Source organism: Microtus oregoni, unplaced genomic scaffold, assembly GCF_018167655.1.
Source record: "Microtus oregoni isolate MIOR12 unplaced genomic scaffold, Mior012 000014F_ref0000157, whole genome shotgun sequence".
In the NCBI taxonomy this organism is placed as follows: domain Eukaryota; kingdom Metazoa; phylum Chordata; class Mammalia; order Rodentia; family Cricetidae; genus Microtus; species Microtus oregoni.
Genome location: NW_024543073.1, coordinates 50,064,386 through 50,176,945, shown reverse-complemented (window position 1 = coordinate 50,176,945; position 112,560 = coordinate 50,064,386). Strand labels below are relative to the sequence as shown.

Genomic DNA, 112,560 nt, shown 5'->3' with positions numbered 1-112,560 from the left:
TTTGTTTATTGAAACAGGGTCTTGCCATGTACCTCTGGCTGGCTTGGAACTCTCTATGTAGACCAAGCTGGCTTCAGACTCACAGGATCTGTCTGTCTCTGCCTCTTGAGTCCTGGGATTAAATGGGTAGGCCACTACACCTCATTTTTATTTTATTTACTTTTGAGAGAGGGTTTCACTATTCAACCTTGGCTGACCTGGAACATACCATGTAGGTCATAATGGATCCTGGCTCTAGCTGTCAATGCCGGGATTAAAGGTGTGTGGCCATCACACCTAGCTTTATTTTATTTAATTTTATTTTAATTTTTTGAGACAGGGTTTGTCTGTGAAGCACTGACTGTCATGGAACTCTCTTTGTAGACCAAGCTGACTTCAAACTCCAAGTTGTGGCTCTGCCAGCTCCTACACTGTCCGTGCGACCCCATTGCGCCCAGTTCTTATTGGATCAAGTATCCCAAGAGAAGATCACACCCATTGGGCCAAGCTGCCCCAATACAATTGCCTATTGGACTGAATTCCCACAACATGTTATGTGTATGAGCCTTTTGTCTGCATATATTATGTGTGCCACATGTGTGCCTGGTCTACCAGAGGTCTGAAGATGGCACTGGATTCCCTGGAACTGGAGTTACAGGTGATTATGAGCTGTCACATGGATACTGGGAACCAAACCCCTGTCCACTGCAAGAGCAGCAAAGGCTCTTAATCACTGAGCCGACACTTCAGCCCTGGTTTTGATTTTTTTTCCTATTTTATTTTGTTATTATTATTACTATTATTATTTGATTTTTGAGTCAGGGTTCCTTTGTGTAGTCCTGACTGTCCTGGAACTTGCTCTGTAGACCAGACTGACCTCAAACTTGGAGATTTGCTTGCCTCTGCCTCCCAGAACTGGGACTAAAGGCCTGCACCACTGCTTCCTGGCTCTGGTTTTGACTTTTTGAGGTAGGGTTTCATGTAGCCCAGGTTGGCCTGAAAGCCTTTAATTCTCTGAAAACTACATAAAGGTTGACAAAGGAGAGAATGGATCCTTGATAGTCGTATGACTCGCACAGGTATGCATGCATGTTGCCAGAGGTTTCTGTTCAGCCCAGTCCTGCAGCCGTTCAGTCCCAAAGAAACACACAGAGGTCTGTTGTGAAGATCATTGTCCCACAGCACTCCTCCACTTTTTTTTCAAAACAAGAATTCTGAATCTAATCTCCTTTATTTAGCTTTTTTTCCAGACCATTATCCATAACAATTTGTAACCAACAGTCTAAACAAAGACAAACATCCATAATCCATTTTTTTTTTTTTTTTGGTTTTTCGAGTCAGGGTTTCTCTGTGGTTTTGGAGCCTGTCCTGGAACTAGCTCTTGTACACCAGGCTGGTCTCGAACTCACAGAGATCCGCCTGCCTCTGCCTCCCGAGTGCTGGGATTAAAGGCGTGCGCCACCACCGCCCGGCCCATAATCCATTTTTTTTTTGGGAAATGTGGGTATAGTTTTCCAGGCTAATTCCTGCTGATTGGGGAACTGATAATCTTACAGGGACCTAAAGAAAATTTAGAATTATGGTCAAGTCCTGACTGAAATATTCTGTGAGGCTTGATCATCTCAGCCAGCAGTCTTGTGGCTGTTCTGGAAGTAGAACTCAAATATCTGGGCCATCTGCTCCTACTGGAGATTTCTCAGGAGGTCTCCTTGATCAAACATGATTTTTCTTAGCCCAGAATGAATCCACACCCTCTCATTTCCTGTGGAAACAAAAGCAAAATCTCTTCTCCAAAGTAACATAACTTTTGACTTAAATTTTGAAGTCAAGGCATTTTCAAAATATATATGTTAGATTAATCCAGAAATTTATAATCAAATGTTTTTTTTAGCAGCTTTTGCTTTTTCCTCAGCCATCAAACAATTCAAAGACAACACAATAGTGTACAGTATCCAGACTCTCTGTGTATTTTCCATTTTTATGTGGCTATATTTTAAACTCATTTTTATTTTTAATTTTTGGTTTTTTGAGATTAGGTTTCTCTATGTATCTTTGGCTGTCCTGACGCTCACTCTGTAAATCAGGTTGTTCTTGAACTCACAGAGATCTACCTGTCTCTGCCTCCCCAAGTGTTGGGATTAAAGGTGTGTGCCACCACACCCAACTACTCTCTTTCTTTTTTATTTTAAGGAATTGATCCTTTTTTCTTTTCTCTTCCAAGCCTACATATATTTTTAAACACACTCTAAACTGTTTATAGGTTTTTTTCATCTAAATCTATCTTTACTGTATATCTCTCTTTTTCTGACCAAATGAGTCTTTAATTTGCTAAGCAATATGGCTAGAATTAAAGCTGTGGCTTTGCTGGCTGGATCAGACCATTCCTTAGCTTTCTGAGAGTCTAGCTTCATGGCAGAGGTACTGGCAGGAGCCATGTTTATTGCCACAACTCTATAGCTTCATAAATACCATTTAAGTATTTTGTGGCAGGACCTCTTGAAAGGGCTGCAAGGTTTTTGCAGCTAAAGCTGAGTCAGGAAGTCTCTCTTAAATGAGAAACACTTGCCTCTAGCAAACAGAGCCCATCTGAGAAAATGCTGCTACCAAGAAGCCACACTTAACTCTGTTCTTTTGTGACTAGAATTCCTTCCCAAGCTCTCTCAGGTTTTAAGTGGATTTAGTTGTCCACGTTCACGCCATTTGTTGACAGAGATTTCTGTCTCACCTGGTCCTGTAGCCGTCCAGTCCCAAAGAAACACACAGAGGTCTACATTAATCATAAACTGGTTGGTCTATTAGCTCAGGCTTCTTATTAACTCTTACATCTTAACCCATAATTCTTGTCTGTGTCAGCCACACAGCTTGGTACCTTTTATTAGTGCAGCATTCTCATCTTGCTTCCTCTGCCTCTGGGAGATGACTGCAGACTGAGTCTTTTCCTCTTCTCAGAAATCTCCTGTTCTCATCGCCCCACCTCTTTTTCCTATCTGGTTGCCTTGTCCATACTTCCTGCCTGGCTACTGACCAATCAGCATTTTATCAAAGCAATACAAGTGATAAATCTTTATGGGGTACAAGATCATTGTCCCACAGCACATGTGCACACATACACACACAAACAGGAAATGAAACGTTTTGTTCTCAAGGACACATTCACGATCGTGGTTCATGCCTGTGATACCAGCATTTGTTGACAAACTGAGGTAAGAGCAGTTTAAATTCCAGATTAGCTTGGGCTATTTAGTGAGATCCTGTCTCCTAAAGTGCAATTGGTTTGGACAAATTAATAATTAACTCAGAGTCACCTATAATGCCTCCATGTCACACTGAGGAAAGAAATCAAAGCAAGGCCTGATTTGAATTCTCTACACTGCTCTTCCTGTCTGTTCAGGCCTGCCTCTGTTCCTACCTGAAAGCTGTCCTGTAAATCTGTCCCTGTATGTGGATCTTAACAAAGAGCTTCACTTCTACCTTTTTTTTGACCAGCTCAGAGAGGATCCCATGGAGAAGGGATGAGGGTTACTTTACGGAAATCTTTAACCAAGGTTTGCAAGGGATTAAGTCAGTAAATCCAACTGACCCAGGTAACAAAAAGTATTACAAATATCCATTGTTTATCAAGCAGTACCCATATATTGATTTCAACATCCATGGTGCATATTTCCAATATTTGTTGTTTACAGCAAATGATTATCATAACCAATGTATAAACACACATGCATTATTTGTGGGTCAGGCCATAGACCAGTACATAATTTGAGATTTCAGCTATGCATTAGTTTGACATGGGAAATATAAGGCAAGTGAGACTGAACTTACATTTTCTCTTAAACAGACAGGCTCAGTACATAGTAGGATAGCAGTTTTAAGTCTCAAATGACCTTACGGTGAATCAGCTCTGGCTGTGAGGTCTACCAAAATCACCAGTCTCTAAGAATGTAAGAGATGTTTTGTTTGTTTGATTGATTTTTTTGTTTGTTTGTTTTTTAAGGCAGGGTTTCTCTGTGTTACAGCCCTGGCTGTTCTGGAACTCTCCCTGTAGACCACCCTGTCCTCAAATTCAGAGATCTGAGATCTGCCTGTTTCTGCTTCCAGAGTGCTGGGATTAAAGGCCACCATTGCCCAGGGAGAGGTTTTCATAATACTACATAATCCCAGTACATAACCAGTAGGGGTGATTCATGGGTTAAAGTGTCTTGTTTACATTCTCAAAGCTCTGAGTACTGCATAAATTGGATGGCACACACCTTTAATCCCAGCACTCAGGAGACAGAGGCAGGCAGATCTGAGTTCAAAGCCAGTCTGGTCTGTAGAGAGAGTTCTAGGACAGCCAGGGCTATACAGAGAAACCCTGACTTAACAACATCAACAACAAAAAAGATTCTTAGCTATATATTAAGTTTGAGTTCAGCCTGGGCTATGCAAGACAACAAAAACATGTTGTGGAAAGAGAGAGTGCTGAAGAGTTGTGAGTTTACTCCCACAAGTTGTCCTCTGACTTCAAGCCATATGTGGTGGCATGCTTGTCTCTACACATATACACAATTTAATAAATTCAATAAAAAATACTGAGCTAGCTCATTCTAGATAAAGTCTCTGTCCTCCCTCCCTCCGCACCCCAGCCCTGTTAAGCGTGACTATAGCCTTAATCCTCGAGGGGCCAGAATCAAGTCACTGGAGCCTGCCAGGAACTCATGACTGTGAGCTGCTGCTATCAGAATTTTGAGCTTTTTTTGTGTCTTTGGTTTGGTTTGATTTGGGTTTCTCTGTGTAGCTCTGGCTTTCCTGCAGCTTGCTTTGTAGACCAGGCTGGCCTTGAACTCACAGAGATCCACCTGCCTCTGCCTCCCAAGATCTGGGATTAAAGGTGTGTGCTGTCATGCCCAACTATTATACTGTAGATGGAAGTTTCTGTCCTGCCTGGCCCCGCAGCAGTTCAGTCCCAAAGAAACACACAGAGGCTTACATTAATTATAAACTGCTTGGCCTGTTAGCTCAGGCTTATTATTAACTAGCTCTTACAATTTATACTAACCCATAATTCTTGCCTATGTTTAGCCACATGACTTAGTACCTTTTCTTGGTAAGGCATTTTCCTCTTGCTTCCTCTGAGTCTGGCTGGTGACTACGTCTCCACCTTTCATTTTATTTCAGAATCATTCTAGTTTGGTTGCTTCACCTGTGCTTCCTGCCTGGCTACTGACCAATCAGCACTTTATTAAACCAAACTGATGTGAATTATTGCATGATGGGGGCAGATGTCAACCCCAAAACACCTCAAAGGAAATAAGTCATAGTTTATTCTGGAGCCAGATGTGAGTGACTGTGGCTCAGGAATAGATAGATTTAGGTTGCCCCAAAGTCTGGTGGGCCAACACAGAAGCAGCATCACAGAACAAAGAAAGTGATGAATCAAGCCATCTTTATTTCTTTATCATCATCATCATTATTATTTTGAGACTGGGTCTCTCTCCTGGCTGTCCTGGAACTCACACTGTAGACCAGACTAGCCTAGAACACACAGAGATCCCAGGCCTCTGGCTCTCCAGTGCTGAGATCAAAGGCCTGTGCCAGACAGCTGGCTAAATGAAGGTATTTTTAAAATGCACTTTGAGACCAGGTGGTGGTGGTGGTGGTGCACATCTTTAATCCCAGCACTCAGGAGACAGAGGCAAGTGGATCTCTGTGAGTCTGAGGCCAGCCTGGTCTCCAGGCAGACAGGCTCCGGATGTTGTCTGTCAGCATTCTTAGCCCTTGCGATGGTGGAGGGTGGAGAAGAGAGTTCTCTAGGTTAATGCGCTCCACTGGTTTGTTTTTTTTTTTTTATCAGTTTATTGGGTTGTTGGGTCTGACATACTGCTGGGTAGGGATAGCTATTTATTTATTTATTTATTTATTTATTTATTTATTTATTGTGCATACAATGATACATACTTACGTAATACACACCTACATATGCCTGTGGGCCAGAAGAGGGCACCATATCTCATTATGGATGGTTGTAAGCCACCATGTGATTTCTGGGAATGGAACTCAGGACTTCTAGTAAAGCGCCAGTGCTCTTAACCGCTGAGCCATCTCTTCAGCCCAGAGATAGCTTTTTAGAGAGCCTGGTCCTCCTGCTTTGGCCTCCCTGGTGCTAGAGTACCATATTTTATTTACCTTAACACATTATTTCATTGTGTTTTATAGTGGTGGGAATGGAGTCCAGGGCCTCAAAAATGCTAGACAAGTGCTCTGAGTCCAATTTGTCCTTCTGAGGTAAAGTAACTAATTAGGCTAAGTAGCCCAGGCTGACCTGGAGCTCTTGACCTCTCCTGCCTCAGCCCCTGGAGTGATACATTTAATACTGATGTTAGGTAAATCTATCCCATAGTATTTATGCTCCCCCTCTCTCCTGGTTGTTGATTTTTCAGGTGTATTTATTTTATGTGAATGGGTGTTTTGCCTGCATGGGTGTCAGTACATGTGTGTCATGTCCACAGAGATCAGAAGAGGGCACCAGCTCCCATGGACTGGAGTTACAGACAGTTGTTAGCCACCATGTGGATGCTGGGACTCAAACCTGAATTTTTGGAAGAACTTTGAATCAATGGATTATCTCTCCAGTCCTGTTTTTGTGGTTCGAGGAGGCCGGCCTCAAACCCACTCAGTAGCTAAGGAGAGTGGGTCAAGTGGACAAGTGGATTTTTTTTTTTTGGAAAGGGGTTTCTCTGTGTAGTCCTGGCTGTCACTCTGTAGACCAGGCTGACCTTGAACTCAGAATTCCTCCTGCCTCTGCCTGGGATTAAAAGTGTGCACCATCACTGCCCAGGTGTTTTTGGTTTTTCAAGACAGTGTTTCTCTTCAACCCTGGCTGTCCTAAAATTTGCTCTGTCATAGAACATGGTCTCAAACTCAGAGATCCGCCTGCCTGTGCCTCCCCAGATCTGGGATTAAAGGCATATGCACCATGCCTGGTTTAAAGTGGATGATCTCGAACCCCCTGACCCTCTGTCATTACCTGGGAGTCCTGGGATCCAAGCCTGGGCTACCACCTCTCTCTGTTCTCACCTATGTGTGTGAAGGCCGAAACGAGGCACCGGACGTCCTTCTTGCTTCCAAGGTCTCTCGGCAGAGGAAGCTCGCGTTTCTGCTAGGCTGATGCTGGCCTCATCTCATGATGCAGAGGTTACAGGCACCTACATCCATGCCCAGCCTTTGGGCACATGAAAGTCAGGTCATACTTACAGGTCATTTAACTTTTTGTTCAAAAAGAAAAGGTTTAATTTCTTTTTGGATTTATTTTTATTTCAATGTCTGTATGAAGATTTCCTTGGAGCTGGAGTTTCAGCCATTGAACATGGGACATGGTTACTGGGACTCAAACTATGGTCTTCTGTCTTCTGGAGAAATGGTAAGCACTCCTAACCACTGAGTAATATTTCTAGTCCCTGTTTTTTTGGGTTTTTTTTTTTTTTTGCTTGTTTTTTGAAACAAGGTTTCTCTGGATAGCTCAGGCTGCACCAATTCTACAGCTTCAGCTTCCTTTTTTTTTTTTTTTTTTTTTGAGACAAGGGTTTCTTTGTGTAGCTTTGGAGCCTGGCCTGGAACTACTTCTGTAGACCAGGTTGGGCTCGAACTCACAGAGAGCCACCTGTCTTGCCTCCCCAGTGCTAGGATTAAAGGCGTGCGCCACCACTGCCTGGGCAACTTCAGCTTCCTGATGGCTGGGATGACTTAGTATTTGGTTGGCAAAGAACTTTATCTTTGGAGCGACACGACGTCATCATCCAGCTCCACCCTGATAAGAACTGTCTGTGTTTTTTATTGACTCAGAGTCCAATTCAAATACTAAGGCTCTGCTAGACGCTCGCCTAGCAAGTGTGAGGCTCTGGGCTCCTCCCAGCTCTGGAAAGCAGAATACCGTAACACGCGGAGCGGAACTACCACCGCAGCCACCGCAGCCTCTCCTCTGCCGAGCCTCTCTGCTGGGTTGAGCAGCAGGCCATCGCGTGTACCCATCGCCACGCCCCTCTGTCAAACCCCAGACCAGATTCCAGCAAGTCCCGTTTATTCCTCTTTCCAACTGCTTGGCAGCTATTTTTGTTGTTGTTTTTATTTATCTTCTGGTGGTTCTGGGCATGGTCTCAAGGCCTTCCACACGCCAGGCAAGGGTTGAACCATTGAGACCTGTTCCTCGAGGGCTCCTCACTGAAGGATTCTAGGCAAGGGTTCTCTGGCAGTTATTGGCTAAATTTCTAGTACATTCTAGACTTCGTTGTAGGAGCTTGGAATTCAGCTATGCGCAAGATGAATATCTAATGTCAGAGAGACAGGTGGGACCTAGTGGCACAGGCCTGTAATCCTGCTACTCCACAGGCTGAGATAGGAAGCTGCCGGGTCCACAAGGTGAGTTCAAGGCTAGCCTGGGCTGGGTAGCAAGGTACTCTGTCTCAAAATAGAAGTTAGGGCTGGAGAAATGGCTCAGCAGTTAAGAGTGCTGTTCTTCCAGAGGACTGCACACATGTCACAACAACTTGTAACTGTAGCTCCAGGAGATTCATACCTCCCTCTGGCTTTAGTGGCCTCCTGCATACATGTACACCATATGCATGCATACACAAATAAGTCATTGTAAAAATCTTTTTTTCCGCAGTCCTCACTGGGATAATAAAGAGTGGTTCTCAATTTTTTGTTTGTTTGTTTGTTTGTTTCAGAGACAGGATTTCTCTGTGTAGCCCTGCCTGTCCTGAAACTCACTTTGTAGACCAGGCTGGCCTTGAACTAACAGAGATTCACCTGCCTCTGCCTACCAAGTGCTGGAACTAAAGGCGTGTGCTTCCACCACCACTGGCCTTTTTATGTTTTTTTTCCTTTGAGACAGGGTTTCTTTTTTTTTTTTTATTATTTCCTTCCTTCCCCCCCCCCTTTTTTTTTTTGGTTTGTTGAGGCAAGGTTTCTCTGCAACTTTGGAGTCTGTCCTGGAACTTGCTCTGTAGACCAGTTTGGCCTCAAACTCAGAGATCTGCCAAGACAAGGGTTCTCTGTGTAGCCCTGGCTGTCCTAAAACTGACATTGTAGACCAGGATGGCCTCGAACTCAGCGAGCCCCCTGCCTTTGCTGGGATAAAAGATGTGCGCCATCACTGTCTGGGTCATCAATTTCTAGGATTAGAAAAAAAAACAAGGAGTCCAAGTCTACACTGCCTAAAGTTGTCTTGTTCCCAGATGTAAAAATATATTTTTTTAAAAATGAAAAGTTATAACCAAGCGGTAGTGGCACACACCTTTGAAACCAGCACTTGGGAGGCAGAGGTAGACAGACCTCAGGATTACCAGCCTGGTCTATATAGTGAGTTGCAGGATAGCCCAGGCTAAATAGAGAAATGTCTATTTCAGAAGACAAGCAGAGAGAGAAGGAGAGAAATTATTAAAAAAGAGAGCGGGGAATATAGTTCATACACAGAATGTAGGTGTTCAGCCCTACAGTACAGAAAGAGAATACAACTTGCAGGGAGGGAGCTGGCTCAGTGGTGGAGAACACTGGCTGCTTTCCCGAAGTACCTGGGTTCAGTTCCCAGCACCAACACTGTGGATTGCAACCATCTCTCAACTCCAGGTGATCTGATGCCCTCTTCTGGTTTCTGAGGGTACCAGGCATGCACAAAGTATGCAGACACAAATACAGACAAAACATCCATACATGTAAACTAATTTTAAAATATTTTTTTTCAGGAGAGCTGAGAATGTAGCTGAGCAGTGGAACACCTGTCCAGATGCACAAGGCCCTAGGTTCAATATCAAGTACCACACAAAGTTGTTTGTGGGTGCTGGAGAGATGGCACAGTGGTTGTGAGTACTTGCTTTTGCAGAGGACTCAGGCTTGGTAGCTCACAAGTACCTGTAACTCCAATTCCAGGGGAATCTGATGACCTCTTTTGACTTCTGCAGGACCAGACATGCATGTGCTACACAGACATGCATCCAGGCAAAACACTTGTACAAAGAAAGTGAAATAGATATATATTTTAATTGCAGGGTGGAGGTTGGAAGGGATGGATGGGCTGTGCTAGGTGAAGGCAGCAGAAAAGGTCTGGCTTAGGAGGTGGCATTTGAACAAAAGTGGGAATGAAACCGGAGAGAAAGCCAAGATGAAAAGGAGCAACATTACAGACAGAGGGAAGAACCAGTTCAGAGATCATGAGGTCAGAACAGGCTTGTCTGAGGAGCAGTGAGGAGGCCCCTATGGCCAGAGCGGATTGAAGGAGGAGAGAGGTGGAAAATGGGGGACAGAGCAGCTGATAGCACCCCAGAACTTCAGTGTTTTCCCTAAGGATCTCTCAGCCTCTCCCCATTACTTTTTTTTCTCACCCGAGAAAGGGTTTCTCTGTTCTGGCCATCTTGGAACTTTGTAGACTAGACTGCCTCTGCCTCCGAGCGCTGGGATTAAAGGTGTGGGATACCATCATCACCTAGGTTTTTTTTTTTTTTTTTGGACAAGGTCTTACTATGTGGCTTGGCTGACCTCTCAAATTTACAAAGATCTGTTTACTTCTACTTCTACCTTCTGGATTCTGGCATTTTCTAACCACTGGGAACATTTCTGCTTATTCTTTAACACTTAACTCCAGGGCCAGCTCCTCTGAGAACCCTGGCCCGGTTCATCCCCCCCCCCCATGGTTGTCTTCCACCCTCCATAGGAGTAGTGTGGTTACCTTGGCCCAGCTCATCCCCTGTGGTTGTCTTCAGGCCTCCATAGGGATAATGCTCCGTTGCCCCCCTCACTGTGTCCTCTCCTCAGTTCTACAGATGGAGGGAGTAAAGCCTGTCAGTCACTGTTCTATTGCTGTGAACAGACATGACCATGGCAACAGGCAGAAGAAAGCATTAAACTGCGATCTTGTTTACAGTTTCAGAGGATTAGCCTGTGGGGAGTGGTGGCAGGCAGGCTTGGTGCTGGAGCAGTAGCCGAGAGCTCACATCCCGATACCCAGGCACCGAGCAGAGACAGCAAGTCTGGACCTGACATTTTAGACCCTCAAAACCCAGTCCCAGTGGCACATCACCTCCAGAAAGACCACATCTCCTAATCCTTCCCAAACAGCTCATCAACTAGGGGCCAACCATGCAAATATCGGAGCCTATGAGTCTGTTCTTAGTGAAACCACCACAGCAGGAGCAGAACACCTTTGAAATGAAGTCAAGCCATGCCAAGGCCTGGAGATGCAGACTCAAGTCACCGGGGAGGACTGTGAGGGGCTCAGAATAGAGACATTCAAACAATTAGCTAGAACAAACAAGTAAAAATACTTAAAACAGGCCGGTGACAGACTGTAGCGATGGCTCAGCTGTTAAAGGCTAGGCTCACAACCAAAAATATAGAGCAGGCATTGAGATTGCTCAGAAGGCCAAGGGGCCCACCATTGTGCTAGACAGTCAGAGTTTGAACCCAGGACCCACGTGGGAAAAGATGAGAACAACTCCTGAAAATTATCCTCTGAACACTTCATGTGAGCCATTGATGGCACATATGTTCTCTCTTACACACACACACACACAATCCATTTTAACGTGTAATAGAATTGAGGCTGGAGAAATAGCAGCAGTTAAGGCTCACAACTACCTGTAACTCCAGTTTCAGGGAATCTGATACCCTTTTCTGGCCTCTGTGGGCATGTGGACCCATGTGCACATATCTACACACAGACATACAAACACAAAAAAATACATCTAAATACAATTTTTAATGTAACAAAAATTTTTAAAAATGAATGAATGAAGGGGACCAGCCTTGGGAAAATATGATGGAAAGATATTTTAGATCGGAGAACAGCCTGTGCAAAGGCCCTGTGGTTGGCAGCAAGAAGAGGACCCAGAGTGGCTGGACAGACTACCTTGAAGGCCAGTGAGGGTGAGAAGCCCTTTCTAAGGCTGCTTCAAAGATAGGATGAGACTTTCCAGCATGGAGCGCCCGACCATGGTGAGATGTAACCTGTCTGGGATCTAGTGTACCCAGGTCCCAGAGTAGACTGCAGAGGGGAGGCCAGGGAAGTTTCGGAGCGCTGCTGGAACTTTTATCATTATTGTGTGGAGATTTTACAATTAGTTCTTTGTCCCTTTTAAAGCCTAGAGTACAGCTCTGTTTCCAGGGCACCCAAATCCCCAGCGGACCGTGATAAAGACTCACTGAGTAAATGAACGCTGGAAGGCTGAAGGAGAATCTGGCTGCATTCCCAAGCTCCATCCCCAGAGGCAGTTCAGAACCTGGCAGGCAGGGCCCTAGGCAAGGCTTTTCCTGCCAATCCCATGCCCTTCTCAATTGCAAAATGGGTGGGTTCAATGCCCACTTTGCAGGGACCATGGACATCCTGTCTTGATTATAAAGGCAAGGGGTTTTTCTCCTCTATCAATCGGCAAAAAAGGAAGCGAGATGACTCGTTTGGCAAGCTATTTAATTTACTCAGCAAACATCTGAGGTATAATTAGGATGTCAGCTTGCTGCAGGAGTGCGTGAGGAGAGATGTGGAGAAGACAAGGGCAGCATCACACAGGCCTGGGGGGTTCCTCCTAAAAGTGTCCCGGCTTTAGGTACTCATGGGCACCCTTTGGCTGTGTTTGAAGAAGAGACTGTAGGAGGAGGCTGGGAGACAAGCAGGAAGGTCCAGAAAGGTCGGTGATGGTGTACAGGGCCTATGGAGAGGGTCTGGGCGAGGTGCTAAGGGAGTGGTTTCCCCAGTGCTGCCATTTTCCTCCTCTCTGTTAAAATACCCTACAAAGTTGGCCAAAACACAGAGAGAAACCCCATAGCGTTGTCCCTGGGAAGACAGGGCATATAAGATACTCTTGTGTCCCTGTGCCAGCGCTGATTCCTGGAGGGCACCCCTTGTAGGCCTCCAGTGAGCATAGCTTGCCTGGAGCCCTGGGGACCAAAGTTCGGATCCCTCGCCTGGGTTTCTGATTGACAGAGCCGCAGAGCTGCCACAATACAAACTGCAGCTGCATTCCTCTGGTCCTCCAAGAGAAATCCTGCAGAAGCCCCTGCATTCCATTTGGACACTCGTGTGCACTGATGGTGTACCATCTGAGTGCAGCATCCAGGAAAAAGAAGCCAACACTTCACAGAGGGCAAAAACTAGAGCCCTCAGGGACCCACAGGGTCCGGCGCATCAGAGGCCATGCTGAGGTTCAAACCCCTTAGTCAATAGCGGCAAATATATTAAAAGTGACCGCATGACCGGGAAATGGCTCAGCAAGTAAGGGCACTTAAGGTCAAGCCTGATGACCTGAGTTTGGACCCCTAAGAATGATAGGGTGGAAGAAGAGGACTGACCCTGCAAATTGTCCCGAGCGCCACACATTTGCCTTGGCTTGCCCATGTGCATGCACACATACTAAATAAATAAACAAACAAACATCAAAATTGGGGTTCGAGATCCGTGCTCTTGAAGAAGCCCAAGTCTGGCACCCACGTGGGCGCGGCTCACAAACCGTTTATAACTTCATTCTGGGGATGCCATGTCCTCTTCTGATCTCCAGAGGCACCTGCACACATGTGCATAACCCCTACACACACATATATACACATGTAAGAAATAAAATATGAATCTTTTCTAGCAAATACTATAAAACTTGTGTTTTGGACAGCAACTGCAATCATTATCTCCTTACCTTTTAAAACTTTATGGGGATGTTTTAATCTTCCCTGCCCAGTAAAACTTTTGTTTACACAAAGGTTCCCCTGCTCCTTTCTAGGAATTTGAGGCTTGGAGCAGTGACCCCTTTCCCCTTCCTCCTCCAGCTCCTCTGCACTACTTTTTTTTTTTTCCACTAACCAATTGAATACGATTATGAGGTCACCTGAGTTAGACTAAAAACCAAATGTACTTCCTGCCAGCACTCTCTTGATCAAGAGTAAATTTTGCCTCGCTCAGACATTTGTTAGAAAGGTGGTTCCTTTCTTGGCCACCTCGAACTTATTTCCATCATACATAAGTCAAAATAAAATCTTCAAAACAATAAAATTGACAGCCGCTGGCATTTTGTGTGTGTTGTGTGTGCGCTTGAGGACACTTAGTCTACTCTTTCTCATTAAGTTTTACGGACATCCTTGCCCAGAGAGGTTCGGTGGTCTCCAAAAGTCTGGGGCCCTGGGATTTGAAGTCCTGTTCTCCCAGTGCTTGCCTCAGGGGAAATGGGAGGATGCGCCTGTGCGGTGGGGAGATAGATCGTGACTTTTGCTTTCAGAGGGGTCCGAGGCGGGGGTTGCAGGGAGGAGAGACAAGGCCTCTGTAGTTCGCGAAGGCTTAGGCCTGTTCAGAGTTCCAGCACGCTAGGAGGAGCGCAGGGCGAGCGGCACTGCAAACGGGACCCAACTCGGGGCTGCGAGCCCCGGGGGCCGCCGGGAGCCCCGCCCCCGCCCCGCCTCCTCCCCAGGCGCGGACCTCGGCGCTCACGTGACCCGTCCTGCAGCCGCTGGGGCCGGAGGGTGCAGCTTGGCGGAGGCCTGGCCAGGCCGGGCCGAGCAGAGCAGGCCGGAGCGCGCCGCGCGCCAGGGAGGGTCTGGGTGCCGCGCCTCCCGCCGCGCCCGCTCGCGTGCTCGCAAGCCGTGCCTCGGCGCTGGGACCCCTGGCGGGCGGCCGGAGGACATGGCCGGCGACGCCGTGCAGGTAGGCGACTTGTCCACACCCGCGGGGCGACGGACGGCGCGGAGGACCCCAGGCACTGGGAGAGCCCGGGACGGGGGTCCCCATCGGGAGCCCGCGCAGGTCCTTGTAGCTGGCGGGAGCGCCGACCTGGTCGGAGGACGGGGTGCTGTTCGGGATTCTGCTATCGCACCTCCTCCTCCCGCCCTCCCTGAGAGGCAGCGGGCTCAGTGGGGGCCCCACTGCGGTGTCCGAGGCCAGCTGCGGGTTCCGGTGCTTCTCGTCCCCAGGCCCTCCTCGCCGAGGTCCTCAGCGTTCAGTTTCTGGCTGGTGCCGCTTCACCTGGAGCAGGTGCCTGGCCCCCTGCCGTGGACCGTGCCCCTCCCCCGCACAACAAAGCCCGGGCCACCCCCGCCTGCAGACGTCTTTACGATGGTCTTGACGCCACCCAGATGGGCACCTGTTGTAGGAAGTGTCTAAGTCACTTCATTATGCCAGAGGCCGGGTTCTTCCTCCAGCGCCCCCTTCCCCTTAGCCACCCTTCTCTGACAGATGGAGCCGTATCCCAGGTGGGGCGTGTCCTGTCACACAGGCAGGAAGAATTTTATGTCTGGAAGGCTACAGGGCTGGGTCACCCCCCCCCCCCCCGCAACAAACACCTGTGACTGGCATCTGTCAACCACATGGCCTTCCCAGTGTGACCTGTTGGGCATTACTGAACCCACCTTCCCAAGAGGAAGCAGGGTCAGGGTGACTTCCCACCCTCTAATACAACGACCCAAATCTGAGATCTTGGTATCCTTGTGGCTCCATTGGTTCTCCACCGTGTAAGTCCATTGTCCTGTGTAACTGGTTCTCATCTCCTTCCACACCTGCCCCCATGTCTCCCCTGTATTCTCCCATACCCCTCTTCCCCAGTCCTGCTGATGGCCTGCCGGCCTTGCCGAGGAGCTGGGCGTATCTGGTGCTGCCGATCTCACAAGGTCAGACCTCCAGGCGTGATGCACTGGGTGCTGGCTCGCCTTCAAGCCCACAGAGGGCTGTGTAGGGCTCTCCCAGTGCATGCATGTGCTTGGTGTGCCCCACACTGGACACACACGGAGGCTGTTTTTCCCAGAATGAGGCTGGACCCACACATCTCGGTCCCCTTCCTGTTGTCTCTCTTAAGTTTATTCCCGCTTGGACTTGCTGCCCTGTCCCACCACCTCCATGCCTATCTGTTCTATGTCTGGCAAACGGATGTCCTGTCTCGATTCTGGAAACGCCCCAGGCATTGAAATCTCAGGATGTGGGGTTCTGGATCCCTAGCTACTTTGCCAAGAAGGGTTCCCCGAGGTGAGAGTTCTTGTTCTGGTGTCTCCGGGTCTGTGATGGCAGGTGGAGAAGCTGATGTTGTAATGCTTCAAGACCAGGCCAGGCGTTTGCCCCACTGCCCTCAAGTGACTCCTTGTTCCTGGGCACAAGTGAATCACCCAGGGGAGGAGAACCCAGGAGGCCCTGCCTCCTTCCTTCCCTGCATGCTTTACATATTCTCAGGCCTCCTCTGCTGGAGGTGGGCCCGAAGGCCTTCACTTTTCCTCTGCCTGTATGCTCCCCTTGAGAGCTGGCCCTGCTCCTGGCTGAGTACCTGCTTTGCCTGCTGGTGGTGGGGGTGCTGATAAGGGACCGTGGGTGGGGCCTGGTCACAGCAGGGTGTTGTTCAGTGAGGCTAGGTTAAATCCCCCGTGCTGTCTGTCTTCCCTGATGAACTCTTGGGTCAAACCTTTCTGAGTCTTGTTCCTGTTTTGGAGGAGGGAATGGGGTTATGACTGGTTGGTTATGAGGAGGGAGGTGGAGCCTCAGCCGGTGCTCTAAGGGTGAACATGGAGATTGGCAATCCGAGATGGGAGCCCACAACCCCTTCCCAAGGCCCCAGCACTGGTGTTAGGGCCTGGATCATTTTGTGGTGGGGAGCTGTGCTGTGTGCCTCGGGATGTTGAGCCGCAGCAATGGCCTCCACTTGACAGGTGTCTCTTGTATGCCTTGATTATAATGACAACCAAGAATGTGTATCTAGAGGTGGTGAGAAAACAACCCCATCTTCCTTGGGAGCCACTGCTATGGGCTCCTGGAGCCTCAGTCTACCCCCATGGTTACTACCACACAGATATATAGAGAGGAGATGACAGAGCAACAAGATCTGTGCTCTTGTCCTGCAGTCTCATTGCCCTCCCGGAGAACTTTGCTCATTGTGATGGTGGCTCACAGCAACAAGGTGTGAGGGACGTGGAATTCCTCCCAGCTAGCCGTGGCCCTATTATCTCTAGCTGACTGTGGGACCTTGGGCAAGGTGCCCCAGCTAGTCTCTTCCTTTCTTCTGTTCTTCCTGTTTTTGTTATTGGTGGGTTTTTTCTTTGTTTGTTTGCTTGTTTTGAGACAGGGTCTCATTGTGTAGATGAGGCTGGCCAGGACTCAAGGAGATCCTCCTGCCCTGGCTTCCTAAGTTCTGGGATTAAACGTGTGTGGCAACAAGCCTTCGCGGGCCTCAATTTCTTTCTTCATCTTGAAGATAGTTTGATATCTGTCTGTCTATGCATCTGTCTGTAGCATCTGCATCGTGCTGTGCTGGGTGCTAGCACTGGCAAGGTGGAAGCAGGAGGGTCAGGAACTCAAGGCCAACCTTAGCTGTATATTGAATTCAAAGCCACCTTGGGTTACTTGAGATCCCAGCACAAAACAATATAAAGCCAAACAAAACAAATAGTACCTATCTCATGGGATGACATTAGTGAGACCTGGCTGAAATTGTGGTAGCTCTTGTTATTGTCTCTTCTGAGGTACAGTGCTTGTACATGCTACCAAACTCCACCCACTGCCTGTAGCTGCTGTTGCTACTACTTTTATTGATTTTATTGTTTTTAATTATGTATGTGGGGGGTATGTACATATGCCCACAGAAGCCAGAGCCATCAGATCCATCTGGCATGTCTAGGACCTGAGCTCAGATCCTCTGGAAGAGCAGTGTGAGCCCTTAACTGCTGAACCATCTCTCCAGCAACACTGCTACTGTTTTAAAATAGAATAGTTTTAAGAGCAGTTTTAGGTTCACTGCAGAATCTGGTGAGAAATAGAATGTCCTCACATACCTTGTCCCTGATATGTACAGCCTTGTAACTGCTATAGTTGAGATTTGGTGTATATTTGGCAAACAGTCGTGGGCTGCTGTTTGGGGCCACTCAGGGCTGTCTCCTCCTGGTGTTAGCTTTAGGGAGCTACTACTAGGCCAAGCGGGCCCCCGAGGCCTCCAAGCTGCCATCAGCTGTGGTGGACATCTGGGTAGGAGGAAGCAGGAAGTTATGATGCCTGTCTACAGGAAGCTGCGCGCGCGTGCGTGCACACACTCACCACTGCAGAACTGGTTGTTCTGATTCTTGAGGGGATGTTGGTGACTACGGGCAAGACATGAGCAGACAGTAGCAGGGCTGAGGGCCTGAGGGAGCTCACAGTTGCTTTCGGGGCATGGGCAGTGCAACTAAAAAAAAAGCAAAGCAAAGCAAAAGGAATGTGAGCATGTACAAGCACTGCATCTCAAAAAGAAAACAAACAAACAAAAGAAGCATGTGAGCACACATATGTGCTGGAGCTTGTAGTCACTGGCCAATTGGCAGGTGCACTGAGAGAGCAGCTTCCTGAGGGACTCAGACTCGCACTCATGGCTGTTCGTTATGAGGGTCTGTGCAGGCAGGTGTGGGAGCCTGTGTTCACCCACGTGCTCACATGGATGGGAGTGCAGTATGTGTGCACATGAGCCGTATTCCAGGCACACACCTGCAGGTGCCTGGAGGAGGTGCAGATGAGTGTGAGTCAGTACTCTGTGCACCCTAGACCTGCAGAGCTAGTAGCTGCACACTCTCGTGAACCCATGCTCTATCCACACACTCCTGCAGGTGGGGATTGGTTTAGTTTGCTTTCTGTAGCTGTGATAACAGACTGACCAATTGCAACTTGGAGAAGAAAGGGTTTATTTGGTCTTATAAATTATAGTTCATCATGGAGTGAAGTCAGGGCTGGAGCTCAAGAAACAAAGCCACAGGGGAACATTGCTTACTCCTCACTTCCTCTGGCTTGCTCAGCACCTTTCTTACACAGTCCAGGCCCACCTGCCCAGGGATGGCATCACCCACAGAAGGCTGGGCCCTCCCACATCAATCAACAATCAAGAAAACGCCTGATAGACGTGCCCACAGGCCAGTCTGATAGGCAGTTCCTCAACTGAAGTCTCCTCTTCACGAGTTTGTCTGGTTGACAACTGAAGCTAGTTGTGACAAGGGTATACACATATATGAACCTGTACTGTATGAGCATACGTGAGCCTATACAAATCTCACACCAGCAAAGCTGGACATGGGATCATACCTGTGAGCCTATGGACTACACACCTGTGTACCATGTGAGATCCTGCCTGCTGCATACATACTGTGGGTGTATATGTCCAGGGTGTTCTCTCAGGTCGTGAATTGAGGAATGCCTGTCCCTAGCTTTGCCTCCAGTGAAGCAAGCATGGCCATTTAGGGGATAATGTAGGAAGAACCTCTTACGTGCCACACGCCTTTAATCCCAGCACCCAAGAGGCAGAAGCAGGTGGATCTCTGAGTTTCAGTCCACCCCTGTCTTCATAGTAAATCTCGGGACAGCAGGGGTTACATAGAGAGACCCTGTCTCAAAAAACAAACAAACAAAAAACCAAAACCATTGCCCCAACAAAATAACAGCAAAACAAAAAACCCCATGCCCTAGAGCTGCCCTGGCGTAGAGGATGCTGGGAGTCAGCAGGAAAGAGGAAGTGGCAGTCCAGAGGCCCTGGCAGGGCTGAGGTTCAGGAAGAGGGCGTGGTCCTCAGACCAGACCCAGGACCCAGATGGCGGCTGATCCCCCTTTGGATCTGGAGCTGGAGGTGGGAGCTAGGGTCTTCATGGGATGGGCAGAAAAAGCTGGAGGGTCTAATCTGGGTGCCTATCATTGGGTATTAAGGGTAGGAAGGAGATGGGGCACAAAAGACAGCTCTCTAGATGGAGGGTGAAACTTCTGGGTGCCATGGCAGCTCTCAGGATCGAGAGATGTGGGAGGAGATGTGAGCTGCTCTTTGGAGTACCAGATATAGAAGCCAGGGAGGCAGGGCCAGCCCTTGGGACCTCCAGTTTGGGAATGCAGGTGAGAGAAGTCAGAATATGTTTCTAAGGTTTTCCTGGTTTTGGAGTATGACAAAAGAAATGTGTAGCCCACCCTTGGGACCTCCTGGTTAGGAGTGCAGGAAACTGGAAGGAAAGAGGGATCTTCTGGAACCTTCCTGCTGGAATCCTATTGCATAGGTCACAAATTAAGGGAAATAGGACCCACCTGTGGCGAGCCTGGTTCTTGAAAACAAGGGAGGAAGGAGATCTTGTTCTTGGTCTTTTCTTTGACTTCCTATTTATTTATTTGTATTCTTATTATGCATATGTGACTGTGGGGTTATGTACACATGCACACCAGTGCCTGATGAGGCCAGAGGTGTCAAGTCCCCCTAGATCTGGAATTAGAGGCTTGAAACAGAATTCAGTTCCTCTGCAAGAGCAATGCATGTTTTTAATGGAGCCATTTCTCAAGCCCTCTATTTATTTATTTGTGTGTGGGGGTGTGGTAGAGGTCAGAGGACAGTTTTTAGGAGTTGGTTCTCTCCTTCCACTGTGTAGATTCCTGGGGGAACTCAGGTCACTAGGCTTGGCATCAAGAACCTTTACCCCTGAACCATCTTTCTGGCCCAGATTATGAGGGTCAGGGAGGAGGAACAGGCCCCTGTCCCTGGAATTCTAGGGTGCAGTAGGATAAAGTGGTAGGTCAGGTGAGCTGCGCCCTGGTGAGGCCACCTGTCCTTCAGCCCTTGACCTCTGTGTCTGGTCCCTCCCCCTGCAGAGCGAGCCTCGCAGCTGGTCGCTGCTGGAGCAGCTGGGTCTGGCTGGGGCAGACCTGGCAGCCCCCGGGGTGCAGCAGCAACTGGAGTTAGAACGAGAGCGACTGAAGAGGGAGATCCGCAAGGAGCTGAAGCTGAAGGAGGGCGCCGAGAACCTGAGGCGAGCCACCACTGACCTGGGCCGCAGCTTGGGCCCTGTGGAGCTGCTGCTGAGGGGCTCTGCTCGACGCCTTGACTTGCTCCACCAGCAGCTGCAGGAGCTGCATGCGCATGTGGTGCTGCCTGACCCTGCAGCCGGGAGTGGTGAGCAGAAAGCTTGGGACCAGGCAGGGTCACTGACTTTCTGGAGTTAAACTCCATCAGGGTACTGTCCTGGGTCAACCAGAGTCATGGCAAATGCCAGACTCACAGGGTGACTACACCCAGACATTACACCTGTGATGTAATGTCACCCAGATGCCACCCAAAGCTGTCTTTGGCGTTAGGGATACCTAAATACACATGCCAACATCTAGATAACACTAAAGGTCCACACACTGTCACCACATACCTAAGGAAACAGCTATAGCTGTGCCCAGACAGCATCTGAGTGACATGCTGTCCCATGAACACCCAGAAACTCATGGGCTCCCACACCCAAATACTGCACACTTGTCACTCAGAGCCTTGCACAATTATACCAGTACAACAGCAGTTATAGACTATTTTCTGTTGTTCTTTGCTTTGTTTTATTTTTTTTGTGTTTATATATCTATGTCTATATGTATATATGTATTGGACAGAGGGAGGTAGATATCTGTGAGTCAAGGCCAGTCAGGCTACGTAGTAAAAAGCTTTGTCTAAAAAATCAAAAACAAAGCTACTTTCAACCCAGGGAAGAAAAAGAAAAAAGAAAAACAACTCCAGATAAAAATTCACATATGAATAAATAAAAACAGCTAGGCAGTGGTGGCGCACGCCTTTAGTCCCAGCACTCTGGACCAGAGGCAGGTGGATCTCTGTGAGTTTGAGGCCAGCCTGGTCTACAGAGTGAGTTCAAGAACATCCAGAGCTACACAGAGAAAACCTGTCTCTAAAACCAAAACCAAAACCAAAACAAAACAAAACGTATTTTTAGTTTTTCATTTATGTGTGTGTGTATATGCCCGGATGTCTTTATGTGTGTCACATGTCAGGGGTTCCTGAAACTGAAGTTACAGGTGGCTGTGAGTCCCTGATATGGGCACTGGCCCAGCCTTGGTCCTCCACAGAGCAGAGTGCTCTCTCCAGCCTTTCCTCGGAACCCTGTTTCTTTGAGGCAGATCTTACTGTGTAGCCCTGGGTGTCCTGGAACTCACTCTGTAGACCAACCTGGCCTCTGCCTCCCTGGTGCTAGGATTAAAGGCGTGTGCCATTTGAGACAGGGTTTCCTGAGGCCTAGCCTGGCCTTAAAGTCACTGCAGCTGAGGATGGCTTTGGCCCCTCACCCTCCCTGTAAAGTGTGCTCAGTTTAGCAGTGTTGGGAATGAAGCCCAGTTCTTCGTGCAAGGTGAGCATCCTACCAGCTGAGCCACATCTCCAGCCCTAGACTTTTGCAACGGTTAAAGATTTGAATTTAATTGGGTCCTGGGGAGGAATTTGGGGCCGTCTACACTCTGAGTATGTTTTGTACCATTGGACTATACCTCAGCCCTCGCCTCAGGGTTTTTTTTTCTTTTTTTTTTAAAAAATATTTATTTATTTATTATGTATACAACATTCTGTCTGTGTGTATGTCTGCAGGCCAGAAGAGGACACCAGACCTCATTACAGATGGTTGTGAGCCACCATGTGGTTGCTGGGAATTGAACTCAGGACCTTTGGAAGAGCAGGCAGTGCTCTTAACCACTGAGCCATCTCTCCAGCCCGGGTTTTTTTTTTCTAAACATGTTTTTTGAGACAAAATCTCACTACGTTGCCCAGGCAGGGCTTGGACTTGCTTTAGTCTCCCAAGTAACAGAGATTACTTATTGGAGTTCTAAGCCCAGGAGGGTGCTTCCCCCGCCCCCCAAGACTGAGTTTCTCTGTGTGTGGCTCTGGCTGTCCTGGAACTCACTCTGTAGACCAGGCTGGCCTTAAACTCACAGAGATCCATCTGTCTCTGCCTCCCAGTGCTGGGATTACTGGAATATGCCACTACCCCTAGCTGTAAGGCTCATTTTTATATTTTTACAAATTTAAATTTTTGGCCTGTGGGTGGTGTTGCATGCCTTTGAGAAACCCTATCTCAAAAAAATTTTTGATCATAGCATAGTTAAAATAAAAGAGGTTGAGAAACTTAGCCAGTGAAGTGTTCACTGTGCAAACATAGACTTGAGTTTGGAGTCCAAGGACCCAAGTAAAAGCCGCATGTAGTGCTAATTCTAGTGTTGGGAGATGGAGAAGGAGCTCCAGGCTCACTGCTCAGCCACAGCAATTGAGTCAGAGAGCGCCAGGCTGGCTCAGTGAGAGACCTTATCTCAGAAGAGAAAGGGAGGGAGGAAGGAAGACAGAGAGCAATTGAAGAATTTACCTGCTGTCCCTTTAGCTTTCGTATATACACATATGCACACGCACGTGCACACACACACACAGACACACACAGAGAGAGAGAGAACCCACACGTAATTTATCCTCGCCAGAGTTCAGAAGTGTTATGTGTGTTCACACAGCAACAATACAAGGTCACAAGTCCTTCATCTTGTAGCCAAGATGTGCATGGTCACAGGAACACGAGAGGAGAGTTCAGAAGTGCACAGTCAGTGATGGAATAATGGTACCTGAGCAACACAGCAAACATGGCTTCCTGATTCCAGACATTGTAGCACAGTCATGACAGCACCCAAGGTTTGCACCCCGTCACCTACACCGTGAGACACTAACCTGCAGTGACATCAGAGCTCTTCCACCTGGTCACACCAACCCAGAGGTGCCCCAACATTGTCTCATCCACAGCAGACTTTATATACAGTCAACAGACTCAGCACCAGCCCCTCTAAATACAGCTGTGTCCACTATTGGGGTCCAATATTATCCCATCAACACTTGGGTGGAGTCAAGCTGAGAATCCCATAAGCCCCTTCTGCAGTGAGTCTACCGCCCTGACCCTACTACTCTTGAGGTACAGACTTCACCTCTGACTGTGACAACAGCCAAGCCTCAAACCAGAATCTCAGGTGCCCTTAGAGATCAGAACTGAGCAGTACCAACTGAAACAGTGATTGTAAGCTCACACAGACCTCCTAACCCCGCTTACACCCACATCTAGGGTATCACACTCCTGCTACCCCTGTGGCTTACAGACATAGTCACACTCACACCAGTGGGCTTACATACCCTTAGGTAGATAAGGGCATTTATTCCAGCTAACCCTGAAAACCTGCATACCTGGTCACTAACCACCTGCCTGTGTACTGGCCCGCAGGCTCCTTTTCTGGGCTGAGGGCTTCCTATCAGCTGGGGCAAAGTCTCCCGGGTCTACTGAAGTGACAACTGTGTGATTCTTTTCCCTCCTTGTTTCCTCAGATGCTCCCCAATCCCTTGGAGAGGGCAGCCCTATGTGCTCATCCACCAACCTGAGCCGAGTGGCTGGCCTGGAGAAACAACTGGCCATTGAGCTGAAGGTCAAACAGGGGGCAGAAAACATGATCCAGACTTACAGCAATGGCAGCACCAAGGTGAGACAGTGTTCTAGAACATTCCATCTCTGTGACAGGAGGCTGTATCCCAATTAGCCACTACCAGTCTGCTTCTTGTCTCTGGTTTGACCTGCTCTAGGCATCTATATCTATCTATCTATCTATCTATCTATCTATCTATCTATCTATCTATATGTTACTGCAGTATACAGCCATTTGTCTGTGACCCTGCAGACATCCGCACAGATGTGCTGAGAGCTGAGGAGGATGTAGCTCCAACTGGTCCAGACTGGCTGAGTCCTCAGCCCAGTGTAGGTCCAGACTTTGCAGATGAAGGAGGTGAGGCCACAAGGCTCAGCTCTTGGTGGCAGAGCTGGAGTGAAGCCCATGGACTGTATCTCTCTGCACTGGCCCCAAGGCCTCCATGGCATGGCAGCAGGGTTGCTGTCAGACTTGAGCTCCCAGTCTTCTGCTACCTTGCATGTCTGTCTCTAGGACCGGAAGCTGCTGTTGACAGCCCAGCAGATGCTGCAGGATAGTAAGACCAAGATTGACATCATCCGCATGCAGCTTCGCCGTGCGCTACAGGCTGGCCAGCTGGAGAGCCAGGCGGCTCCTGAAGAGGCCCAAGGTGAGGCCTTTCCCTTCATATTGCCTGCCTGCACTCAGACTTCACTTCTTAATGCTTTGCTGTGTACGGCAAGGAGGCGGGAATTAATCTCACTGTGAAGGGAGCCTATTCCTGCAGTTTCTGACTAAACCTTTTGTTTCATTCAAGGTTTGGGCTAGGATAGTTGTAGTCAAATGCTACCTTCAGGCCAAATGCACCTGCTGGTTTGTTTGTTTCTTTTTCCTTCCTTTTCTTTCTTTCTTTTGTTGTGTTCGGGATAGAGTCCAGGGACTCCTGTCTACTAGGCTTGTGTTGTGTTAGTGAACCACGCCCCAAGGCCTTCACTGGTAGAGTCTGTGCAGGCATGGTACCATTCAGCCATGCCCTATTCCTTTTTTTAAAGGGTTGTTTTAAAGATTTAGTTTATATGTGTGCACGTCTGTGAGCAGGTTCCCCAAAGGCCCGAAGAAGGCCTAGAGCTGGAGTTAAGGTGACTGTGAGTCACCCCGTGTGGGTCTGGGGAACACACCTGACTCCTCTGAAGGGCACCAAGCTCTCTCAACAGTCGCCGCTCAGCCCTATCCTTGGTTGCTTTTAGTTTAGTTTAGTTTAGTTTTGAGACAGGTTTTTCTACACAGCCCTGGCTGTCCTGGAGCTCACTCTGTAGACCAGGCTGGCCTCAGACTCACAGAAATCCCCCTGCCTCTGCGTCCCGAGTGCTGGGATGATTGTGCCTCCACCGCCCACGATGTGACCTAGAGCAGACTTGAACTTTCAGTCCTCCTGCCTTCACCTTATAAGTCTTGGGAATTACAGGCTTGTGCCACCAGGCCCAGGTGCTTGATGTTGGCACAGGTATAGCCATTTTTTCATGTTTGCTTTTTTACCACCTCCACAGAGCTAAGGAGTGGAGACCAAGCCTTGGTGAACTAGGCGTAGTGACAGAGGCCTCTCATCCTACCATGCTGGAGGATGAGGCAGGAGGCTTTTGAGCTCCGGCACAGCTTCCACTACATAGCAAGATCCTGTCTCAAAAAGCCACAAAACTGAATACATCTCATGTCCAGCTCCTTATGGAAATGGGCCATAGTGGTCACGATCATGTGGTTCCCTTGTCACACTAGCTGTGACACATCTGTCCAGAGCTGTAGGTGTCCCCAGAGTGGTTGCATATTGCTTTTATGTGCAGGCTCACATATGCACTTATGCGTGCAGGCCCAAGTTGATGCCAGGTGTCTTCCTTGATTTCTCTCCACTTTATTTGTTTTTAAATTAAGTGTGTGTGCGTGTGTGTGTGTAGAGGCGGGGGGGAGGGGAGGCTGGAAGGATGGCTGAGTATTTAGATGCTGACTGCTCTTCTAGAGGTGCAGGTTCAGATTCCCAGCGTCCACATAGTAGCTCACAACCTATAACTTCAGTTCCAGGGGATTCAGCACATTTTCCTGGCTGATGTGGGCACAGATGCACATGGTGCACAAATATACATGCAACCAAAACACCCATACAACATTAAAATAGAAAAAAAAAGATTTTTAAAAAATATCTTGACAAAAGCAACACAGTGAAGCAAGGGCTTATTTGGTTCCCACTCCAGGCTCCTATCCATCATTTCAGCGAGGTTTTGTCAGCAGGACCTTGAAGAAGCTGTAACGTGACAGCCCAGAGTCGAGAGCAGTGCATGAATGCGCGCATGCGTGCTGGTTCTCTGTTCTCTTCTTCACCCTTATGTGATCCAGTCCCCTGCCCAGAGAATAAAACACACAGTGGGTGGGTTTTCCGCCCTCCTCCCCACAGGCCATCCTTATCTAGACAATCCCCTGGAGACTCCCTCCCTAACTAATTCTAGATTGTGGCAAGCTGTCTGCTAAAACCAATTTTATCAGTGCTAGGCACCTAGGTGGTGGCGCAGGCCTTTAATTACAGTATCAGGAGGCAGAAACAGGCAGATCTTTGTGAGTTCCAGCCAAGACTACTTAGTGAGACAAAACAAAACAGGAACAACCATCAACAGATGCCAAGAGCTGTCCTGGTCACTGTGAATACTGCGTCACTGTGGCAGGCAAAGGAGCATCAACTGTTGATGGAACCCTGAGTGGCCATGTGTGCCAGAGTGTGACTGTGTGTAGGTGACATGCCTGGCGCCCTGCAGTTGTGTCCTTATCAATTGTTGTGTACAACTAAAGACACAGGGTGACTGTTTCAAGCTATTTATTTACACTGCGTGAAGATGTGTCTGTGCTTTGCCTTACTGGCCTAAGGATTGTTTAATAAAGAGTCAATAGCAGGAGATGTTAGGCGGGACTTCTGGGCAGAGATAGGATTCTGGGGGAGAGGCAGAGACACAGTGAGACACTGAGGAGGTTGGGTATATATTATGAAGATAGGTAACTAGCCACACACCACAGATTAGTAGGAACAGGTTAAGTCATAAGAGCTGGTTGGGAACAAGCCTAAGCTAAAGGCCAAACTTCCATAATTAATAAGTCTTGTGTCGTTATTTGGGGCTGATGTCCAAAGAACGTTGACAAGAAAGGCCCTTCCACACACGGGACAGTGATTCTATCCTCAGATGGCCATGAGTGGGTGTGACTGGAGCTCTGGTTACCTGTGCCTGTGTGACAGTTGCCATCTCTGTGCACCAGGTACCATGCTCCATGTGGGCTGTGATTGTCCTTGTGCCTTCATCCTGGGCATGACTTTTTCTACCATTGACATTGGGTGTGCACCTATCAGTACTAGTGTTGCTTCCGTATATGTCACGTGGTAGCACTTCCTGTCTTGGCCCTCTGCCTTGTCCAAGACTTGAGTCTAACAACTCTTCCTCCTCTTCCTCTTCCTTCTTCCCCATTCCCTCCTTTTTCTTCTGTTTTCCTTTCTGCCCCTCTTTTATTGCTTTTATTTTGTGTGTGCATGTTTTAACTGCATGTCTGTGCACCACTGTGTGTCTGGTTTCTATAGAGCCAGAGAAGGGTATCAGATCCTCTTGAACTGGAGTCAGAAATGACTGTGAGCCACCGTGCAGGTGTTCTGGAAAACAGCATGTACTCTGCACCCTTGCCATCTCTCCAGCACCACCACCTCCTTTTGGGGCAGCCTTTCACTCTGTAGCCCAAGCTAGCCTCATACTTGCTAAGTAGCCCAGCCTGACCTAGAACTTGTGGTCCTTCTGCCTCAGCCTCTCTGAGTGCTGGTGTCACAGACTTGTGCAACTACACCCTACACCTACCTGAGTCCTAGGACTTTTGCCACATTATGACTATGCCCATTTTTCTTTTTTGAGATAGGGTCTCACTATGTAGCTCTGACCGTCCTGGAACTCACCGAGTGGAGCAGGCTGAGATCCGCCTGCCTCTGCCTCCCAAGTGCTGGGATTAAAGACTGGGCCAGCACACCCAGCACTACTTTGTTTTTTGGGACAGTATCCCTGAGCGATTTACTAGTGATTCACCGATTTACCTAGATTGGCTGGCTGGCAGGTCTCTGGGATGGCAGGACACAGTGCCTTACCTGGCTTTCTCACGTGGATTCTGGAGAGTGGAACTCAGGTCCTCGTGCTTGCATGACACGCTCTTTACCCACCGAGCTCAGGCTGTTAGCTTTTCACATGCTCACCAGGACCTATCAAAGTGCCCTTGGTGGAGGTGATGGGCTATGTCTGTCTGATGGCTGACCTGTGACAGTGTCCTGTATGCAGTAGGACGGTGTCTTTATGGTTTGGCTGTCTGCTCATTTGCCTGTAGGTTCAGTGTACTTACAACTGATATCAAAATGGCAGTGCCGTCGAGTCTCTGCTCACAGTGTCTGTCTTGGGTGACTTGAGCTGACCTAGGCTAGAGCTACAAATGAGGCTATACAAACATAAGGCGGATTCTTCACTGCCACAAGCACAGGTGTGGGAGTGGGGTGTAGCATAGCCAGGCTCTCTGAGATGGTGGAAGAAGAAGGAGCTGTGGGAGCTTTGGAGGGAAGGAAACAGGTGCACACAAGCAAGCTCTCTGCTGCCTCTCATCTTCTGCATTTCTTTATTCTTAATTTTCTCTAAAACAAATTTGTTTGATTGTTTGTTTATTGGTTTCCAAGGCAGGGTTTCTCTGTAGCTTTGCAGCCTGTCCTGGAACTAGCTCTTGGAGACCAGGCTGGCCTCGAGATTTGCCTGCCTCTGCCTCCTGAGTGCTGGGATAAAGGTGTGCGCCACTGCCAGGTATTTTTTAAATTTTTAAATTATGTGTGTGCCCATGTGCCACATGTGTGGGTGCCCAGAGAAGGCAGAAGAGGGCACCAGGTCCCAGTGGGAGCTCTAGGTACAGACAGTTGTAAACTGTCCAGCATGCATACTGGGAACTAAACTTGGGTCCTCTGCAAGACTAGCAAGTCCCCTTAACCACTGAGTCATCTCCCAAGTCCTATTCTTGATGTTTTGAGACAAAGATTCACTCTGTAGCCCAGGCTGGCCTTGAACTTTTGGTAATTCTCTTGCCTCAGTCTCCCAGGTGCTGTGATTATAGGCTTGTTTCATTTTTCCTATTTATTTATTTGTTTGTTTGTTTGTTTGTTTGTTTGTTTATTTTTGTGTATATGTTGGCACAACTAAGTGAGGTCAGTTCTTTCTTTCCATGTGGGCTCTGGCAATCAAGTTCAGGTTGCCAAACTGGTTAGCAGGCTCTTTATTCTCCCCGCCCTTTGCTTCCTTTTTCTTTTCCCTTTTCCTGTCCTTTCTTCCTTTGTTCCTTCCTCTCTCCCTCCCTTCCTCCTTTCCTTTCTTTCTTCCTTCCTTCTCCCCCCCTCCCCTTCTTTCCTTTCTTGGGGCAGGGTTTCATGTGACTCAGGCTGGCCTGGAGCTCATATGTAACTTTAACTTCTAAACTTCTTACTCTCTGTCCCAAGTATTGGGATTACAGCTGTGCTCCCCCACATTCAGCTTTTTATTTGTTTGTTTTTTGAGTTTCTTGTTTTGTTTTACTGCTCTGTGTGTGTGTGTGTGTGTGTGTGTGTGTGTGTGTGTGTGTGTGTGTGTGTGTGCTGGGGATGGAAGGGCTCCTGTGCACCAGGCAGGTGATTTTCCCAGTAATTTACCCTGCTAGCTCTTGACTTCTTCCCTTGTGACCTCATCTAGCCCAGAGACCCCCATCTCCGAATAGCCAAATACCATCCCATTAGAGCTGAACTCCATGAGTAAACTGGTGCTGGACACACACATTCAGTTTCTTACTGCGTCCCTATTGGTGGCAGTTACTAGAATGTGAAGGGAACCCGAATTTTAGGAATGTCTGAGTTATGTCTTTATGACAGTCCCTTGTTGAAAAGTGTAATGTGTGGGTGATGGCCACTGGCTGTGGATGATATCTGCCCTTGTAGATTATAGTGCTCCCTTTGTCCCGTGTTATTCCCTGGGACTCACAAGGGCTGTTACAATGTCTGTTCCTAAGTCTAGACTGACAGTGTGCTGTGTGTCATTTCTGTGAATGTACTTGGGTGACCATGTCCCTAGGGGTTCTGGTGTTTGAGTAAGAGTGACTTGAGTTTGGTGGAAGTATGACAGTCCTTTCCAGCGGAAAACCGTGATGCGCTTTGGTGGCAGTGTGTGGTGTGCGTGTGCCTGTCTGTCCACGTGGTGTGTCTGGGATCAGGCTATCCTGCAGGTTGTCCCACTGTCATGTGGCCCATGCCCATAGGAGGCCCAGAGCTGGGAGCTGTAGAGCTTCGCATTGAGGAGCTGAGACACCATTTCAGAGTGGAGCATGCTGTGGCAGAAGGTGCCAAGAATGTCCTGCGCCTGCTCAGTGCTTCCAAGGCCCCAGACCGCAAGGCAGTCAGCGAGGTGACACTGAGGGCTTCTACTAGGGGAGGGGCATTCAAGATGAGGGAGGACGGGTCTGGGACACAGGAGAGATAGGGAGATCCAACAGGAGCAGTCATGATGAGGGATGGAGCCGGAACCTAGATGGGCCGCCATTAAGTGTGGTGCCTCAATAAGAAAGAGGAGAGACACCAGGACAGATCTAAACTAGGAGCAGGGTAGAGTCTTGGGAAGGGGTGGGGCCTAAACTGGGGCCTGTGAGAGGTGGGACACCTACCTGCAAGAGACTGGACTTTAAGTGAGGTGGTGGGCACCAGAAAAGAAAAGGCTTTGGTGAGGATGGAGCCTCAGTGGGTCCTGGCTCCAGCAAGGGGCAAGGCCTAGTCTTTAAGGTTCCACCTGATGGGACCAAATAGGTTGGAGGTTTAGGCCTGAGGAAGAAGTTGCTGGAGGTGGGTGAGTTCTTGGGGGCCTATGCCTGTCTTTAGCTCTCTGCCTTCTGCCTCAGGCTCAAGAGAAATTGACTGAATCTAACCAAAAGCTGGGCTTGCTGCGTGAGTCACTGGAGCGGCGCCTCGGGGAGCTACCGGCTGATCACCCCAAGGGACGGCTACTTCGGGAGGAGCTTACTGTGGCCTCATCATCAGCCTTCAGTGCAATGCTGCCTGGGCCCTTCCCTGCCACGCACTACAGCACTTTGAGCAAGCCTGCACCTCTCACAGGTGGGCTCCATGCTGCACCCCCTTGGGCCTCGCTCTGAGACTCCTTACCTGGTCTCCAGGCTTCTCATTGTCTCCTTCCCCTTCCTATACTGGTCCCCATTTCATCTCTGATAGCCATCTTCTTGCTCTCTTCTGATTCTAGACTGTTGCCCCCCGCTCCTCCTTGGCCCTGCCTTCCTCTGCCCGGTCCCCAGCCTGTGGCAGGCCATTAACAGCCCCCACAGTGCTGCTTTCTTCCTTAGTCTTTACTTCTGGCTGTCCTCAACAGTTTTTTTCTTTGAAAATGTCAGCACCCTGAGCTTCCTTAGACTACTTGTCCTCTACTCTGATGCAGTGTCAAAGCCCCCACTGGCTGCCCTTTCTCAGCTGCCGCTTGCATGAGCAGAGGTCCTTTTCCCGCTGCTCTGTCTCCTTAGCCTGCCTCCCATGAGCCTATCCTTCCTGCAGGGACCCTGGAAGTACGAGTGATAGGCTGCAGGAATCTTCCAGAGACCATCCCCTGGAACCCTTCCCTCTCGGCTGGGGCATCTGGAACCCCCGACAGCCGTACCCCTTTCTTAAACCGCCCAGCTCGGGGCCTTTACAGCCGAAGCGGAAGCCTTAGTGGACGGAGCAGCCTCAAGGGAGAAGCTGAAAACACGAGTGAGTGAGTGGCTGGGTAGGGTGTCTGCATTTGTAGCATTGTATTTATTGATTTGTCTGTTTGCGTGTTTATTCAAAGCCAGGATTTCACTATGTGGCCCAGGCTGCCCTCAAATTCTGGCCTCAGGTGATGACACTCATGCCTCAGCTGAGTAAGCTGGGAGCACAGGTGCCCTGACCTTTCCACCACTGAACAGGCACTAGAGAGAGGACTCAGTGGTAGAAGTATGTACTGAGCTTACAGAGGACTTCAGCCCGCATCAGGGGTCTCCTGACTGCTTTAACGGTAGCTCCAAGGCCCCGATGCCCTCTTCTGCCCTCCCTGATCTCTACGTCATGTGCACACATACATATGCATATATAAGTAAACAATAAAAATGAGAGGCCTGAGAGATGGCTCAGCAGTTAAGAGCACATGCTGCTCTTGTAGAGGACCTTGGGTTTGGTTCCCATTATCCACATAACTTCCCACAACCCTCCATAAATCCAATTCTAGGGGATCTGACACTTTCTTCTGACCTCTTCAGGCACCAGACACACACCTAGTACACATATATACATACATGCAGGCAAAACACTCATACACATAAAAATAAAAGTAAATAGATAAAATAAAAATTAAATAGATAAAATGGTGACATCCATTGGGATAACTTACCAAAACAATAACAAGACAAAACAAAAGCCCACAAACGTAAGAAAGGACATAGAGAAGTTGGAACCTGTTTACATGGGGTGTGGGAGTGTAAGTGAAATAGCCACTGTGGGAAACTGCAGGCTGGGGACTGGACCAGTGCTAGAGCTGCTTAGATTCTGCCAGAGGGATGGGGTCACAGGCTCAGAGGAGGGCACTTGCCTAGCGTGCTTGAGGCCTTGGTCCCATCCCAAGCCCAACAAACATAAAGGGGGAAAATAGCACCAACCACATGACCTAACAGTTTAGTTTCTGTGTCCATCAAAGAACTGAACGAGGGTCTGAGGTGCTAGACACCCGGTTTGTGGCGTTTTTAAAAATGACAAGAAGGGAGAAGTCATGTCCATTGTGTTTTATGAAAACAGAAATAGTGGACTAGAATTCAATTTCAGAAGCAAGGAGACCATGTGCCATGCCACAGCATGGATAAACACTGAGGGCCGTGGGGAGCTTCAGGCCCTCGGAGACAGGAAGTAGGACGGCGGGTGCTAGAGTAGAGCATGTTTGTTAGGGAAAGATGCTGGCGTCTCCTGAGCCGAAACGAGAGAGATGAACTGATGGGTACAGCAGTAGGTGAGGGACAGAGGTTATGTGGAGTGCTTGCCTAGCATGTGTGGCGCCCTTAGTCTGAGTCCCAGCGCTAGATAAACTAAGTGTGGTAGCACACACCTGCAACCCTGGCAGGCTTAGAAGTAGAGATAGGGCAATGAAAAATTCATAACCGTCCTAAAAATGTATCCAAGGCTAGCCTGAGCTACACAAGACTGTCTCAAAACAAACCAACCAAACACGTATCTGGTGTGGTCATACAAGCCTCCCAGAATTTAGGAGATAGAAGCAAGAAGAGCAGAAGTTCAGGGCCAGCCTGGGCTACATGAAACACTATCTCAAAAAACATCAAACAAAAATGAGGATTGACATGGTGGTACATGCCTGTAACCCTAACACCTGGGATGCTGAGGTGGGAGGATTCACGGTGGTCTGGGTTTCAGAGTAAGTTCTAGGCTAGCCTGGTCTTTGGAGGAAAAGTCTATCTTAGAACCAAAAGGTAAACACCCCAAAATGAACAACCCCTTCTCCCCAACCCACAATCTGAACTAAAGGCTTTACTGTGCAAGACAAGCTCTCAGGGCATTGAGGCAAGGCCCTTAGAAAGACACTGACAGGGTGTGGAGCAAGCCCCACCTTTCCTGCTGCCCTCTCCTGCTTTCAGCTGAGGTCAGCACCGTGCTCAAGCTGGACAATGCAGTGGTGGGACAGACAGCCTGGAAGCCGTGCGGCCCCAATGCCTGGGACCAGAGCTTTACCCTGGAACTGGAGAGGGTGAGCTGAGTTGGGGGACAATGGGATTAGAGGAACAAGAGTTTGGGCTTCAGACACCCGAAATGATGGATGGCCCCATTCTTCTTCCTTGAGGCACGGGAGCTGGAGTTGGCTGTGTTCTGGAGGGACCAGAGGGGCCTGTGTGCGCTCAAATTTCTGAAGTTGGAGGACTTCTTAGACAACGAGAGGCATGAGGTGCAGCTGGACATGGAACCCCAGGGATGCCTGGTGGCTGAGGTACAGCTTGCTCCCTGACTTCTGACCCCAAGATGTGTCTTGCCTCCTTGCCCCTGATTGTCCATTATGAGGAGATTAATTTCAGATAGTTCTGAGCATTCATGGGAAGTCAGGCTCCTGAGAGTGGGGAATGATGCCAGGAACAGCACTGCTCACATAAGGAAGGCTCAATGGTAATGGACCACGTATGAGATGTGGTCCCAGAAGACTGTGCCTCAGCAGATTACATGTTGACCTGGAGGCGGGCACAGTTGGGGAATGCTTGCCTAGCATGCACAAAGCCCTGGGCCCCATTTCTAATTCCAGATAAAACTAGATGTGGGCACTGGAGAGATGGCTCAGCAGTTAAGAGCACTAGCTGCTCTTCCAGAGGACCCAAGTTTGATTACCAGCACCCACATGGCTACTCACAGCTATCTGTAACTCCAGTTGTAGGGATTCTGACACCCTCTTCTGGCCTCCTTGGTTACTAGGTACACATATAGTACATAGATACACATACAGGCAAAACACCCATACGTTAAACAAACAATAAAACTAAGTGTCATATAATCTCAAGTCACATGGTGAGCAGGAGGCCAGGGATATAAAAGACTTAACAAAATCCAAAACCAAAGCCAGGTAGTGGTACATACCTTTAATCCCAGCATTCTGGAAGCAGAAGCAGGTTTATCTCTGAGTTTGAGGCAGTCTGGTGCACTGAGCAAGTTCCAGGACAGCCAAAGCTACACAGACAAATCCTGCCTTGAAAAACCAAAGAGGAGAAGAGAGAGAGGTAGAGATAGAGATAGAGATAGAGAGAGAGAACGAGTCTACCTTAAAAACAAAACAGTTGGATATGGTGGTGCTCACCTTCAATCCCAGCACTCTGGAAACAGAGGCAGGCAGATCTGAGTTTGAAGCCAGCTTAATCTGCATAGTGTGTTTCAGGCTACATAGAGAGACCCTGTCTGAAACATAAATCAAGCCTCAAACCCCTATTTTCTGCCACTCCAGCCTGGGCTACATAGTGAGTTCTGTCTCAAAGAACCAAGCTCGGTGGTGACCCTAGTGTGGAGCACGAGGCTCGTGTGTTCAAAGCTCTGGCTTCCATCCCCAGAACCGCAGAACAGCGGCAACAGCAAACTCGGGTAGAAGCGGATGCTGCTGGTGGCCAAAAAGCAAGTGAGGGCTGCACCTGGCAGAACTCTCAAAAATGTGGCTAGTCTAACTGGAAACCAAAGTTTTTACCTCACTCAAGTTTTGAGGAATTTAAATTTTGACCTCCACACATGGCACCTATCCAGAACTCAATAACTATAACATGTTGGAGTTGGGAATACTAAACTAAATCATCGTGGTTCCCTCACGAGTGGCTATGCCACCTCCCGAATAGAGCCACAGGTTTGTGACTAAATCTTCAATACACAGGGCTACTGGGGACACGGCTGATCTTAGCAGCAGTGCTAGATGGCGCTCGTGTGGCCAACGGCGACCACACTCAGTAGGCCATGTGACACAGGTCCCCGGACTTGCACCTGGCTTCTTGGTCCACAGGAGGGTCTGATTGCTTGCCTCCTCCATTTCCAAGCTGGAAGCCTGTTATGGTTTGAACATGGATGTTCCTGTCTTAAGTACTTTTCCTGCGGCTGTGGTAAAACACCCTCACAGAAGCAGTTTTGGGAGGAGGGGGTTTCTTTTGGCTCCTCGTTTATCACGGTGGGGAGGTCAGGACAGCAGGAGCTGTAGGTGGCTGTCACAGTGATAGAGAGTGAAGTCAGGAAGCAGGGGGCTGATAACTAATATTAACTATTACAACCCCACAGAGGACTTAGTTTGAACACTCGCTCCCCAGCTGCTGGCCATTTTGAGAGGTTCTAGAAGCTTCAGGAAGTGTGTGTCACTAGTGGACAGACTATGAGGACTATAGTCAGGCTTTCTTCCTGCTAGCTTTCTGCCTCCTGGTCCTCTGAGAAGTAACTGTGCTTTCGTCTTCTGCCACTGTGGACCCCACTGCCTTAGCCACCATGTCTTTCTTCCATGATGAACTATGTTCCCTAAACTGTGCGCCAGAATAGACTTCTCCTCCAGTCGCTTCTGTCAGAGTGAGCACTTCCGAAGGCCAGCAGGGAGTGGTGTTGCTCCTCCATAGTCATCAGCTTCTGTTGCTTGACAAAATACCCAGGAGAAATAAACTTAGAGGAAGCAGATTTCTTTGGGTTCATGGTTTCCGATCATAGCCGTTCCCCCCATTGCCACTAAGTTAGTGGCAAAGCACAACATGGAACGGAGCTGCTCTCATGCCGATAGGGAGACAGAGGGACGAGTAAGGTCTGTAGTGATGTCATCTTCCCTCTTCCCCACAGGTCATCAGGCTTGGACCCCATCAGTAGTGAGTTCAGGAGGGAGGTCATTGGCTGTGCATAGTCACTGCCAAAGGTCAGCTTTACACCTGGCAGCTAGAGTCAAGCCACTTGCCCTCAGAGAGGCCTAGTGCCCATACTTCAGGTGATGAGTGCCTCTGCTCCTGAGACCATTGCAGCTGAGCATGTTTGTCCCCACAGGTCACCTTTCGCAACCCCATCATTGAGCGGATCCCTAGGCTACAACGTCAGAAAAAAATTTTCTCCAAGCAGCAAGGTAAGAAGTGGCCCAAGTGAGCCGAGTCGGAGCCAGGGACCCTCAGGACATCACAGGTAGTGATCCTAGCCTTGCTCTCCTAGGGAAGGCATTTCAGCGTGCCAGACAGATGAACATTGATGTGGCAACTTGGGTGAGGCTCCTCCGGAGACTCATCCCTAATTCTGTCACCACGGGCACCTTCAGTCCCAACGCATCTCCAGGTTCTGAGGTTCGGAACACTGGGTAAGGAAGGAGGATGGCCCCAGTCTCACCTGTCCCTTGTTTCCAAGGTACTAGGTCCCCAACTCATCTTCCTCCCCCTCCTTCAGAGATATATCCATGGAGAAGTTGAACCTTGGTGCTGACTCAGACAGCTCATCCCAGAAGAGCCCCTCAGGGGTGCCCCCCACTTTATGCAGCCTGGTGAGTGCCCACCTCCTCTAGGCAGGGCGGCCTAGGAACCCGCAGCTAGGCAGGGCGGCCTAGGGAACCTGCTGCTCTTTCAGAAGCCTGCAGGAGCTAACCAGGGATCGCACAGCAGAACCAGGCTTTTTGTTTGGTTTTGTTCAATATAGTTTAGACTTTGAACTCTTGAACTCCTGATCCTCCTGCCTCTGTCCCCTGAGTGGTGGGATTCCCAGGCCTGGTCTCTAGGTTGCCAATGGTGAAATCCAGGGCTTTCTGCATGTTAGGCAGATGCTCTGCCAACTGAACAACATCCTAGGACCTTGACTGTTTTCTATCCTAGCTTAAAATTGTCAGCTGGGAAGCTGGGCAGAGTGGTGCCAGCATACCATCCCAGCAAGAGGTGGCTGAGGCAGGGGCATTGCTGGAGTCCAGCCTAGACTGTGTAGTAAGTTCTAAGCCAGCTGGGCTACATACCCAGACCCTGTCTCACAACCAAAGCTAAGTAAGGGTCACGTGAGCTTGGGGGCTAGAGATTTGCTCTCCAAAAGAGCTCTTGAGTAGTGTGCTTGCAGCTCTGGGTTCCATTTCCAGCCTGGAAAAAAAGAAAAGAAAAGAAAAGAAAAAAAAAGAAAAGAAAGAAACATAAACTTTGAGCTGATGAGAAGAGGGCAGAAAAGGTGCCCATTTGTGAGCAGGGGTGGGGTTCGGGAACGCGGGTCATCCTCAGCTTGGTAACAGTTCTTTTGTGGGGGAGCATTTTTTCTTTTTGAGATTATAATATAGCAGTTCCCGCTTCCCTTTTATCCCTTTAAATCCTTCTGTAGACCCCTTCTTGTTTTCTTTCAAATTCATGACCTCTTTTTTCATTAATTGCTTTGCATGTATGTATGTATGTGTGACTATTTACATATTCCTACATACAATCTGCTCATCCTTGATAATGTCAAATATTTGTATGTTTCCAAGGCTGATCATTTGATATTGGGTAACCAGTTAGTGTGCTTTTCCCAGGGAAAGACTTATCTCTCTTACTCTAAGCATAGTTTAGTTGCTGTAGTTCTTTGAGTAGAGCTGAGGCTTCGTGGCCTTTTCCCCAGCCTCTTTGGCATGCCTATTGTTGTCCATGTTCAGCTCACAGCTGTTGAGACTTTACAGGCTAGCTTCTGCCACCTGCAGGAGATAGCCCACGGCAAACTTCCTGATCCTCTGGCTCTTACAATCATTCTACCACCACCCCTTCCACAGAGTCCCCTGAGTCTTGGGTGTGGGAGTGTTTTATAGAGGTGTCCACTGGAACTGGACTCCACACCTCTGCATTCTGATTGATTATGGTTTCTGTAGTGGTCTCCATCCATAGCAAAGAGAGGTTTCCTTCATGAGGGGCGAGGACTACTTATCTGTGAGTGTAAGGACAAATATTTAGTATATAGTCAGAGACTGTGCTGGTTCAGTACAATGGTGGCTATAGGTTTCCTCCAGGCTCTAGCTCTGGGTAGTTAGCTGGGTTTCCAGTACCTGGCATATTTTGTTGAGCAGGTCTAAGTCCAGTTACAGAGCTGTTGGTCTAAAACATGAAAGAAAACAAATCAATTTATATCAAAGACAGATTTTGTTGCTCTCTTGATGGGAGTGCAGCTATCATGAGCTTGCTCAGTTCTGTGGTCATGGTGTTTGTGTAGAGTCAAGGAGCTGGCGCAGCTCTGCGAGCTGTTGAGTGCTGCCCGGGAGAGTAGTGGTGTCATAGACAGGACTCCTGCGGGTAACCAGATGCTCCTGTTCTTTTTCCCTTGTCTTAGTTAGGAGACACCATGACCTTGGCAGCTCCTATAAAGGAAAACATTTCATGGGGTGACTCGCTTACAGTTCAGAGGTTCAGACCATTGTCATCATGGTGGGATATGGAGGCGTGTAGGCAGATATAGTACTAGAGAAGTTCCTGAGGGTCCTACATCTTGCAGGCAACAGGAAGTGGTGTGAGTGTTAAACTGATTGAAACTTGAGCAAACGATTCCTTAAAGCCCGTCCCCACAGTGACCCACTTCAACAAGGCCACGCCTCCTAATAGTGCTACTTCCTTTGGGGGACGTTTTCTTTCAAACAGCCACATTGCCTCCAGCCATTTCCAGCTTTGATAGGCTATATATCCATAGGCTGGCCACCAGCATTCAACATTTATCTATTTTCCTCTTAGATTCATCTATTTGTTTATTTGTTTGTTTTGGATTTGTCAAGACAAGGTTTCTCTGTATAGCCCTAGCTCACTATGAGACCAGGCTGGCCTTGGACTCACAGAAATTGCCTTCTCTCTCCTGAGTACTGGGATTAAAAGTGTGTGTCACCATGCCTGGCTTCTTTTTCAAGTTTTTAATCTTTCTATTTATTTTGTGTGAATGTGTGAGCACTCATATGGAGGTCAGAGGAACAACTTACAGAACTCAGTTCTCTCCCTCCACCCTGTGGGGCCCAGGACTCAAAATCAAGTCAGACTTGTCGACAGGTGCCTTACCCACCATGTTACGTTGTTGGCCCAGTTCCCGTTTCTTTTTGCATCATGCTGCTTCAGCCTCCTGAGTGCTGAGATTGTGTCCCAGCACCTGACTATAGTACCTACTTGTCACCTCTTTCCTTTTGGAAAAGGGGATAGAACCTGGGGTCTCATATGAGCGGCACCCTCAGGTCCTAATTCTCTTTCTCTTTCAATATATGTGTTTGTATGTTGTTTTTTTTGGGGGGGTGCATATGTGTTGCACCTCACAAGTGTGGGGATCAGAGGACAACTTGTAGGAATTGATTCTGTCCTTTTACTATGTGGGTTTGGGGTCTACCTCAGGACACCAGGCTTGGTACAGGAAGCACCTTTCCTTATCTGAGCCGTTTTGAAGGCTGCCCCAGGCCTGATTGTTTTCAGTCAGATGTTCACGTGGCATGGCTAGGCCGGGATGGAGCTCTGTAGCAGAGCGTTCACCTCGCAAGTGTGAGTCCTGCATTCTATGCCCAGTCCAAGTCCATCAGTCCATCAGTCTGTCTAGGCTGAAACCAGTAAATATGAAGTATACTGGGAGGAAAATGGAGCAGAGATGGACAAGGGGCCCTGTTCTTCAGTCAGGAGTCATCTGATGCCTGCACAGGTAATCTAAGTAAAGGGTTACAGAGGAGGGACCTGGGCCTGGTGATGCAAGCCTGGGGTCCACGTTATCCAGCAGGCTGAGGCAGAAGGATCACAAGTCCAAGAGATAGCTTGGGCAATTTGGTGAGAACCTGCTCAAAGAAAATAAATAGTGCCAGGGGGTACCACGTGTAACCATGTGTAGGAACTAGGTTCTTCCCTAGTCCTACAAAGAAATCATGTCAGTGTGAAGGCAAAGGTCCTGGGGGCGGAGTGTGGGTCAGGCACGGGAAGAGGAGGGGAGGGAGTAGCTCGGGCCCTGTTGGCTCTTAGGGATAATTCTGACTTGTGGCTACCATGACCTCTGCACCACAGAGTTCTTCAACCCATGAATCCACCACCTCTCCAGAGCTGCCTTCAGAGACCCAGGAGACCCCAGGCCCTGGCCCGTGCAGGTGATACCCCTCCCTCCCCACCCCCGCATTCCTGCTTACTCTCTGAGTTCACTAGCTCCCTTCTTCCACAGCCCCCTGAGGAAGTCACCCCTGATGCTTGAGGACTTCAAGTTCTTGGCAGTGCTGGGCCGGGGTCATTTTGGGAAGGTGAGGCAGGGGAAGGACTTATGGGCTCAGAGGTCTTCCTCCAAGGGCCCAGGGTGTCCATTAAGGCTCCTGTGCCCACTGTGTTACAGGTGCTGCTGTCTGAATTTCGCTCTAGTGGGGAGCTCTTTGCCATCAAAGCCTTGAAGAAAGGTGACATAGTAGCCCGAGACGAGGTGGAGAGGTGAGGCCCTATCCTGGCCCTTGAGGATTTCTAGGAAACAGCCCAAGAATAGTCACTATTGAGCATTTCAGTGAGAGACTCATGGTACTAGAACTTACAACCCTCTTACCTAAGACTTAAAAAGAGGTACTACGACTCACTCTTCTCCCCTTCCAGAGTGAATGCTGTTACTATCTCCCACTCTGCTCATGGGTTAACAGTCTGCCAGAGGTCACACAGTAGGCAGGAGGTTCAGGACCAAACTGTAAACTGTAGGGATGTGGGACTGCCTCAGTTTTGGGGTCAGGATCCCAGGTAAGATGCCTCTGTCACCCGTGCCCCCCGGATGCTAGGAAAAGCTGGCCTCCCTTCAGAGCTCAGTCTCCTGATCTAACCATCAAATACACATGGAAATGCATTCCGCATAGAGTTGTCTGGTGGATCAAGGAAGAAGGTCTATTTAAAGTGTTCTTCACGGTCCTTGACCCTCTAGAGGCATCAGGCTGTCTCAAGACTTCCCAGGCACCTCTGTAATAACCAGGAACCTGATCCAAAGTTTAAATGAGTAAGAGGGATTTATTTACTGCTCTGGAGAGAAGCCGTCATGTCTGCCTTAAGGCGCTGTGTGCAGGTGCTTGGTGACGTTTCTGGTTGTGTGCTCCTTTGTGGGCTGTGCTTGTGGTCCTCTCACAGACTGAAGCTTTTCCGCCCCAAGTTCGGACCCGGGTCCTCCACCTGCTTTAGTCCAGGGTCCTCCACCTGCTTTAGTCCACACGGGTGCTGTCCCTAATCCAGTCGCCAGCACGCACTTGGACTGCTCTGACCAGCCTGAGCCTGTGCCCTCACCTGCTTCCCAAGACAATGTGTAGATTGTGGGTGTGTAGCAGCCACGACGCCCAAAGTTGCACAGTAAAGCAGGTCCTCAACAGACACCTGTTGTGAGCGCCAGAGGGCATGGGCGCAGGTCAGGGAGCGGCTGGGCCCTCTGACTTCTGCCTCCTGCCTAGCTTGATGTGTGAGAAGCGGATTTTGGCGGCCGTGACCAGGGCAGGACATCCCTTCCTGGTGAACCTTTTCGGCTGTTTCCAGACCCCAGAGCACGTGTGCTTTGTGATGGAGTACTCAGCGGGCGGAGACCTGATGCTGCACATCCACAGCGATGTGTTCTCCGAGCCGCGGGCCGTGTGAGTCTTCTTTCCTGCCCATCACTGGAGGCCCCGCCCCTCCTCCCTGCCTCCCACCCTCCACCCTGCCTCCCACCCTGCCACCCACAGAGCTTTGGGACCCCAGGGGTTAGGGACTTTGGCACCGGTGGAGCCAGGCTTGTGTGAACTTGTGCGTCTCTGCAGCTTCTATTCCGCCTGTGTGGTGCTGGGGCTGCAGTTCCTCCATGAACACAAGATTGTCTACAGGTGTGTACACGAGAGCACGTTCTGCCCGTAGACTGGACATGCTCAAGCTCTGTACAAAGCCCCCACTCCCAATCACCCCTCTTTACATCCCCTGACACCCCCATTCCCCAGGGACCTGAAGTTGGACAATTTGCTCCTGGATACTGAGGGCTACGTCAAGATCGCAGACTTTGGCCTCTGCAAGGAGGGTGAGGGGCTGCAATCCTGGGATGAGAGGACTAGGGGTGGTCAGGTGACATGCTCTTCTCTATGGGCTTTGCTTGCAGGCACATACTCACCCTAAGAGCTTCAGGGTAGTTTGCCAGCTTTAGCCCCTCCTCCCCGGGTCTCCCTATACTGACTAGGGGTAGGGCTGGCTAGGCTATTTGGAGTGTCTCATGCTCTACCCCACCCCCCAGCCACTGGTGGCTCACATGGCCTTGCATTCCACCCACCCAGGGATGGGCTATGGAGACCGGACCAGCACATTCTGTGGAACCCCAGAGTTCCTGGCGCCCGAAGTGCTGACAGACACATCCTACACGCGAGCGGTGGACTGGTGGGGACTGGGCGTGTTGCTCTATGAGATGCTGGTTGGGGAGGTGAGGCCTAGGCTACCTTTTTTTCTGTAGAGAACATGCATGTGCCCCGGTGTGGGATGGGAATCCGCTCCTGCTATGTTAGCTTTGCCTCTCTGATCTCAGTTTCTGTAACTAAAACGAGATACTTACCCTCTGTAAGCCAGCTCTGGGACACCCCCAGGGGTAGGGGTAGGGGTAGAGTCATTGGGTAGTACTGGGTGAGCTGGACTGGCTAAAAGTGGGGGTCTGCTCAACCTGACTCTCTCTGCCCTCCAGTCTCCGTTCCCTGGGGACGACGAGGAGGAGGTTTTTGACAGTATTGTCAACGATGAGGTTCGTTATCCCCGCTTCCTGTCAGCAGAGGCCATTGGCATCATGAGAAGGGTAAGCATACCCCCTACCACAAAGAGCAAGGTGGGCAGCAAAGGGTTCTGAGGCACAGGACTCGGATCCACTGACATGCACCTGTCTCACAGCTGCTGCGGAGGAACCCAGAGCGGAGGCTGGGAGCCACGGAGCGGGACGCAGAAGATGTGAAAAAACAGCCTTTTTTCAGGGTGAGCAGACTCCTTCCCCACCCTGTCAGTCACCCCAAGGACCTGGGTGTTTCTCACCCCAAATCTAGTTGCTCCATCTCAAGAATTGTATTCCCCACCCCCCTACCCCCCCCCTCCGGCCACCATGATTCCTCTCAAAGGTTAGCTCCTTTTGTCTGCACCCCTCATTCCCCTCTTTACTCCCACTGCTAATCCAGGCCCATGGCATTACAGGGCTAACCTGAGCTACCCCAGACTCCCTTGATTGATCTGAGCTCTAGTCCCTCTGCACCTTGTCTACTTCCTGCTGGTCTCCAGACTTCCCTGCATCCTCCATCATGACTCTCTGTCCTTCTCTGCACAGACGCTGGGCTGGGATGTCCTGTTGGCTCGTCGCCTGCCCCCACCCTTCGTGCCTACACTTTCGGGGCGCACAGACGTCAGCAACTTCGATGAGGAGTTCACTGGGGAGGCGCCCACGCTGAGCCCACCCCGGGATGCGCGGCCCCTCACAGCTGCGGAGCAGGCTGCCTTCCGGGATTTCGACTTTGTGGCAGGAGGCTACTAGCCCCAAGCCCCTGCCTTGCCCAAGAGTTCTTGGTTTTAAAAAGGTCTTTGGGGTTTACCCCATACATGCATTTTCAGCCTCTGTGTGCAATCTGGGGTGGGGTGTACTTGGAGCAGGTGATGGAGGCAGACAGACTCAGGGGGGACAGAACTGTGCTAGGGCTCAATTGAACGGTCAAGCTGTGAACATGCATTAGTGGGGGGGGGGATGAGGACGGTGCTCAGGGCTGTGTTGGTAGAGAACGTTGGGGTTTTAAGGCTGTAGTGGGTACAAGGTTAGGACAGAGAACAAAATGAGGAGAATGCTTGGTTGCAAGGCGGTGGCAGAGACAGGAAGTGGACCCAAAACCTCGCAGCATTTGTGGGGATCTCTGATCTCAGAACTATGGATTTAGTGTAGTGCTCATGCTTTTGGAGCTGCTGATCTGAGGATCCCACCTCTGATATTTGGAACATCCTAATGTGTCTGCGCCACCGCGTGGCCAACGTTAGAATTGTACTCGTCTGGGCGGAGCCTCTTTCACTAAAGAACGGTCACAGTGTGTGTTCCCGCCACACAGGACACATCGCCCATGTTAGTGTTTGAAGCTCTCTACACCCTTGAACCCTGCCCAGTGGTTTGGCTTAGCTTCTGGGCATAGTCAGAGATGGCTGAAGCCGCTGTGCCGGGAGCTACGCAATGAACTGGCCTCCCAGGCACCCTTGGTTAGGCCCAGCTCTGTTGGGCCATCCTTTGCACCGGCCCTCAGGGGCAGGAGACGAAGCAGTTGACGCAGCACGGCCTGGCGCAGCAGGATGTACACCCACGGGTCCAGGATCTGGTTCCACGACGCGAGGCGCACAGCCAGAAACAGCGGCCTTTGCAGGGAGCTAGAGTTCCAGCCCCCGATGGCCAACATCACCAACACCTGTGAGAAAAGCAGGCGTGAACCATGTGAAAGAAGGGGTGGGCGGGCTATGCAGGGCAAATACTGTGTGGGAAGGAGACTAGGGAAGACCAGCTTTGCTAGCACACAGGACAAAAGAAAGGTAAAAAAACTGGGGAGGGCTGGGCGGTGGTGGCGCACACCTTTAATCCCAGCACTTGGGAGGCAGAGGCAGGCGGATCTCTGTGAGTTCGAGACCAGCCTGGTCTACAAGAGCTAGTTCCAGGACAGGCTCCAAAACCACATAGAAACCCTGCATCGAAAAAAGAAAAAAAAAAAAACAACAAAAACAAAAAAAGCTGGGGAGGGCCAGGCGCTGGTGGCGCACGTCTTTAATCCCAGCACTAGAAGGTAGAGGCAGGCGGATCTCTGTGAGTTGGAGGCCAGCCAGGTCTACAAGAGATAGTTCCAGGACAGGCTTCAAAGCTACAGAGAAACCTTGTTTCGAACAACTAAAATAAAATAAAACGCTGGGGAGGAAGAAGGCTAGAAATGAATGAAGCTGGGGGACGAACTAAGAAGCTTGAGTGAATCGGAGTAAGATCCAAAGAGTGCGAAGGTAGAGCCGGGGATAGCAGAGGGATAAGACAGAGGGGTAAGGCTTTTTGTGCAGGCAGGGTGATAAGGGAGCGGAGGGGGGGGGGTGTTAGGAAGGAGTATGGTTGGAGGAGCAACTGCCCCTCACCAGCAGGGGGCTCCAGCAGATGCACGACACCACCATGATGCCCACGAGCTGGCCCACCATCTCCACGTCGTGCGTGCGAACCCTGCGCACCGAGCCGCCGCCCCGGGAGCTACGGAGGGTGGTGGAGGCTGAAGCGATGGATGAGGCAGACGAGGTGGAGGCCAAGTGTGGTCTACGGGACCCCCAGCGCCGGCGATCTTCGGAGCGCCGGCGATCATCGGAGCCTGTGGTCTCACGGAGACGTCGAGAGCTGCGACGCCTCCAGCGGGCTCGCAGGAGCGCCAGGCCGCTGAGCGTATTGCACACGAGTGCCGCAAGGAGCGCTGCCAGGCCAAGGCCGGCGAAGAGGCCAGCAAGCAATGCCTGGCGCCAACCTCCACGAGGTCCAAGACTAATGAAACACCAGGTGCCAGGGTACTGTAGCTCGTAGTGACCCACGTGTGCTAGCGGCAGCAGCGCCACTGCCAAAGCCATGGCAGCCAGCACGACTAGTGCCAGGCGTGCGTGGGCCACTGACATGCGCGCCGCATGGAGCAGTGGCTGCGTGACACCCACGCAGCGCTCCACGGCCATGCCGCAGCCAAGCAAGAGTGGGCATAGGCCAAAGAAGACCATGCAGCCGCCCAAGAAATGACAGGCCCCGCCAGCAGGTGAACGTCCTGCAGCGTACAGGCGAAGCACCAGCGCCCCCGGGATCACATGGCCTGCCAGGTCAATGACTAGCAGGCTAGCAACGAACAACAGAAAAGTGGCAGCTGAGCGGCGCCGCCGCAGACGACCTGCAGCTTGCGCCAGCAGCGCCAGGGCCAGCACGTTGGACACTGCACCCAGGGTCATGGAGAAGATAGGCAGCGCCGGTGATGTGCCGGAATCGCCTGGCAGCACTGTAGATGTGTTGGGGACCCTGGGTGTTGCGCACGCTGTTGCCTCATCCGCTAGGCTCACGTTAAGCCCACAGGGGCTCATATCAGTGGCCAAGAGGGCTAGGTAGATAAGAGGAGGACACAGTAAGGCTAGGGTCCCACCACCATCAGGATCCATGCAACAATGTGGGCTCTGTGCCTAGGGCACTTCCACATGACCCTGGTTGCGCCATTTCAGATCCCTCTTTATCTATCACTGCCCCATGCCTTGTGCCTGTCCTCACTCTGCCCCTACATCGGTCTACTGCTTTGGGAACTCCACTGATCTGTCAGACATTCTTAGTATCTTTCCTCATCTCCCCGGCTCCCCACCTTCTAGTGCATCAGATTCCTGGTTTATGGCCTCATGGAATAGACCCCGACCCACTTCTGACCCAACTCCAGCCTTCACCATGTCTGCCCACTCTCCTCTCCTTTTTAGTAAGTCTCCTTGGCTGTCCCAGGAACTGGCTGTGTAGACTAGGCTGGCCTTAAAGAGATTCACCTGCCTGTGAGACCTGTGTCCTGGGATTCAAGACTCACACCACCATGACCAGCTATTGGTCATCTTTTCTTCCTTGACGTCCCTATCCCAACAGCTCCACTACTATAGCCTATCTCTTCCAGTGGCCATGTCCTTGTCTCCAGAGACGCACTCTTGATCTCCAGTTTCATCTCTCCCGGAACAAGCCATCTCTATACTTAAAGACTCATTTCTGTGCCCCAAGGTCACTATGCCCTGTAGCCACATCTCTGGCCTCCATGTTCCTGTTCCCACAGACCCCTGCTTCCATGGACCCATTTTCGCTGCTCTTGGACTCCGTGGGCCCACCTTTCTCTAGAGTCCCGTCTTTGTTGCCAGAGTCACACCTCTGTCTCCATGGCAATCTCTCAGCAGTCTGGCATTGCCCCATTCAGATGCCCACCCCATACTCCTACTGTGAACCAGCCTCTGGCTTGTTCTTCATTCTCTAGTTGAGAGGGCTAAAGCAGACATGCAGACATAACGGATGGACAGCCAGCCTTGGGCTGAGAGCCATGAACAGTGAGACCACGATGGCCAATGCTCTCCTCTTCCCTGCTTACCGACCCTCAAGTCCCGGCTTCTTACCCAGTGCTGCTCAGGATGCAGGATCCCCATGGCCCAGAACTAGGCTCCTGCTGCCAGCGCCAGCTGCTCCCTGGCTCCCGGCAGGCCGCTCCCTCTTCCTGGGGCGGCTCCTCGGCTCTGTGCCGCCTCCACCCGCACCCCACTGGCCTCCAGGGGCTGCTCCACCCCATGCATGTCTGCCCGCTGGGGCTGGGAGCTGGGAGTGGGCGAAACCTCTGCTGTTGGCAATGGTCAGGATCACTTGGGCTCAGTTTCTTCCCGCCAAGGACTGAGGTTCTCTGAATTGGTCTGGTCTCTGTGACCCCCTCCTCCCAGTGAGGCAGAAGCAACCCCCCACACCCTCACCCGGGCCTCTTGCCTGCCTCATTAATAAAGTGGATAAAATCTAAACACTGGAAAATGTGAGCATCGCCTAGGGCAGGCTGGGAGGTCTACACACTCTCATGGGGGTGGGGTGGGGTGCTATCCCCATGGGGTTTAAGGTTTGGGAACGAGCTGTGTGATAGGAACCAGCAATGCTGTCTGCTCTTAAGCCTTTGAGGTTGTCACAGGGTGGATGTAGGTGAGCAGCCCGGACCAGGGCAACAGGGAGTCATTCTTGGAGAAAGGGAGGTGGCTAAATGGCTCAGAGGAGTCAGGCTAGCACCGGCATCCTGCTTTAGGGTGGGGTAAGCAATTTGTAGGGCACCTGAACCACATCCTGCACCCACAGTTACAGCCTCACTTTACGTCTTAAGAAGTGGAACATGAAGTCACTGTCCAATCAGTCATGATGGCAAATAAACACTGGATAGCTCCCACCATTGTTGACTTTAACATCCACTCCCTTAGTACCCCCCCAATACAGACCCCTTGGGACAGATGTTTGCCCACACCTTAGCACAGGGTATAAACCTCACTTGACACTGTAAGTCTGTTACAGTCCTAGGGCACACCTCCTGGAGACATTACCCCACAAACCAATGCCTATGGGCACCCAGACCTTGCCCCGCCTACGTCACATAATCACATCTCTAGACACTCTTAAGGCCTAGCTGTTTACTGATTCCCAAACAAGGACACACCAAGACCTATGCACACAGTGGACACAGCTACATGACCACACTCAACACCCCACAGCTCCCTGAAACTCAGAGGACCCAGCCCTTATCCACTCAGCAAAGCCACATTCCCAGCAGCTCCCATCAGAGACATGCAAGACCCCAGTACAGGACCTGAGGCACAGCTGAGCGACAGAGCACAGCCTAGCACGTGTGAGGCCATGACCTCAGTGGTCAGGGATAGCAAGTCACCCTGACAGTGGCTGTCCGTAGGACTTGTGCATGTCAATGTCTGGTATCCAGAGTCCGCATCTCCTGCCTGGAGTCAGGCAGTCAGTCCTGCTCAGCCTTCTTGCAGCATCTCCACTGGGCTCACCCCCAAACATTCCTCCTGGGTGCTGGAGAGGGACCTCTGGCCTGGCTTCCCTCACTCTCTCCCTGCTCTCCAGGTCTGGCCAGGGTCCCACCCCACCCTTTCCTTGATCTTTCTAAATCCTAGGATGAAAAGTACTGTCAAAACAAGCTTGGCAGGTTTATATCCCTGTGAAGCACTGGGCATGGATGCCTGTGTCCAAAATACAACCAGCCTCACCCAGGGTGCTGCAGGAGGGCAGCAGGCCTTGCTGCCTCCACAGAGGTGTTAGCTGCAGTCTCCTCATAAGGGGCACGGGAGGCCTTGGTGAGTGGGGAACCAGGTCTGAACCTCAAGTAAGCCAGAATCCCTACCACTGCCTGGGAGCTTGAGGGCCTCCAGCCAGAGGAGGCGCCGTGGGCCAGCCAACTCTTAATTCAATCTGGAATCCAGGAGATAGATTTCAGCTGCCGCATTCTTTCCCTGCCACCCCTTCTACCCCAAAGACAAACAGTTCCCAGAGAGAGTCTATATCCAAGAGAGTAAGTGGGGTCCAAGAGAGTAAGTGGGGTACAGGAGCCCACTGCCTTGCTCACCCCTCCCTCCGGCACTGTCTAAGGAGATGATGAGGAACCCGGGTTCACAGCAGTGTGCACTCAAAGGACAGGTAACAGAATCCAATTTAGGGGCTCCTCTCAGGGAGCTGCCGAAGGGGGTGGTAATATTCCCTTTACTAGGAGGGTTGTGCCCCATTTCTGCAACTCTGTTGTCAAGAAAGTAGGGAGAGTCAGGCATGGTGGCGCACACCTTTAATCCCAGCACTGGGAGGCAGAGGCAGGCGGATCTCTGTGCGTTCAAGGCCAGCCTGGTCTACAGAGTGAGTTTCAGGACAGCCAGAGCCACATCATCAGACTGTCTTGAAAAACAAAGCAAAAAAGTAGAATAGGGAAACCTAAAACAGAACTGAGGCCCAGGAGACAGGAAGGGGCAGTTTGCCAGCTGACAGTGGAAAGTGTTGGGGACAGAGGTGGTTGGTTGCCCAGTGTGCTCGTTCCTCCCCACATGCTTACTCTGCTGAGGTAGGTGGGGAACCCGCCAGGGGGTGGCCGGCGACCCCTACCAGGCTGGGCACCTTGGTGATCGGAGTGCGGCCAGGACCACAGGCCACTTCTACCCCATGCCATCCCCAGGCTGCTGGGTTATGTGCCCAAGCTGGATGCTCAGGTCTTGGCTGTGGGACCCCTTCTGGAGGTCAAGCCCAGGTTATCTCAAGGTCCAGGTTCAGTTCCAGTCTTAGTAGCGGCCAACCTTGGCATCCCCGATGGCCCCCCAGACATCAAAGACGAATTCGTCGGGGAATGCGAAGTCACCAAGCCGTTCGTCCAGAGCCTCTGCCAGTTCGTCTGGGTTCCTCTTGTCCTTTCCCAGCTCCACCATGGTGGCAGCTGTCAGGGAGGAGAAAGACGGACACAGATGGCGTGAGCGACAGAGGGTGCAGGTTCAACTCAGCCTGGATGAGACCTGGAAGCCTGCCCCCACTCACCCAGTTCTGTGTCTCTGATCCCCATGTAGCTCTCCAGCAAGTCATCCACCTTCTCAATGGCTTTCTCCTCGAAGGCCGACGGCTGTGGAGGGGAGCAGACAGCTGTTACAGTGAATGTCTACAGTGCTGGGGACAGGACCCGGGCCTCACACGCGAGGCAACAGCTCTGCCAATGGACTGCACCCCCAGCTACTTTTTAAATTTATTTATTTTATGTGTAGGAGTGTGAGCCTGAGGAGGTCAGACAAGGACACTGAGCCGAATGCCCTGGAGCTGGAGTTAAGGGTGGTTGTGAGCCACCCAATATGGGTGCTTGAACTGAACCTGGGTCCTCTTCAAGTGCAGCACGTACTCTAAACTGCTGAGCCTCTTTCCAGCCCCAGCATTCAGATATTATTGTTCTTATTTTGAGACAAATTCTAAGTTGCCCAAACTGGTTTTGAACCCTAAACCCTCAGATCTCAGCTTCCCAGGTATCTAGGATTACAGGTCCCTGTCCACACTGGGCTGGGTCTCACATATCTCCTTTCTGGTGACAAGCTCTTGTGGTTTGCGTTACCCTTGAATGTGAAATCCTCCTGCCTGAGACATGCCTAGATGTGGTTTCTGTCTGCATCACTAAGGTCCACTCTGACAGGAAGTTACTAGGACTCCTATTTTACAGTAGGAAAACCAAGTCTCACTTGCCCAAGGAAGGCCCTTGGTTGGGAGGAGGCAGATTTAAGCAGAGGTGTCCAGAGTCCCTTAGGTAATGAGAATGCTGTCACTGGCCCAAGGTGGCTCACTCACCAGATCCTCCACTGTGGCAGGACCCCGGGATCGGAGTCTGAGGGTCCCTCGGCCAGTGCCCAGTTGAGGGCCCGAGCCAGGGTGGCCACCCGCTGAACGCTGGCTGATCATATCTATGGGAATTTCAGCACACAGTCAGTACAGTGCTCAGGCAGCTGAGCTTACAGACACCTCTCATGATCCTTGGGATAGGGGCTGGATTCCAGGGGATAGGACTTGGCATGAATGGAGAGGGGCTGCGGGGGTCGAGCATAAAAGAAGCTAGAAGAGAATCCAGGACAGCTTCTACTTCTATTTGAAGGGGTGAGAGCTGGGGAGGGGTGGGTATAACTACTGGGTCCCAGATCAGTCCTATCTACCCATACCAGGGGCGCCTCAGGCCCATTCCTGAGAGTTAGTGAAGCCAGGTAGAAAAAGCAGCAGGGCATGGGAGTTGTGCAGGGCAGCCAAGCTTCACTTCTCCAGGCTGAGGGGGCTGGCCAGGGTTGGGGGCAACTTCCTTCAGGCTGGGCTGCCAGCCAGCACCCAGTTCTAGGGTAGGGTGGGGCAGGCTCCACTTTGCATTACAGCTTGGGTGCCACCTGCTGGTGGTTCCCAGTACTGCAAGCCATATTTTTGAAGTGTTCAAGGTCATCCCAGTGGGTGGTTCAAGGTTTGCTCACCAAAGGCTTTTCGAGGCTCTGTGAGTTTGAGGGTGAAGGTGCGGCCTCGGGGAAGTTCCTTGAGGAGCCTGGCAACTTCATAGTGCCGACAGCCCAGCAGGCTCTGCCCATTGATGGCCTCAATCATGTCACCGACGCTGATGAGCTGGATGTGGTCAATCACACTGCCTTCCTTGATGCGCTGTGAAGGGGCAGGTGTCAGCTCTGGAAGCTCCACTGAGGTCCCATTACAGACTCTGACCACTGACTAAGGGTGTGCCACCCACCCAGGCACCTTAATGAAGGCATAGCCGGCCCCGTTGTCAGTGATGGTGAGCCCCAGTGCCTCCTCAGACTTGAATACTTCCACTTCTTTGCGCTGCCCCTTAACGTGGGCAAAGATGAAGTCCTCCAGCCCGATCTGGCCTCCCAGGAGCTTGTCCATATCCACTTTATGGGTGTTGAGGGTGCAGAACATCACCTGCAGGGGGAGGGGGACAAGATGCTCGTCCCCTCCTCCCTGGGTCCCCTTTCCTAACACTTGGGATAGGAGGGGAGTCCAGAGACGATACCTACCCCAGGGAATGGTGACACCCAGAACCAGGGCAGGGTCTGCTGGCTCATCAAGTGCTATGAGCAGGACTCCTGTCCTGGTCAGAACTCAGTGAACACTCAGTAAATGCTGGGGATGAATGAAGGAGTCCAGATTCCCACCTAGCCTTCCACCTGTCTCCACTTAATGCTCAGCCCCACTGCTGCTCTCCCTGTGGCTTCTCTGCTTCTGTCTTGGGGTCATGTCCCCAGTGAATCACGGAGAAATAAAAACTGCTCCTGACTTCCAGTTCCCATTGTGCTCTGGGGCACAGGCCTCCTAATGCCTCGTAGAAACCCAGTTATCACTTGTGGTCACCAAGCCTCCACAACCTACCAGGCTGCAGACTACTCCAGACCTGAAGGGAAATCAGCATCTACACCCCCCACATCCTACTAGGGTATGAGCTCTCTCAAGGCCTGATGGGAAACCCACCCCCCACATACCTACTGGGGTCTCTCAAGGCCAGACACGAACTAAGTATCCTGTTGCAGCCATGCTTCCTAGATTCAGAGGTTGCTGGTGATCGAATGCCATCAGCACCTGACCCCCAGTTCACAGGAATGCACAGTACCCCCAGGCCTGTGGCTTGCTCTCAGGCCTGTGGCTTGCTCTCAGGACCACTGTACCTCAGCAGCTGGTAGTCGGAAGGCCTCAGCAATCTTGCCATACAGCTCCTTGACATTGGTGAAGCCCTCGATGCGGCCCGTGGGACTACCATGGGCCAGCTGGGTGTGGAATACAAGGCGAGGCCGGAGGGCAGCAGGAGGTGGGGGTAAGCCCATCTGGGACTCCCCTGCTCCGCTTCCACCAAGAGGCCCAGGCTCCCCGACTCCCAGTCCGCTGCGGCCTGGCTCCGCCTCTTCATTTTCCACCAGAGGTGGCGCCTTTTTCCGCCGCCCCAGTCCCAGTGGCATGAGCAGCCAGAAGTGGGGGCTCGGCCAGGAGACCTGCAGAAAGGGAACTGGGCTTCATGCTCTGCGTGACTGCCTTGGGTGCCACCGTCACCACCACATGGTACCAACACCAGCCAACACTGCTCTGCTTTGCAGAGAAGTTATCCTTAACCAGGGGCCTGGTGCGGGCTGAGGAAGTGGGCCACCACTGAGCCTTAGCTCAGCCCTGACGACACTCATGGCTCCTAGGCACAGGGTTCCAGAATACCTCCAGAATATTGCCCCCAGCCCGTGTAAAATGGTGTTGTATTTGCGCTGTGCAGACTTGGTTAGTACTTGGTAACAGAGCTGCGGCCCCTTCCATACTCAGGAATCAGCTCTAAACTTAGATCTATGGAAATTCTTGTTCCACTCTATTATTTAAGGGGGGTAATAACAAAAAATTCCATCCACATTCAGCATGGTGCAAGGCTCTTCCCGAACCAACCAATCCTCCCTTCCTCCCTTCCTCCCTCTGTGCTGGGGTTAGATTTCGGTCTTGAACATGTGTGCCCAAGCTACATGCCCAGGCTGCTCCTTTTTATTTTCAGACATTTATCTGAAGGATATTTATCAAGGATATCCTTGAACCTGCAATCTTCCTGCCTCAGCCTCCTGAGTGGCTGGGATGTAGCATATGCCAGCACATCTGCCCTGAGCGTGTTCCATCTAGTGGGTTTGATCTGGGCATCCAGAACAGAAGGGAAGATAAAGGGCTGGCTCTACCCGGATGCTGGGGTGCAGCACAGTAGGAAGCCACATGCAGAAGGCCCAGGTCTCTTCCCAGCAGCGGGTACCTATTACAGCCCACATTACCTGCCATGACCTCACTCAGCCCTCCTTCAAGAGCTCCTTTAGGCAAATGGCTCTAGCTACACCCACTTAGGTGCACAAGCACACCCCTCTGAGACAGGCTGGCCTAGAACCTACAACCTCCTGCCCTCGGCTTCTCAAGAGCTGGAAGATAGATGGATACCACATCCGGTTCACTGTTCCACCAGCTGCACTCATTAAAGCTGTGTACAAAAGCTCCCTAGCCTTTAGCTGGGGAGATGGCGCAGTCAGCACAGTGCTTCTGAGGACTGGAGTTGGAGCCTTAGAATTTACACAAAAACCAGACATGAGCTTGCCATGTGCTTGAGTCCCAGGCCAGTGAGAGACCCTGTCTCAAATATCAAGGTGGGAGACTGGCAAGTTGGCGTGGTGGACAAAAGCAGCTGCCATCAGGGCCTGCAGAGCTGAGTTTGGTCCCCGGAACCACATGGTAGGTGTGCACTGTGTCATGTGTACCTACACACATACATATGCACACACACAAAAATAAACACATGCAATAACATAAACACCCCAGCGGATAGCTCCTGAGGAATGACACCCGAGGCTAGCACACACATTTGCGCCGGGAGACGTGTGACACACAGAAGAAACAAAACCCTTGAGTCTCTCCCTCAAAGCACACAGCGCATGGCCCCTGCCAAGTCCCTTGGGACAGGGAAGGCTGGTGAGTTCTAACAGGAAGTAGCACGTCACACACCCGCACAGAAACATTAATTACTGGAGCAATTCTCCAGAGCACTACAGCTCCTGACAGAGCGACCAGCAACAGCTGACACGGTGGTGATGTTACCTCGCTGCATGGGTCTCCAGCGGCAGCAACTGCAGGTGCCTGGAAGAGAATGCCCCCCACAAGCTCATCCATATTTCAATGTATGGTCCCTAGTTGCAGACTATTTTGAGAAGGATTAGGTGTGGCCTTGTGGAGAAATGTGGGCTTTGAGGTGTCAAACACCCATGTCAGGCCCAGTGTCTCCTTCTCTCTGCTTGCTGCCTCTGCATAAAATGCAAGACTGCTGTGCCAGCACCATGCCCGCCATGCTCTCTGTCATGATGCTCATGGACTCATCCTCTGACAGTTAGTAATCCCTTAATTAATGCTTGCTTTAGTGAGTTGCCTTGATCGTGGTGTCCCCACAGCAGCACAACAGTGACCTAAACAGCAGGGACAGACTCTCTGACAAGGTGCAACGGAAACAGAGCAGGAGCGAAAAGCATGGCGGCGCAGTATGGATTCAGACTCAGGCTGTAGAGCTTAGTGGGGAAAGCTCAGTGTATGTAAGAAGACCTAAGTTCAAATCCCCAGGACCCACGTAGCACTAGATGTGGTAATCCCAGCAGGCTTACGGTGAAAGCTGGAGCCAGAATGTTGAGGAGCTTATGGGCCAGCTGGTCTGGTGTGTGGGGGCAATGAGATTCCGCCTCAAACAAAGTCAAGAGGACTGACCTGGGCTTGTCCTCTTACCTTCACATAGGCACCAGGGTACGCATGTGCCCTGTGTGTGTGTGTGTATGTGGTTCAGGTCAGATTTGGTGGCAAGCACCTTTACCTGCTGAGCCATTAAACTGACCCCTGTATCTGTTTTCATCTGTTTTTCTTCCCTTAAAAAATATACTATTAGGCTGGAGAGATGGCTCAGAGGTTAAGAGCATTGCCTGCTCTTCCAAAGGTCCTGAGTTCAATTCCCAGCAACCACATGGTGGCTCACAACCATCTGTAATGAGGTCTGGTGCCCTCTTCTGGCCTGCAGGCATACAGACAGACAGAATATTGTATACATAATAAATAAATATTTTTAAAAAATATACTATTACTGTACATACACACACGTGTGAAGGTGAGTACTTAGAAGGCAGGTCAGTGGATCTATATGACTTCAAGGCCAATCTGAGCTTATAATTTCCAAGACAGCCACAGCTGCCTAGAGAAATTGTCTCACACCCACCCCACCCCACCCCTGCCAAAACAGTGTGGGCTACCATGTTTATGTGTGTGTTTCTGTGTTCACAGAGGTCAAAGGAAGCAACTACTTGGTATCCTCTACCGCTTTCCACCTAGTCCTTTTTTTTTTTTTTTTTTTTTTGGTTTTTCGAGACAGGGTTTCTCTGTGGCTTTGGAGCCTGTCCTGGAACTAGCTCTTGTAGACCAGGCTGGTCTCGAACTCACAGAGATCCACCTGCTTCTGCCTCCCGAGTGCTGGGATTTAAGGCATGTGCCACCATCGCCCGGCTCACCTAGTCCTTTTGAGGGAGGGCTTTCTTTCCTTTGGCTAGTCTGGCAGCCAGCAAGCCCCAGCTATGCTGGTCCTGGGGTCAGAACTCGGGTCCTCACACCTGAGCAGCAGCACCTGTAACTATCTCTCCAACCTGGCCCCTTTTCTTAGACCGGGCTGACCTCAAACTCACAGAGATCCACCTGCCTCTGCCTTCTCAGTGCTGGAATTAAAGGTGTGCTCCAGCGCTGCCCAGCTTTATTTTCTTGAGTCAGGGTCTTGCCATATTGTCCAGATTAATCTTGAGTTCGTGGTCCTCCTGCCTCAGTCTACAGTAGCTTAGACTATCAGCATGTACCACCATGCTCAGCCATTTTACTTTAACAAACACACCCCTGACTAGGAACACTACATCCAGTTGTACAGCTGTTCACTATGCTGCAGACACAGTAGGTATTAAGAGAGCAAAAGGGGTGAACCCCTGCCCACAGCTGCCTGCTGAGCTGTGGCCCTGCTGTGGCCTGTGTCTCTGGGAGAAGACTATCTTTCTAGTTACTTACAAGAGGTACAATAAACTGGCTGGAGCTGACCATCCCCTCCAGAACCGTGTGGTGCTGAAGCAGGGATCAGGGCCCGGTCTCTGACCTCCCACACACAAACATGTGGGACAAGAGTGCTAGGCGGACGTGGACAGCGCAGAGGCCCTGAGGTACAGCAGCTCACACGCAGCACAATTCTGAACAGTGTGGCCAGAGCAGGAGGGGAGAAGACAATGAAGGCAGATGGGATGGAACCAGGTCGCAGCACACAGGTGAACAATCACTGATCCGCACCCAACCTGAGCCACAGGCTCCCTCAAGGTGTCTGATCTGTGACCCTCGAGACACTTGGCCTTGACAACTATCCACAGTGATATTCCACCCTCCTTGCTGGGGCTCACCTGGCCCACGCTGCCCTCACGTTTGCTACGCAGCCAAGATTGACCTTGAACTTGTGATCCTCTTGCCTCACCCTCCTGAGTAGGAACACAGGAGTGCATCAGCACGTCTGGCTCAGTTCATCTCATTACTTTGGGGCAGGGTCACACCAACTGGCACAGGCTTGCCTTCAACTCATGCCCTAGGGACTTCCTGTGTTCTGCAGATTTGCTCTCCTGAGGGGCAATGCAGGTACAAGGGAACCCAGTTGGCTTTAACCACATCTTCCTGAGGGTTCCCTGCTCACTGTCATGCATTCTTCTGACCCTGCAGGCTCTACTCCCACCCCACTCACCTACACTACAGTTGCCTCTGGGTCCTCAGGCGTCCCTTAGCGTCCAGCTTCCTGTCAAGACAGCAGCCAGAATGACCCTATAGTCAATGTCGCCTCGTGCTCCGCTCCGCTTTCCCAGGAATCCCAGTCCTTTAGGGCCCACTACCCATGTCATAGTGCCGTCCCGTCAGCCTGAGGCCTCCTCCACCTGGCTCACAGTTAGACTGGAGCTGTCTTAGGGCCTTTAACCGGCTGCTCCCTCTGCTGTCCAGCACCCTCCCTTACGTCCTTCAGCTGGGAAAGGCATTTTATGTCTTTGTCCACTGTCTGCTGAGGGGAGAGATCTGTGTGTCACTATTGGCATCCCTCAGTATGTGGGACAGGACAGCCACAGGAAATCATGTTGGATGAGTGAGGGCCCTGTGTGGCAAGACTGGCCATCTCCCAGGAGAGCACAAGCCCCACACCACGGACCCCACCCTGTTCTGGGCAGTGAGGCACCACTTGACTTCTCACTGGAGGCTTGCTTTTGCACGTGGGAGAATCAATGGTGCCAAACACCTTTTTATAATGTTCAGTGCTCCTGATTGGCTTGTTAGTGGACTTCCTGTTAACTGTTGTTTGCTGACTTACTCTGTGTGTATGTAGGCATGTCATATTGTCAGCGTCTGTCAGGAAGTGCCTGACTTACTTCTTTCCCTCCACCAGGTGTGTCCTGGAGGTCAAAGCCAGCTCTTCAGGTTTGGAGGCAAGTGCCTTTACTCACTGAGCCAACCCACCTTCTTTAAGATTGTATTTTGCATTATTTGTATAGGTATGAGCCTGCATGAGGCTCTGTGCATCTGAGTGCAGGTGCCTACAGAGGCAGAAGGCACCAGATCCCTTAGGGATGGAGTTACAAGCAGTGGTAAGCAGCCCAACAGGATGCTGGGAAACACTCGCAGCTGCTGAGCCCTGCCTCCAGCGCTCACTGTGCTCCTTGGGCACGTACTCACTCATTCCCACGGATGTGTGGGTGCGTGTGGAGGTTAGAGGTCAACCTTGGGTACTGGTCTTCAAGTGCCATCACTTGGCTTAAAAAAATTTATTGGGGTTGAAGAGATGGTTCAACAGTTAGAGCACTGCCTATTCTTCAAAAAAAACAAAAAACAAAAAACAAAACTTGGGTTCGAATCTTAGAACCCACATAGCCACTAACAACTGCCTCCAACTCAAGTACTAGGGAGGACTTGATATCCTCTTCTGCCCTGTGTGCAGACATGCATGCAGACAAAAACCACATAAAAGTTTTTAAAATTAGTTTGAGGCTAGGCAGGCCAACACAGCAGTTCTAGGACAACCAGAACTACATAATGAGACCCTATCTCAAAGACAAAGAATTTATTTGTGTGCATGTATGTTGTCCCAGTGTGCAGAGGTTGTGGGAGTCAGTTCTTCCCTTCTACACTCAGGTGGCAGCCTTTGCACTACTGAGCCATGTCTCTAGGGTCACCCCTTTTGTACCGGGAATTGAACTCCCAGTCTCAAGTATGCTAAGCAAGCCCTCTACCACTAAGTTATCCCATATTCCCAGTCCCATTTGTCTTTCTGGGGCAGGGTCTGAGCTCTCCAATTAGGCTGGCTGGCCAATGAGCCCCACAGGTCTTCCTGTTTTGTCCCCAGTGCTGGGGTAACAACTGCAAGCATTTCCATGTGGGTTCTGACGGTCAAATTCAGCTGCAGCAGCAAGCACTTTACCAAAGTGCCATCTCCACGGACTACCTGGCCTGCACGGTTTTCTTTTGCTTTTCTGAGGAGGGTCTCCCTGTGTACTATACAATAGCGTCAAATGAAGATCCTCCTGCCTCATCTCCCATGCCCTGGGATAATAGGCTTGCTCCACACCTGGCTGGTTCGGCTTTACTTGGATGATGTTTTTCTTACTGATTTGTGAGAACTCTTTATATATTCTGGGCACTAGTTTTTTACTGGTTCCTTCATCTCTCTGTCCATAGTTCTGTACACCAGTATAGCACACTCACTGGCTACTAGACAAAGGTAAACTCTAATGAATTACATAGAAATGTCCTCTAAAATTATGTCACCACATTCACTAGCAAAGAACAGCGGCAGCATCCCCCTAGTACACAGTCTCTAAATCACCAGTCCTTGTTCTTTTTTGTCTTTGAGACAAGATTTCTCTGTGTAGGCATGGCTGTCCTGGAACTTGCTCTGTAGACCAGGCTGGCCTTGAACTTGGAGACCTGCCTGCCTGCGACTCCTGAATGCTGAGATTAAAGGTGTACACATCACTGCCTGGTTTAAGGCAAGTATCTTAACTCCTCTGCGCTCAGAGGAAACCATGTGTGTTCCTGGGGTGCTCCCCGGAGAACTATTAGGGTGTGTGTTGTGCTGATGCTCTGTCTTTCCTCACTGTCTTGGAGCCCCACACCCCTGCCTCCTTTCTGTCTCTGAACATGTTCAAGGCTCTGGTTTAGTCTAGCTTTTGTGTGCCCTCTGGTGAGTGACACAAGGCATTGAGGAACATGCCATGGACCCCGAGCTGTAGTACAGTGGCCTGGATCCAAGCTCCTTTGCCACTCACCAGTGGCAGAGACAAAGTGAAGTTGCTTAACTTCATGAGGCCCCCAGTTTTCCCATCTGAAAATGTGGCAGAGTTCGTGTCTCTCGGGGTGCGCTGCATGGCACCTGCTCAGTACTTCAGCACACACGTCAGGAAGTGTTGGAAGTGTCACTATTTGCAGTGAGAGACAAAGCTCCAACCTTTCATTCACTAGGAAGAAGCTCTATTGCCGACCCCTCCCCTCCCCCAGCCCTCACTGCTGGATCCTCACAGGGGCTGTACTGTTGACCCACACCTCCAGACTGCTCCAGTCTCTACTACTGTTAGATCCTTCCTTCCCTGGCCCAGGGGCACCCAAGTTCCTAACTTGGCAAGGCTATTCCAGACATCTCCAGGCAGTAGGCTTGCCCCAGCCCACGGGAGCTGCTCCACAGGACTCGGACCTATGAACTTAGCTGTTCATCTCCCAACATCCCAGCTGTTATTTATCTTTGTGTCTTTATTTTTGAAGGTTTTTTTTTTATGCGTATGAGGGCTTTGCTGCATGTCCATCTGTGCACCACTGGGTGCCGGGTGCCTGCAGAGGTCAGAAGGCACTACTGTTAGAGATGGTTATAAACCATGTAGGTGCTGGGAATCGCACTCCCAGCATGCACTCTGTCTCCCCAGCCTGTGTCTCTATTTTAAAATGCAAACCAGGTAGCATCCGTCATCTGTCTCCGACCTCACAAAGGGATCCCACCATATAGGGGAAAACTTGAGAGTGTACCAGGTGCCCCAAACTCCCGCAGACTCACATCTCCAGCTTCAGTCTGTGCCAGCTATTCTATGCTTTGCTCTGCCTGGGGTGTGCGAGCTGCCCCTGCCCAGTGATGCTCTCTGAGAGGCCACTCAGTGCTCAGACAGATCTGTAATGGCTGCCCATGGAAACTTGTGGCCTGTTCCCCACTAGAGTGCAGAGAATTCTGTCCTGTTTTTGGAGGGCAGTTTCCTCCCAGCAAAATACGGAGCCTGGCCCAGTGGCTGCTTAGTCCTTGTAGGTGATGGGGGTGTAGCTCGAGGTAGAGCACCTGCCTGGCATGTGATGCCTAGGGTTCCCCAAGAGCTGAACTGTAGAATGTCCTATACCCGACTGACTGTGGCCCAAGCCCCACCACGACCGTTAGAGAGCTATGAGCACCTCCCACTGTCTGCAGGAGCTGAAGGAAGTGGGTTGGATGGATTTCCGGAGTCCAGCGCTCTCATCCCAAAAAGGGCCTGAAACTTAGCAACCCCCACCCGCAGTCACAGAAAAGCTAAGTGGGAGGAGCAGGAAGCAGGGAAGGGGGTTCCTGGGTCTCAGATAACACCTGGCTTAGGGGACACCACACCTGCTCCCCTGTCGTCCCTCCCTCCTTACCCCCTGCACAGTACTGCTTTGGGGAGGGCAGAAGGCCTCTGATTCATTCTTGAAAAACCGGATCCTGAAGGTCTCATCTCTCCAGTGTTTCCGGGGCGGGGGCTGAGGGGCGTGAACGCGCCGCTCGCCCGGTCTTGGCGGCCGCCGAAGCCCAGCACCCCAGACACCCGACCTCTAAATTCCCAGGCATTTCCTTCGCAGTAGAGTGGACAGGGTGGGTGGAGAGGGGATGGGATTCAAGGACCCATGGTGTTTGGGCCTTGCCTCTCCAGCTCAAGAGAAGGGACGATGGAAGCTGTCTAGTGACCTGTGGGCGCGGGGAGGGATGCAAAACCCAGCAGGTACGGCTCCGAAGTGAATATGGGGGTGGCGGTGTGTAGTGAGTCCAGGGGGCCGATCTCTGGGATTAGTTTCTGGACTCTAAGGCGTGGGTCTCTCACCCCCACCGGCCACTCACTACCTGTGTGACCTTGAGTGAGTCACTTCACCTCTCTGGCCCAGGTGCTTCACTTCTAAAAGAAGTTAGGAGCCCCTCCCAGGAGGCTGTTTTGATTCAATGCAATGCAAAGCGTCTGACGAGAAAGCGCTGGGTCCGGGCTAGCAAGTGGGGGAGGGATCCAAACTATTACTGCGGTTGTTATTGTTATCCGGGCCCGGTGGTCGCTCGGTGTCCCCGCCGGCCAGCAGCTTCTGGGTAGGGGCACGGGAGGGGTCTGGACCCACCACCAACAGGGAGCGTCCCGGGTGCAGAGGGCAGGGGTGGACCGGAGGCCCCTGCCAGCGCGAAGGGTCCGTCCTTGGGGTCCCGTCGCGGCCAGCCCCACCCCGCCGCCACGGCTCCATGCCCGGGAGGCCGCCCCCGGCCGGGGACACTCACCTGCGCCGCCGCCACCCCGCGCGCCCAGTTCGGTCCTCTGGAAACTCGGCCGGGCTTCTCCCTGGACCTCCGGTACCTGGGCGGGGCCGGCGTCCCGAGCGGACCAATCGGCAGCAGCCGCCCGCACTCGCGGCCAATGGGCGCCTCTCGTCGGAACGCTCCGAAGGGATCCCTCCGCCGAACCTCGGCCTCCCCCGCACGTGCGCGCAGTGGTCCGATCTTACTCGGTCTAAATGGCGGCGGGCTGAACCATTACGGGGCTGCGCGGGGGGGGGGGGTGCGGACGGGAGACAGGGCGGGAGATGGCGGTAAGAGTCAGATGACAGGGTTAGGAGGATTGTGCGCGGCATCCAAGGAAGCGGGCTATTTGGGAGGTCAGCGAGGGGGCTGAGAGCAGCCCCCAGCCCAGCTTCCCTCCCAGAGAGACTGATTCTACAGACTGGGCCATAGTGAATGGGGAGGGTCCCGCGTGTCTCTGCTTCTTCCACTCTACACAATAGACAAAGGCAATCGTGCATTCAGTCTTTCAATCTTTAAGTGCTCCTGCCTGGTACCAGGCTCCGCCTTGGCTCTACAGACACGTGGATGGAGAGAACCAAAGAGCACTTTGCAAGCAAAGCTGTGTAAGAAGACACTGTAGAGCATATTTTAAACAGTCGGCTTGTCAATTGAGTACCTACTTTGCAGAATCCCTAGATGATGACCAACCAGTGCAGGCCTCTACTCTTCTACTCCCCCCCCCCCATACAGGACAGCATTAGCTATCCTGGAACTTGCTCTGTTGACCAGGATGGCCCCGAACTCACAGAGCTCTGCCTGCCTCTGCCTCCTGAGTGCTGGGGTTAAAGGCTTTTTGCCATTACTGCCCAGCTAGGAAATTGAGGTTTTCTTTCTTTTAGGTTTCTTGGTTTCTCCAAGGTTAAGCCTCATCAGAGTTCCTCTTCCTCTTGTACTAGGACTTAAACCATGTTCTTGTGCATGCTGGCCAAGTGCCCAAGGTGAGACGCTGTAGTTGAACTTTCCCGTGGGCCAGGTGCCGGCACACAAAAAAACGACACAGGAACTTGTTATTGATTATGAAAGCTTGGCCTTAGCTTAGGCTTTTTCCCAACCAGCTCTTATAACTTAACTGTTTCTATTAATCTATATTCTGTCACGTGGTTCGGTTACCGCTCCTCTGTACCATATGTCCAACTTCAGTGTCTGGCTGGTGTCTCTTTGCACACTCAATTCCTCCTGTGTTTCTCTCTCTCTCTCCGGAAGTCCCGCCTATCCTTTCCTGCCTAGCTATTGGGCATTCAGCTCTTTATTAAACAAATCACAGTGATAGATTTTCACACAGTGTAAACAAATATTTTGCAAATAAACCAGTCACTGGTGGATTCTAGGCTGACAATCTACCTGCAAGCCAGGTCTCCAGCATACACACACACACACACACAGAGAGAGAGAGAGAGAGAGAGAGAGAGAGAGAGAGAGAGAGAGTTGGCAAACCTGTATGAACAGCAGACAGGCCGGTAGACTCAAGTTCAAGAACAAAAGACACAGATGTACCTGGAGAGAGGACAGGTGAGATTTCATTCTGGTCACTCTGCTAGTGCTGGGACTGGCCCCAGGGTTCTGTGAGTTTTGAGGATTGCTAGAGGACCCCAACGGAGCTTTACTGAATTACTAGGTCTTTGCAGCTCCCAGAGAGAGCTGGGATGGCTCCCAGCCTCAGCGGGACGTGCAGAAGGGCAGAAAGGAAGGAAAGCTTGGGCTTTCGATCTGGGGGCTTCGCCCAGCTAGCAAACACACTCTGCCATGGCCAGGACAGTGAGGATGGATGCTGTCCCTCCCATCTTGTCTTGTTACCATAGGCCATCCCCACTGAGCAGGCCGTTGCCTTGGTCGGGCCAGTGACATTCAGTTGGGCATAGCCTTGGGTGAGTTTGGCATGGAATACAGAGGTCAAATGTGGGGCCCAAGCTGCAGAGTGCTGCACCCCAATCCCCTGTCTTCTGGACTGATTAGAAAGTGCTCAAAAAAGAGGGTCGTGGGATTGCCCAAGGGCACAGGGCAGAGCTGAGTACCTTCCCAATTTTATATGCCCGAAACAGACAGGGAGACCAGGCTGGGGAGTGACGTGGAACTGAACTTCAAGTCTGTCCTCTTTGTAAAATTAAAAAGATAGGGGCAAGCAAGATTGCTCAATGGGTAAAGGTGGCTGCTGCCAAGCACTACTGCCGAAGATCCATCCCTGGGACCCACACGGTGGAAGAGGGAACTGACTCCTGCAAGCTGTCATCTGATCCCCCCCCCCCACACACACACACAAACACACTTTTAAAAATAAAAATGTGAGCCGGGCATGGCGACACACACTTTTGTGAGCCGGGCAGGATAGCACACACTTTAATCCCAGCACTTGGGAGGCAGCCACTAAGCCATCTCTCTAGGCCCACCCTCTGCCCCCACTTCAAAAATTTTAAAGTAGGATTGGAGAGATGGCTCGGCAGTTAAGAGCACTGGTTGTTCTCCTAGAAGTCTTGAGTTCAATTCCCAGCAACCACACGGTGACTCACAATCATATGCAGTGGGTTTTGGTACCCTCTTTTGGCCTGCAGGCACACAAACATACAGAATACTGTATTACATAATAAAGAAATAAATCTTTAAAAAACTTTTTTTAAAGTAGGGCCAAGGGACTGGAGAGATGGCTCAGGAGTTAAGAGTACTGATTACTCTTCCAGAATGGATTTCCAGCAACTGCATGGAGGCCCACAACAGTCTATAACTCCAGTTTCAGGGTATCCAGTGCCCTCTTCTGGTCTCCACGGGCACCAGGAACACACGTGGTACACAGACACACATGTAGGCAAAATACCCACGTAAAGTAATTTTTAAATTATCTTTTAAAGACTGGAGATGACTCAGATGAGCCTCAAACACAAGGCCCCAAGTTCCATTTCAGAACCGATGTTAAAAACAAACAAACAGGTGTGGTGGTTTGGATGAAAAACAGCCCCCATACTCGCAGGGAGTGACATAATTGGAGGTGTGGCCTTGTTGGAAGAAGTGTTGCAGGGATTGGCTTTGAGGTTTCAGAAGCTCAAGCCAGGCCCAGTGTCACTCTTTTCCTGCTGTCTGCTGATCCTGGTGAGAGACCCTGTCTCAAAAGCAAGATGGGACTTGTGGTGGTTAAACCCTTTAATCCCAGCATTCCAGAGACGGAGGCCGGTGAATCTCTGTGAGTTCAAGGTCAGCCTGGTCTACGGAGTGAGTTCTAGGACAGCCAGGGTTACAGAGAAGGCCTGTCTCAAAAACAAAGAAATAACAAAAAAAAAACCCAAGGTCCCTAAAACCAAGGTGGACAGTCCCTCGGGAATGAGGTTGTGCTTTGGCCTTCATATCCAGGAGCATATATTCACATGTACCCGCACACACGCACACACATCAGCACATGTATGTGCGCGCACACACACATAAATAAACAAATGAATAAATCATCATTTTGCTGCCACTAAAGGAATATTTTTTTCCCATGATCTTAAAGGATTGGTACCCAGACTGCTTATCAGTTAGAGCAAGGGGAAGAAGTCACATCTGTGATGTGACTTACCATGGCTCAACTTCGATTTTGTTGGTTTTGTTTTTATTTTTGAGTTGGCTGGCCTCCCAGTTACCAAGTAGCCCAGGCTGGATTTGAGCACAGTCTTTTTTCTTTCTTTCTTTCTTTCTTTCTTTCTTTCTTTCTTTTTATTGGCTTTTCAAGACAGAGTTTCTCTGTGAAGCCCCCCAGCTATTCTGGATGCTCTCTTGTAGACCAGGCTGGCCTCAAACTCACAGAGATCTGCCTGCCTCTGCCTCCTGAGTTCTGGGATTAAAGGTGTGCACCACACTGCCCGGCTTTGAGCACAGTCTTCCAAGTGCTAGGACAACAGCCAGGTGCTGCCATGCTAGTTGGACTACAATTTTTCCTGTTATGATAGTATATTAGCTACTTTTAGCATTTCTTTGACAAAAGCAACTTAAGAGTTTGATTCACGGTTTGGAGAAAGAGTCCATCATGGTGGGAAGTTACAGTGACAGGAGCTCGTCACCCTGCAGCTTCAGTCAGGAAGGAAAGAGAGAGAGAAACAGAAAGAAAGAGAGAGAGGCTCTTTATTCATTCCAGGACCCAAGCCCTCAGGGTGGTGCTGCTCTAGACAGGGTGGGCCTTCCTGTACCAGCTCAACCTTTCTAGTAATGTTCCCACAGAGCTGCCTAGGTGTGTGTCTCCATAGCAATGGTATCAGTTACTGTTCTGCAGCTGCAATGAATGATACCATGGCCAGCTCAGTGGTGGCAGCACACCACTTTAATCCCAGCACTTGGGAGGCAAAGGTAGGTGGATTTCGGTGAGTGGTGAGTTTGAGGCCAGCCTGGTCTATAGAGCTAGTACTAGGACAGTTGGAGATGTAACTCAGAGAAACCTTGTCTCTAAAGATAAACCGCCGGGTGGTGGTGGTGGTGCACACCTTTAATCCCAGCATTCAGGAGGCAGAGGCAGGTGGATCTCTGTGAGTTTGAGACCAGCCTAGTCTATAGAACAAGTTCCAGAGCAGTCTCCAAAACTACAGAGAAGCCCTGCCTCAAAAAATTAAAAAATAAATGAATAAATAAAGAAAAGAAGGGGGCTGAAGAGATGGCTCAGTGGTTAAGAGCACTGACTGCTCCTCCAGAGGACCCGGGTTCAATTCCCAGCACCCACATGGCAGCTCACAGCTGTCTGTAGCTCCAGTTCAAGAGAATCTGACATCGTTATACCAATGTGCATGAAATGATGTTAAATAAAGTTTTAAAAAAAATAAAAATAAAGAAAAGAAAGCAAACAAACAAGACACCATGACCAAGGCAATGCATAAAACTTTTGATTTCATCTTAGAATTTTAGAAGGTTTGAATCCAAACTATCAAAATGAGGACATAGTGGCAGGGACAGCTAGGGGTTCACATCTTCATCTACACGGACAAGGCAGTGGGGGAGAGGGCAGAAGGAGAGAGAGAGTGTGTGTGTGGGAATGATTTGAGTCTCTGAAACCTCAGTCTCCTAAAGGCACACCTCCAAAAAGGACACACCCTAACCCTTCCCAAATAGTGCCAACTGGGGACCATATTTTTTTTTACCATTGTTGTTTTGTTTTTTGAGGTAGAGTTTCTCTCTGTAACAGCCCTTGCTTGTGTCTTGGAACTTGCGTTATAGACCAGGTATCAAACTCAGAGATCAAACTCAGAGAGCAAACTCAAAGAGCAAACTCAGAAGGCCTCTGCCTTCTGAATGCTGTGATTAAAGGCATGTGACAGTGTGCCTGGAAGTGAGGGGACCAAATATTTAAACTATGAAACTATGGGGGAATCATCTTCATTCAGACTACTACATCCCATCCCAGACCCCCATAGGCTTGTGGCCCTCTCATAAACAAAATGCATTTCGTCCAGTTCAAAAGTCCCTATCTATAGTCTTTCGCAATGTCAACACAGTGTGAAAGTCCAAACGAAGTCTCTTCTGAGACTGAAGGCAATCTCTTAACTGTCACCCTCTGTAAATTCAAACAGCAAGTCACACCCTTCCAACATACAATGGCCCAGAATATACAGTACCATTCCAAAGGGGAGTAAAGACACACAGTGAGGAAATACTGGACCAAAGCAAGACCAAAACCCAGAAGGGCAAACTCAAAATCCTGTAGTTGCAGCAGAGCTGTGGTGGTGCATGCTTTTAATCCCAGCACTCGGGAGGCAGAGGCAAGCGGATCTCTGTGAGTTCAAGGCCAGCCTGGACTATAAGAGCTAGTTCCAGAACAGGCTTCAAAGCTACAGAGAAACCCTGTCTCAAAAAACCAAATAATAGGGGGCTGGAGAGATGGCTCAGTGGTTAAGAGCATTGCCTGCTCTTCCAAAGGTCCTGAGTTCAATTCCCAGCAACCACATGGTGGCTCACAACCATCTGTAATGAGTTCTGGTGCCCTCTTCTGGTCTGCAGACATACAGACAGAATATACATAATAAATAAATAAATATTAAAAAAAAACAAATAATAAATAAATAAATAAATAAACCCCGTAGTTCTGTGTCTGATGTCAAACAGTTTAGGTAGATCCATCCTTCCAGCTTGCTGCCTACAATAGTAATCCTAAATCCAGTCAAGCTGACCATGATGATGGGCGGCACAACTCCATCTTTTGTCAAAATGACACCGAATCACAGCACATAAAGTAGCAACAGTTCACCCTTGGCCCCCAAGTCTCCTTCATCTCATTTTTTTTTTAACATTTATTTATTTATTATGTATACAACATTCTGCCTCCATGTATGCCCCCACGCCAGAGGAGGGCGCCAGATCTCAGTACAGATGATTGTGAGCCACCATGTGGTTACTGGGAATTGAACTCAGGACCTCTGGAAGAGCAGCCAGTGCTCTTTACCTCTGAGCCATCTGTCCAGCCCCCTCTCCTTCATCTCATACTGCAAGACTTTAGTAGATCTCTAAAAAATCCTTAAGCCTTTGAAGCCCCAACTCTCCTGAAAAGTCCCAAGGCAGTTCTAGGCCTGAAGGCCTTCTCTGTGAGCCTGGAGGGGGTCTCTAACGGTGAGCTTGCTGTGGTTTGAAGGTGAAAAGTCCCCCATAGGCACGAGTCCCAGCTGGAGTTGCTGTCTGGGAAGGTTGAGGCAGAACCTGGTGGGAGGAAGCATGGCGCGGAGAGCAGGCTCTGAGATCCGGTAGCCTAGTTCCACGTCCAGCACTCTCTGCTACAAGACTGCCAGTGCACACAGATGGTGGGAGGAAAACCAGGCTCAGAGTAATCAAACCCAAGCAGGAGAAAGGCCAAGGCCTGTAGCATTTGGGCTCCAAGGGCTTGCTTGGGTAGCCTTGCCTCTCCATCTCTGCGAGCTCGATCACACACCTTCTTCCACGGGCTGGCACTGCTCCACACCTAAAGCGTTCCTCGGCAGACTTCCCATAGCCCTGCCATCCCCAATATTCTGGACTGTTCGTGGTATCTTAAGCTTCACCTTCCCAGCTTTACTCAGTGGTTTCTCAAGCCTTCCTTGCAGGGAAGCAGATTCTGCCACGCATTTCCTGGACTCAGTAGCTTTCTGTAACCTTGGCCAATCCTCTGCAGCGCATAGATAATGCTTACGGTGTTCTAGTGTCAGCTTTACACGTAGCCTGTCCCTAGCCTGTGGGTGGACCATGATGACCTCAGTAGCTGTGACCTCTATTCACCTTCCAGGCTGACTCTGAAGGAGCACTTCCCTGTGTGGTCATCTGGGGACAGGGAACCCATATGTCTTAGTTACTGTTCTATCGCTGAAGAGACACCATGCTTACAAAAGAAAGTATTTGCCCGCCGTTGGTGCACGGCGGCCGGGAAGGCGCCTCCCGCAGTCGCTCAGAACTGCGGACCTGAGAGCTTCCCGCAGAGGGCCGTCTGAGGGAGTGGAGTGGGTCGGGCGGGGCCGAGCCGGGCCGTGGGCCGTGTGGGAGCCAGGCCAGACCGGCGGACGGCAGGATGGGCTGCACCGTGAGCGCCGAGGACAAGGCGGCAGCCGAGCACTCTAAGATGATCGACAAGAACCTGCGGGAGGACGGCGAGAAGGCAGCGCGCCGCGGGAGGTGAAGTTGCTTCTGTTAGGTGCTGGGGAGTCAGGGAAGAGCACTATCGTCAAGCAGATGAAGATCATCCATGAAGATGACTATTCAGAGGAAGAATGTCGGCAGTATCGTGCGGTTGTCTACAGCAACACCATCCAGTCCATCATGGCCATTGTCAAGGCCATGGGCAACCTGTAGATTGACTTTGCCGACCCCCAGCGTGCGGACGATGCCAGGCAACTGTTTGCACAGTCCTGTGCTGCTGAGGAGCAAGGTATGCTTCCTGAAGATCTGTCCGGCGTCATCCGGAGGCTCTGGGCTGACCATGGTGTGCAAGCCTGCTTTGGTCGCTCACGGGAATACCAGCTCAATGATTCAGCCGCTTATTACCTGAACGACCTGGAGCGCATTGCACAGAGTGACTACATCCCTACACAGCAGGATGTACTGCGGACCCGTGTGAAAACCACGGGCATTGTGGAAACACACTTCACCTTCAAGGACTTACACTTCAAGATGTTCGATGTGGGTGGTCAGCGATCTGAGCGGAAGAAGTGGATCCACGCTTTGAGGGTGTCACGGCCATCATCTTTTGTGTCGCCTTGAGTGCCTAAGACTTGGTGCTGGCTGAGGATGAGGAGATGAATCGCATGCATGAGAGTATGAAGCTGTTTGACAGCATCTGCAACAAGTGGTTCACAGACACCTCCATCATCCTCTTCCTCAACAAGAAGGACCTGTTTGAAGAGAAGATCACACAAAGCCCTCTGACCATCTGTTTCCCCGAGTACACAGGGGCCAACAAGTATGACAAGGCTGCCAGCTACATCCAGAGCAAGTTTGAGGACCTGAATAAGCGCAAAGACACCAAGGAGATATACACGCACTTCACGTGCGCCACCAACACCAAGAACATGCAGTTTGTGTTTGATGCCGTCACCGATGTCATCATCAAGAATAACCTGAAGGACTGTGGCCTCTTCTGAGGGACAGCAGGCCTGGCAGGATGGGCCACCGCCGACTCTGCTCCCTGCTACCCCTGAGGAAGATGGGGGCAAGAAGACCATGCTCCCTGCCTGTTCCCCCGCCCCACCCCCAGCTGCTTCTCCCATCTTTTCTCTCTGTTCTCAGCTCCCGTCCCCTCCCTTGGCTCTAGACTTGGAGGAGGGGTTGCCACGGGCCTCTCTGTTTGAAGCCCACCCTTGTCTGAGGGGCCGGGAGTGGCCATGGTACACCCTTCTTGGGCATCTGTTCTGGTTTTCCGACCGTTGTCTTGTTCTAGGGTGAGGGGAGCGCATGCGGAATTTCCCAAGGCCTGTGTCTGGAGGGATACCCACTTCTCCAGCCTAGACCCCTGGCTTTGTCCAACACCAGCCCTGATCCAAGTCCAAATGTTTACAGGGAGCCTCCTCTACCCTACCCTTTGCCGCTCGGAGGCCCCAAAGGAAAAAGCACAAGAAGCAAGAGAGACCACCATTCCTGGAGACACAGTCCACCTGCTCATTCTTGTAGCTTAAAAAAAAAAAAAAAAGAAAAAAGAAAAAGGAAAGGAAAAAAAAAGGAAAACTGCAAACCTAGAAGACTTTTTAGAGAAACCTATTTAAAACTGTCAGGTCCTGACCAGCACCTCTCCTCCCAACTCCCTTTCCAGTGATTCCGTGCCTTGAGTGTGTCTGAGTGTTTACACCCATCCCTCTTCGGGCAGCCCCCTGCCCTGCCCTCTACGGAATTGGATTCCAAGGGCTGTTCCAGACAACTGCCAATATCCCTGAGGGCCCTGCTCTGAAGCCCTGGGCCCAGGCTCCATTAACCTAAATGTAGCTCCTTAGGGCTAATCTAGGAACCACCGCTGCCTGCTGGGGGCCAGGCCCCTCATGCCCTCACCCTAGGCCCGGGTCCTTCAGCATTGAACACTTCCTTGCTTTTTTCACACGTTTTATGGAATTGTTCACATGATTTGAAATAATAAAATGTAGAAACACCAAAAAAAAAAAAGTATTTACTTGGGGCTGGTTTACAGTTTTGGAGATCTTTACAGTTTTATCATCTTGGCAGAGAGCATGGCAGCAGGCACAGCAGGCATGGTGCTAGAGATAACATGATGATGGAGCGTTGCATCCTGATCTGCAGGCCGAGAAAGAGAGTAGGCCTGACAAAGGTTTTTGAAAGCTCAAAGCCCACCCCCAGTGACGTATTTCCTCCAACAAAGCCACATCTCCCAATCCTTTAATTCATTCAAATAGTAACTAAGCATTCAAATCTATGAGCCTATGGGGGCCATTCTTATTCACACCACCCCATGTGACAGTATGGGTTCTCTCTTTCCAAAAGAATTTTGCAGGAAAATGGATGGAGCTAGAAAACATTGAGGTAACCCAGAACCAGAAAGACAATTATCACAAGCACTCACTCATAGGTGGGTTTTAAACATAAAGCAAAGAAAACCAGCCTACAGTTCACAATCCCAGAGAACCTAGATAACAATGAGGACCCCAAGAGAGACATAGATCTAATCTACATAGGATGTAGAAAAAGACAAGATCTCCTGAATAAATTGGGAACATGGGGACCTTGGGAGAGAGTTGAGGGGGAAGGAGAGAGGCTGGAAGGGGAGCAGAGAAAAATGTACAGCTCAATAAAAACAAAATAAAACAAAGTGTCCATAGGTATATGAACATATTATGTCTGGGCCTCCAGTTTGACTTCATTGATAAACATATCTGTTTGTATGCCAATATCATTTTGTATTTGTTCCTACAGCCATGTAGAACAATTTGAGATCATGGGATAGTGAGTGATACCTCCAGCATTTTTACTATTCAGGACTGTGTTAGCTATCTAGGTCTATTTAAATTGTTTATCTAATCATAATTTGACTTTGGTAGGTCATATATATCAAGAAATTCATCCATTTCTTTTTGTCTTCCTGTTTGGTGGAGTACAGATTTTTAAATTATATTCTTATGATATGTTGTTGGTTGTCTTTACTCTTTTGGCTCTTTGTTCTTTGGGGGTCCATCACCCAGTTCCCAAATAGATACACATGAAGACTTGTTCTTACTTAGGAATGTCCGGCTTTAGTTTAGCTTGGCTTATTTCTAGTCAGCTTTTCTTTCTTTCTTTCTTTCTTTCTTTCGATTTTGTTTTTTGAGATAGGGTTTCTCTGTGTTACTCTGAAGCCTGTCCTGGAACTAGCTCTTGTAGACCAGGCTGGTCTCCATCTCATAGAGATCTGCCTGCCTCTGCCTCCCTAGTGCTGGGATTAAAAGTGTGCACCACCGGGCTGGAGAGATGGATCAGAGGTTAAGAGCACTGCCTGCTCTTCCAAAGGTCCGGAGTTCAATTCCCAGCAACCACATGGTGGCTCACAACCATCTGTAATGAGATCTGGTGCCCTCTTCTGGCCTGTAGACAGAATATTGTATACATAATAAATAAATATTACAAAAAAAAAGTGTGCACCACCACCTCCCGGCAATCTTTTCTTAAATGATTTTATATACCTTTTGCCTCTGGACTTTTTTCTTTATCCTAAATTCCTTTCTTTACTTCTTACTCCATGGCTTGATCGGTAGCTGGGTGATTGGCCACTTTTTTTCTTGCTCCTTGATCTTTTCTTCTCTCTTTTTCTCCTATTTGTTCTCTCTGTCTGCCAGCCCTGCCTATCTTTTCTCCTGTTTTGCTATTGGCCGTTCAGCTCTTTATTAAACCATCAGATGTTTTAGACAGGCAAAGTAACACAACTTCACAGAAGTAAACAAATGCAACATAAAAGAATGCAAGACATCTTTGCATTGTTAAACAGAAGTTACACAGTATAAACAAGTGTAACACTTCTTTAATCAACATTCTTCAACAGTGGTGGATTTCCTCAGTGTCTGGGTATTTGTTGTGATCTCCCTCTTTTTTCTCTAATTTTATTAATTTAGATCTTCTCTCTCCATATTTTAGTAATTTGACCAAGAGTTTGTCAATCTTACTGATTTTCTCAAAGAACCAACTCTTATTTTCATGAATTCTTTGTATTGTTTTTGTTTGTTTCTATTTTATCAATTTTGGACCTGAATTTGATTATTTCTTGCCATTTACTCTATTTGGGTGTTATTTCTTCTTTTGTTTTCTACAGCTTTCAGGTGTGCCTTTAAGTTGCTAATATGAAATCCCTTCAATTACTTGTTGCAGACACTTAGTGCTATGAACTTGCCTCTCAGAACCACCTTCACTGTGTCACACAGGTGTGGATGTGTTTTGTTTACACTTTCACCTAATTCTAAAATGCTTTAAATTTTCTTCTTGATTTCTGTCTCAACCCATTTTTCATTCGGTAGTGAGCTGTTCCGTTCCCATGAGCTCGTAGCTTTCCATTGTTTCTGTTGTTGTTGATGTTCAACTTTAGTCCGTGGTGCTCAGATAGGATGCAGGATGTTCTTAATTTTCTTGTGTTTGACGAGGCTTACTTTATGTCCAGCTGTGAGGTAGATTTTGGAGAAAGTTTCCTGAGGCGCTGAGAAGTGGTATATTATTTGTGTGTGTGTGTGTGTGTATGTGTTTGGGTGAACTGTTCTGTAAATATCTGCTAGATCCATTTGATTAATTAAATTATTTAACTCTAGCATCTCTCGATTTAGTTTTTGCCTGTAAAGCAAAGGACATGGTCAACAAGACAAAACGACAGCCTACAGAATGGGAAAAGATCTTCACTAACCCCACATCAGACAAAGGTCTGATCTCCAAAATATACACAGAACTCCAGAAATTGGACACCAAAAGATCACATAATCCAATAAAAAAATGGAGTACAGACCTAAAGAGAGAACTCTCAACAGAGGAATCTAAAATGGCTGAAAGACACTTAAGGAAATGTTCAACATCCTTAGTCATCAGAGAAATGCAAATCAAAACAACTCTGAGATTCCATCTTACACCTGTAAGAATGGCCAAGATCAAAAACACTGATGACAACTTATGCTGAAGAGGTTGTGGGGAAAAGGGAACACTCCTGCATTGCTGGTGGGAATGCAAGGTGGTACAGCCCCTTTGGATGTCAGTGTGGCGATTTCTCAGAAAATTAGGAAACAACCTTCCTCAAGACCCAGTAATACCACTTTTGGGTATATATCCAAAGGATGCTCAATTGTGTCACAAGGACATGTGCTCAACTATGATCATAGCAGCTTTGTTTGTCATAGCCAGAACCTGGAAACAACCTAAATGCCCCTTGATTGAAGAATGGATAAGGAAAATGTGGTACATTTACACAATGAAGTACTACAGAGCAAAAAAAATAAATAAATAAATAACATCTTGAATTTTGCAGGAAAATGGATGGAGCTAGAAAACATCATTTTGAGTGAGGTAACTCAGACACAGAAAGACAATTATCACATGTACTCAGTCATAAGTGGCTTTTAAACACAAAGCAAAGAAAACCAGCCTAGAAATCACAATCCCAGAGAATTTAGCAACAGTGAGGACTCTAAGAGAGACTTACATAGATCTAATCTACATGGGAAGTAGAAAAAGTCAAGATCTCCTGAGTAAACTGGGAGCATTTTGAGGGGAGGGGAGAGGCAGGGAGGGAAGCAGAGAAAAATGTAGAGCTCAATAAAAATCAATAAAATTTAAAAAAAGCTGAAAGACAGTGGAGCCTGTAAAAAGAAAAAGATTAAAAAAAGATAAAAGATTAAAGATAAAAAAGAAAGAAATCACCCATTACCACTGTGTAAGGGTCAGTATGTGCCCTTGTGTCTGGCGGGAGATATGCAGATGTAGTGTTCTCTTGGTGTGTGTTATGTTCTTCCCCATCTCTTCGATTGCTTTTGGTTTGAAGTCTATTTTGTCAGATATTAAAATGGCTACATCTGTTTGTTTCTTGGGTTTTTTCTCCTTCCTTTATTCCTATTATTTACTTGGAATATTTTTTCCCACCCTTTTCCTGGGGTGGGGAGTATCCTTGATGGTAAGGTGTGTTTATTGGATGCTGTAGATGGATTCTGTTTTCAAATTCACTCTGTCAAGTCCGTATCTTCTTATTAGGGAATTGAGACTACTAATATTGAATCTTGTCCATGAGCAGTGTTTATTAATTTCTGCTATTTTGCTGTTATGGTTTTCTCCCTGTTTTGATTCACTAGTCTGGGGTTATTTATTCCATCTGTTTTCTTGGGTGTGGTTGACCTCTTTGTATTGAAGTTTTCCTTCTAGGACCTTCTGTAGAGCTGTATTTGTAGATAGATACTGCTTCTTTTTGATTTTATTGTGGGATGCTTTTCTTTCTCTGTGTATTGTGATTGATAGTTTTGCTGTGTATAGTAGTCTGACTTGGCATCTATGGTCTCTTAGAGTTTGTAGAACATCCATCCAGGCCCTTCTGGCTTCCAGAGTTTCCACTGAGAAGATGGGTGTAATTCTAATTGGTCTGCCTTTATATGTTACTTGGTCTTTTTCCTTTTTTTTTTTTTTTTTTGGTTTTTCGAGACAGGGTTTCTCTGTGGCTTTGGAGCCTGTCCTGGAACTAGCTCTGTAGACCAGGCTGGTCTCGAACTCACAGAGATCCGCCTACCTCTGCCTCCCAAGTGCTGGGATTAAAGGCATGCGCCACCATCGCCCGGCTACACCACCATTGCCCGGCAGGTCTTTTTCCTTGAAACTTAAATATCCTTTCTTTGTTCTGTAAGTTTAATTTTTTGATTATTATGTATTATGGGAAATTTCTTTTTGGTTTAGGCTATTTGGCGTTCTGCATGCTTCTTGTACCTTGATAGGTACCTCCTTATTGAAGTTAGGGAAATTTTCTTTTATGAGTTTGTTAAAAATATTTTCTGTGCCTTTGACCTGGATTTCTTCTCCCGTCTTCATAGTGTCCCAGATTTCCTGGATGTTTGTTCATGGTGTTTTTTTTATTTGTTTGTTTTTAAATTGTTAACATTTTCTTTGTCTGAGGTATCCATTTCTTCTCCTTTGTCTTCAACACCTGAGATTCTTTCTCCCATGTCTTGCATTCTGTCGGTGAAACTTATCTCTGAGGGTTTTCTTTAACTTTATAAATTTTTCTTTTTTCTTTCTTTCCCTTCCTTTCTGTTTATACTTTCTTTCTTTATTAGGTTTTGAGACAGGGTTTCTCTGTGTAGACCTGGCACTCACACTGTAGACCAGGCTGGTCTCAAGCTCAGAGATCTACCCGGCCCTGCCTCCCAGTGCTCGGATTAAAGGTGAGCACTTTCAGTGCTCAGATTAAAGGTGAGCACTTCCAGGCCTGACTTCCTACATTTCCACCTGCAGTCTGGCACTCTTCAGTGATTCTACTTGTTTGTTAAATTCTTCTTTCTCGTCCTGAGCTGTTCACATTACTGCATTCAGCTGCGCCTTTGTGTTTTCACAGGTGCCACTAATGGTTGTGTTCACATCCTCCCTAAGATCCTTGGGCGCACTCATCATCGCTGTTGTGAGGTCCTGGTCTTGGGCCTCAGCTATACTGCATTTCTCAGGCTTCTGGTTTCCGGTGGGGACAAGTTGTCTCGACTGTCAATGTTTGTGCATTTGCGCTGGTGTCTGGGCATCTGGGGTTGGGATGACTGAGCTAACTCTAGGTGTTGACATCTGGCCTGTTGGGTGGTGTTCCATCCCTTGATTTCTGTTGCTCACTCTGGATCTTAGGAGAGTGTGGTGTTTGCAAGTGGCCCAGCAGAGTTCTTCTGCAGGTCAGTGGGTGACAGAGAGGAAGAGAGGTGAGCTAGGATAAAAAACTGAGGGAGCCTTCAGGAAAGAACCAAGGGGATCCTGTCCACACAAAGAGGGGGGTTGCCAGGGAGTTGGAGGTATGCTGGGAGGAGGGTGCAGCAGGAGGGTTATAGTAAAGCAAGGAATTGTTTGGCGAGACAGATGAAAGGGTTTAGGGGACCCTGGGTCTTCAGTGAATGGATTGAGGGGGAGTGGGTGCCTGTGAGTGGGTTGTTTCTGGGCTAAGGGTGAGAATGGAGAGATTGTAATGGCGGACAGGAAGGACAGTGTGACTCACCTACCTGAGCCCCTGTCTGGTGTAGCCCCTGAGGGTCTGAGATATCAGGGGCTGACTCTCCATGTTTCCAATGGTGCTCGGGTTTCCATCCTCCCGCTAGAATGGTCCATTAAGGTCCACTTCATGCTCATGCATTCTGTGCCTGTTGTCGTGTGCACGCCACACTCTTCCTCATTCCTCTTGCAAACAAGTCTAAAGGCCTAAGAACCGTATAGTCAGGCTTAGCACAAACACAGCCCCGCTCCTCTCTACCAACTTTCTCTGTTAGTTATTTTTCTTGTTGCTGTGATAGAATACTTGACAGGAAACTGCTTAAGGAAGAGAGGGTGTCTCTTGGTTCATAGTGTGAGGGTAAATTTCATTAAGGTGGGAAAGGCAAGACGATTGGAGCGTAAGGTTATGTTACTCCAGTTAGGAGACAGAATGATGCGTGCTACTGTGCCGCTCCTCTCTCTCTCTCTCTGTCTCTCTCTCGTTGGTCTATCTGTCTTTATTACACGCTTCCACATGGGCACAGCACATGATGTTGGGAGGGCGGAAGTTATGGTGTGTATGTGGAGGTCAAAGGACAGCTTTATGGACTCCATTCTCTCCCACCTTAACTGAACTCCGACTCCAGCCTTGTGCAGGAAGCATCTTCACAGATGAGAAGGAAACTTGTGATTTCAATGCACTACAACTTATATATTCCCTGGTTTGTGCTACTAAGGTCCTAAGAATGTTTATAGCTAGTGGGGACTGAGGGATGGACTCAAGCATCAAAGCATGTACCCTGTCCCATGAGGTCCTCAGCTTGATCCCTACAACTCACATTAAAAAACCCGGGTTTGGTAATGAAAGCTACTAATCCCAGCACCGGGAGGGATTGCAGCAGAGCCCTGAGGTTTTCTGACCAGGTAGCTTATGAGGTGAGATCCTAGCCAATAAGAGACCATGTCTCACAAAATAATAAAATAAAATATGGGAGATAGAGCCAGGGAAAGAACTCCTGGTATTGTTCCCTGACTGTCACACTCACACATGCACTGTTACACACACACAGTCACACACTCACACACTGTTACACACACACACACACTCCTACACACACACAGTCACACACTCACACAGTTACACACATAACACAGTCTTACACACACACACACACACACACATGCATCTATGTTTGGCTGGAGTGTATTGAGTGGTGGAATCCACGCTTATTCTGCACAGGCTCTGAGCATGATTCCCAATACAACATAACAGTGGTTCTCAGCTGTCCGAATGCTGTGACTCTTTAATACAGTTCTTCATGTTGTGGTGACCCCAACCATAAAATGATTTCATTGCTACTTCATAACTGCAATTTTGCTATTGTTATGAGTTGTAAATGTCTGTGTTTCTCTGTGTAACACCCTTGGCTGTCCTGGAATCCTTGTAGTAGACCAGGCTGGCCTTACACTCACAGAGACCCACCGGCCTCTGCCTCCCGAGCACTGGGGTTAAAGGTGTGCACCACCACATATGTCCTACCTTTCTCAGGCTTCCTTTGCTCTGTTTTCCTAATACTGGTCCTCTCAGGATGGAGTGGGACCCAGTCTTCCTTTACCCGTTGTCCGCAGCATTCCCTAACTACATCTCTGTGCCTCCCTGTCCTCATTTGCAGAATGGGAATAATGAGAGCAGCTTCCTCCTAAAGTTGCTAAAATCCTGCTAGGACCAACTGTGCAGCGTCGCATCAGACACCTCCACTGGTGACAGAGAGTTAATAGCTTAATGAGCACCAGCTGCCAACCTGGGCTGAGGGCACAGTGGGGAGTAAAGGTTGCCATCTATCATGCTAGAAACAGTAGACAGCATCCTGTATTGGGCCTCCGCTGTGTGCCAGGCTCCATGCTGGCTGCTTTTCGTGAATCTCCCCACAGAATAATCCCCCATTCCTTAGGTTATGACTGGCCTCTGGGAATTATATAGAGGAGGTCACAGAGGCTCAGAGTGAGTAAAACACAGAAGTTTGTACAGCAACTCACGAGTGCGGCCCTCGCTTCAGTCCCTGCACAAACAAAGGAATCTCTCAGGAGTGAGATGTACGTTCTTCGAACTGGGGCTTGACCCAAGCTAAGATATGAGCAGGGGATGGTCCAAGAAGGAGCGATGCCCAGGGATGCTACAGCGCAAGGATGAGCTTTTACCCCCACCCCAGTGCTGGCAGTAGAACCCAGAACCCAAGGCCACTCGGCACATTCTCCACACTGAGCCCCACTTCCAGCCACTGTATCAGTGACCGCCACAGCCAGCTAACGTCTGCTTCTGAAGGCTGCTTTTAGGATGCCGCGGAAAACCTGGCAACAGTGGGGTCCACGCTGCCTTCTGTAGAACCAAGGGCAGCACGGAGAAGAGATGTGTGCGGAGTGGCAGGCTGGCTTAGTGGCACGGCACTCGCCTGACGTGTGTTGACCACCTCGACTTGGTCACAGACACATGCGCACGCACACACAACAGAAAAGCAAAAACAGCCACAAGTCAATAAAACTTACGTTACAGTGGTTAAAAGCAAAACAAATCTCATCTACTCGGAAAGTTTGAGGCAGGAGGATGATAAGTTAGAGGTCTCCTTGGACCACAGAGTGAGTTTAAAACCAGCTCGGGCAATTTAATAAGATCCTGCCTTAAAATAACAAGGAGAGCTGGAGAGATGGTTCAGTGGTTAAGAGCATTGCCTGCTCTTCCAGAGGTACTGAGTTCAATTCCCAGCAACCACATGGTGGCTCACAACCATCTGTAATGAGGTCTGGTGCCCTCTTTTGGCCTGCAGGCATACATGGAGGCAGAATGTTGTATACATAATAAATAAATAAATATTTTTTTTTTTTAAAAAAAGACCAGCCTGGTTACAGAGTGAGTTTCAGGACAATCAGAGTTACATAATGAGACCCTGTCTCAAACAAAAATGAAACCCCAAACAAACAAAACAAAAACAAAAAGATATGATGCTCTTTCCTGGCCTCCTCAAGCATCAGGTAGCAAGTGGTGCACAGGCGTACATGCATGTAAAACACTCATATGCATAACAAAAAATAAATATGTTTTTCTTTCCTTTTGAGACAGGTCTTACTATGTGGCTTTGGCTGACTTGAAGTTCACTGTGTAGACCAGGCTGGCTTCAGACTCACAAAGATCTGTCTGATTCTGCCTCCTGACTGCCAGGATTAAAGGTGTGAGCCACCAAACCCAGCATAAATAGATCTTTAAAGCTGGCCGTGGCTCAGTTGGTATACCGCTTGCCGAGTCCTCAGTCCCATCCTCGGGACTGTAAATCAAGTGTGATCATGGTGCATGCCTGTGGTTCCGGCCCTTGGGAGGTGGAGGTAGGAGGATCAGAAGCTCGAAGTTATCATTGGCTACTCATCAGTTCAAGGAAGGCCAGGACCACAGGAGAGCCTATCTGAAACGCAGAGTGCACGCATGGCATGCAGGAAGTCCTGCGCTCCAGCCAGAATTGCAACAATACCAGAGAAACTCCATGGACAGCATGGCCCAGCCTTGCTCTCCACTCCTGAGGTAGATCTGCCACTTTCCTGGCTATGGTGCCGCCCTGGGGCCCCTCAGACCGAGCCTATCTACACTTCAGGTTCTTCCCTCCATCTCCTGCTCAGTGAGAGCAATGCTGCTGTTTTGTGGCTCAGGCCCCAAACTTGAACCTCCACACCTGTCTTCCTGCCACCCCAAATCTCACGCCACCAGCACATTCTGTTCATGGTTCTTTTGCAGCTCCAGGGCCAGAGCGTGGCGCTTTTCTGTGCTAAGCCACTGAACCACAGCTCCAGCCCTCTGTGTGCTTTCAAAATTATTTTAGGATTTTTAAATTTATTCATTGGCAATTTAATACATGTAGCCGGGCGGTGGTGGTGCACGCTTTTGATCTCAGCACTCGGGAGGCAGAGGCAGGCAAATCTCTGTGAGTTCAAGACTGCTTGGTCTACAGAGAGAGTTTGCTTCTTCTCAACCCACTGAGTACAGTTAGTGCTTATCTGTGCGTGGATGTGGGGGCGTCGGTACCCTACCAGGGGCCACATCCCTGAAGAAAACGGACTCCTCTCAGCAGAGCTGCGGGACCAAGCTTCTCCCCAAAGGAAAGGTATGCCCATACCCCAGGGCCTGTGGATAAGAGATGGGGATTATAGCTCTCCAAAACCTCTTCACTTAGGACTGGGACCTCGAAAGTCCCTACTCTACCCATCCCCAGATAGTCAACAAGACTTCACACATCCTTTCTTAGCTCTCCATTACCAACCAACCACCTGCTGCCTCCACTATCCCTACGGGACCATCATGGTCACGTCCTCAAGTGTTTTCTCCGCGGCCACGAGAGAGCGCAAGGGAGCACCCGCATCTCTCTTGTACCCCACACAGGTCCTCCCGAGCTCGCACCCACCCAGAGCCGGTTTCTGCCCACCACCTTCCACTCTCGTCCGTCCCCGACGTGATCGCGATCTTCCCGAGGTCAGGGCACCCAGTCCTACCGCTGCCCTTGCGGCAGCTGCCAGCCCGGCAGGTAGCTGTGAGTCCCGTCCCTTCTCCAGGCTTAACCTGTCAGTGGCTGCCTCTGTGCCGCTCACGTCCAGAAGCCCTGTCGTTCACGACAGGGGCCATTCCCGCACCCTGAGGACTCGGTTTCTCTGCCTGAATGCCTAGGCTTTTTCTAAGAAAGGGCTGAGGGGCCAGGTTCCTCACAAAGTAAAGGCATGCCCCCACCCCAGGACCTGTGGATAAGGGTCTCGTCAGATAAGTTCATCATTTGTCCAGTCGCTGTGTTGTGAGTTGGATGTGTGCGCGTGTGCACATGTGCGTGCAGGACAGAGGACAACCTCAGTGTTAGTCCCCAGGCACCGTTTTTATTGGGTTTTGGCACAGGGTCTCTCGTGCTGGAATTAGGCCAGGGTGGCTGACCATGGAGACTCAGAAAGCCTCCTGTCTCCCAGAACCACAAGACACGAAATTCAAAAGGTGTTGCATGTCTTTGTGTGTGTGTTTGTATGCTCATGTGGCATGTGAGTGTAGGCCACGGTTGTACTTGGCTCTGGGGATTCAACTCAGCCCTTACTTGTATATTTTTGGAGATATCGTCTCAACATTCACGCCAAGCTCACCTTAAGCTCCCATTTCTTCTGCCTCAGCCTTTGGAGTGCTTGGATCATGTTTGTGTACTACTGAACCAGGTCCAAATTTCTGTTTTAAAAATGACTTCTTATTTTTTTATTTTTAAATTTTTTTTTAGCCATGTACATGAGTGAGTTTGCAGGTCCTCCTGGAGACCAGGGCTGGCGGCTGTGAGTCATCCATCATGAGTGCTGGAAGCTGAGCTCAGGTCCTCTGCAAAATCAATGCATGCCTTTAACGAAGCCACCCCTCCAGCTCCCGAATTTTTGCTTTTTATACCTGTTTTGTGAGAATTCATTATGACTTTGGAGACGGAAGCTACATGAGTCAGCAGGCAGAGCACCTGAGTTTGATCCCTGGAGCCCCATAAAAGTGGAAGGAGAAGCCCCACTCCTCTGACCTCCACACTGTGGTGGGTACTCCAGTACACATATCACACTAACAATAAGAAATAACTAAACAATTTCTTAACCCATCAAGTCTGCATTCATGAGGCACCACACAACCATCACCACACTAGATGTGCCTTCCCAGACCTGGCACGGAGCTGTTCCCTGACCAAATTCACAAAGCCCGTAGGGTGAGGGGCTCTCCTGGAGCCAGAGCAATTGTCCACTTCATCCTGAGGACAGGGAGACTCCTCCCAGAGGCGACCACCAGCAGACCCCGGGCTGCTGTCCCTCCTCTGCACCCTCCATGGCGTGGACGATCATGGGACAGACGTTGTACATGTACTGGTTGGAACCATTAGGTTATTTGGTCACTCAGCAAATTCTCGAGATGCCTCTAAGCCAAGCACCACTGAGCCTGTGGGCATGGCTGGTGACATCAGAGAGAGACAGCATGATTGGTGACATTAATGGAAACTCAGTTTGCTCCAGGAAGGGGCTCTCTGAATTCCTTTCCTGAGTTCCTCCCTCTGCCCCTCATGTCAAAGAAGCAGGTATTTGCTGGGCAATGGTGTTGCACACCTTTAACCCCAGTACTTGAGAGGCAGAAGCAGGAGGATCTCTGTGAGTTGGAAGCTAACCTGGTCTACAGAGTGAGTTCCAGGACAGTCAGGGTGACACAGAGAAACCCTGTCTCAGAAACAAAACAAAACAAAACAGAACAAAAAAAAAAGCAAACCAAGAAAAAAACAAACCAAAAAAACCTCAAACCAGCCAACCCCGGTCCAGAAAGAGGCAGGTGTTTTGCTGAACAACTCCAGAGTGTGAGGGCCCAAAGAAACTGGACTCCAGTGCCCTGGGGCAAGCATGACTTGGCAGGCTGTGAGCAGGTACAGGCTTGTCTGAGGTGAGGCCGCGAGCTTGAAAGGCTACATTTTCCCACTGGGTGTGTGTCAGTGTGTGCCTGTGGCGGCCAGAGATGGATCTCGGTGTCCTTCCCCAGCAACCGTTCACTTTAGTTCTCTAGTCCAGGTTCTTCACCGGGACCAGGCACTTGCTGGTTTGGCTAACTTGGCTGGCCAGAGAGCCTTGGGACCCTCTCTTCTCTGCCTTCCTGGTACTGGGATTCTAAGTGTGTGCAACAATGCACAAAAGTCTACATTAAACATTTTTATATGTAATTTTAATGTAAATTTATAATTTACATACTTTTAAAAATAAATTTTAACATTTATTCTGTGTTTGTTTTATTTTATTTTTGAGACAGGGTCTCGCTGTGTAGTACTGACTGGCTGGCCAGGAGCTCACTCTGTGGACCAGGTTGGCTTTGAACTCAGAGATCTGCCTGCTTCTGCCTTGAGAGCCAGGCGATTAAGGGTGTTCAACATCATGCCTGGCTTCCTTTTTCTAACTTTTCTTTTTAATTTATTTTTTGTGTCTTTCACATCATGTATCCCAGTCTCACTCATCACCATCCCCTCCCATCTGCCCTCTGCCCCTGTAACCACACCCAAATAAAACAAGTAAAATTTAAGGTCAAAAAAGGAAGAAAGGGAAAACCTCGTCCTGGAAGCTGCGGTGTGGCACGGTGAGTCACACAGTGATCCCTTTATCCATGCATCTTTACATGCAGGTGCTCATCACAAAGAATCATTCATCTGGTGTGAGGCCCTGGTCTCGGCTACACTATGGACACTGGGCCCTCACTGGGACTCTTCCTGGACATCCTGTTACTGCCTGTGTCGTGGACCCCACCACACACACACACACACACACATACACACACACACACACACACCCCACACCGGTGTTCCAGCAGATCACAGATAGAGTGGATGTTGTTGGGTCAACACTTACCTTGGTTCTGGACTTGGGTAGTTGCAGGGCTGGTCAGCCGCAAGCTCTCCCTTGTCCTCGCCACCAGGGGGCGCTCTCAACACTGCCTTGGCTAGTTCACCCCTTGCAGTGAAGAGCAAGGGGAGGGTCACTTCTCCAGCTTTCACATCCTCAGGGTCAGTTCTCCCACTCCCACACCACACCTTGAGGGCCGGCTCTGCTGCGTTGCCCAGGCGAGGCATAGGGGCCACTCTCCTGAGTGCTGCAGTTGATGAGGGGCAGGGACAGCTCTCCCCCCTGAGGTAGGGGTGAGGGTTGGCAAGGAATCTCTTCCCTGCCCAGATGGCCATATGACAGATGAGTACTCGGGGACAGCTCTCCCTCCTGCCTAAGACATTGTGTGTGAGGGTGTGGGGGTATCTTTCTCTTGCCCATGCCACCAAGTGACAGATTAGTTCTGGGGCATGTCTGGCTCATTAATAAATTTTTAAAATTACATTTTTTGGGGGGACACACAAGTCTTAAGGGTCCATTTTTTCCTACCACCATATGGGTTCTGGGTTTGAACTCAGGTTGTCAGGCTTGGAAACAAGTTCATCTTTATAAACTGAGCCATTGAGATGGTCTGAGTAAGAGTGGGTCCCAGTGGCTAGACAGTGGTGGGGCACACCTTTAATCCCAGCACTCGGGAGGCAGGGGCAGGCGGGTCTGTGAGTTCCAGGACAGCCAGGGCTACCCAGAGAAAACCCCATCTCCAACAAATTAACACAATGGCCCCTAGGCTCAGACATTTGAATACTTGGTCCCTGAATTGGTGGAACTGTTTGGGAAGGTTTATGAGGCACACCTTGGAGAAGGTGTGTCACTTGGGGTGGGTTTTGAGGTTTTGAAATCCCACACCAGGCCCAGTCGTTTCTCTCTCTGCCTCCTGCTTCTGTCTCAACATATGAGCTCTAAGCTACTGCTTCAAACTCATGTTCCCACCTGCTGCCATGCTCCCTGCCATGTTGAACTTTAGCCCTTTGGGACCATAAAGCCCCAAATAAACTTATTCTTGTCTTGGTCAAGGTGTCTCATCACAGCAGAACAGTGACTACGAGCCCTCTAGCCTAGTCTATTTATCTATATTTATTATTTATTTATAGATTTATTTCATGCGTGTGAACGTCTTGCCTGCATGTATGTATGTGTACTCCATGCATGCCTGGTGCCTGTGGAAGTCAGAAGAGGGTTTTGGATCCCCTGAAACTGGAGTTACAGTTTTGAGTCACCATGTAGGTGCCGGGAATCAAACTCAGGTCCCTCCAGAAGCAACTGCTCTTAACTGCTGACCCAACTCTCCATGAAGCGCGGAATTGCCATGTAGCCCAGGTGGGTCCAGAACTGCCAATGCTCCTGCTTCAGCCTCAGAAGTGTGGGCCTCAGGCCTGCTTGCCACACCTGGAAGCCTGCCAATTAGGAAAGCAGATGGTACTCACTGTTCCGCACTCTGTTTCTGATGACTTCTTCCCAGGACCTGAAGTTAACGCTGCAATAAAAACGACACCCATTCAGACAGGCAGGATGGCTCAGTGGGTAAAGGCGCTTTGGGCCAAGCCTGAAGCCCTGAGACCTACATGGTGGGAAAGCGAGTACTGGTTCCCAGAAGTTGTCCTCTGATACTGGCATGTGTATGGTGCCATGTGTCCTCGTAGCCCCTGCCACAAGCAGAGGAAACCTAACACAATCCCTAACCCTAAACCCTGGCGAGCTATCTCCTCACGGGACGAATGTAAAGTTGTGCTGCAGCCCACCCTGACTGTGACATTGACCCGCACCCTGCAAGCATCCCTCTGCTGTGCCCCAGCCGTCACCCGTCTCAGGGCCTTTGCACAACTGCTCCCCCTGCCTGGCTGCTCTTTTCCATATTCCATTCCTCTGCACATTCCTGGTCTTTGCTTAAATGCCACCTTCTTGGCAAGGGACATGCTGTTATTTAAAAATGTCCCCACACCTCCCACCCACTGATCCGCCAGCACCGGCTCTGTTGGCAGCCGGCACATCGATGCTCCATTCGTGTGTTCTTCTGCTCATCTACTCCCACCTGACCATCGGCCCCGCAAGGGCATGAAAGACCCCCAGTGCTGGGGAGACTCTCACTCAAGTCTCGGGATAACACGACGACCCCCTCAGTAACTCACGAGAGACCGTCCTTGCTGCAATCACACGAGGCTTTAATGATGAGATGAGACGGGAACCAGTGCACTGGGGCCGAGACTCATAACCCACACAGGGCGAGAGTTCGACCCCGAGTGACCAGGAGAAGCGATTTTTAAGGGAAGAAACCACAGCCCAGTGATCCAGAATTGGCAGGGTGTCACAGAAAATTCAGAAAATACCAGTGAAGATTACAAGGGGGCAACTCCCTGCCTCTCAGGACCACCCCCAAGGTTATAATCAGCTAGTTCCTAAAACACATTACAATGACAATCACAAGGGGGAAACTCCCTGTTTCTCAAGATTATTCTCAAGATTACAATCTAACTTTATCTTCAGCTAGTTCCAGAAACAGAAACACAGTCACTAAACTGGCTAATGCTAGATTCCTGATTCTTCTCTTCCAGGTTAGATTTTTGGCTATTTTCTTCCTGCTGGGGGGGGGGGGGGTTACCTGGATTTATCCAGGGCTTTCTTTGGTGATACTTGGAGTTATCCAGGTCTTTCAGGCAGAGAACATGCATTTATTTATTGCAGTGCTGGGAGTAGAGCCTAGGGTCGCATGGCTGCTAGGATGAGGTTGTCTCCCTTCCCTCCTCCCTTCCTTCCTCCCTTTCTTTGATGGGTCCAGAGCCCAGAGCTTCCTAGGTGCTAGGCAGACACTACTGAGCCAGGGCCCAGCCCAGATAGACACTTAAATTACTTACTTATTGTGACTGTATGTGCATGCATGGCATTTTAGTGGAGGCCAGGGATTGGTTTCCCTCTACCAGTTGGTTCTGGGTGTCAAACTCGTGTCGACTTTTACAGGGCTGAACCGCTGAACCAGCCCAAAGGCAGGCTTCCTGACAGTTTTATTCACGCCTGTTCCCAGCAGCAAGCTCAGGACTGGACGCTCCACAAACACTAAGTGGATGAACGCTCCCTTATATGACTGTCACACAGCGAGTCTTTAGCAGTAGTGGGAACAGAAAATGGCCTTCTGTTTAACCTTAGGAAATAGCTCCTTTTTCCTCTCAATACCACGCTGGGGATCTTAGCACGACCTCTCAGGTACTAAGCACAGTGCTCTCATTGACCTTCAACTTGACCTAGGAATTGCTGCGTGTTTTGTTTGACCTTGGAACAGGCCCCTGACTCAAAGATGGAAGTACCTTTCAGGCCATGGAACACAGCATGTAGGCAGCATTTCCTGCCAAAATGAGAACAGAGACCCAATCCATCAGAGTCCATAGTTCTGGGAAAGCCCCTGAATGCACTCACCTTGCTTTCTGGCGCTTGTAGTCCTGCTTCTGGCTAACTGCTCTTGTTAATTGAGATGTGTCAACTTAAGATGTGGTTTTTGCACTTAAAAGCCCACCCTGAGAAAGGCTTGTTGCATCAGGGACCCAAACACCCAGTAGCAGCCAGCCGGCTAATAAAGACTTCCTATGGCCTTGAACCTGTGTCTGAGTAGTTTTCTCTGGCGGGTACCTCACAAGATGGGCTCATTACGTAGCTAAGGGTGCCCTTGAATTCACATCCGTTATGCTTCTCAACACTGGGGATTGGAATTCTGGGAGTTTCCCCGTGGCATGTATGTGGTGTGACTGTTTGGGCATGTGGGTGTATATAAAGGCCCCAAGTTAATGTTGTTCCCCACCACTCTCCACCAGGGTCTCTGACTGAACCCACAGCTCCCAGTTTTAGCTAGTTTATTCTAGGTATCTGCTGGGATTAGAGGAGACCTGCCATGGCCCCCAAACTTTGTGAGAGCTGGGGATCAGAACTCCAGTCCTCATGCCTGGTGCCAAGCCCCTTACTGACCGAGCCAACCACCCAGCCCCAGAGTTCAGCTCATTACTTAAAATTGTTTTATTATTTTCTTTCATGTGTAAGGGTGCAAGATGAGTCTTCTCTAACAAAGGCCTAGGAATTACCATCTTTTTATCTCTTCTACCTTATAAACCTTTCATGCAAATGTTTGAATCACCCTCAGCTGATAAAACCTTTTATACTTAGGCTGCCTGCTGCATGCTGGGAATTTGATGGCTTGAAGCAATGACTTCTGTCCCTCTTCCTCCTTCATTTCCTGTCAGCTAAATCTTTTCAGACTAGCCAATAGGATAAAAGTGTGAGGGTGGACCCCAATCAATGGCGGAAAGACGCAGTCATGTGAGGTTGGAATAAAACCAAACTCACTTCCTGTCTCTTGGGAGCTGATCCTCTGGTCAACAGCAGCCCATCTTGGCCAGCTGTTGGAGTGGTGGTTTCTTTGAGGCCCCGAACTTTCACACATTGGCTGTGTTACTTGCCTGGATGTGCGTGCACCATGGGCATGCCTGATGCCCACTGAGGCTAGGTCATCGGATCCACCAGGCCTGTAACTAAGAGCTACACCAGTTGTGAGCTACCACATGGGTGCTGAGAATCAAACCTGAGTCCTCCAGAAGAGCAGCCGGTGCTCTTAACCACTGAGCCATCTCTCCAGGGTTTCCTTGCCTTTTTAAAAGAGCGTTTCCCTGTGTAGCCCTGGCTGGCCTGGATATGCAGACCAGGCTGGCCCCTACCTCCAGAGTGCTGGGAGTCAGGGATTTGTCATAATACCTAGCCGTTTCTTCCATTTTTCAAGGATTACTGAGAGAATCAGAGCGGTGGAGTCACTTACCCAGCAACACACAGTAACAGAGTGCTGCAGCTGGGGTTGCCCAGCCTTGGTATCTATTTTCTGCTGCTTTTCTGATGGTGGCCAGAAGTGGCAAGGGAGTAGGCCTACTTTAGCTGTGGCATCTGCTTCGGCAGACCTCCAACGAGGTCAGCAATACACCTGGGTTTGGTTCCTGGGACTTGGCAACAGCATTGATCCAGGACAGACTTGTCTGCCTTTGGAAAGGAGTATGGGTGGACATGCAATAGTTCTGTCAGTGCCTGCCTGGTGTGTGTGCCATTTACATATCTGGAAACCCTTACAAACCTAAGAGAAAGTTATGTGTTTTTATACTTTTGCAGTACAGGGAATGGGACTCAGGTCCTTGTGCATGCTGGGCAAGCACTCTATTGCTAAGCTACACTCAGTGTTTTTTTTTCTTATGGGGGCCGGGTGTCTCACTAGTAGCTCTGGCTGTCCTGGAACTCACTATGTAGGCTGTTGGCCTCAAACCCAGAGCTCCTCCTGGCTCTGCCGGGTACTGGGATCAAAGGTGTGTGCTACTATGCCCAGGCCCTTTTACTTTTAAAGATTTTAAATAATGAGCATGTTGTTTGTTTGCATGCGAGCACAGGTGCCCCCGAGGTCGGAGAGAGCCTTGGATCCCCTGCAAGGCACCTGACCTGGGTGCCGGAGACCAAACTTGGGTTTTCTACAGATTTATGACTCTTGACCACTGAGACACCTTTCCAGCCTGACTTGACTTTTTTTTTTTGAGAAAGTGTTTCCACACCCAGTCCTTTTTTTTTTTACTTTTTTGAGACAGGGTCTAGGTTTCCTAGGATGGTTTTGAGCAGTAGTTTACTGGTTAGGTGTAAGACATCATGCTCAGGAAGAAGTCCTATTATTATACCCATTTCACAGCCAAAACACTGGTATAATGAGGCTAGTTTCCTTGTCCAACATCACTTAGATCTGGAAGCAAGAATTTAGCAACAGCCGTCCATTAACTGGATCTTTACAACCCCCCTCCCCAGTTAGAGCTAACGGGTATTCGGAGTGAAGCAGCTCTACTGCCTCGCTGTGCCACAGGAAAGGGGAAAGCAAATGCTAAAGAGCTAGAAGCATTCTGTGTAGCACCTCAGGCCTGAGAATACAACATCGGGGGTGGATGAGCTTCACTGCCGGAGCCCTTTCCAGTTCCAGTGTGCTAATGGCAGCCAAGAAGTGAAACCAAAAACTTAGAAATTGCACTTACATAAACATAGGCATGGTCTCATGAGTTTTTGACTTATTTCCGTGTAAGAGCGCTTTGCCTGCATGTGTTATGTGTATCTTGTGCATGTTTAATGCCTGAAGCCAGAAGAGGGTGTCATACCCTGCAACTGCAGTTCCAAGTGGAGGCGTCTACCCAGCGGCCTACACAAGAGCATGTCTGTTAAGTACTGAGCCCTCACAGGCATGCTCTGGAGGCACAAAAAACGGGTTTCTATTTCTTTGGTGTCCTGCGGTAAGAGGAAGGGAACCCCAGGTTCAGGGTCATGTCAAGGGGTCTGGGGTACAAGGCTGTAACTTAGCACCTCACTCACATACACCAGTACTTTGTGCGGCTGACCCATGTGTCCTGGCCCCTAATAACAATATGCTCCCTAAAGAATCTCCCACTCCCCAGGTTGCGGGCCACGCTCTTTCTGAGTTTGTAAAACGGTATGTCTGTGGACAGTTTTGTGGGCGTAACACTTCCCTACCAAGTTCACAGGGACTTGCTGCAGAAGCTGACCACACGAAGGTCTCCGGGTGTCATTCTTGGTGGACGGTCTGCAGCCATGGGTCTGTAGTAGCCGAGCACCTGGTGAGAACCAGGCAATTGGTACTCACAATAAAGATATTCTGGGATTCTCTCTGGTTGTTCTGAGTTGGGCTAAGCTGTCTTGGTGGTGAGGAAAAGCCACTCCTATGTGAATTTGCATAGGCTGGACCAATACTCTTCTCATGGCCTAGCCACACTCCCAACTCTTTGTAACCCAGGCTGGCTCAGCAGTCCCCTCAGAGCTGTTACAGATTGTGTGCCACTACACCTGGCTTTTTTTTTTTTTGATTTTTTGAGACAGGGTTTCTCCGTAGCTTTTTTGGTTCCTGTCCTGGAACTGGCTCTTGTAGACCAGGCTGGCCTTGAACTCACAGAGATCCACCTGCCCCTGCCTCTGAGTGCTGGGATTAAAGGCATGCGCCACCACCGCCTGGCTACACCTGGCTCTTGGATGGACTTTTTATGCAATGTCAATTTTTTTGAGTCTTATTTCTTAGCAGTTTGCAGCCTGGTCTATGGCTGTATTCAGCTTAGAGAATAAAAGCCTGGATTCCGTTACCAGCACCACCAGAACACAGACACAGACCCAGGACATCCCTTAAACCTAGGTCCTATTCGCCTTATAATAAACAGCACTCTAAAGCAATCTAAGTTCCTAGCATATCCACAGAGCGTTTCTCACTTTTCCCCAGGGCAGAACAGAGCCTGGGCCAGCTCTAAGCAGCTAGCCTAGCCTCCTAGCTCTGGTCTAGCCAGGTCTACCTAGTTGGCAGTGGGGATTCTGGCAGATGGTATTTTATTTTTTTTTTTTTTTTTAATTTAATTTATTTATTTATTAAGGATTTCTGCCTCGTCCCCACAACCGCTTCCCATTTCCCTCCCCCTCCCCCGATCAAGTCCCCCCCCCTCATCTGCTCGAAGAGCAATCAGGGTTCCCTGACCTGTGGGAAGCCCAAGGACTGCCCACCTCTATCCAGGTCTCGTAAGGTGAGCATTCAAACTGCCTAGGCTCCCACAAAGCCAGTACGTGCAGTAGGATCAAAGCAGATGGTATTTTAATCCTTAGCCCTGGTGGTTGGTTACTAGGTCCCCAGATGTGGCCAGGAGCCTTGCAAGGCAGAAAGGGTGTTAGGGGCAGGCCTGTCCTAGCTCCGCCTTCACCACAGTGATGCTGGGGTTTAGAATGGGGAAGCCTATGTGTCCCAGGAAGGGAAACTCTCACCATGCCGCCCTCCCCCCAGCAAAGCCCTCAAACAGAGTCGAAGGACTGCTCCCCTGAGGTTTAGCATCAGTCTTTAATGCTGTCACACTGCATAATGACAAGTCACACACTTTGGTCTCGTGTTCGTAGTGGCAACTTACAATGAGTCAAATGTCAGAGCACTGGGCTAGCTTCAAAGAACAGACACCTTCACTCCCAGGTCTGCTTCCATCACAGCCCTGGACAGCAGTAGTTGACAGGGACTGCGTTCATCTGAGTGCACACCAGCTTCGAATGGAATTATAAAAACATTTACAGACGTTCCACAGTGCTCCTTTCATCAGAAGCAAAGACCCTTTTATATAAAGGGATTATATTTCGGGCTGTGCAAAATTCAAAAGGAATGTATCCTTTTGAGAGTTCAGAGTCCATTACACACACACAAAAAATCACCTGGGTCTCTGAAGTCCCAGGTATGGCCAAGGACTACCTTTGGGCCGACAAACACCGTGACATAAGCCAACCAGCTGACTTCAACAGAGCCAGAAGTCCAGGAATTTCCTGGTCGTTCAAGTCTCAAACCTGGAGGAGGTGGCAGTGAGACTTGCCCACCTGAGGTTGGCCCCGTGGCCCTGTCACCAGGTATTGCTTGTGATGCTGGCCTGGCAGTCCTACTGAATTGCTCTCAATTTGAGATGGCCAAGACAAGACAGGATTCTTCTGGGGAGAAACAAGGCTTGGGACAAATACAGAAGAAAACAAGAACCTCTCACACAGTGGAGACTGACTAGTGCACAGGGTCTGGTACCCGAGATGGCAGCCAGAAACTAAAGGACAGCAAAGGGGTGAATCCAGTCACAGGCCTGCCTCATACCCTCGGGCAGGAGCTGGGGTGCAGAGGGTGGCTCCATTCCAGGAGGGCTGCTGTTCCCACCGCCTGCCTATCGCTCAAAAAATCACTGTAGTCTAGTGTGCGACTTTGAAAGATTGTAATATATTCTGTGGAAAACATTCGGCAGAGCAGAAGCCCTCCCTGGGCCCTCCCGCAGTATGCAACCAGTGAAAGGTCTGGAAAAGTCCCTGCTCAGTCCTCGGGGAATGCAGGCGGCTAGATGGGAAGAACCTGCTCCAGGAGGGTTCTGGATGCCAGGGGAATCCTTTCGGGGAAGATGACTTCAAACTCAATAACAAGGTCCCCACGTTTTTCAGGTGTTTTGGGGAGAGGCAGGCCTTCTCCAGGAACTTTCCGCCGCATTCCAGGCCTGATGACGTCTTTGAATACAACAGGGATGGTCCTGCCGTCCAGAGTGGGAACGTTCACAGTGCAACCACAGAGAGCCTAGGGATGCAAAAGGACCGTGTCAAGTGGGAGCTGGCTTAGGACGCTTGACTCCTCCAGGCCACCAGACCCATGCAGCTGAGCCCCCACTCCACACCTACCCATGCTGTTGGCACAGAAGAGCCTCAGCCAGCCTCCCCACTGCTCCCCCCAGAAGTCACCTCTCACGATTCCTCCCACCTGGTACCTTACCTCCCGAAGGCTAATCCTGGCTGGATAGATGACATCGGAACCATCTCTCTTGAAGATATTGTGTGGCTTGTCCTTTAAAACAAAGACGATGTCAGCTGGAATGTTGTTGGAGGTCTGGTCCCCTTCCTTGGGAAATGTGATTTTGGTCCCTTCTTTCCAGCCCCTCTTCACTTCGATGGTCAGGATCTTATCTTCATTTCGAATGCTCTTTCCATCAGGGTTCAGTCGCTTGTGGGAGATTTTCATTTTCTTGGTACAGCCGCTGTAGATCTCTTCAAGGGAGACCCGGAGGTCGTGGGTGACTGGGGGATCTTGCTTCTTTCGGGAGGGCTCTTGGGCAGGGCGGGTGCGTCCAAAGTTCACATTGGTGAAGCCACCCATACCCATGGGAAAGGCAGAGAACGGATCATCGATGTCCATGCCTTCCTCCCCGTTGCGCTGCCCGAAAAAGGTATCAAAGGGGTTTCTGCCACCGAAGAACTCAGCAAACATGGCATGAGGGTCTCCATGGAATGTGTAGCTGAAAGAGGTACCATTAGCACCACCACTGTTACCAACACTGGGGCCACCACCCTTTAGGCCTGGAAAACAAAATCACAAGTCAGAGTTACTGTAGAAGAGTCAAGGCCTTTGGTTTCCATTTCCAGCACTGCAATAAATCAACACATTTACAAAACATAAAATCCTTAAAATAGTCCGGCAGTGGTGCCACATGCCTTTAACGCCAGCACTTGGGAGGCAGAGGCAGGTTGGTCTCTCAATACCAGCTTGCGCTACAGAGCAAGTTCCATAGCTCCTGGGAAACCCTGTCTCGAAAAGCAAACAAACAAACAAAACCCCCAACAAAACAAACCCTTAAAATAAAAAGCTTGGCATGGTGCTGAATGCCTGAACCCCACCCAGAATTCTGAAGACAGAAGCAGGTTGGTCTCTGCAAGTTGCAGACCAGCCAGGGCTCCAATATGAGAAGCTGGAGATGGCTCAGAAATTAAGAGCACTTGCTCCCCTGGCAGAGGAACCATGTTCAGTTACCAACTCCCATATGGCAGCAGACAACCGAATAACTCCAGTTCTAGGGGATTCAAACACCCTCTTCTCTTGAAGCATGTGCAAACATATATGCAAACACTCATGTACACAGAAGTAAAAATAAATTAAAAATAAATGAAAGCCTGAACAGTGAGATCTTGTGACTGTCATGCTACAGCACTTTCTGAGTAGTCCAGGTTAGCCTTAGGCAATCCTTCTGACTCAGCCGTCTGGGACCGTCACTGTTCTTTTGGAAACAGTAGTTCATTCTGTGGCTCAGATCTGCGGCAAATTCACAAAATGCTTCAGTCTCCAAAGTAGGGGTGAGCTCCCACACCAGGCTCAACAAGTTTTGCTTTTAGTATTAAAAAAAAAAAAAAGCCCCGGTAACCGTAGTGGAAGGGGAAATACATATTTTAAAGCTTGTTGCAGCTACGTAAAAACCAATGTCAAGTCTTTAACTGCTAATGGCAGCAGGAGCAGGAAACACATCACTCCCTTTTTCTCCATGACAATTCGGCAGTAAGGCCTCCAGTTGTCGGTGCCACCACGTCTACCTGACTGCCCCATCCTCCCAGTCACGCTGTAACACCTACAGACAAGTTCCTACGCACTGCAACCGGAAAAGGCTCAACTCTGGGTTAAGCACTGAGCTTGCGGGCTAGCGGGACGAGGGAAACAAAACACTCGGGCAATTTTCAGATTCTCATACCCAAGCCGGGCGGTGGTGGCGCACGCCTTTAATCCCAGCACTTGGGAGGCAGAGGCAGGCGGATCTCTGTGAGTTCAAGACCAGCCTGGTCTATAAGAGCTAGTTCCAGGACAGGCTCCAAAACCACAGAGAAACCCTGTCTCGAAAAACCAAAAAAAAAAAAAAAAAAACCAAAAAAATCAGATTTTCATACCCTGGCGATCGCCGCCCTTCGTCTGCAGCGTTCCGGCCCTGTGCAGGCGGCCCGGCCGGGAGGGGCTGCGGCAGACGCGCTAGAAGCTTCTGTGCGAGCGGCGCGCCCAAAGCTCCTCCTCCCGGCTGAGGCCGCCGACAAGAGGGCGGAGACAGTACGGCCGCCAGATCCCCGGGCCGAGGCCTCAGCGAGGACCCGGGTCCCTCGGTTTCCCCGCCTGTCAAACGGCGGGTCACCCCCGGCCTCGTGCAAGTGTACCTTCCTCTCCGTAGCGGTCGAAAATCTCGCGCTTGCGCGGGTCGCTGAGCACATCGTAGGCCTCGGCGATCTCCTTGAACTTCTCCTCGGCGCCGGGCTCCTTGTTCTTGTCGGGGTGGTAGCGCAGCGCCTGGCGGCGGTAGGCTCGCTTGATCTCGTCGTCGGACGCGCCGCGGGCCAAGCCCAGCGTCTGGTAATAGTCCTTGCCCATGGCCACCGCCGCCCAGCTGTCGCCGCCTCCGGCTCCGCAGCTGCCCCGTCCCGGACTCTATATACCCGTCCGGCGGAAGCTTCCAGATCCCGCCAGCCCTCCAGAACCTTCCGCCCCTCCCGGCTCGCTGCGCCACTCCAGCCAATTGCTGCTGCCCGCTCCGTGACGTTGCACATCCGGGGTGGGACCCGGCTGCCAACGGCCTTCCGCGCGGGGCCACGCCCCTCCCCTCTCTACCCTTGTTAACGCCTCCCCGCGGCGCGCGCTCCCGCCCGTGCCTGAGGTCCCGCCTCCGCGGTGGAGACAGCCAATCGCGGCCCGCTCTCACTGCGCACCGGTGACGACACGAGGGAAGGGGCGGGGCTACGGAGGCTGGTCGCTCCGGGCATCCGGACCCTCGCTCTAGGTGCGGAGCAGTGCGGTCCTGCCCGGTGACTTGTAGCTTCCTGACCCAAACCTCCAAGCACGCACCCCGCCCTCTTCTGCCGCTGGCTCCGTCCAGGCCGTTACTAAAGCGAGGTGAGGCTGGTCTGGCGAGGGATCGCCCCAGTCCGGCTGCCACTCAGGCTTTTCTTCCTGCTGATTCCTCTTGGCATTATCTGGGTTCTTTTTTTTTTTTGTATATATAATTTTATTTACTTATTTTATGTGCATTGGTGCTTTGCCTGCATTGAGGGTGTCAGATCCTCTGGAACCATATAGTTACAGACAATTGTGAGCTGCCATGTAGGTGCTGGGTTCTTTGGAAGAGCAGACAGTGCTCTATATATTAGACAACCTCTATATTATATATATTCTTATGTAATTGTATTAGATCTTTTTGAATAAGTAAACTGAAAACTAAAAAAATCTGACAGAAATGGAATTTATCACCCAGCACACAGGTGGCTGAGACAGAAGGATCTTGAGTTCCAGGTCACCTAGTCTACATAGCAAAGGCCTGTCGCACGCTTTGAAGGAGCTGGAAAAGGAGGAGGAAGGGGAATTTCTTGTTGTTGTGTTTGTTTTTAGAGACAATTTGAGCAGCTGTGATGGGTCTTGAACTCAGATCCTCCTACCTCTGCCTCCTGAGGGGCAGGGAGAATTTTGAATGGAATGCAATACATTGTTATGATCTGCAGCTGCCAGTTTCCCACGTGTGATACTCATTTAAATGGCTCACAACACTGAACGTTCTGTCTTACATGCCGAGTTTTAAAAACTAGAAAAGGGGGCTGGAGAGATGGCTCAGAGATTAAGAACACTGACTGTTCTTCCAGAGGTCCTGAGTTCAATTCCCAGCAACCACATGGTGGCTCACAACCATCTGTAATGAGATCTGGTACCCTCTTGTACACACAATAAATAAATAAATAAATAAATAAATAAATACTAGAAAAAAACAGCTTAAAATAAGTTAACTTATGCTGTCTGAACTTTCACATATGCATATTATCGTATTAACTCTGATCCCACTTCTATGCCAATATTTAGGAGGTGCTAGCACCGTAACTCATTGTTGGGAAGAGCAGCCTTGTATTAGAAGGAAGACCAAATGAACAATGCTTTCTTAACTTGCCCAAAAACAAAACATTTATCCAAATAGCTGTGGTCTCCTGGGTTCTTGGCGTCCGTGGTAAATGTCACTTCCTTTGCTGTGAGTTTACCACCAGGCAGAGGTTGGATCTTGCTGTGTGGGTTTGCATCTCTTTCAAGATCCACTAGGTGCTTCCTAACTATTTCCAGATGTTTGACGTGGGTGCTTTTTCGCTGTGGGGGAACAGAGTACCTCTGTTACTTGAATCTGTAGGTTTCCTAAGCCTGGGATGATGGAAGTCAAGGATACAGCCAAGTGCTGAAGGGGACGGAGCTTCTGAAACTGCCAGGTCTAGAGAAGCTGGAGTAGTGGTGGTTCCTGCAGGCAGAGGAGCTTGGAAGTCAGAGCATGAAAGCATGACTTTTTTTTTTGTTTTGTTTTTCGAGACAGGGTTTCTCTGTAGCTTTGGTGCCTGTCCTGGAACTAGCTCTTGTAGACCAGGCTGGCTTCAAACTCCCAGAGATCCGCCTGCCTCTGCCTCCCTAGTGCGCCACCACCGCCCGGCTCAGGAAAGCATGACTTATTGTAGCCAGAGAGTAGGCCTGTTTCAGATCCTAGCACTTCCTGACTGTGTGACCTTGGGCTGGTAAAGTAACCATTCTGGCCTCAGCTGTGCTCTCGTGCTTGCCTGTAAAGTGGGAAGGGCCGCTGTATATGGGAAGCTGACATTATTTGGCATCTATGAAAGTCCTCAAGACAGACCAAGAACAAAGGAATGGCCAATCTTGTTTAGTGGACGACGCTGACGCCTCCTCTCTGGCACCTGGCAGCATAAGAGGCTCTGTTGATCCTTGCCCTGCGCAGCCTGAGACCCCTGAGAAAGATGACCCTAGCCTTCCCTTGATGGTTGTTGACCAGGGTGTGTGTGTTCCGGTTTTCCTTGCCACACTGACCCCAAGAGAGACCTGAAAAGGACTCTACCTAAAAACACAGTTGAGCCTCCGACGCCAATAGACTGGGGACTAGGGAACCCACTAGCTCAGCAGAGGGTGTCCTGAACCAATCACTTGGAGAGAAATAACAAGAGGTCTGGTACAGTGGCACCTTGTTTTAATTCCAGCTCCAGGAAGCTGCCATAGGAGGAGCCCTGTGTGGGGTCTGCCTGGCCTACAGACAGAGTGAGACCTTGCCTCAGAATAGATGAGTGGAAATAAGACGTGCATGAAGAACAGGAGGAGCGGTCCTAGCGGAAAAGCACCGAGCATGAACAGAAGAGCCGTCCTAGCCGGAAAGCACCCAGTATGAGGGACTCTTCAAATTTTGAGTATGGCTTTAATGGAGACGTTCAGGGGTACCTCTTGTGTGCTTGTCTGGGTTTCACTAAGGGCTTTTGCCATCTGGGAGGGTTCTATCTTGTCTGCCCTATTGTGCAAAGGAAATGTTTGTGTTTGGGGACAACCTCAAGGTTGGAAATGTCCCACTCTTTAAGTAGTGATGGGCAGACTACTATTGTGATTGCTACTGTTTTTTAAGCAAGGTCTGACCCTCTAGCTCGGTACCCCAGACTGATCTTGAATTTGTGATTGTCCCGCCTCAAATCTCCTTAATGCAGAGCTAGCAATCACGGGTCACCACACTATTAGGAAGTTTCAGTGGCTTAAAAACAGGTGTGGAAAACAAACAAACACTGCCTAGTGGTGCTACACCATCTTAATCCCAGTGCTGCACTGAGGCTGGAGGATCTCAGAGCAAGTTCAAGGACAGCCAAGGCTACACAGAGAGGAACAAAACCTAGGTGGACTGCTCCTGAGGAATGGCTCCCTCAGTCCTCTGGCCTTCATGTATATACTCACATAAACCTGTGCACCCCCATGACCTGCCCTCCTCCTCTGTGGACAGTGAATGTACACACACGAAGTTGTGTTTGCATTTACTGTGTGTGAACCTGGTTTGGTGCCCATGTGGAGGTCAGAGAACAGCTTCTGGGAGTCAGTTCCTTCCAGCATGTATGTTCCAGAGATTGGATTTAGACTTTAAGGCTTGGCAGCATGGGCCTTTATCTGCTGAACTGTCTTGCTGACCCCTAGACACAAAATATTTTTATTTGTTTGTTTTGTTTTTTTTGACACTTCTTGCCATGTAGCATCGTGCATAGCCTCACCAGCCTCAGACCCTTAGCCAGGATCAAAGCAGTACGTTTGGACTTAGCTGTCTAAAGTCAAGGCTTGCCAGGCGATGGTGGCACACGCCTTTATCCCAGCACTTGGGAGGCAGAGGCAGAGGCAGGCGGATCCCTGTGAGTTCGAGACCAGCCTGGTCTACAGAGCTAGTTCCAGGACAGGCTTCAAAGCCACAGAGAAACCCTGTCTCGAAAAACCAAAAAAAAAAAAAAATAATAATAATAAAATAAAGTCAAGGCCTGCATTCTGGGAGTAGATCTATACTGGATAAAATGGACATAATAGATTTTACTTCCTAGCATTGCCACGTGGGTGTTGCTCAGGGGCTGGGAACGGATGTGTCAGAGGACCAGCCCAGCTGGCTCAGGAAGGTGGAGTCAAATGTGCTGTGGAATAATCCTGTGCACACTGTGAAGATGCGTTGCTCTCGTTATTTTTTTTTAAATATTTATTTATTATGTATACAATATTCTGTTTGCGTGTATGTCTCCAGGCCAGAAGAGGGCACCAGACCTCATTTCAGATGGTTGTGAGCTACCATGTGGTTGCTGGGAATTGAACTCAGGACCTTTGGAAGAGCAGGCGATGCTCTTAACCACTGAGCCATCTCTCCAGCCCCCTGCTCTCGTTATTAATAAGCCGATTGGCTGATGGTTAGGCAGGATTTGGGGGGCAGAGAGAATGCTGAGAAGAGGAGGGACGGAGTCTCCGGAGTCACAAGGAGATTCCCTGAGACTCAGAGCGAGCAGGATGGGAAGTGCGTGCGCAGAGGAGGTAAATGAACCTGGGGGCAGGCAGCACATAGAAGAATGGAAACGTTAATTTATGTTCTCAGAGCTGCCCAGGCCACACAGAGAGTAAAGCATGGAAAAGCTTGCTGGACTGAGCCCTTACACGGGGCACTGGTGTGTGATGTGGCTCAAATGTTGAGAACGCATTAAAGAATTTTGCTATTGGGGGCTGGAGAGACGGCTCAGAGGTTAAGAGCATTGCCTGCTCTTCCAAAGGTCCTGAGTTCAATTCCCAGCAACCACGTGGTGGCTCACAACCATCTGTAATGAGGTCTGGTGCCCTCTTCTGGCCTGCAGGCATACAGACAGACAGAATATTGTATACATAATAAATAAATAAATGTTTAAAAAAAAAGAATTTTGCTATTACGAGGTGGTGGTGGTACACACCTATAATCCCATCACTCAGGAGGCAGAGGCAGGCAGATCTCTGAGTTTGAGGCCTCTCTCTCTGGTCTAGGATAGCCAGAACTACATAAAGAAACCCTGTCTCTTAAAAACAAAACAAATGAAAACAAATACAAAACAAAATTTACTGTTTCTCTTTTCAACTCCTTACCTGTTGAAAAACATGGCAGCTCCATTAGCCAGCACCACCATTGCTAGGTGGAAGTCTGTGTGCAATAAAGAGTTATGTCCAAATGGGCCGTGGTGGCACATAGCTTTGATTCCAGCACCAAAGAGGCTGAAACAGGAGGATGTCTAATTCCAGGGCAGCCTGGGATACATTACAAGATACTGTGTCAGAAAAAAGAAGCCAAGGAAGACACAAAACAGATGCTCAATGTCCAAAGACGGCAGAACAGACAGCCGGAAGGAGTCTTGCCAGCAAGGCAGAGGACCTGCATCTGATCGTTGGGACCCACGTGGTGGAAGAAAAGAACTGGCTCCCTGGAGTTGTTCTCTCATCCCCATGCAAACTGTGACGTGTGTACCTCTCCCACGTACACACAAAGGAAGTGTAATTTTACACTTTTGGTTGTGAGCCTCGCCTTTAAAGGCTGAGCCATCTTTCCATCCCAGTAAGTATAATTTTAAAAAGTTGAATAAGCCGGGAGGTGGTGGCGCACGCCTTTAATCCCAGCACTCGGGAGGCAGAGGCAGGCGGATCTCTGTGAGTTCGAGACCAGCCTGGTCTACAAGAGCTAGTTCCAGGACAGGTTCCAAAAACCACAGAGAAACCCTGTCTCGAAAAACCAAAAAAAAAAAAAAAAAAAAGTTGAATAAACTTAAGTTTGTGTAACAAACGGTGTTTGATTTTTCCTGAGGCTTTCTGGACAGTTAGCAACAGCCACTGGAACTTGAACGTCCTTCAGTGGTTTGGTGGCTGTACAAGTGATCCATGCGTACAATGGAACATGATCCAGCCATAAAAAGAAAAGAGCCGTGAATACAGGAAACAGTGCCAGCACACTTCACAGCGTGTGTCAGTGAAAGAAGCCGGGCTCAAAGGGCTGTGTGCTGCTTTTTTCTATGACCTTCCAGAAAACACTGATGTATGTGAGTAGATCAGCAGTTGCTAGGGACTGGGGAACTGCCGCAGATCGGGGACACGGGAATTCTTTGAGGATGAAATTTTCCATTATTTTTAAAGATTTAAATTTTGTTTTGTTTTATTTCCAGACAGGGTTTCTCTGTGTAGCCATAGCTGTCCTGGAACTCACTCTATAGATCACACTGGCTTCAAACTCACTGAGATCCGCCTGCCTCTGCCTCCCAAGTGCTGGGATTAAAGGCGTGCGCCACCACCACCCGTCTTGTGTTGTTCTTTTCTTTTCTCTCTTTTTTCTTTCTTCCTTTCCTTTTTCTTTTCTGTTTCTTTCCTTCTTTTGCTAAGGTATAGCTACAAAGCCTAGGCTGTCTTTGAACTTAGGATCTTACAGGAATTACAGGTGAGTGGGATGGGTGGGGCTAGGGAGTCTGTGAGAGCTCTTGCCACAGCAGAAAGCATCTAAACAGCTCTAACATGTCAAAACCGGGCTCCACAGCCACAGCCTCCCTCAGACAGCTCTGTGCCAGGGTCACACTGAGACAATGTGGGGCAGTCCCAGGAAGCTCACCACCTACCTTATCCTGAGTGGGAAGTACCAGGGCACTGTGAGAACTGTCTACTGAAGCCAGATCCTCGCCATCCAAATGACCTCACAGTCTCCAAAACTCATGGTAGAGGAGTCCCTGGTCCTCCGCCTCAGCAGATCTTGGCGCTGCTCTGCTACTTGCAGTCAGCGGGTGATGATGGGTGTACTGCCGTCCGTCACTAGGGATGAATCAGCTCTGTGCTAGGTATGCCAGGGCGCAGCTGGAAGCTCTGTCTCCAGACAGGCCCTGACAAAGCTGCCGCACAGTGACAGGCTTGAACAGAGTGGCCATTCTTCATTCAGGGCTGGACCTATTGTCTGCTATGGCCTGGTTACAGGAGGTCAGGTGAGGCTGCCCAGGGATCCCCAGCACCAGCAACACCCATCCAAAGCAGGAACCTTACCAGTCTAGCCACTTAGGAGGCAGAGACGGAGGCTGGAGGAGCGAAGTCCAGGGATTACCTAGACCTTGTTTCAAGATTCTCCTTCAGAGCGCCCAAGCTGGGAGGTGGAGAGATGGCTTAAAAGCGTATACTGTTCTCAAAGAGCTCTCAGCACTCCTGCTGGATGGGTCACAGGCACTGACTCACCTTGGTCCTGCCCTGCTCCCCGTCATCAGGGAACTAACTGCCTTTAAGGACTTCTTAGCCTTCTAGCTCTGTTAACTCAAACAGGAAGAGACTGTCTAGTTTCTGATGTTCCCCTTCCTCTATTGAGCTAGTCCCCTCTGCCTCAAGATTGTGGTGCCAGAAATCAAACCCAAAGCCTTTCGCTGGAAGGACACTGTCACTGATTTTCTTTGTTTTTTCTTTTCTTTTTTTAAAATATTTATTTATTTATTTAGTATACAATATTCTGTCTGTGTGTATGCCTGCAGGCCAGAAGAGGGCACCAGACCCCATTACAGATGGTTGTGAGCCACCATGTGGTTGCTGGGAATTGAACTCAGGACCTTTGGAAGAGCAGGCAATGCTCTTAACCTCTGAGCCATCTCTCCAGCCCTTTGTTTTTTTCTTTTTGGGGAGACTATGATCTGGCTACATAGCCCAGGCTGGCCTTGAACTTACAACCTTCCTGTTTCAATCTCATGACTACTTGGAATTATGGGCTGGTGTTGTGTGTGTGTGTATGCTCATGTGCACACACTTTTTAACAGAACATCTCAGGTGTTCTGGAGCTGGCCTCTTTTCTTTTTTCCCCCAAATTAAAGTACAGGGGCCTGTTAAGAGCACTTGCCGGTCTTAACAGAGGACCCAGATTCAATTCCCAGGACCTACATGGTGGCCCACAATCATTGGTAAGCCCAGTTTATGGAATCCAACAGGCACGCATGTGGTGTACGTACATGCATACAGCCTAAATACTCATACACGTAAGATTAATCTAGAAACTGTTGTAAAAATTATCATTACATCATTTTCCTCCTTCCTCTCTCCCTTCTAGTACCTCATATATCCATCTATCTCTTCTCAATTTCATGGTCTCAATTTTACTTATTGTTACAACCCACTGAGTTCTTTTTTCTTTTCTTCTCCTCCTTCTCCTCCTCCTCCTCCTCCTCCTCCTTTTTTTTTTTTTTATTTTGAGACAGGGTTTATTTGTAGCTTTGGAGCCTGTCCTGGGATTTGCTCTATAGTCCACGAGGGCCTCAAACTCACAGAGATTCCCTTGCCTCTGCCTCCTGAGTGCTGGGATTAAAGGAGTGTGTTATCACTGCCTGGCTCTTTTTGTTTTTCTTTTTTTGAGACAGGGTTTCTTTGTGTAGCCTTGGCTGTCCTAGAACTCCCTCTGTGGACCGGGCTGACCTTGAGCTCACAGAGATCAACCTTCCTCTGGAGCGTTTGGATTTGAGGCGTGTTCCCCCGCTGCTTGGTCTTTTTTTTTTTTTGGTTTTTTTTTTTTTTTTTTTTTGGTTTTTCGAGACAGGGTTTCTCTGTGGTTTTGGAGCCTGTCCTGGAACTAGCTCTTGTAGACCAGGCTGGTCTCGAACTCGCAGAGATCCGCCTGCCTCTGCCTCCCGAGTGCTGGGATTAAAGGCGTGCTCCACCCACTGCCCGGCTATGCTTGGTCGTTTTTTAAACAGGCTTAATTCACTTCATTTTCTTGTATGAAAACCCTTATGTGGTGGCCACAGCTGGAGCCTGGGTCCTCTGAGCCGAAGCTCTGGTGTGGGTTTTCACAAGATGGTCAGTGAATTCCTGATAAGGAGACTTGGTGAACACAGTCTCTATCCAGAGGTCAGGGGTCAAGTAGCTGTACGTCTTGGAGATGGTATCAAAGGTGACCCTGGCAAAGTTGCCCAGGGTGGCAGTGCCACCCCTGGCTGATGTGCAGTAGTCATCAATACCAGCCATCATTAGCAGCTTCTGGGGCACAGAACCAGAGACTCTGCCAGTGCCTCTGCGGACGGGGTGAGAAGCACCAACACAGAGCCACTATGGCCTGTCACTTTGTGTGGCTTGCCAGTCTTGTTCCCCCAAGTAGTCTCTCCACACAGGGACAATGGAAAGCTTGGCCAGGATGATGGCCTCTCTAATGGCCGTGCTATCTCTTTGGAGCACAAAACCTGAATGACCATTGTAGTCCTCGATAGCAACAGAAGCCTTGAACCTGGTCCTCTGACCAGCCCGAGTCAGCTTCTGCACTGGTGTGAGCTTTAAACCCTCATCTTCTAGGGATGTGCCCAGGAAAACTCAATAATCTCAGATTCCTTGATGAGCAGGGAGAACAGAACAGGTAGATCTTCGTGTCCTTAGCCAGGTGGCCAAGCTTGGTGACAGGGATCCCTCCTTGTCTTCGCCTTTACCTCCGTGGGCCCATGACCATGACTACTGCTGAGTTCTCTGAGGAAGCGACAGTGCCCTCCTAATCCTTGGTCCCGGATCCTCTGGTCCCTCTCGCTGCACCCGAGTCCCCTTTGGTGATTTCCCAAAGAAGACACCAGAGTCCCTTTACCGCTGTTCATATGGACATGATTTCTGGGCTGACCACTTAGTAGTGGATAATCAATTAGGGGGCTTGTCCCTGGAGAAGACTAATTCTCTCTCAGGAGTCTTTAGTTACCTGTAGTTCTTTGTCTAAAGGTGGGGGCCCTGTGAGATTTCCCTCTAACACATTAGCGTCTCTTTCTCCTGATGTCATTATTCAAGCCTTGCTTAGGCAGCCATATTACTGAGGGATCGTGGGTGTGCCCTGTCATTTCCCAGGATACACAACCGCACAACAGACTTCCTGATCCTCCGACTCTTAGAATCTTTTCATCCTCTCTTTCTCGATATGGAGGTTGTGCTTTAGATCTATCGGCTGGGTCTATGCATCCCAGGATCAGCTAGTTGCTTTCTGCATTTTGACCTGTTGTGGTTTTCTGCAGTGGCCGCTGTTTACCACACAGAGGGAATCTGCTGCTTTGGTGTGGAGGGAGAGCTACCCTGTGTGGGGGTATAAATATAAAGACCTAGAATGCAGTTAGGAGCTGTGCAGGTTAGTAAAGAGGCAATAGCAGGCTCTCTGCGATCCGTGATGTCACAAGCTACCTGGAGTCAGCTAAGTGTAAGGTACCAGATGTGATTTCCCTCTCTCTAAGCAGGCTTTCAAGCCAATTAGACAGCTGTGATTTGTTTTGTTTTGTTTTTCAAGATAAGTTTCTCTGCGTAACATTCCGACTGAGATCCACCTGCCTCTGCCTCCCAAGTGCTGGGATTAAAGTGTGTGCCATCACCGCCTGGCTAGACAGCTGTTGTTACTGCTAAGCTATAAGTGCGCCTTTAGGGGTATCCTGGTCCTTGTACTTCAAGGCTGAGAATGGTTGCAGTGCCTATGTAACATATCAGAGCTGACACTGCCTGCCAGATTCTCCCAGCATCCTTAAGTCCTTACCTGTTGCAGCGTGTAGCTGCCACACCCTGCCCTCTATCCTGAACTCTCCAGCCCAGGGGCTGGACTGCACTTTACCCAGAGGCTCTTCCCTGTATAATCCAGACATTTTGGTTACCCACACCTTTTTGTACCTTTGGCCTCCTGGCTGCTGCTGCACCTGGTACCTTCCCGACCTCTCTCCCCACATGTGAGTCCACTCTGGACTCTCACAGATGTCCCCAGCTCTGCCCACACTCTCCCTTTTACCTACAATAAACCTCCACTGTACCTAGGAGCAGTCATGTCCTTCCTTTCTTTTTTGTTTCTTTTTTCACTCAGGTTGCAGTATTGGTTTCTTCCTTCCCTTGGCAGCAGAGCACCTCCTGTTACTATGGAAGCTGATCCCCATAGCACTTCCTGTTACTATGATAGCTGGTCCCCATAGCACCTCCTGTTACTATGGAAGCTGGTCCTCAGGAAGGAGGCTCCCAGGTCCAGCCCAGCTCAGGCCCTCTAATCCTGTGTCTGAACTGCTCCGTGACTTCATCATATCTAACAGCTGGGACAGCATAGGGCGACAGCAATCGCCTATATTGTCTGGGAGTCGTGAAAAAGGGATCTGCGCACAGACAGCTGACCCGAGCTGGGAGATCAGACTCTGGACTGACAACTGGGGAGCCTGCATGGAACTGAACCTAGGCCCCCTGAATGTGGGTTATGTGGCTTGGTCTGTTTGTAGGGTCCCAGGAAGTGGGACCAGAATCTATCCCTGGTACATGGATGGGCTTCTTGGAGTCCATTTCCTGTGGTGGGGCAGGCGGGCTTGATTCTGCCTCAACTTGATATGTCAGTCCTGTTGACTCCCATGGGAGGCCTTGTTCTCTTTGAGAAGTGGATGGCAGGGGTGGGGGGTGGAGGGAGGGAGAGGGAGATAGGGGAGTGCATAAGAAGGAAGGGAGGGAGAATTGTGGTTGGTATTTAAAACGAATAAAATTTTAAAATAAAAGTGGTTTTCTTGTGCCTGGCACTGAAGTCTCTGCCAGATAGAATAGCTGCTGGGCTCTGGGAGGGTGCATTCGTCCCGCAGCTAGCATAGCTTCATAAGACTGTATGTGCACTCACCTGTATGTGCACTCACCTGTATGTATACTCACCTCTATGTGCACTCACCTGTATGTGCACTCACCTGTATGTACACTCACCTGTCTGTGCACTCACCTGTATGCACACTCACCTGTATGTATACTCACCTGTATACACACTCACCTGTATGCGCACTCACCTGTATGCGCACTCACCTGTATGTGCACTCACCTGTCTGTGCACTCACCTGTCTGTGCACTCACCTGTCTGTGCACTCACCTGTATGTACACTCACCTGTATGCGCACTCACCTGTCTACACACTCACCTGTATGCGCACTCACCTGTATGTATACTCACCTGTATACACACTCACCTGTATGTGCACTCACCTGTCTGTACACTCACCTGTATGTGCACTCACCTGTCTGTGCACTCACCTGTCTGTGCACTCACCTGTCTGTGCACTCACCTTCTGTGCACTCACCTGTCTGTGCACTCACCTGTCTGTGCACTCACCTTCTGTGCACTCACCTGTCTGTGCACTCACCTGTATGTACACTCGCCTGTCTGTGCACTCGCCTGTATGTACACTCGCCTGTCTGTGCACTCACCTGTATGTACACTCGCCTGTCTGTGCACTCACCTGTATGCACACTCACCTGTATGTGCACTTACCTGTATGCACACTCACCTGTATGTGCACTCACCTGGATTACATGTGATTCTAGCTAGACATAAAGTAATATGATCCACTATGACTTTTTCAAACTTCCTTAGTTTTACTCATTTCTCTTCCCTCCCTCTCATTCTGTAGCGACAGTTCCCCTATTCTGTGATTAAAGCTGTCCTCGTTTCCCTGTTCCCGGTATCTCCTGTAAGCTGCTATTCCCCTTTCCAGCACACCCCTGACATGCTCCTTTCTAACTTTCCTGGTTTCTGTAGTTCAGGTTATGGACTCCAATCTGAAGATTTGGAGCTAGGGACCTCGGTTTAGGAGAACGTGTGGCATTTGCTTTTCTGGGTCTAGGTTATTTCAATAGGCTCTTTTCAAGTTCTATCCATTCACCTCCCAAGTTCATGGTTTCATTTTTCTCTACAGCAGAATAGTTGCACAGTACACGTGCACCATGTTGTCATTAGGCAGTCATCAGCTGAAGAGCACTCAGGTGGGAGCTGGAGAGATGACTCAGTGGTTAAGAGCATTGCCTGCCCTTCCAAAGGTCCTGAGTTCAATTCCCGGCAACCACATGGTGGCTCACAACTATCTGTAATGGGGTCTGGTGCCCTCTTCTGGCCTGCAGGCATACACACAGTGTCTGTATACATAATAAATAATATTTAAAAAAAAAAAACAAAAAGAACGCTCAGGTGGTTCCATTGCCTCGCTATTGGGAGTAGGGTGGCAACAAATGCAGCTGAGCAGGCGTCTGTCTGTGGGGTAGGATGGCGAGTCCTTCGGTCATATCATATACCAGGGAGCAGCACAGCTGGATTATACGGTAGATTTAGTTATTTTTGACTTTTTGAGAGCTCTCGTACTGATTTCATAGTTACTGCAGATGTTTACAGTTCCACCAGGTCCCACGTCCTCTCTAGAGTTTGCTGATGGTTGCTTTCTTGATTTTACCCATTCTGACAGGTGAGATGAATTTCTGTTCTAGCTCTCAAGGAAAATGAGTACTTTGAGATGTACTTTAGCCATTTTATTTCTTCTACTGAAAACTCTTCCATTCTGACCATAGTCCATGTTTTAATTGGGTGATTTGTTTTCTGATGTGTTGGGTCAGGTTCAAGGCCTCTGGCTTCTGGTACACCGTCAATGCTGGACCCTCACCGACTCTCCTCCCGGATATCTGTGGTTCTTCAGAGCCATGGAGACCCTGTGTTTACATGCTCCAGCGATCATAGATGGGGTGGACGTTAGAGCGTGCCTGGGTGGTGACTGGGTTCTTCTAACCCTGACCAGGCTCCTGGGAACACCCCCATCAGGTGAGTGGCTGAGTCAGCTTTCCCCTGCCAGGGTCATGGGGGTCCTTGGCCCTCGAGGGATGGGGTCAGCATTCCCCATGCCAGTGAGGGGTGGGGTCAGCTCAGCATGGCCTTCGTGCTTCAACACATGGTTCAACACATGGCTCACATGGGCCACTGTGGTCACGGGCAGTGGACATCAACACAGACTCCAGCTGCAGCAGACCACAGACCCAGATGTGGCCCTCAGCAGCAGCATGGGCCCAGTGGCAGTGTAGGCCACGCAGATCAGTGTCACACTGGCTGCTGGGTGGCCCTTGGACACCAACATGGCCCCAGGTGGGAGCCCAGACCCAGGCAGCCGCACGACCTTCAGTGGTAACAGGTGTCATGACATCAGCACAGATTGATGCTGCAACAGGGCCATGGACCCAGACATGACCCTTGGCAGCAGCCCAGGACCAGATGTCACCATGGCCCAGAGTGGCAAGCGGGCCTCCCACATGAACCTGTTCTTCACTACCTTCTCTTCTTCAGATCTGCTCCTCTCCACAGGTCAGGAACTATTCTGTCTGTCTGTCTCTCCCATACCCCATCATGTATTTGCACCATAACAGCACCTGATGCCAGGCGCCTCAAGGCAAATGACTCAGTGTGCTTGCATGCGTGTGTGCGTGCGTGCGTGTGTGTGTGTGTGTGTGTGTGCCTGTCCACCTCCACCCACTCAGTCCTCATAGTGCTAAACATGCTTGAAAGATTCTTCTCATTTTGTTTTTTTGAGACAGGGACTGGATGTGGCTATATACATAATAAGAGAGATATGCCACTACCTCCTGAGTACTGGGACTAAAGGTGTGTGTCATCATATTTGGCTGCACTGTGCTTTTAAAAAAATTATATTTATAATGGCGTAGTTGCACACACTTTAATCCCAGCACTCAAAAGGCAGACATAGGTGGATCTCTGTGAGTTCAAGGCCAGCCTGGTCTGCAAAGCATGCTCCAGGACCGCCAGGGCTGTTACACAGAGAAACCCTGTCTCGAAAACAAAACAGAATGAAGAACTACATTTTATTTATGAATGTGTCTGTGTGTGTTTGCACATGTACCATGATGCCTGTTGGAGATCAGACGATAGGTTGCCAGAATCTGTTCGGGCCTTACATTTTGTGGGTGCCTGAGACTAAATGTAGTTCATTAGGCTTGGCAGCAAGTGCCTTTATCAGATAAAGACATGCCATCGTCCTCTGATGCACTATTCTCTGATGTCATGTATTTTAGATTGGCAGCACTGGTCATTTTGTTAGTATATTTCAAGGGCTCAGTAGCTACCATACTGACCAGTAGTAACCATACTGTACACCATCACACAGGCAGAGACAAACGTGGTTTCTGCTTATAGGGTCAGCTCGACTGACCGGGGGTGGGGGGGTGGGGGGGTTAGAAAGGAGTAGCGAAGACACTGCAGAAGGCGGTGCAGGCTTTCTTTTCCTTCCCCGACTCGTGGTGTACGGAGTCCTTTCAAGG

The 112,560-nt window shown here is 49.8% G+C and overlaps 4 protein-coding genes and 1 pseudogene across 5 annotated transcripts; 2 read left to right on the top strand and 3 right to left on the bottom strand.

Annotated features, from left to right (window-relative positions):
• Positions 1 to 14,409: 14,409 nt before the first annotated feature.
• Positions 14,410 to 45,087, top strand: Pkn1 (protein kinase N1). The gene is made up of 22 exons (XM_041663302.1): positions 14,410 to 14,626; positions 20,534 to 20,834; positions 24,054 to 24,205; positions 24,662 to 24,797; positions 30,449 to 30,594; positions 31,082 to 31,295; positions 31,743 to 31,937; positions 33,845 to 33,954; positions 34,048 to 34,191; positions 36,735 to 36,810; positions 36,894 to 37,035; positions 37,122 to 37,215; positions 40,682 to 40,761; positions 40,833 to 40,908; positions 40,998 to 41,089; positions 42,076 to 42,252; positions 42,418 to 42,480; positions 42,592 to 42,668; positions 42,919 to 43,061; positions 43,317 to 43,424; positions 43,517 to 43,597; positions 43,941 to 45,087. Exons 1-22 carry the CDS (start codon positions 14,606 to 14,608, stop codon positions 44,142 to 44,144), a joined length of 2,832 nt encoding a protein of 943 aa, XP_041519236.1. The 5' UTR covers positions 14,410 to 14,605; the 3' UTR covers positions 44,145 to 45,087.
• Positions 44,785 to 46,720, bottom strand: Ptger1 (prostaglandin E receptor 1). The gene is made up of 2 exons (XM_041663303.1): positions 45,755 to 46,720; positions 44,785 to 45,051 (listed from the first exon to the last, which is right to left on the bottom strand). The coding sequence occupies exons 1-2, from the start codon at positions 46,718 to 46,720 to the stop codon at positions 44,785 to 44,787; spliced, it is 1,233 nt and encodes a 410-aa protein (XP_041519237.1).
• Positions 46,721 to 48,707: 1,987 nt separating this feature from the next.
• On the bottom strand, positions 48,708 to 62,948 carry Gipc1 (GIPC PDZ domain containing family member 1). The gene is made up of 7 exons (XM_041663725.1): positions 62,797 to 62,948; positions 53,354 to 53,674; positions 52,428 to 52,613; positions 52,154 to 52,334; positions 51,492 to 51,604; positions 50,703 to 50,784; positions 48,708 to 50,604 (listed from the first exon to the last, which is right to left on the bottom strand). Exons 2-7 carry the CDS (start codon positions 53,639 to 53,641, stop codon positions 50,453 to 50,455), a joined length of 1,002 nt encoding a protein of 333 aa, XP_041519659.1. The 5' UTR covers positions 53,642 to 53,674; positions 62,797 to 62,948; the 3' UTR covers positions 48,708 to 50,452.
• Positions 62,949 to 70,330: 7,382 nt separating this feature from the next.
• LOC121455830 lies at positions 70,331 to 71,543 on the top strand (annotated as a pseudogene).
• Positions 71,544 to 93,702: 22,159 nt separating this feature from the next.
• On the bottom strand, positions 93,703 to 97,685 carry Dnajb1 (DnaJ heat shock protein family (Hsp40) member B1). 2 transcript variants are annotated; one of them, XM_041663747.1, is made up of 4 exons: positions 97,351 to 97,685; positions 95,159 to 95,739; positions 94,913 to 94,966; positions 93,703 to 94,860 (listed from the first exon to the last, which is right to left on the bottom strand). In XM_041663747.1, the coding sequence occupies exons 1-4, from the start codon at positions 97,559 to 97,561 to the stop codon at positions 94,594 to 94,596; spliced, it is 1,113 nt and encodes a 370-aa protein (XP_041519681.1). In that variant the 5' UTR covers positions 97,562 to 97,685; the 3' UTR covers positions 93,703 to 94,593. The 2 variants fall into 2 exon arrangements, with proteins under 2 accessions (XP_041519681.1, XP_041519680.1); XM_041663746.1 differs by having other exon boundaries at positions 94,588 to 94,966.
• Between the last annotated feature and the right edge of the window lie 14,875 nt (positions 97,686 to 112,560).

What these genes read in the sequence shown, in the direction of transcription:
- Pkn1 (XM_041663302.1), top strand. Translation starts at nt 14,606, where the DNA reads ATGGCCGGCGACGCCGTGCAG. An exon ending in GGGAGAAGCTGAAAACACGA is followed by an intron (nt 31,938 to 33,844) that starts GTGAGTGAGTGG and finishes TCCTGCTTTCAG; the next exon opens with CTGAGGTCAGCACCGTGCTC. An exon ending in GCCCGAGACGAGGTGGAGAG is followed by an intron (nt 41,090 to 42,075) that starts GTGAGGCCCTAT and finishes CCTCCTGCCTAG; the next exon opens with CTTGATGTGTGAGAAGCGGA.
- Ptger1 (XM_041663303.1), bottom strand. Translation starts at nt 46,720, where the DNA reads ATGAGCCCCTGTGGGCTTAACGTGAGCCTAGCGGATGAGGCAACAGCG. An exon ending in TCTGCTGGAGCCCCCTGCTG is followed by an intron (nt 45,052 to 45,754) that starts GTGAGGGGCAGT and finishes CTTTTCTCACAG; the next exon opens with GTGTTGGTGATGTTGGCCAT.
- Gipc1 (XM_041663725.1), bottom strand. Translation starts at nt 53,641, where the DNA reads ATGCCACTGGGACTGGGGCGGCGGAAAAAGGCGCCACCTCTGGTGGAA. An exon ending in TCCGACTACCAGCTGCTGAG is followed by an intron (nt 52,614 to 53,353) that starts GTACAGTGGTCC and finishes CTCCCCCTGCAG; the next exon opens with GTGATGTTCTGCACCCTCAA. An exon ending in GATCAGAGACACAGAACTGG is followed by an intron (nt 50,605 to 50,702) that starts GTGAGTGGGGGC and finishes CCTCCCTGACAG; the next exon opens with CTGCCACCATGGTGGAGCTG.
- Dnajb1 (XM_041663747.1), bottom strand. Translation starts at nt 97,561, where the DNA reads ATGGGCAAGGACTATTACCAGACGCTGGGCTTGGCCCGCGGCGCGTCC. An exon ending in CCAGGATTAGCCTTCGGGAG is followed by an intron (nt 94,967 to 95,158) that starts GTAAGGTACCAG and finishes TTGCATCCCTAG; the next exon opens with GCTCTCTGTGGTTGCACTGT. An exon ending in TGGACGGCAGGACCATCCCT is followed by an intron (nt 94,861 to 94,912) that starts GTTGTATTCAAA and finishes AAGTTCCTGGAG; the next exon opens with AAGGCCTGCCTCTCCCCAAA.